At 32.8% G+C, this 144,179-nt stretch overlaps 6 protein-coding genes, 1 long non-coding RNA gene and 1 pseudogene across 9 annotated transcripts; 4 read left to right on the plus strand and 4 right to left on the minus strand.

Annotated features, from left to right (window-relative positions):
* The first annotated feature begins 7,711 nt into the window (after positions 1-7,711).
* On the plus strand, positions 7,712-13,619 carry LOC128187629 (uncharacterized; annotated as a pseudogene).
* Positions 13,620-26,087: 12,468 nt separating this feature from the next.
* On the minus strand, positions 26,088-27,225 carry LOC128187265 (uncharacterized). Its single transcript, XR_008244060.1, has 3 exons — positions 27,090-27,225; positions 26,863-26,931; positions 26,088-26,349 (listed from the first exon to the last, which is right to left on the minus strand). It is a non-coding gene; the product is annotated as an uncharacterized LOC128187265 (long non-coding RNA).
* A 4,584-nt stretch (positions 27,226-31,809) lies between these two features.
* LOC128187630 (uncharacterized) lies at positions 31,810-43,079 on the minus strand. Its single transcript, XM_052858036.1, has 7 exons — positions 42,863-43,079; positions 39,370-39,420; positions 39,177-39,233; positions 34,681-34,827; positions 33,260-33,411; positions 32,019-32,166; positions 31,810-31,841 (listed from the first exon to the last, which is right to left on the minus strand). Exons 1-7 carry the CDS (start codon positions 43,077-43,079, stop codon positions 31,810-31,812), a joined length of 804 nt encoding a protein of 267 aa, XP_052713996.1.
* A 9,328-nt stretch (positions 43,080-52,407) lies between these two features.
* Positions 52,408-112,584, plus strand: LOC128187340 (uncharacterized). Of its 2 annotated transcripts, XM_052857752.1 has the most exons (10): positions 52,408-52,462; positions 103,983-104,079; positions 108,763-108,833; positions 109,199-109,277; positions 109,732-109,788; positions 109,981-110,037; positions 110,356-110,502; positions 110,811-110,962; positions 111,089-111,236; positions 111,326-112,584. In XM_052857752.1, the coding sequence occupies exons 4-10, from the start codon at positions 109,214-109,216 to the stop codon at positions 111,493-111,495; spliced, it is 795 nt and encodes a 264-aa protein (XP_052713712.1). In that variant the 5' UTR covers positions 52,408-52,462; positions 103,983-104,079; positions 108,763-108,833; positions 109,199-109,213; the 3' UTR covers positions 111,496-112,584. The 2 variants fall into 2 exon arrangements, with proteins under 2 accessions (XP_052713712.1, XP_052713711.1); XM_052857751.1 differs by lacking the exons at positions 52,408-52,462; positions 103,983-104,079 and adding an exon at positions 106,611-106,745.
* On the minus strand, positions 67,249-68,247 carry LOC128187343 (uncharacterized). The gene is made up of 4 exons (XM_052857754.1): positions 68,184-68,247; positions 67,764-67,989; positions 67,527-67,677; positions 67,249-67,364 (listed from the first exon to the last, which is right to left on the minus strand). Exons 2-4 carry the CDS (start codon positions 67,986-67,988, stop codon positions 67,303-67,305), a joined length of 438 nt encoding a protein of 145 aa, XP_052713714.1. The 5' UTR covers position 67,989; positions 68,184-68,247; the 3' UTR covers positions 67,249-67,302.
* LOC128187631 (uncharacterized) lies at positions 79,052-80,017 on the plus strand. The gene is made up of 2 exons (XM_052858037.1): positions 79,052-79,144; positions 79,307-80,017. The coding sequence occupies exons 1-2, from the start codon at positions 79,052-79,054 to the stop codon at positions 80,015-80,017; spliced, it is 804 nt and encodes a 267-aa protein (XP_052713997.1).
* LOC128187342 (uncharacterized) lies at positions 95,678-96,653 on the minus strand. The gene is made up of 4 exons (XM_052857753.1): positions 96,602-96,653; positions 96,180-96,405; positions 95,943-96,093; positions 95,678-95,775 (listed from the first exon to the last, which is right to left on the minus strand). Exons 2-4 carry the CDS (start codon positions 96,402-96,404, stop codon positions 95,714-95,716), a joined length of 438 nt encoding a protein of 145 aa, XP_052713713.1. The 5' UTR covers position 96,405; positions 96,602-96,653; the 3' UTR covers positions 95,678-95,713.
* A 22,951-nt stretch (positions 112,585-135,535) lies between the features above and the next one.
* Positions 135,536-141,388, plus strand: LOC128187339 (delta-like protein C). Of its 2 annotated transcripts, none has more exons than XM_052857749.1 (8): positions 135,536-135,646; positions 137,794-137,881; positions 138,373-138,429; positions 138,541-138,597; positions 139,170-139,316; positions 139,701-139,852; positions 140,030-140,177; positions 140,276-141,388. In XM_052857749.1, exons 2-8 carry the CDS (start codon positions 137,824-137,826, stop codon positions 140,464-140,466), a joined length of 810 nt encoding a protein of 269 aa, XP_052713709.1. In that variant the 5' UTR covers positions 135,536-135,646; positions 137,794-137,823; the 3' UTR covers positions 140,467-141,388. The 2 variants fall into 2 exon arrangements, with proteins under 2 accessions (XP_052713709.1, XP_052713710.1); XM_052857750.1 differs by lacking the exon at positions 135,536-135,646 and adding an exon at positions 135,718-135,888.
* The last annotated feature ends 2,791 nt before the right edge of the window (positions 141,389-144,179 follow it).

A 144,179-nucleotide genomic window follows, 5' to 3' on the forward strand; every position in this document is an offset into this window, starting at 1 on the left:
CAAGACCTTTAATTTGATATAAAGAAAAAGGGGCTGGCCCCTCAAATGAGGGGCCTAGAGGGCTCTAAAGTCTTCTTACAATAACCGTTTACTGAACAATAATTTGTTATCAATCATAGAAGCAAAAATGTTTATTGTACAACTGTTTATCTATACAGTACCATAGCTTAGTCATATATTACGTAATTAGGGGTTTCAAGGGGCCAGAAGTTCAAAACTTTGATCATTTATTTCGGAAAAAGGAGAAACATTTTGAAAAGCAATGTAGAACAAAAGTTGCTCAAAATAATGTTCTGTAGAATATGCCACTTTAAATTTGTTGATGATGGCCCCACTAAGGTTTCTAAGGGTCGGCCCCTAAAACACATTTATACAGATATCTCGAGAACAGTTAACACTTTGTGAACACTTGGTGAACTAAATATGTTTATATTTGCAAGACCTTTAATTTGATATCAAGAAAAAGGGGCTGGCCCTTCAAATTAGGGGCCATGAGGGCTCTAAAATCTTCTTACAATAACTCTTTACTGAACAAAAATTTGTTATCAATTATAGAAGCACAAATGTTCACTGTACAGCTGTTTATCTTTACAGTACCATAGCTAAGTCATATGTTAAGTAATTAGGGGTTTCAAGGGGCCAGAAGTTCAAAACTTTGATCATTAATATCTGAAAAAGGAGAAATATTTTGAAAAGCAATGTAGAACACAAAATGTTAAGAATAATGTTCTTAACAATATGGCAATTAAAATGTTTTGCTGGTGGCCCCGATAAGGAATTAAAGGGTCGGCCCCTAAAACACAGCTGTTCAGATATCTCGAAAATGTTTAATAATTCGTGAATACATGTGAACAAAGTATGTTTACATTTGCGAGACCTTTTATTTAATATAAAGAAATAAGTGCTGGCCCCTCTAATTAGGGGCTAAAAGGGCTAGTAAGTCTTTTTATGATAACTTTTTTATAAGCGATAATTTGATATTTTTCATTTAGCGAAAACAAAGAACTTTTAAAGGTTAATCTAACGCTGAAATTCGTTTTAAAAACGGACCATGCATTACAGAGAAATTGGGGTTTAAAATTTGATTTTTCCGGAAATTATGATTCTGCGTTCTTTGTTTAAAAATCATTCATACCAAAAATAATCGTGTCAAGTCGTACATGAACACATTCTTGAAATCGGAAAGGTTTTTCTTAAGTCGTACTTAAAATTATTCGGATTTTGTTAAGTCGTACCAAGAATTATTCGGATTTTGTTAAGTCGTACCAAGAATTATTCGAATTTTTTTCTTTTTGTTTTAGTTACACTTGTTCTTGGCTTAAGAACTCTGCTTCTTACAGGTACTTCTAGCTTTTCTCTCGACATTAACGGAAGACCCACTCGTTGCTTTGCAACGAGCTTTGCTCTAGTTTTCTTTTTTTTTTTTTCTTCCTAGACGCGAACTTTGAGGCTTCATATCTTGCTTATTTTTGAACGGTTTTTGCTCAAATTTTCAGGGCTAATGTACTTTACAAAACACTATCTTAAGCAATTCATAAAATTTAGAATTTCCTTTCCGTTAAAGAGTTATTCCCCTTTTAAAATTTTTTAGGGCCTTTTGTTTCCAGACAAAGGCTCCGAGACTATAATAGCAGGGAATGGGAATCCAACGAATTTGAATAACAGAGACATTGTAGTTGTGCACATCTGTTTTTGTTTTTAGATTACGTTTTTTATTTAGGAAAAGGTAGGGGGTCAAAAAACAGGATTCAAAAAAGTGCAAAAATTTAGACATATTTTCCTTTATATCTTTTAAACGAAAAATATTTTGTTAAGACATGTAGAATAAAAGTTGTGCAAAATATAGAGGGCTTTCATTTGACACCAATAAAAAAGGGCTGGCCCCTTAAATTAAGGGCCAATGGCCCCTAAAAAAGTTTGCTTAATAACTCAAAAACGGTTAGGATTTTGATATGGCTGTCGCTGGAAAAGTTGTTTGTTGGGATCTCATAAAGGTCGCTACAATGTTATTTTGTATGTGATTTGTGTAGTATGAGTGTAAAAAGCTTTACATGTTAACATGTACCTGTTTTCATTTGACAAGTTAACGAAAGTCTTTGCGCGTACAACTGGCATAAAGTCACCGCAGAAAGTATGCTGGTTTATACAAACGGCATTAATTCATAAGAATTGTTTTTTTAGAATATACGTGCTTTTTTTAGGAGTTTAAGTCATTGTTGTTAAGTTCTTATAATGCTCAACCCTTAAAAACGGGATTTGGAAAACAAATTATTGTTTTTCTTTTCTAGTAAACCACAAAATATGGAATTAAAAAAAATCTATGCATTACATTTTAGTTATTAACTCCATACATTTAAAATCTACCTTGAATCAGAGCTGGTGTGTACCATTACGTAAGCTCTCCCTCGCCCGCGGCCGAGAAAATCGGTCACCATGGTCGCGGCTGGACTACCTAGCGGTCAGGGGTTATCTAGTACACGAGAGTTGCGTCTCTCATATATGATTTTATTTATCCGCAAACCCAAGAATTGTTTTCGTTTTGATTACACATGTTTTTTTATGGATTAAACGATTGGGTGTCAATTAAGAAATCGTTCAGTTAATTAATAAAAGCAATGTCATTCTCAATCTAAAGCAATAATAGATATAGATAAATTGTGGGTTTTAAGTTTAAAATAAATAACTTCTATTTGATAGAGTAAGGTCATTATACTGCAATTTTCAAGGCTTACTGGGTTCTGAGCTCTGTGGGTCTGTGCGTTGTACCTTTACGTAATCTATCGTTCGCCCACGGCCGAGGATCTCAGCCACGGCTGCACTACATAGCGGTTATTTATACACAAGATTCGCACACCGAGACGCACACTTCCATGCATATGAACGTGTTTGAGTTAATATAGTCGTAAATACAAGAACTGTTTTAATTTTATGTTATAAAAGTTTGTCCATTTTGTATTTATTTAATTAAATTTGAGTGTAAATAAATATTAATGAACGATATTAACGATATTGGTTTGTTTATATAAAATATTTTATAAACTGTACAAATAATGTTTTAAATCAACAACAACCCCCCCCCCCCCCCCAAATATTAAACATTTAAATGATGATCATCCATCGCCCATGGCTGAGGAGATCCGGCACGATTGGACAAGTGATCCGCGGTCGGTTCGTGATCTTGTACCTTATCACGCGTTCATGTTTCATATTTTGGCATTTTGCACGGACACAACTATATTTTATTATGTTTTCAACTATTATTTTGGTTTAAGATGAAAAGATAAATTTATTTTACTTGTACAGTTGATTAAGCATTGGTGTATACGATAGCGTACAAGGTAGTTTAAAAATCAAATCAAATTATAATCAAAGTTCCATGTTACATGTTTGCGGTAGGTGCTAGCACGATAAAAGAATGTCCTGAGTTGAGACATTCGATGATTATTTAAAAGAATATTCACATGAGTTTTAAACAACTTTAGATTAGATTCTGTCGGTCACATATCTGTAGTTTTTCTACATGTTCGTTTCATTATGGAAGCGAACTCATTGCTCATCATTTAAATTGTGTGCTTCATCAGATACTGATTCCAATTACCTTGAAGTCATAAATTTTTCCATTGGCTATTGACAAAAAAAGAGACGCTTGACCATCCAATGAAAACAAATACACATAGTTTGATTGACAGGTTCAGCCAGGTGCAGGTCTCACCCGATGTCCGATGTTATGTGTGCCGCGAGTGGTCTCAATAAGAGTTATCGATGTAAATAAATTTAAAAAAGATACATGCTTATCAAAACATGCTCGTGTAAGTTAAAGTTGATTAAGGCTTGTTCCAACAGAAATCATGTTTTGCTAACTGTATTTAATATTTTTTATGTATAGCGAATTTTAATATTGTACAGTCATTTTACCGGTAACGAATCAGTATGCGGTTTCTCGTGCATGCAACTATTATTATCAAAATTCCAAATGTTTTTATTTTTTGTTTAAATCGCGTTTCTTTGTCCTTCTAAACTGTATCAAACTTCCGAAAATATAAAGGATGAATTACGGAGACAGTAATTTCAACACCCCCTCCAGTTTCCTAGTTTCGAATTCGTTTCCCAGTATCGAATTAAGCGCCCTTTATCACTTCTGACCGAATATTTTGAGGCGAATTAATTTCAAAAATATTCTCGAGGTACATGTTAATGGACTTATAAATGAACAAGGAAAAACGATTGTGGGAATATGTCATTTAAACAAATTATATGATCGTTATTTTTATCATACCGTTTTCCGGTCAAATTGAAACTGGACTTGAACAGTTTTCATTTCCGTTACTTTATAATATTGAATTTTCATAAAAACACTTTATAATAGTAATTGATGATAAGTAGTTGCCATTTTCCTTTGTTTTTCCCGTATATCTATCAATTTTTGCAGCCAAATAATACTGCTGTCGCAATGAACTGTAACTAGGAAAACTACACGTGGTTCTATTTGAAGTCGTAATTTCATTCAAAGCTCCATTATTATTTGATATGATGTATTATCTTTTTAAATGAATTATATTTACTAATTATTCACTAAATAGGGATCAATAACAAACTTATTTTCATAGTTAGGCTTAATTGTTTTGACACTTTCGTTTTTTCTGCTTTGAACATCCGGTAGCTCATATCTGGGGCACATTTTTAATTTGTAAACAATTCGGTAAATAATCGTGCAAATGGCAAACAACTTCACGTACTGATATAATATTTATTTCTGTGTTATAATCACCTAGCTAGAATTTTTTAAAACCTCAACTTTGTCTTCCACCAATAATTTTTCTAAAAATTATTCGATACTGGCAAATATTCGTTACCGGTAAAACTGTACCAGTACTGAAACATCGTATAAAAACGTTATATATACATGTACTCTGTAACTAATCGTCTTTTAATACATATACCTTTCTTTTGTTTGTTAAAAATAAATTCAATTTTGTTAAAAGATAAGTATATCATTTCTTCTAGATTTTTTTTTCATGAAAATACCTACAAGAGAGTTTTGCCAATCACAAACAGTTTAAAGTACATGTAATGTAAAACACGGGCTCCATTTTGAAACAAATTTTCAGAGAGTTCCGAATGAAATCTGATAAACGTTTCACATGGTTCTCGCACGCTTTGCTCGAAATGATTTAAACGCATTGTCCGAAATTCTGCACGCTTTGTCCGAAACGCTAAACGGTTTACACGAAACGCTTCACGATTCACACTAAACGGTTATTACGAAACGTTTTTCGCACGTAAGTCGCACGCTTTTTTGTTGTTGTATAGTAGTACGTTTCAGGGTCTGTAAATTTTGTCAGCACGCAACAATTCTAAATAAAGAAGTTATCTTAGAGAAAAGGTTACGTGTTTTGTAAACGGGTTCGGTTTAAAAAAAAAAACACAATTACTGACATGACACATGAGTACATACTGTTTATTACAATGCTTGCTACCCTCTGAAAATTTAACTCGCCATTAAATATCTCATTTTTTAAATAATGTTTGTTACGATTACATAAACTGTGTGCGACAAATAGTTTTCCTAAAACATTTTCTTATTTTCTTTTTCAAAACACGTTTTATATGCAGGCTTTCAATCACAACACGTTTTTATAACAAAAGCAGAACTGAAAGTTTAGTAATTATAATCGTTTGACACCATATCACATATATTTTCAACTCGCAGCAACAACGGAAGACCTACTCGTGGTTTTGCCACGAGCTCTGCTCTAGTTTTATTTTATCTTTGCTAATGTTTAAAAGATTTATCAGTGTGATAATTTAGGACAAGATGTCCTTTTCTGCACCTCGTAAGTGTTGCTTATTTCAAGATCAATTTAATCATTTTGCAGCTCAGCTTTACTCAAACCAAACATTATTTGTATTTTATTGCTAAAAGAATCTATGAAAAAATAAAACAAGCACAATAAGTTATAAATTAAATGATTACTAAGTTTCTTTTTCTAAAGCGACTCACTCCTTGTTGTTAAAACTTAACAAAACAGAGTGTCGAATACACAGAGCAGGTAAATCTATTTTGTGAAATAATGTATTGGTTATGTCGCGTAAATATAATGACGATAGGCTTCTCTATATCTATCTGTGTTTTGGTACCACGAACTCGTGAAGTCATTGTGCACCAATCGACATGCTTTAAAGGAGGCTGGCTAGATGGTTAACAAATTAATTATCAGAGCTAACTAAAGTTTTAAGATATTTGTTTAGCTGTAAACCATTATCTAGTTATAAAAAATCATATATTTCGCCCTTTAAATTTTGGTACTTTCCTACATTTTTATAAAGAGCTCTTATTTTCTAGGGGATCATAACAGTCAAAAGATGGCCACGACAATCGATTAAATTACATAGGTGAACAGAGTCGTACCCATTGTGACATTTCATATCTGTTTAATTTTATTTAAAACTGTTGACAATAGTGCGGATAAAAATGGATCACCTATGATATACAGATTATTACGTGGCAATTTTTATATCGCATCCTATATTAGCCCGAGGTCGCTGTATATCAGCCTGAGAGCCGTCAGGCTTGAGATTTTGTCAAAGACCTAAATTACAATTATGAAGAAAAACTTAACCGAGGACCTTTTTTGTCAAGATTTATGATAAGTCTAGCCCCCCACTTTCAATTTGCTTCCGACGCCACTATGTAGTTCATAAAACTGCAAATTTGGTTAGGCTAGCTATCGAGTTCATTCTGAAGAAGCGATAAAAACAGAACGCTTTAGTTGTGTTTATATACAAGAACTTACCGAAATAATGTTTCTTAAGACTTTTATTCCACCACTAGTAAGCATCTTTATTCATTATTTTCAATTTCGAATCATAAGGCTAGTGTTTGTTTTATAAATCATCAACAACTGTTCTTCGATCGAGATCGAATCCATTCAAACTAACGATTATTCGCAACTTTGTGTATGTCAACAAACTTGATTTTTCAAGTTTTCTTATCAGTTTTTCCATTTAATCAGGTGATTTAACTCAAAGAAAAATTATCTAAAGCTAAAGAATTATTTCAAGATTTATTTCAGGGAAACTAGAATTATTAGATTTGTCTCCAAAATGACGATGACGTACTAAATTGTATTGTGCAAGGTCACAATAACCGCAAAACACAACGTTTCATAATCGTTTTTAGTTTCTGAAAAAAACCCCATTAGGGTCATTTAAGGAACTGTCTTAAAAGCTTTATAAGATAGATCAAACTGTATGAGATAAATAGAACATCTATAATTGTGTGATTTTATCGGATCGGCAAGCCTCGCGAACATATACACCATTTCAACTCGTTGGATAAAGCAAATATAAAATCACACAATATAGATACCCTCTATATATCACAACCCCAGGGTTTATATCTATCGCACTGGACAGAAAAGGGCATATTTTCTTTAAGTATACGATATATCTTGAATGCGATGGGTATGTTCCCTATGGTCAGGATATTTTTCAGTTACATTTCAACATTTTCGTATTTGTAAACAATTATTTTAATGCTGTTAATTACATACGTTAAACTATTTATCCGTTGTTTGTAGTTGAGGAAATGCGCAGATTTCACAAAGAGAAGAGTCATCAGAGATAAATCTCGAAAACAGCAAGAAATACTGTAGAATCATTTAAATTCGTGGGGGCCAATTTTCGTGGATTGTGAATTTTTCGCTGATTCATGGGTATGTAATTTCGTGGATGCGTCGGTTACTGTTTAAGCAACAAAGATAACTCTTTCTAAAATTGTTTTCACTGTGGATTAAAGTTTGTGGGGGAGGGCTACCCAAGAATACCACAAAAATAGAGCCACCACAAATTCTAATAATTCCACAGTAAACAGGGTAGATTATCTTCTTCATTTTAGATTTTCTGCTCTTATCCGAAAAAATGTGATAAATCAATTGTGAATTACGAATTTTGTGATTGAATATTAAAAATTCTACTGTGGCAATTATGACGTCCAAGGCTGTCAAACTGAATTAATGGTAATAAGTCTCCTGAACTGGTTCCATTTTGTGTTGCTGCAACAAAAAGGTAAGCATCAGTTTGTCAAAAACATCCAGTCAGTTATTTCTATGTTTATTACGTGTATTGTGATGAAATTACACCGATAATTAGACTCTATCTTTATTTCGAATGACACAAAAGCAAAACTATCAAATCTTTCATTTCCTGACGTCAGATGTGTTCGAACAGAACAATATAACAGGAGTTGCACTTTAAAGAAATGATTAAATCAAATATACTCATTCAATACAAGTATTATTTTCACTTGTGTAATTAATAAGAAACTCTCAAAATATTGATCGAAACTTTAAAAAGACTATCGGACACCCGTACACTGTAACTAGGAAATATTCAAGATTCATATCAATCGAATTAAAGATAAACCTTTTATCATTGTCAAAATTTATTTTTCAAATAATAATGTTTCTAAGGTATCTCTAATAATTATCCAAAATTTAAGTGTCAGTCGTCAAATTGTAATCGAGAAAAGAAGCCACAATGCATTATTATGTTAAAATGCACAGGCCATGCTTTTATTTTCATTTTGAATGTTCAAAAAGGAAATTCAAGGTTTAAACCTAAAAATGAATGTTATTAAGGGACTGTTTTTTATGTTTAAAACGCATTAGTAGATAGAATAATCAAATCTTAAAAGTTTTTACCGGTATTTCGAACCAATGGAAACAAGCACATGACTCTAGACCAATCATTGAGATCGGTGGTGGTCCCATATGTAAGGGCACACGGAAACATGGCATGGCAGAGTGGACCTTGCTATCATAACAACAATTTATTATTGTTACCATAATGGTATGCTGTTTTAATTTTTCTCTCTGGAAACGATGTAATTAGCATCAAGCTTTCTTTTTTATATAACCTACGCAATGCGTGATCGTACAGGTCAATATGTACCTTTCTACACCTCGTAAGTGTTGCTTATTTTAATAATATCTTAATTATTAAAAAACAAAACATTTATTCAACCAAAATGTTATATTACAAATTAATATTTTCTTTTCAAAAAGGAAAAACACACAATATAGATTTCATTTGATAAATTTATTTCTTTTTCCACAGCAAATCCCTCTTTCTTGTCACAACAGAAAACAACAGAGTGTCAAATACACGGAGCAGGTAAATGAAAAAGGTGTCTGGTGTGTTCCCGTTTTGCACACATTTGATAATTGGGTATAGAACAATACGTGTGAATTGTGTTGTGATAGCAATTATAGTCTGCTTTCGGTCAAATATTTTACCTGTTTTTTTACCTGTGTTTTATCAGCGCCTTAACGATAAAACAAGAAGAATATAGACATTTTGTTGTGTTTTAGGTCTAATAACTATCACCATTTTTTTTCGTATGATTAAATAAAGATAATGATATATTTAAAAAGTTTTCAACTTCCGCGCACTGATGAAAAAAAATAATGATTAAATGATTTGACTTTCAAATTTTTGTCAATTTACCTTAAATATAAAACCAAATGAATCAGAAAAAAATGCTGGTCCCAAGCCAATTGGAAGCTGATTCAATGGATAATTACATGTATATGATGAAGGGGAAAACTACATGGACAGTCATATGGGGTACTCCGTGTCTCTTTTTACAATTAACTTGCAAATTATGTGCCGTTATTCGTTTCTGTAAAACAAGGCAGTAAATGTGTTTGCAAAGTGATTCGATATAAGGGTTTGCAACTATTACGTGTCTCCAACGAAGTAGGTAACTTGCTTCGATTGTCTGTTAAGACTCATTATTGATTTAGCATTGAATGCATATTTAAGCGCACATTAAAGGGGCATGGTCACGATTTTGGTCAAATTTTATTTTTCTGTTTTTATTATTAACAATGCTTCAGGAATGCAATTCTAATAATAAAATGAAATTTGAGAGTCAATCGTAGAGTTATAAGCAAGATACAGGGCTCACAACTCTTTGTAATGTAAACAAGGTCCGTGCCATATTTTTGTTTACATATGTTAAATATACCAGTAAAAATCTTGTTCAAACTAATTTGTCTATTTACTTATTCATTTTAAGCATAAACAAAAAGTTCCTAACGTTTAACACATTATTTTTGGTCTTAAACTGTAATTTTCACTTCAACATTCAAACTGTAAACAAAGGCTTTGTTTACACAGCAAAGAATTGTAAGCTCTGTAACTCGCTTATAACTCAACAAATGACACTCAAAGTTTGGCTGGGTATTAAAAATGCTTTACTGAAGCATTGTAAACATTAAAATCAGAGAAATAATTTTTGATCAAAATCGTGACCATGCCCCTTTAAGAAGCAAATTGTGCATACACTTATAGTTTATGTCTGAACTACATGTATAGGTTTTGATATAAATATAATTATATGAATATAGATATAACAGTATACATAATATCACAGGCACACTGTGCATAACATTATAAGTGTATATGTATAAACTAGAATTGTTCATATAAATATATTAGATTTAAACCTTTTAAAGTATACAGAATCAGATATAAAATATCAAAATCTTTACGTTTTTTAATATGTAAAGCAAGAGGGTTGGTGTCGTTAATTATATGCAGGATTAAAAACAAGAACACTAAGAGACAATTAAGATCAGTACAAATATCTGAAATTTGTATATTTTCATCGTGCCTTTATCTACATTGCGTTGATAAAGGATACATTTGTGTGAAATTAAAAAACTTACTGTAATAACAATAATGCATTAAAGTTGCAAAGTCCAACATTAAAGATAGAAAAATAAACTTTACAGTTGGAAATTCTAAAATTAAAGAATTTTTTTTACACCGTGGCACTAAAACGCTGCCGTATTTCTGAGAATACAGAATATAAGCGATTCTCTACTTTTTCACTGGAGTACCCAAATTTGTAACATAAATTAAAAATATGATAACTTCGTTCTCTATAACACAGTTAAACTATGGAATAATAGCATATCATAGAGGGATTGATAAACAGACTTTAAAACAGAATACAAAATCAAACTAACATACATCATCACAGTATATCACTGTTTTTACTTGACAATTCAATTCGAGATTGGCGTTGACTTGCTTTAAGCAATACGGAATCGCTTATTCCATTATTACCGAGCAAATTTGTTACAGAAGAAGGAATGCTGAAGTGTGACAAATCGGCGGTGTACATAAATGTACGGAATGTGATTGTTCTTTCCACAACGTTTATGAAGCCTCTTAATATCACAATTCTCCCCCTGTCCACACGACGAGAAATCAGATGTGGTGGCGAAATAAAAATGTTAGTAAACGAATAATTTATGTTTACAGTTTTCATATTTATTATTTTATAATTTTCTGATGTGGACAACGTGCAAGCAATACACGTGTTGTTTTTTGCATATGTGCAGATTTTTTTTTTGTAGTTTAAAAAGTATTGAATAACCATGCAGCTTAATCAAACATATATACTATAAATTAAAAAAAGCTGTCACACCGGGGCTGTGTCTTCAAAGCGATCCTGCTGCGTCCTTAAATAATACTAAACGCCAAGGAACTTGCAGAAAAGTTTCCTTCAACGCTCCAATAACGGAATGGTATCTTCATCTTCGCGATGGAATCGCGAAGAACTTTGTAGAATGCAATGCGATGGCGCGCACTTTGAGAATGCACAAAGTACGCACCGTGGCTCTGCGTACTGATAAACAGACAGTAGAAAAGAAGTGGTGTCGCCGTGACTGACCCGTAAGGTCTCCAACAGCGCCACTAGAGCTTCATTGGCGATCTCATAGCTCATTTGACGTTTCTTTGGGGTTCATACCGCGCCTACGGCGTTTTAATTGCGTTGTCAGCCAGATCACACACACTTCAATAGTTGCTGTTGAACAATAGCCAAGGACATAGTGTTCACAAACTTGATGTGGACAACTAGGTAAAAAATAGCTTTTACGAATATTCCAGGACCTGTTAGAGGATGCAGATGGAATTCATGTCATTTTGTTCTGATGTTACTAACCCTACTATGTTATCCATCAACTAATAATGGTTTCCACTTATACCGTATATTTCATTAGTTACGTTTCAATTGCAATGTACCTTGTTTCTTTCCAATAAACAAAATCAATCTTCTTAACATTTATTTACAAGTAATAAAGTTATAAAGTTCAAAATTCTTGGGTTTTTTCGTACAATTGTACAAAGTATAGTAAGTACAGAACGTCTTGTGCACACAGAGAGCGCGCTGAAAACGCCCTGAACGGGGGTGAACAATTTTAGCACGTCATTCGCGCTTGGCGGATACTCAGTGAGAGAGCTTTAAATCGCAAAATAGAACTCTAAGGTAACGCAGTTAAACGTCACAGGAGCTCTGTTGAAACACCTCGGTCGCCGTCAGAGCGTCGTGACATCTTCACTTGTAAACATTTCAAATATAATGATACATTTTTCTGAATTCTTGCAGTCCTACGGATATTTCCATGAACTATGCAACGCCATGAACACGCTGTTGGAACCCAACTTGATGCGACAGGGCCATAATGAATTTCTGTTATATACTGTATGACTGGTAGTATTTGATTTGAAAAAAAAGACGGTTTTAATTAATTTTTCATCCTAATACTTTGTAGGATGAAATAGCATTTCAGATATACGTAAATAGAACAGACCAAACTTAGCAGAGTTTAGAAATTGTCTTTTGACATTTGTCAATAATAACGTCAGTCTTACTTAGAAGTAACCTCTAGGTTTTTTGTTTGAAGTCTTTTTTTCCTGTTCGTCATTTAGGCCTGGATTGCTTAATGTATAGTTTGAATAAGAATGGACCCTACATCAACGGATGCAAGCTGTCATGCAAAAGGCTTCGGAAATTACATGTGAATGTCCACCACACTATCAGGGATTGTTTTGTGAGGACAAAATAGAAAATGTAATTGAAATGTTAGCTATGTTCATTTTTTCCTTGCCCACTTGTGGTAATTTTATGGGCAAGCACAGATGCAAACATGATGATATTCTATATTATATTTATCAACACGCCCTACTGACCACGAAAACATGTAATTTTAGGTTACGAGAATCTGTGATAGAATCCCAAACTCTACGGCTGACACCTTGCAGAAATGTGACCTCACAAAAGGAGACTGTGACACATACAGTAGGAACAGGCGGTATGCTTTCAAGTGTTACGAAACTGATGCATCTCAGGAAAGAGGCGGTTAGGGGGTGTATGAAACATAAACATAAACATTGTTATAATAAATGTATGACTGTATTAGTCTATTTATGATTTTACATTTCACAGAACTGCCATTGTGCAAAGACACAGAAGATATCACAATGTCCCCCGCTGTCACAAATGTTACTTACTCGATTGTACCTGGAGATGCAAAGACGGTTCGGGTCGATTCACTAAACGTGATTTCTGCGGTAGAAATACATTCATCTATCCCCATGCTGACTGTGATTTCACTTACGTTACAATTGTGAGACCTATTTATCATATTGGGCATAACGTTGGCATTATCACTAATTAACTTAAAAAATCACTACTACTACATGTGATATTTACAGTCATTCAATTTTTTTATATTCTCATGAAGCCGTACAAAGTTTGTTGGTTTTTTAATGCTTAACGTAATTATTTTGGAGAATATTTAATCATTTGTTTTTTATTATTCCATATGTATATATAAAGTATTGTAATCGCTCAAAGAAAATACAAGACATGTATAATGATGGATGCACTGATCAATTTTTCTTCTTTTCTTCTTCTCATCATTCCTGTTACCTCTCATGAAAATATCTGTCTTAATTTCACTGGTGTTAAGCCGATATGCGTACCATTTGGTACGCATAACATAAGATGGCGACGACCTATGCAGGTTCGTAAGTTTACACAACTCTTTTTATTTATTCACATCGTATTTCAGCGGGTAAAACATAAGTGTCTGAAGGGCTACCGAGTCTTCACATGTAGCAACTTGTAAAATAAACCAAAACTGCATATTAATTGATATTTTCTTCATTAATGAAAATCCCGATGATATGCGTACCTACAAAAACAGATATATGTACCATAAAACAAAAAAGAATTTCTGGATATGCGTACCATCGGTAAGATATACGTACCACTAATATACAAATTGATTTTTTTTTTCAGATGAGAACTACATATGATACGCTCTCTCCTGTGGGTTTAGTTCATCAGATCCGAATGAAGTACTTAATCATACATTGAATTGTCAATGGACACAGAAAAATGAGAAATTTAGCAAAAGACAAAAATTGTTTGATGAAAGTGTAGGAATATTAGTGTACCGAAGCATACATTTTGGTATCTTGGTTAGTGACATAATATCCAAAATTAAAAATGGATTGAAATGTTATATAAATATCCAAGCTAGAAATCTTTCTTTCAAACGATCATCGGAGGAAGAACACCATGAAATTGATAAAACTACAGAAAATAATTATTTTTTGAGGGTTGTCAAACAGATATGCATGAACTTTATGAACTCATGTCAGAAGCTATCCCTATTTTGCAACAGAACGACATCATTGAAGATTTTATCGCGGTTGTTAAGTGCATTTGTTCTGGCCAACTAATTGACACTTAACGCTCAACTTGTTATTTGATGTCGCTAATTTTTTTTTCAAACCCCACAGCATCTTCAATGCGGTATTCCGAAAAATCAATGGCATTTTTGTTGATAGTTAAAAAACTTTTCAAGGGAAAAGGAGTAATTTTTATTCGTGGGTATAAAGGCGAGGGACTGGGAAATGTTAGAATTAGCACATCAGAATGTAAGATTAACTTTGCCGTTCCATCTGATCCTGTTTTGTCGAAAGCAGCAGCCCCTTTCAGAGACGACGCCACAGAACACGGGATTTTGACCTTAACCCTTGATGCATTTTCAAAAACACACCAGTCAAAGGATGTTAAATTGTCTATTGATGGGAAGAGACTTGCTAATGGATTGGAAGAGTTGGCGATGAAGATATGATGGGGCACGAAGCAAGTCCTACATTAAATGAAAAGAAGCAGAGACTGAAAGATGAACTTAATCTTGTACAAAGTGTTATATCATCATTACCTGCTGATGATTTGCACAATCAGCAAAGTCTTAACATACAAGAAAAAGATAAGAAGAACGCATTACTAATTACAGTTTCAAACATGAGCAGTAGGATTTAGGAACTACGAAATCTTATCTTGAGTAGAACACTATATTTAGAAAGTTTGTTTTCCTTAGTAGAAGGAGATTGGAAAACTAGTCGTTTTGCACCATCAATTAGCTTCTGGCAGACCAAAATATTGCAATCTGAGAATATGATCTCACAGCTTCTAGACTGCGTCGACAGCATTGGATATGCTGTATCCTGCATAAATGGAACGAGTCACAATTATGTGAGGGGAAGAAATGTTGTCGTTGATTTTGAAAAACAGTCAAATTACATATGCCTTCGAAAGTTAGATGATAGTTTTGAATTAGCTGCTGATGAAACAAAGATCCCAGAGATGGTGTAATCTAAGAGACAGTAGTAGAATAACAGGAAGCACACTTTATAAAGTTCTTGGTTTTGGAACTCTGAAAGATCAACAAGAACATTATGACAAAGTTTTTCATGGCATACAAAAACCTATTTCAGTGGACCTTCAAAATCTTTTCGATTATGGGACAAATAACGAAAACAATGCTCTAGCAACACTTCTTGGAAAGACGTTGCCAGTATATTTTCCCACTTTATCTTATAGGGAGGATGGATGCGAGATGGTTCCACTTGGTGACTCATATGCTGTGATAAGTGGAGATGGGTCAGGCGTAGACTATGCCGGAAATACAGAAGTGGCATTCGAATTTAAATGCCCCAATCCAGATAACAAGAGAACCACGGGTGTTCATTACAATTTTCCAAATTATTATACTACACAGGTGCTCAGTCAGATGTCAGCAAAGAAATGTCATCGTTTAGTATACCTAAGCTTCACTCCAGAATCTGCAACGTTTTTTGAGGGATCATCTGACGTAGACATTTGGAAAAAAGTTTGGAAAATCGGAGAGGTTTTGTATGGAAAATCAACAGCAAAACGACCTACGCGGCGTGACCCTCTTGCAAATGCAGTGGGTAAACAACTAGATGAATTTGCTAGGAAATGCCAGTTCATTGCAGAATTTCCATCATTAAGATATCAGGCTTGTAAATGTCCAGGTGTGTCCAGTATTGATGGAGTTTTTATGCAACATGGATCATATGTAGATGTTCAGTGGACGATCTTTACCTTTGCGGACCTGTCTGCATCACTGGAAAGTACAATGAATGCATTTAAGGACACTTATGACATTCTAAGAAAACCTGCCAAGGAGGTAATTGTCACTGTCGTATCTGATCTAGATAGATTGTCAACCCCATTTTCTCCATATGCTGGTCATGCTGTTCCAATACAATATGGATTCAGTGGCTTTAGCTTAACAATGACAACGGCACGAAACTTTATAGGAGAAGCAATACGAGCTTGTAATTACAGGAATTTAAATGTAAAAGTCATTGCGTTTGATGGACAATTTCTTGAACTGGCCGTTTCGGATGCTTCTGGAAAACCTCTTACGGTATGCAAATTCATGAAAGCACTATGGGAAAAGGTATGCAAGATGCCAAAAAATGAGAAGCTTACATTTCTTTTGCATTCTTCCTCCCAAGTCGGATCTCCACATAACATTATAAAAGCACTAAATAAAAAATCAAAGAGTTTCAAATCTAAAGATGAATCCAAAGTTGACAAAGAATATGCAGTGATAGACATCTTAAAGTATTTACCAGAGGATCTTTTGAAAGAACTGGACGAAGAGACGATGAAGTCCATCACAGAAGCTGGACAGATGACAACTTATAGAAATGCCAAGAAAAATGAGGAAGATCAAACTACTTCCGAGGATTCGGGGGTTGACATGACAGATGCATGTACAACAGACTTTAAAACTTTGCGTGAAACTTTAATATCACTTAACAATGGCGAGAGGTCAAAATGTTGGAGTGAGTGTTCTGAAGAAAGTTTCAGGGAATGCTTTAAAAATGCTTCAACGATAAAGAAATGCTTCAAAGTCGACGAACTAAAACTCATTGCAAAAACATCTCAAAAACTGCTCAAACATCAGCTTGTTGCAATTGTGTCTGCTAAATTTGGGGACGGTTCTACAGTTGAAGGAAATCTCAGATCACCCAAATCCCTAAAAGCTATCACCGAGAAGCATATTAGATCATGGTCTGTAGACACTGTTAACGTAGCGTATGCACAAATGATTTCCCCTGAAAAATTCAAAGAATGGAATGAAGGAAATCAGTTTCAAGGTTCATACAATCTAGTAACAGATAATGGCAGAGTTTTTCATATTCCACAGTGGTATGCTCAACCATGCTTAGCAGAAAATCAGTTGATACAGCCCATCATTGATCTGCATCACATTTTCGTAAACAACAGAGTTAGATGTTGCTCTAAAAGTATGAGTGAAATGAACATTAGAAAGGAGGCTTGGTGGAAAGCAGCAGAATCAGGCAAAGGCAAATCATGTGGGTTGTCACTCGAAATTGTAAAAGAATTTAGAGATAAACAGAGCAATGCTTTTGCTAAAGCAACATTTAGCCAAGGAACGCAGAAATTGCTTCAAGAAATGGGTTTCCATCATAAGGCAGAATGGTGTCGTCTTATAAGACAGTGGTACAATGCTATTGATGATGCCGGAGTTCCTGTTGACAATCGAATAGAATGGCTGCTGGACATGAGGGAAAAGCTGTTAGGCCTTTTGAAAGTTGGACATTTTCCACCTCCAGGTGCATTCGTTTGTGATATGCCTATTGCGCAGTTTGAGGGATTTCTTACCAATATTGATTGCCGCCTTCAGCTATACTGCATGGTGCGTAATGAAAAATATAATCAAAGAGCCATCTCAAGCCTGGATTCTGAAACATTCTTTTCGGCCTTTCAAGTATTTACAGTCTCTGAGACAAGCCTTTAAGCATTGCATATAAAGGGGTATTGTCACTATTTTGGTCAAATTTTATTTTGCTTCACATTTCTGGTTTTCATTCAGTCATTGCTTTTCTAAGGTTTTTCCGAGGGTCAACAAAAATTTGAGAGTCAGTCGTCAAATAATATAAAGTCATGCGAAATACAAAGCTCATACATCCATGTTTTTGTTTTCATAGTACCAAGTATAAAAAGATATTTTTTGCAGTCTAAAATCGTGGCCATTTCCTTTTAACACGCGAAACTAACAATTTTTGTTAATAGGATTATGATCCAAATGGCACTGGGATCCTCCGTCCAGATGACGTAACAGTAGCACTTGGAGCTGCATCATTACTCTACAGGCACAAACTTGACGGTGACAGGTATATTTATATGAAATACAATTTTATAGATATTTTTGATTTTATCTATTAGTATACATTTACAATGAACAATTTATGTTTATTCATTTAACTGTATTTAAAGATCGTTTATCATGAGAACATCTAAGAAACCAAGAGTGTACCCTCTTCAACAAATTGGAAATCAAGAAAACACTTATTTGGACAATGATGCAGTTGATGCTTCCCCAGTTCTGCTGAACGAGTCCACATTTATCAGGTGAGATATGAATATATACATTTTGAAAATATGCATTTCGAAAATTTTAAAGAATGATTTGTGCAACAAGATTAATATCGATTAATATTCTTCTTTAATAATAAATAAAATTTATCTGGGAAAAAAATGTAATTATGTTTCGATTATTGCAGAATACATTCGCATCAATTTGATAAAGAAGAAAGAAAATCCAAAAATCCCAAAAGAAAAAGTGGTACAATATCTGCCTTCGGATTGCCAAGCAAGGGAGCAGAAGGTGTTCGTTCGCATCATAAAAACAATGAGGAAAAATACTTTCCCACAGACGCTTTGGTTTTACAGATAAGGAGGTTGATTTCAAAATGTCTAAATAAAATTCAAAACTTAAGAAACTTTTTAGCGCTTTCTCTAAGAAAAAATAACCAAAGAACACATAAATATACGTCATTGGTTTAATGTTTACATTTTATTGCCACCATGTTTTTCACGCTGGTGACGCAGCAGATTTGGTTTATATGCAAACGTGATGCATAGATTGCAGAGGTAGCATGAAAATGTTGTCTTTTTGTGTTTTGCTTAAATGTGTCTCTTGAGAGTACTCTTGTATGAAAAGAAAGAATTACAATCATCGCATTTAAGCTTTTCCCCCTCATCATGCTGGGCCAACTTGTGATTTCGGAGATCTTTCTTATAGACATACGCCTTGGTACATTTGTCGCAGGCAAAGGGTTTTTCCTGTAAAAGAAAAAAATAAATTCAACATGTTTATGGGTACGTGAATGGGTAGGTGCGCGCGCTTGCATGCATGTGTGAATGTGAATTGTTACTTCATCAAATTAAATAAATAAAAATGGATTACATTTAGATGAAGCAGCAGGTGCGATTTAAATCTGGTCCGCGACAAAAAACCTGTCTCACATTGACCACACTTGAATTTGTATTCCTTTGTGTGCTCTAATATTTTGTGTTCTTGCATGCCCTGCTTTGAACTATACATCTTTCCACACACTTCACATATCTTGCCATCATCTTTAAAAAAAATATAATTACAGAGATATTTTTTACACGCACAATACACGGGTATTGTAGACAATATGTATTGGAAATCAGAATAAACACAATCATTAATAAATTGTGCAATATAATTTAAACGAAAACCGTACAGTGTAAAGAAATATTTTCATACCTCTTTGTTTTTGCTTAGGGGTGCTTGTAATCAAAGACCCATCAAATCCACTAACTGTTTAAAACCGAAAAATTTCATATTAATGTCATAAAATAATACTGCTGAACTTCAATGGATATTTATTTTTTTTTAATAGGAATTGTATATTTATAATTTATTTAACTGTATTTCGTCAAAAATAAAATTAAAACAACTTGTTAAATGAAAGCTATAAATGGAAAAAAAAAAATTTTAAGAAAGAAAGACGGGTGATTTAGATTACCTGATATATAATGATCAGATTAATAAAATCTCACTTTAAGTCTAAATTCAACATTCAAGTCCGAATGATACAGATATTTAGAGTCCTTTGATTTCTTTCTCAAAAAATAATTAATATTCAAATTTTAAAAAATGAGTTTGTTTATAAATATAACATTAGAAATACGAACGAATGAAACAATAAACAAATAAAAGAATACTTTGTTCAGAATTTTACCATTTAATGATGAATTCTGTTCAAATGATAAAGCATGAAACAATTAATACTCGGCGTATTTATCATTTTAAAACAACTGACATTAAATAGATACGATAATTTCTTGACAACTATTTGAATATTATCTACTTACATGAGATTCATCCATTATCGTTTCTGAATTCTCTGAAAAAAAGTATTGCCAGAATCGAGGTTCAGTATTAAGCGTATACCGATTGAACCGACCGACCGAAAACAAGAGATCAATTAGTATGATATATTGAAAGTCTGAATGTTTATTCCCCGCTACTATAAAGTAATAATATATGTCCAAGTTCCCAACAGAATGACGCTCTGGGGATAACGATAATAAAACAATGCAATACAAATGCATTCAACGTCTCAAAACCGCACAGTTCAAAGAAAATAAGAAAACACAATATATAATAGGAAAGTAGCTGGTACCCATATCATTAAAATATGGTACGCATATCCAAAAACATAAACATGCCGTAGGTACGCATATCATCGGGATTTTCATTAAAGAAGAAAATATCAATTAATATGCAGTTTTGGTTTATTTTACAAGTTGCTACATGTGAAGACTCGGTAGCCCTTCAGACACTTATGTTTTACCCGATGAAATACGATGTGAATAAATGAAAAGAGTTGTGTAAACTTACGAACCTGCAGAGGTTGTCGCCATCTTATGATATGCGTACCAAATGGTACGCATATCGGCTTAACACCAGTGAATTTGTATTTGATTAATATTTCTTAGTCAAATATTTTAATCTTAAACATTTTGCCTATATGCAAGTATTTTTATATACATTCTTTGTCAAGGAAAAGGAGTGAAAATGGCAAAATATACAATGAATTACAGGTCATTGTAGTTTAGAAGTTTAGAATATAATAGCCAATATCATGTGTTAAGAGCTTTCTCGTTTTTTAAATTAATGATTTCAAACGTGTCATATTGTCATTTTAGGCATATCTTTTACAATTTTATACTATGCTATGGTATGCGATTTAAATGATATGCTATGAGATTTTAAGCAATACATTGAGATTTGTATGCTATGCAATGCTATGAGAAATTAAAATGAAGGGCTTTGAGATTGAACAAACCCGTCTTGTTATACAAAAGAGTAAAATAACGATAAGATTCAAATGCTATAGTATGAGATACCAGCGCTATGATATATGATATAAATGCTTTGGTGTATGTTGTAAAAGATATGCTTGAACTCACTATAACAGTGCCAAATTACTCTTATGTAAGTGATAATTTCTTATAGTTTGTACGTTTGTTATTTGATCTCAGTATTTTACCTTTGTTTTTTTTTTACAATCCTTATTAAAAACATTGTATGATTATTTGTTCTTTCTTTATTGGTAGTTTTTTTTCTTTAAAAAACCACGACATTTTTGAATATACATACATGTATTTGTAAGATAAATATATATTTTTGACTATGTTTAGATTTGAGATTAAGACGGGGTTAAATATAAACTTATTATTTCTCTCAATTTAAGTCATTGAAACAAACCCTTTATTAGAAATAAGCCCTTAATGATATTTTTGTGTTCATTTCAAAACGACATACAATTTTAAAAGGTATTAACCTGTATATACCCCAAAAAACCGCAAAGATACCTCTTTCCGAGTATCAATTGATCGAAGATTATTTTGTTTTTATAATTAGCAACGATTGATAAAAAATTTTAAAATAAACCACAACAAAAAGTGGAGTTTCAGTTTCTTTAAAAATGTTCCCTAAACTCTTAAAGATCTACATTATATAGAAAATTAGATGCCTCAAAAACGCATAATGTGAAATATATATTTACTATTAATAAAGGGTACAAAATATACTTTATACTAACAATGCTGAGAATTGCATCGAAAAATTGAATGTGTAAAGCAAGAAAGAGTTTAAAAATATTATCTACAAAATGCACATAGGGACATTGATTTTGAATATGAATTTTTGTTTTATACTTTACAAATGAACGAGATGATGATGTATGAATGATCTATTGCAAGGTCATGTATAGCAATAAAGTATCAACCTACCACATTTAATACAACAATATCTTGATTTTAAAATATGTGTCATATTATTAACATTATCAAAAGATAAAAAATGTCATGTGAAGGAAAGACATGTATACTGCATTGCTGATTAAATATCCAGTTATAACAAAAGAGTCAAACACTTAGACCTTCGATAACAGATATTAGCTAAATCTTTCATTTTTGCATGTCTAATCAACAAAAGTAAATTTGAATCTCAAAATTTAAATCAAAACATACAAAAATTCAAGCAAATCTCTCTTAAACTATCTTCATATTTTCGGAAAAAATAATCAGCTATAGGAGAGGAAAACAAAGGGTTAGGATACCCTAGGATTCATAATTTGAACAAATTAATCGTACTTTGTTTTGTCAATGAAAACATAAAAACAAGGAATAACATTACACGTACCTGTTTTCAGAGCTTAGCATATAGATATTTAAAATCTTAAGAATATATAAGGATTAAGGAATCATTCTTTGAGTATTATGAGGTGATGATTTTGGTCGGGGCGTGATCAAATCCAATAAAGCCCGAAGGCCTTTATGATAGATTTGATCACGCCCAGACCGAAATTATCACCTCATAATATCCAAAGAATGATTCCTTATTACTTAAATCTATATAATATTTAGCCATTGTGCGATTAAATATATAAAAAATATAAATAAGCAAACCCCGCTGGCGCCTCAATTTGGCGTCACATGTATTATGGGTTTTATAGTACAAAACGATACGTAGTGTTATCACAGGTAAAGACAGGAAAATGTAAATATAGTAGAATATTTAACTACTGGTATACGTCGAGTTACCTTTCGACTAAATAATTAATTGTGTTCTGTTTGGTATTCGGGCGCATTTCTAACAACGACTATGCACTTAATTATACCTTTTTCAAATGTTTGCGATAAACAAATGTAGCTATTAAACGTCATATTTAAAGTGTCAGGTTGTCGGATCGCCCATAACATTGTTGGTGTTTTTACAATCAATACACATTGTACATGTTTAAAACCTTTGTGTCAGGTAATAAATATTATTTAAAAGGAGATTAATTTGTCCATATAATAGGTTGTAATACCAAACATATGTAAAAGAGATCTCCATGTGAGCGGCAGAAATGCACTTTAGAAATAAATTAAAACGACACAGAAATAAAGCTTCAGAATGGTGGTTTCCACGAAGGAAATTAAACCGGAAAAATCTGGAGTTGTTTTCAGACAGTGATTTGACTTCTTTCTTGATGTGAAATTTGTGGAAACCCACACGAGTTTCGGTTTTAATAAAACAATCTTTATCAGTCGTTGCGCTCTATATACAATGTAAAATACGTAAAGAACCTAATCTTCAAATTGTATTTGAGTGTCAAAATATTTATACTTCTCAAGTACCTTTTTATTTTATTTTTTGTCACATGACTGGAATTTCCACAATGTTATAAAGATATTTCAGTTTATTTGTGCAAGATATTACACACTGAGTCGAAGGAATATCCCTGCCTCTTATATTAGTTTATTTTTCTGTACAATATACAAGAACGCCAACATGAGTGAACGTAAGATCTTAGTTTCTGTTAGTAACCTGACTTGATCAAAGGACATATCTTAGCCAAGCAAATTTTTATGCCTTTATTTTTTAAGACATTATGATATTTTTTTTTTAACTCAGTTAGTTCACTCATGTGACCTATTGCTAACTGGATTTTGTTCGTCGTCGTGTGTTAAAAGATGGCCAGTCTTAACTTTTTTTCACATTTAAGTATCTAATTAGACCAAATTAGACCAGTTGAAAAATCATTTTCTCTACTTATGCACATCTGAAAAAAAATGTTGAATACATTGGTATATATGTAAAATGTATAGATCATATGGCTTTAACACATTACGTTGTCTTGCCGTTGTGGTGTCTGATTTTTATTAACTTTCAAATAGTGAAAAACGATGCAGCAGTGTTGACTTCTGATTGCGACGAGACTTTGGCCTTTGCTGAATATCATGATCACTACCAAAACGCATGCATTCATCCCCTTGATTTTTTGCAGCAGTGTTGACTTCTGATTGCGACGAGACTTTGGCCTTTGCTGAATATCATGATCACTACCAAAACGCATGCATTCATCCCCTTGATTTTTCTGATGTTACAGTTGTGATTGAATCATTACTGTAATGTTTATTTCTGTAATCGGTTATAATGCATTTTGAACCCTACCCCAAACATTTTATAAGGTTAGCAATGAAAAGCAACTCTTCAAAAGGATGGGATTATGACCAAGACATTACAGTCAACATTAAATAGCAAATTGGTTCATTTCATCATATTATCATTTTAGGAGGTCTCTACTTATAGTACGTTTTGATATTGGCGATGTCTTCTTGAGCTTACAGTGCCACTTTTTCTGAATATGGTATAAAAACGTCAATTCAACTAGGATGACTTTTATATTTTGCATGCTCATTTTGAAAAGAATAAGAAATTCAGATATGAGTCACAATTTTGAAAATGCAGGATGGGTCATTCAAAACAGTGCGAAACTTATGTTTGTGATAATTACCAATGATTTAAATGATATTAACTTATCATTTCTTCACACACACACACACACACACACACATCCGTCTGTCTGTCTGCATGTCCCACTTCAGTTTTCCACATATGTTTTCTCTATATGAATTTGAGAAATAATATGAAACACAGGTAGGTAGGTTAAAGCAACTCCGGGTTTAATGACCGTCGATATTTTGATCAATTTAAAAATTGTTTATTTCTATGAAACCAATGCTGAATATTAATACCAAGTGAATTTGTTTGCCATGATATTATTTTCGATCGGCAATTTGTTCATGTTTATTAGTATATCTGTTAGAATCCTATTGTTAATCGAATAAATTAAATATTTTCATTAATGATCGGAAACCCCCTCGACTTTTTCAATGTCATTGAAAATACTACGTATTTATTATTTACAACAAGGACAGGATTCTAGCAGCACTTTTCAAGTAGTCCAGGCCATATGCTTTTGATATATGCCAAATCCAACTTTCATAATATTCGAGGTAGTGTTACACTTTTGCCTTTTTTGTACACACTGCTCAGGCCATATAAATGTTTATCTGCTTACCTTATAAGACTCGCTAATAAAACAAAATATCCATGCCCGTATCATCCTGATTACATTCCCAAACTGACATTCATCTATATCTTGTGTATCAGTAAGAAATAAGTCTTATTACGGCATTGTTTACAATGCATTCCGATGATTTGTCTCCCGACATGATCTTCTCTATTAGACATGCATGTGACGTCATCACTGATAATTATACGTAATACAGCAAAATCGAATGATATATTCGGTTAGAAGAGTTTCTAGTGACATTTTACGCCAGTAGTTTTTATAATTTAGACCAGAGATAAAGTAAAAATTGACATGTTTCTAAACAAAATATGACACCATTCTGCTTATTGTGACGTCATATCGATCAGAGGAATTTTTACCCAATCGATCGCTGAGAGTTGCCTTATCATACCCGCGAACTTGCTGAACAGCTTCAAAATGACAAATAACAGATCAAGTTTACACTGGTCGACATGTGTTCGAGAAAATTATTCTTGTATATTTCTATTTTTTAATGTTCGGGTTCGTTATCGGGTTCAATGTGTAATGCTTCGCGTCGGGCAATATTTCGTCCCTCGGGGGCTAATATAATCAATGTTGCCTTCAACCCCAGTCAATATTTGTATAATGTTCATCATTAAAACCCATTCACTTTCATTATTGTATTCATTTTGATTGATCAAAGTATAAAGAAAGGATCCATAAACTCGTTTTTCACGATCGTTTTGTGCATCAACTTTTTCAGTTTGTTTGAGTTATTCATTTAAACCACAAATTTGTGCAAGTTAACTTGTGCAGTTTTCATCTAGTTTGATTACTGCTATAATACTTTTGTCTCTTAAAATTATTGTACAGCTCTGTTCAGACAACTTAAATCTGCGATCTCATGGACAGGGTTCATACTATCTGTAAAAACAAATAATAAGAAAAAAAGTTTAGATATAAAACAAATAGAACGTAATCCTATTAAGCTGATTTAAAAATTATAACACACTTTTCTGTAAAATCAGGCTTTTCAAAAGGTTGATATACTTTTGTTATTTTTACATAAAAATATTAAGTCACATTTGTGATACAAGTTACAAATTGAATTTAAGTTTTTAATTACAAATGTTATAAAAAAATTGACCTTGAAGGTCAGCTATTAGGTTATTTGACTGATAAAACAATGAAACTGGAAAGTTAATTCCAAAAAAATCACTAGAATTATAAAGGGGCTCAGTGCGTTTTTAGCTCAAATTTGAGCTTGTTATAACCTACACCGTTCCGCAGGAAATGAATCCAAGTCTAAAAAATGACACCTATTTTAATGCCTCTTTTTCTTGTTTTCTGTAGTAGATATTCTATCATTGAATTTAAACGATGAAAATTTAAAATAATCATTGTTTATGCAATTAATTTAGCCAATCACCTACGTACCTTTTCTGCTCGGCTCGATCTTTTAACACTTCTGTGATGTCAACAACCAGTGCACTGGTACTCTCATTCCTTAAAACATCAAAACAATAGTGTTTGGTCTATGCTTCTACTTAATGACATCTCACTTAGGATGTAATCACAAATTGGCTGTCATATCTTAAAAATCACTGTATAAAGATAAGATACATGTATGGGTACTAAGGGTGGATATAGGCACCTGATCCTACCTTTATCTTTTTAGAGGTCCGTGTTGCTCTTCTTTGAATTTTCATTTCGTTTTATGGACTTTTCAGATGGTTGACAGTTTGTTATTGTCATTTTTCATAGAAGTAAGATATAAGAATATCATTAAAACATTTAACCACGTGGTAAAGTTGAAATGAAGTTGAACAAAAACATATGTTTATATAAGGCACCCTTTGAAAAACTGACCACAGTCAGTTTTGAGTGGAAAATATGACAACTTCTTCTAATGACTCTTTTATACGTACAGTTAAAGATTAATACATACCTTGCTTTAGATTTTCAGTTTGACCCCATATTACACTACCGAACTCACTCGATGCGCGGTAAAACGAAGTACACAGAGGTAAATGTATATTGAGTATTTTCTTCAATATAGCTCACGAAAATTTGATTGAATTCAAACTGCTGCTGACAAAACCGACCTACCATCTTACAAACTTTGCATAGGTTATCTATATTCAAATCGATCAAATTATTATCGTTGTTGAAAACTCCGAATGCAGTGACACACGCCAAACTTCCAACAACAATTGTATACATGTAGGCTGAATTAGGGTTCTCCGACATCAGCCCCATTTTTGTTTCAAAATAAAAGTGTAATCTGTCGTTCAAACTTTACAAATGAAATGAAATAAGAAATTTGATTCTATTCATGTATTTTAAAAAGGTTACAATGGAATAAATACACAAGTTGATTTAAAATTTAAAAAGAAAAGAGTTCATCGCTATATCGGTGGCTTGAATCGCTTTACCTATATGTAGTAGATCTCTGTGAAACCAGTTAGCCAAACATTCCGTTGAAGAAATGATTGTAATAGCAACACTAGAATATTATTTAAATTTGTCAATCCAAAAGGCAGATTTATGGTATGAATAAAAAATGCGGATATTTTAGAGTTTTTTGAACATGACTGAGGAAGGGAGATCGTTTAAAAAGTAAGAGTTGAAATAAAAAACTAAAGTACATGTAATTTTGTTTGTCCATTGCTGTTTTGTCATTAGCTTTTAGTTGTAAACTATATGAAAGACGTCAGGGTTATCAAAACAAATCGAAACATTATCATTATTAAATTAATATGTTTAATAGATTTGATTTTTACTTTTATTGGGAGTGTTAATTCGGGTGCGGCAAAAGTCCGCTCCAAAATTTCTAATTTGTTTGATTTGAAATTGTTATTTGTTGGGAGTAATGGGAGTGTATATTCGGAGCAGCCATAGTCCACTCCAAAATTTATTAAATGTTTGATTTGTACTTTTATTGGGAGTTCTAATTCGGGTGCGGGAATAGTCCGCTCCAAAATTTCTAAAAAAATATTTTTAATTTTTATTTAAATGGAGGTGTTTAATCAGGTACGGCAATAGTCTGCTCCAAAGGTTTTTATATGTTGATTTGATTTTTACTTTTATTGGGAGTGTTGATTCGGGTGCGGCAATAGTCCGCTCCAAAATTTCTATTATCATATGTTATATTTGAAATTATAATGAAAAAAAATGCATGCTATATTATTGTTTTAAAAAGGTTATCTGTGCTTTTCAATATATTTATAACATACATGCTCGAACAAGCTAGAATTAAACAGTTATTGCCTTAATTTGTGTTCATTTGTTTTATCTTAGCTTCTTAAATTAATTGTACTGTATAATCATAGAAATTCAGAGGATCTTATTTTCAAAGGTTTTCTGGTACACACTTGCCCCTTAATAAATCATGAATATATTGCATCATGTACCTAAAGAATTTTTGTGATAAAAAAAACTCAGTCCAATGAATTTAAACTGATTACACAGTACATGTATTATAAACTGCTGTTCTGAGGAAATAAGCCATTGAATAAAACAAATGTATATGAAAAGTTTAAAGTGTTTCTTTGATTTATGTGGCTAATTTTGTACCAAAGAGTAAATAAAAAAGGTTATGTTTATAAATGGCTCTAGTAGAGGTCCTCCTAAAAATTGAATCTCATTCAATTAATGTCATCATAAGGCATGTAGCATATTTTTTGGGGGGGGGATGTAAAAAGTATGTAAAAAGTTATCACTCCAGTGACGGCATAATATGATAGTAATGACGTCTTGAATATGGTCTTATTTCGGTATAATTTTTTTAACAAAATATGGGTGTTTTTTTTTTATAATTTAAAATTTTGATTGAGAAACATCAAGTGCATGCAAAAGTGCTCAAGCAACATTTTTAACTCAAATGTATATAATACAGTTTACTTGATCAAACATTTGTTCTGTACATGAAAGCAAATTTTGAAGATAAAGTTACAATATTTTTGTTAGTTTGATTATATAGCCCAGTTTAGTGACATCATAGATGAAATGATGGAGATGAACATTGTACAGTGGTGGCTCATAATTAACATAATGTGATAGACATCTCGGTTGCATCAATATTATTGATTTTGATATTATATCATATCATATACAAATTTGTTAAAAATAGTGCCCAGCTATTTGACCATATCAAATGTAGTCTGTTTCTATTAGTTTCTTTCAGTAAGTCATTGTCTAATAAAGGGAGCATTGTAACCCCACCACAACCACCACCAACCAAGCATGCACGATATCAAAATTTAGATATTGTGTATTTCTTAGTACCACCTATTACTGTCAGCATTCCGTCATCATTTTTAATCAACTTTCAAATTAATCAATAACTTTTTGTCTTTTGTTTTTTTCCGGGGGTGGGGTAACCGGCTCTAAAACGTTAAGATCCGGACCTGAACTTTATTTTCTACACCATTTTTCTTGATCAACAATGCGCTTGAGTCAAGTGAATTTAAGAAAGCTTTTGATAACAGCATGCTTCACATTGATTCCAAAACATAACTCGGAGCTGAGGTCTATTTTGTCTCAAACATTACAAAAGTTGATAACTTTCTATGGTGAAAAGTATTACGCGAATCAACGATATCTATAGCCATGCTTAAGTGAAAGGACAGAGGTAATGAATTACGACGCTGTGTCGTTTGTGGGCTATCCAGACCAGGTTGTAAAACGGGATGCCACTATAGAAAACCGTTTAATATCCTAGAGGGGGTGTAATTTTACAGTGCAAAAAAATTGAAAAGGATCGATGAAAAATTTGTAATAAAATCTCTGAATAAACACCACAAAACAACTGTTGGTAAGCACCCCCCCCCCCCGAAAAAAAAAAACCAATGGTTACTCAGATTCATGAGATTGGTACTGAAAAGGTTTGATCTACCGACAGGTCTATAAAATAGTAGTTTAAAAAAGGTGTTTCATTTATACATTTTATTTCGGATTTACAATATTTGCCCTGTATTTTTGCAACCCATTTGAGCTATTTTATCCCAGAGACTATTATAGCATATTTTGAAAATTGGTCCCAACATGCGTATATGTAGTATAACAGGAGTTATAGTCTAAGATACATGTAGTTTAAAAACATACACACACACACACACACGAAGGACTAGCACAATTTCGGCAAGATTAATGAATGGTTGTCCAATTATGTTCATGATTTTGATTAAACAGCTGAGAATGAACATCACACTATCAAGTAATTAAGTAAAGCATAATGAGGTGGATGAAAAGTAGAATTATTATTAAATAGGTTGTGCTTTACCTTTTTTAAATCAAAATGATCAGAATATAATTTGGGGTTTTTATACCCATTTTAAAAGTGGGTTAAAAAACCCTAAACTGCTCAATAAGAAAAATATGGGGGGAAAATCCCATTTAGTATTTTGTGGGGTTTTCTCACCTATGGGGTTTTCTTTAAAACCCCATGGGGTTTACATGGGGTTATTCATGGGGTTTTTTTATCACATTTTTTCCCATGGCGAAGGAAATTTAAAAGCTGAACATAAAAAAAAACTATCTAAAAATATTCCTTTTTTTATTTCATAATTGTTTTTAGAAGGAAAAACCCCACCTTTTTAACAAAAAATCACTAAGAAAGCTTAAGCGGAAAAGGATGCGCGACGCCGGAAAAATGTCCATTCCGAAGATGTCCGTTCCACTATTAATATTTGTTTCATTTACTTTTTTTATTGTAAGATCCAAAAGCTTTATTTTCATATTATACCATGACTAAACAAAATCCAAAATGTGATTTTTACGCATATAGTATTTATGAAATATATTTCCAACGGTGAGTGAACACAGACCAAAAGATAGTGACACAGTGAAAGTCTAATACTACTACTACTACTACTACTTAAAGTGGACTATGAAAAAACGCTTTATGATGCGTCATAATTATTGTCTCACTGTCAAACAGTTTGTTCTTAAAGGAAATGATTCATTATTTGGTTTGATGGTAAATTAGTTTTTAATAAGTAAACTCACTCAAATGATTATACAAAATGATTTTTCACGAAGTTAAATAAACGATTCCTTAGCATAAGATGACGAAGTTTTATATTCTTAGTAACAAATGCTGTTTGCGTTCTGTAAAAAACTTGCCTACGGTGAATTGTTCAAACAGTAAAAAACCCATAAAAGAACATGATTCAATTTAATAAACTTAAAATGTATAATTCAAAACAGCACAAGACTTAATGCTTTTACTTGATTCATTCTTACCCGTCATCGTAGATAAAGGTATATCACTGGCAGTAAAGTGTTTTGTGATGTTAGCTGTTTGATACATCCTAGTAGAGTAAAGCCTATTACCGCTGGTAATGTTTTTAGTGATAACCTGAACTATCTTTGTTAGGTACGTCAGACTTCTTGTTGTAATGCGTTTGGAAATACTATCAACCAAACCTTTTCTTGTAATGTGTGAGACATTACTATCAATTCGAATTGCTTGGATATCCTCTGTGTCAATACACAAAGGTAATCCTATTAAAAATAAATGCACATATATTTTATTGAATATGTAAAAAATCCCTTCAATAGAGATGACCAATTTAACGAAGTTCCCATACCTCGTCTTTCCTGAGAGTGATCGGTTTCGTAACATTTAAAAGCGTATCGCCTGTTCCTGCTGTACGTTACACAGTCATTTTTGGTAGAATGGCAATTTTTTAGGCCAACAGTTTGTGAAAAGGAGATACTGTCACAAATTCTCGTCACCTAAAATTATTGCAAGTAAAGCGTACACGTTGGAGCAACTTGTGCGAACATGTTAATCTTTATTACTAAACTTACATAACGAGTTTTTAGATCACCTGAGGAAACCCAGGTGACCTATTACTATCCGTTTTCGTCCGTCGTCGTGCGTCGTCCGTCGTGCGGTAACCTTTTTTTCATTTTTAACTTCTTCTCAAAAACTACAAGGCCAATTTTTACCATTTTCGGTGCGAGGCATCTCTATGGTAAGAGAAATCCAAATTATGAAATTCGTGGCTCTACCACCCCCGGGGCACCACAAATGGGGCAAATATGCAAACAAAAAGCCAAATTTTCAAAATAAATTCTCTACTCCCACACATGCCATGCAAGGTAAAAACTGATTGCATGTTTATAATGTCCATGTAGCCCTCTACCAAAATTGTGAAATTCATGGCCCCTGGGTTAGGGGATCTGGCTCTAGGGTGAGGCCAATATGCCATATAGTAATAATGTATTAAATATTAGAAAATCGTCTTCTCTACTCCCATATATACATTTGTATTTGTTTAAAAATAAATGCATGATTATGATGTCCATGAAGCCTTCTACTAAAATTGGGAAATTTATGACCCCTGTGTCAGGGTTTCAGGCTCTAGGGTGGGGCCAATATAGCCATATAGTCTTATTATGGTGAGGTGCAGAGATGAACACACAGAACCCATTCTCGTAACGGTTTTCAATTACGGCTAGTGCGTTTATCAGTCGGTCAAGTGGTGGATTACTTGGCATATCTTTAAAGAATCATGGTCTTAGTTAAATAAATTGATATTGTTTAAGTGGTTTACTCCCTCCCCGAACTTTGAAACTATACTTTAAATCTTGAAACTTCGTACTAAGTTTCTTTTAAAAAATATAGAGCTGATATGATTAATCTTAACCTTCTTTTGTGGGGCTTTTCATTCACGTGCATGTTATTATAAAAGTGAAATAACTGTTATAAGAGGTACTAAAACTTTATAAGATTGTGATAGTGACATCCCTCTAAGTGTGTTATTGACAAGTTTTCACATAGTTTTATTGAGAAGACAGACGTATTAAAAAAGATTTGGTTTACATTTTCAGATTTTTCTTCACAAAACATTCCCTTGTAGTACGGTGGACATTTACATGTGATTTGTGGACCCACTTCATCTCCTTTACAGGTTAGGTTGCCTCCGTTGATGCAGGGTCCGTTGTTTTCCAAACTATACATTAGGCAATCTGGACCTTCAAAAGTTAAAACAGCAATCAGTAAAACTTTAAAAAATACCTTATCAAGCTTGATTGAAAATACGAGAGGTTATCAAAAAGTTCATCGTTTAAAACCAGCAATCATACAATAGTGAAAATAAGCAGTCTTGACATAAATTTTCAAAGTAATCCAGAGTTAACAACAAATCGCAGCAGCTTATATAATTTTTAATTGATGATATTAAAAAAAATGTTCTTACGACGAGGGAACATGTAAAGTGCGAAACAAAATAGAAATGAAACGTAATGAAACGAAACAGTATGAAACGAAAATCGAAACGAAACCAAAATTAAACGAAACCAAAACGAAACTAAACGACACTTACAAAAACGAAATAAAATAAAATCGAGCAAAATGAAACCAAGTCATTGAATTTTAAATACATATATATATTAAAGTGTTTAGTAGTAGTTAAGAAGAAACGGGTAATCTTTGTTCATTTCTAGACATGCGCATTTGTGGGTGTGGATACACTTCGAAAGTTTTTGCCCATTTCTATGCCCCCCCCCTCCCCCCGAAAAAAATAGACTCTAACTAAATATAAACCTCAAGTTCCTTGTACACATGTATCACTTTTGGTTATTTTTTTTTTCATATTATCCATTTAAAATCATACTTGTAAACACAAAATTAGACTTTAGAACCTGGCGATTCTTGTTTCGCTTTTATTGTCAGATCACGTCAAGTAAAACCGGCGGACTAGCTCGTAATTTTTTATGAACAATGCGTGCACGGGTTGACATTGCATATGATATCGGACATTTACGAAATAGATAAACCGACACAATAATGCTATTAATCTCACTACACTCTGCTTAGTTAGAATGATCTAACTGTGTCTCGATCGGGACAGGCCTTTACTACAGTTAAAATGTCTGCCATACCCGTAATGTTTCAAAAAATTGCAGAATCGCTCCGAAACGATTATGGGAAAAATTAATGAAGCTGCTTGAAAATAACAGTCATATTATTCAAAGCAAACCATTTTGAGGCTGTAGATACCTTTCATCTTAAACTTTATTTCTATTGAATAACATATCTAGATTAACACATAACTCAATACACCTAATTTCGCCGTATTGTAAATTCAAGCCATTGATCTGTTGCATTAAAATTTAAGAAAAACGTAAAGACTTTCGTGTGATTCATTAATTTAAAAATATAAAGATGAATGAATTAAGATTCTTTAAGATGCTTTTTGTCTTTTGGTAGCTATCTTCTTTGCAATGAAATAATTGTCGTACATTTTAATTGCGTGACAACATCTGATTCCTCCCCGTGTGGACAAGACGAGTACCGGTGATACATGGCTTCATACACGTTGTGGAAAGTACAGACACATTCCGGTTTTATGTACACATCTGACCTTCCACATCTCAGCATCCCTTGTCCTAAATAACATTTAAAAAAACTCTCTTTAGTAAATGTTTTATAATAATAATAATAATAATAATTTAGGGGTAGGGTGGGGCCTCAATGGGGGTTCGAAGTTTTACATAGGAATATATAGAGTAAATCTTTATAAATCTTCTCAGAAACTAATCAGCCAGGAAAGCTGAAACTAGTAGATTCAAAGTTGTGAAAATTATGACCCCTGGGGATAGTGTGGGGCCTCAATGGGGGTTCGAAGTTTTACATAGGAATATATAGAGTAAATCTTTATAAATCTTCTCAGAAACTAATCAGCCAGGAAAGCTGAAACTAGTGTTGAAGTATCCTCAGGTAGTGTAGATTCAAAGTTGACTAATCAGCCAGGAAAGCTGAAACTTGTGTGGAAGCATTCTCAGGTAGTGTAGATTCAAAGTTGTGAAAATCATGATCCCTGGGGGTAGGGTTAGGCCACATTGGGGGGTGTTAAAGTTTTACATAGGAATATATAGGGTAAATCTTTAAAATCTTCTTCTCAGAAACTAATCAGCCAGATGATTCTTTATAATTGTTAAGACTCTGGCTCCAGGACAATTCTTCGGCCTCACAAGAAGGTTCAGAGTTTGATGTAGCTTTTTATCCCATTTATAAACAATTGTTAAGGATCTTTTTGAGAACTGCAATACTCAGCATGTGATATGACTGTAAAATCATCCTGTTAGAAAAGGGACTAATGATTATAAACAAAAGAATATCCAGGGGGGGAAATGGATTTTTTTATACAGGATCTACATGTATTATTGTACATTGTCCAGATTGTTTGTATTATGAATCCATTAAGCTGATTTTATCATATCTAATGTTCCTCAGGTTAGCGATGTGGCCCATGGGCCTCTTGATGAATATCTGACAGAAATTACGAAATATTTGGATGTAAAATGTAGGCGGGAAACGTCTTCGTTGGAAATACATGCAAATGGTCAACGTATTGTAGTCCTTTTTTAAAGGACAGCAACTTGTTTGACTTTATCGTCGGTTTAAAAACCTACTTATCAAGTTCACGATGATATACAAGTATATCATATACTTATAGAATATATACCCTTTTCTTCCCCGTGCGATATAAACCGAAAATTCGCCTACCCGTGTGATATAAACTTTAGGGGTGTGATGATAGATTTATATCAACACCTTTCCGGCACTCTTCGGATGTTATATATCACACATATCACACCCCTTTCAGTTAATCATCGGCTATTATGGCGTAGAGTTCTTAATGCATCGTTCAACTCCGATCTCCATGGTGTTCCGATGGGGCCACTTCGACCTTCTCACTTTCGCTTATAGGGCGAAGATGCGAGAGTGTGAAGTCGCGAAGGCAAAGGTGCGACGGCGAAGGAGCGAAAGGGCGAAGATGCAACGGCGACTATGCGATGGCGAAAGTGCGAAGCAAGGAAGCGATAATACTATCGCTCCTTCGCCTTCGCAACTTCGCAATCTCCCCTTTTTATAATTGTGGAGCTCTCTATCCTTTAAAGACAATTTTAGCTGTAAAAATGACATCTGAGGCAAAAGACGAACTTTTTAGAATTTATTTTCAACAACCTGCGCAAATCCACAACTTTTTCTGAAGGGAGGGGGGGGGTCCGAGCTATATTTTGGAAGTTATAAATGATTAATGAAATTAAATGTTTGGGGGGGGGATGGAATCCAGACCCCCTTCCCTCTTTACTGTGTGAAGTTATTAATATTAAGTTTTTCCGGGGGGGGGGGGGGTTCCGGACCCCCTTCTCTCCCTTTAGATCCATGCATGAGCAAGGAATGTCGCGTAATGAAATTAGAATATTACTGTGTTTGATCCACGGTAAACAGACAGCTGGTAAGTGACAGCGAAGGTCGAAGTGGCCTCATCGGAACACCATAGATTTGCGAGTACGACGTCAAATAGTTACGTCGACGTCAACTTGTATACAAACAACTGGCGCACAAGAAAAGTTTATAAGAGATGGAATACGTTGACAGGGGGCGATTTGTTAACAATAAATAATCATCACATTATGTAATTTGTTGTTTCTTTAATATTTTCTATAAGTATATAATATAAAAATCATAACATGGCAATTTTTATGTCGCATCCTATATTAGCCCTCAATCGCTGTATATCAGAGCCGTTAAAGATTTCGCTGCTACTGTGTAAAATTTAGGAAATAGCTAATATGTTATCAGAAATTAGATTATATAATTTTTGGATGCGTTTTTATTCCTATTTGAAGTAGAATGTACTGAAAATATAAACAGCAATTTAAAAAGTCACAGGGATATGAAATTGGTTGTCACGTGATCAAATCTTGTGAAGCCCAGAGGGCTTCTCGGGAGATTCGATCACGTACCAGCAAAGTTCATATCCCGGTGAACTTTTTAACATTGCTGTTTATTACTTATATATACATTTTACAAGAGGCCCAGGGGCCACATCGCTCACCTGAGCAACAACTGCTTTAATTCTGATCAAATTAGCATTACAGTATCAAAATATCTTGACAACTGAGTACAGTAGATCTTGCTAAAAAAATTGGTTAATACCAAGCCCCTTTTGTTTTTGTACCTGTAAGAAGATTTTTCTCTATTCCTATATAACCCCCCCCCCCTTTTCGTGGCCCCACTTTTCTCTAGGGAATAATGGTTTCATCAAACTTAAATCTGCATAACCTGTGCTTTCACACTAAGTACTGAGTTTTGGACCGAAAACTTTCCCAGAATATTTTTAAAGATTTTCTCTATATATTCCTATGTAAAAATTCAAAAAGCCATCACGGTCCCGCCCTACCACTAGGGACTGTGACTTTGCAAACTTGAATTTACACTATCCGAGGATGCCTCTACACAAGTTTAAGCTTTTCTGGCCAAATAGTCTTTAAAAAGAAGATTTTTAAAGATTTTTTCTATATATTCCTAAGTAAAAATTTATCCCCCATTGTGGCCTCACCCTACCCCTGGACTTTTATTTAAACAAACTTGAATCTATATGATCTGGGGATGCTTCCACTCACATTTGGGCTTTCCTGGCCTAATAGTTTTGAGAAGAAGACTTTTAAAGATTCTCTCTATATATAAAAATTTATTCCCCATTGTGGCCCCGCCCTACCCCCAGGGACCATGATTTGAACAAACTTGAATCTACACTTCCTGAGGATGCTTCCATTTTAATTTGAGCTTTTCTGGTCAAATAGATTTTGAGAAGAAGATTTTTAAAGATTTTCTCTATAGATTCCTACGTAAAAATTGATCCCCCAATTGTGGCCCCATCCTACCCCCGGGGATCATGATTTCAACAAACTTGAATCTACACTACCTGATGATTTTTCCATTTTAATTTGAGCTTTTCTGGCCTAATAATTTTTTAGAAGAAGATTTTTAAATATTTTCTCTATATATTCCTATGTAAAATATGATCCCCCTATTGTGGCCCCTCCCTACCCACGGGGACAATGATTTGAACAAACTTGAATCTACCCTATCTGAGGATGCTTTTATTTTAATTTGAGCTTTCCTGGCCTAATAGTTTTTTTAGGAGAAGATTTTTAAAGATGTTCTCTATATATTCCTATGTTAAACTTGATCCCCACTCTTCTGGCCCCTCCCTACTCCCGGGGACCATGATTTGAACAAACTTGAATCTACTCTACCTGATGATGCCTCCACACAAGTTTAAGCTTTTCAGGCCGAATAGTTTTTGAAAAGAAGATTTTTGAAAAATACCAACAAATTTTCAATAATTCTTAATTATCTCCCCTTTAAAGAGGGCGTGGCACTTCATTTGAACAAACTTAAATTCCCTTCACCTAGTGGTGCTTTGTGCCAAATTTGGTTGAAATCTGCCCTGTGGTTCTTGAGAAGAAGATAAAAATGTGAAAAGTTTACAACGACAACGACGACAACGACAGACAACAGACAAATTGTGATCAGAAAAGCTGACTTTAGCCTTTGGCTCAGGTGAGCTAAAAATGGAGAAGCGTTCAGAATCATTTGAATAACGGTGTTTAACGTTTACAATATTGCAACCGTCAAGCAGTAAGTGCGTGCGGATATCAGTGTGACGTCACGAAAACGAATTGAACGTTTTCGCTATTCTGTGGTTCATATAAGGAAGCATATTTACAAATGTAAACATTAAATACTAAAACTAATATCTTCTGTTAACCAAGCAAAACAATAGGCACATGTAACCGACCTTGTTGTGGACACTAGTTGCAAACCTTTTGCAAACACATATACTGCCTCATTTTACAACAGGCATAACAACTTATTTGCGGATACTCGTACATGCTATATACCAACATGTTTTACAGACACTATTCCGCATTTCTTTTACCTCCTCCGTATACTTGGCACTTTGCTGTGTTGTTTTTTATCAAGAAGGAAGGAGTTGCTGTACAAGAAGAAAGAAATCTAGTGATCATTAAATAAATAATTCATTGAGTGTGTTAGATACATAATAGTTAATAATATTACGTTTAGGTAAATAAATGTCTAACATTTTAATGATTAACATAAGCAACACTTACGAGGTGTTAATATGGACATCCTTTCCTGGAGAATCATGCACTGTGTAGCTCCTATTAAAAGAATGCTAAAAAATGAAAACTTAAATCGTTTCGAAAGTATATCCAAAACAAAAAATCATTCCTTGAGCTGATTTTAAATACAAAAGGTTGATCAAAATATACAAATGCAGCATTGTTTTTTTTATATCTACGAATACTGCATGGAGAATCATAGTGAATGATTGCTTCTTATTACTTTCTACAAATGTCAAATACAATATAACATAATTTGGGACTGACTACGCATTATAAACCTTGAATTGCTTTATAATTTAGCGTAAAATGTTGAAATTGATCTTGTACTGGTTTAACATATTTTAGAATCATTTTATGTGCTCTTAAGGTGGTATGGGACACTTCCATGTTGTGACGTATTGTTTATCGAAATAAACAATAAAATAAAGTGTAATTATAGAAGTAGTTTCTTTCAAAAAACTCCGTAGTGCAGTGGTTTAGAGGGTTTACTTCTAACCTGTAAGTCATGAGTTTGAATCCCGCTGGTGTTTTACAATTTTTACCTTTTCAAATATATTTAAAAGCTATTTTTTGATTAAATATTGTAAAATTTGAAAATTCTGAACCGGTGAAAATTTTTCAATTATATAGTACTTTAATCTACATTAATATCGACAGATGTCCCATACCACCCTAACCCTAACCTCGTTTGCAGCTCTGTTCTGCTGCTATACCTTGATAAAGAAAAACCATGGCTTGTGTGAAGAGGATTTATTAATACTAAAATATCCCACACCTTTTTACAAAAGGAAGTTATCCATTTCACTCAAACAACAAAAAATAATTTATATTAAGGAGGATAGAAGGGGTGGCAAAAGATTTTTAGATGACCTAAATTGTTTTGGTCCCTCACAATGCAATTCAAACCCGTAAGTAAAACATGCCACCAGATAATCTGCCATAGCAGTATCATGGCCCTCTAAAAATATTTTAAAACTTTGGGTCTCTCTAGGGTTACTATTTTATTGTTGTTTTGTTGTTTCTAAGGGGAGATGCCATTTTGGTTCTTAACGGCTGCTCGGGTTCTGCATTTTGTTTTAGGGTGGTTTTTCTTACATTCTGTACAGATGTGCTGAAATTTGCAGCGCCCAAGCTCGCAACCCCCCTCTCTATCGTAAGACCAGCAAATTCCTCTTGGTAATTGGTTTGTAAAAGCTGATCTTTGTCCAGGCCTTGTACGAAAAGAACAAAAAGACTGCTTCTTTCTTAATAAATCATCATAAATTTTCCTTTTATTTTAATTTTCCATTACTGTGTTTAGAAAGTAAGACATTATTTTTTTTTAAAAGCGTTGATAATGGGTAAAAGTTATGATACATGATATATATTTATTTCTTCAGACAATCGAAATAGGTGTTACAACCATTATTGACATATTTAAGATTTTTTTAATAAGAAAAATAATATATTTGATAAAGAAAATAATATGTGAATTGAATTACAAACTTCTTGTCAATATACTTTCACCAGTTATCTTTGTAAGTGCATATAATGGTCATCTGTGTTTTGTAATAAATTCATTGAAATTAAAATATTAAACATACTATATTAATTAAGGATATGTTCAAACATAGCATTTCAGTTCAGTGTTTAATTTTAAAATATTCATAAAGTAATATATCTAAACATTTTTCATGGGGTTTATTTTGAACGGAATAAAAAACACAAATTCTTAATACCAGTATCTTTCTTCTCATATAAAATGTAGATTAAAATTCGTTCATCTCAGAACAAATAGAAGTTTATCATATTGTAATTATTGATTAAGTTTAATATAAAACCGCATACTTATTTTGATGCACTCGTTTGAAAGTATCATTTTATGGTTTCTCCAATAAGATATTTCAATTTATTTGATCCTAGGCTCGACTAGACACTTGGCTATCTTAGGACTATTAGTCTAAAGTCTGTTTCTCGAAGCTCTTCTAAATTTAGGACCTCGCCATAACTGTATCATTGTAAGTCATGGTTGCATTAAGATTTTACGCAACAGGCAGCTTTCAGGGGACGTTCACAACATATCAAGAGCAAGTGTAAGCTGCGTTATAAGCGACATGAATCAATGTCTTGTGCAGATATCACGAGAAAACATATGTTTGCCAGTTGACCACCAACGACTATCTAAACTGATGCTTGACGTCAGTAAAATTTCCAATTTCCCAAACACGATAGGGGCTATTGACGGGACGCATATCCGAATACAATCCCCATCTGTAGACGAATGTTTATACTTTAACAGGAAAGGTTACCATTAAATCAATTTGCAAGGAGTGTGTGATAGTGATTTGATTTTTGTTAACGTAGTAGCTAAATGCTATGGAGAAATTCTTCCATATACGACCTCTTTGTAAACGGAACAATAACACAAGGATGGCTACTGACTACGACCATGGAAGCGCAAGAGAGATACAATTCAGCACACTAAAGAACAAGAAATGTTATCGAACGCGCCTTTAGAGTTTTAAAATCAGATGCATTCATATTAGTGGTGGTACTCTTGTTTACAGTGCACAAAGGGCTTGTAACATAAATGTTGCATGTGCTGTTCTGCATAACATGTGTATAAGACATTGAATTCCACTACCAAATGACGCTATTCCATGCGACAGTGGTATAATTCGAATTGACTACAGAGGACGATTTAACGATGGCGCTGGACAGCGTGATCAGCTGATTGTATGACGAATTTCAATCTTAATTATGATTATAAGTATTTTTAAATGTCAGTTAATGTTTGTATGTATATTTTACACAGCTGTAACTCTAATGTTGCAGACAATGAATTACTAGTAAATAAACTGAGGTAAATGTATCAATATACTTTTCAGATACAGAATTTAAGTAAGTTTCAATTTATATATTTGACAAATTATTTAGCATATAAAGATATATCTCTGATTTTGATTCGTGACACTGAAGGTTACACCGTATTTTGCCAAATACACTTGGTGGCGTTGAAGTTCCAATTGAAACCTTTGCTGATCCAAAGCCAGCCTCTGTTCATCAAGAGCGAGTCTCCGTTTTTTGATTTCCAGTTTTTAGGGGTGGGAGCATTCAAGCTTCTGTTCTTCTACCTCCAGGAGCTGTTGCATGTAACCCCCCCCCCCCCCCCCTCCCCCGATGAAGCGCATGTCGGTTTCCTCTTTTTTCTCTGATGACGCTTGCAGTGATGGGTGATTATCTGGTTCTAGTGAAATATATCAAAATAGATATGTACCAATGTATAAAATCATAGATGAATGTGTTATGCAAATTCCTTGAAATACACTACTACTTACCATCTACAGTAATAGGCGCATCGTCAGGCTTGAATCTGATGACTCTGTTCCTGTACAGATTAAAGATATGATGGTTGTTGAAAGTACAAAGACTACAAACTAACAAACAAAGTCATTTTTATATAAATTTCAATATGGTCAAATTTAATAGCAATACTTACCAATGCTCAAAAAAATTTCCGTTTTGATCCATTGGATCTGCCGTGTCATGTCCACCCGGTACTCCATGTATGGGTAAGTTTCCAATAATACAACTCGATCCAGCATTGCATTTAGTTCATATGGCGGTGGACCACTCCATGTCTTCATAGACTGCCTTCGCTGTTGGAAAGCTTTCTTCTTAGTGTCGCTTGTATATTTCCTCAACAGTCCGTGCATGAGCGGAGGAGTTGCAAGAATCAATTCTCTCACAAATACATTCCCAAGCCCTTTTCTAAGCTGCATTGGTTACGACGTTTTATAGTTTGATGAATATTATGTCTGTGTTGTTTTCCATCTCGTCCAAAAGAACTTGTATTCGGCACTAGAAAAAGTCGGGCTTCTTTTCTGACTCATGACTGAGACAATAATGCAGATCACAAAACGATTCTTACCGGTTTGGTCCGTGTGGACCCCAAGAGGGGGGGGGGGGGGGTTATTCACTAATTCTTCTGTTTGGCCTTTAGTCCGAAAAGCCTTTAAATATTGTTTTCATCAACCAATATCTCAATGATTCTTTCCGGGATCAGTTGTGAAGCGTAGCGTATGAATTATTCAATATGTCAATGTTAAAAGCAGTGGTTCAAATCCCTTAAGACTCAATCATTTTTCATTTTGATAACAGCTGATTTATAAAAGAAACTGCTAGAGCTAAATTATTTTCATTGTAATAAATGTTAATTCATAATTCAAAGAAATTTTTGAACATTAAATAAATTCCTCTATGTGGAAAAAATACCAGTAAAACATATCACAATATATCATATAACGTGCGAATACCCATTATTGCCAAAAGAAGCACGAGCTTTCTTTATTACTCTGTTCATGTAAGTTGTCATGAAAAAAAGCAATGCAATATTTGCAATGTTCGTTCTTTTGACTTGAATAACTTTTTTATTTCATACCGATGATGACTTTCTTCTGGCTAAAAAACCCCTGTCCATCAAATTTACTCAAATTTTGATAATTTTTAACATCATAATTGAACACTTAACCCAAACAAATTATCAACGCGCAAATTTTTAATGATTATCAAAATATAAACACTGGGATCAAATAACAATGATCATAACATAATTAGGAAATCCTAACTTAAGATGCTCCTACGATACCGTCTAGTAACATCTTTAGATGTGTCCTAGGTTAATCTTAGAGCGTTCCTAACTTTTTACCTAAGTCATATCTTAGGAACACACTTAGGTCATACATGTGTATCTTAGGAAAGTTTCGTGGATATGCCTGCTAGGGCCCGTTTCACAAAGCATACTTAGGACTAAAAACTTTTTCTTAAGTTCATTATTTATCCACTTCACCATTCTAGTCTTATCTTATGAAATTCCTAAATTATGTCTGAACTTTAAGGCAGGTAAATCGATGTCTTAGGAACAAACTCAACATGGTGACTATTTATGTTTTATATTGAAATGGATTATATGCACATTAAATAATAAAATCTAGATATCTCAACGAACCTTTTCAAAATTTAGGATTACACATATCTGTAAATGTTTATACGGGCTATTTATTATAGACCAAACTAGACAATAAAATGCACTCGATCATTTATAAAGAATAAAAAAATTCTAGCTGTAACCAATGTTTTCAATTGGTTCATGCAGTCATATCCAAAAAATATTTAAGATAAAGAAATTTATCCATATGTAGCAATAAACAAAAAAGATACTATGATCAATGCTTTCTTTCTCAAATACCGTTTTTAAAGAGTATGCAGGTTTATTACGTAATTCTTATCTACTCGTGTATGCATGTGAAGGTAAATTATTACACAAAATTTAAATACATGCACATGGACAATACACTAATAACACTCTATTTACACATTTTTGATTTTCCTTAGAATATTTGTTAAGGGAATGAGTTTTAACATTCACTAATTTTTAGTTTACATTCGTGGCATATTGAAAATAATTTACATGATAGGCATTAAGTTAGAATTAATATGATATGAAAGTGGCTTACAATATAATGTATCTAAAGATAAGACATAGTCACGTGCCTTACGCTAAGAAAGTTTTGTGAGACAGCTATGACAAATCTTAGGAACTTCCTAAGTTACAACTTAGGCATATCTTAAGTTCTATCTTAGAAAAACTTCTAAGGAGATCGTTGTGAAACGGGCTCCAGTATTGTATCCTCTACTACACGGGCAGTTAGTATAAGCCTGGGGCCCGTTTCACAACGATTTCCTAAGATGTTTCCTAAGACTGAACTTAAAATATACCCAAGTTATAACTTTGGAAGTCAGTTTGTAATTGTGTTTTTCTTAGTATTTATTCTTGTTTTTATCAAACCGTTTAGATATCAGTGATTCTCAGGAATGACTGATTTCATTATTATCAGTGCACTAGCTATAACAATATCCGCAACCCATCTGAGCGTGCGACCGGATAATCTTAAAAAATATCAAAATTAAAAGTCTACACGAGAGATGTTGATTGACGAAATATATGTATATTTTGATAGTTATAAATTTTTAGTTACATGTAAGAAGTAAAGTGAACAAGTCCTAATGACTTGTGTATTCTCGTATTTTTGTTCAACTATAATTTATTCATTTTCACTTAATGTAATTCATTTCAATACAAAATAAACAGCCGCCATATTGAGTTCTTAAGACACCAAATTATCTGTCTTAAAGTTAAGACATAACTAAGGAACTTCGTAAGATAAGACCAGAATAATCGGATAAGTAATGAACATAAGAAAAAGTTCTTTCTTAAGATATAACTTAGTCCTAAGTATGCTTTGTGGCAACGGGTTCCTCTTTCTCTGTACCAAAAAAGTAGGGAAAAGGCATTTTCCAGTTGACTACTACAGGACTGCTTTCCATACACCTTCTTATGCGCATGGACACTGTACCTCAAATTTACGATCCTTATAAGTAAATAATCTGTAATGCAGCGTGATCAGCAGTAGCATTTTATGTATTTTTCTAACCCGGCGTCGACAGGCTATTTAACAATTTCTCCTTAAACGCAACCTATTTATACATATTGGATTTTGATGGCGCTTTCGGGCACGTATAATGGTTATACCACATAAACAAAAAAGTGCCAAAATATTTTGATTTTTTTCTCTCGAAATTTGACAAATAATGGTGTGGAACTGCGTTTTAGAAATGAGTTAATGGCATGAAAAATGGTTGAACTAAAAGGTGTTTACATTGAAAAAAAGTGACAGGTTTAATTGCCTTCTACTAGTTTGACGTCACCTGACGTCGTGGAAATATGAAATGGTTCTCCGTAAATCCAATTCATGCGAAATTAAAACCGATGTATCTTTGGAAAACAACTTCAAAATCATATGATTTTTTGCATACTTATTTTCAATTGCTAGTCATTGAATAAAACATGCCTCATCCTACGAAGAACACAGTAATGTGGCCGTAAATCATTCTTTCCGTAAACTTCTCTAACAACTCTCGTACATTTTAGCATTTACGCAACAATTCCTTAACAAATCTAACATGTTTATATCCATTTCTTGCCAATTGTCGACACATTTTCTAAATAAATATTTCATTTGAAGTAGTTTTAATTTACAAATTATAAAAGTTTTTCAAATTTTTTGTCATAAATTCATTTATCCATACATAAATGCATTATTAATGATAAGAATAGTAGTGATAAATACATTTTAAGGTTTAAAACGAGTATGATATAAAATCAGTGGGTGATTCAGCATTACTTTATACAAAGTCAAATGATACTTGCCTGCTTGATGTAGCGGCAGCCAGCATAAAATAATTATCACTAAAAGTCTTTTCATGTTCAAGTATAATTTTTTTTTATAAAAAAAGTTGCTTGCGTTTTTTCAACATCCACAAATCTATCACGTTTACCAAATCCAGCAATATGTTTTTAAACTCTCACTATCAATTATATATATCAAAGTTAGATGGCTATCTTCCTGTTTGGAATCAAAGATCGACAACACAAATGATATAATCTTGAAAAAATTACGTAATTCATTCTGCAATTATTATGTTAATCTGTTAATAGTTAGATATATGTTTCAATAATGAATTTTGTTTACATCAAAAGCCAACGATTAATTTGTTTATCAATATCCAAAAAAAAATTGATTCGACTTTTTCATAGATTGTCGTTGTTTGATTATATTGTTTCGGCGTATTAAAGGGACTTGGACATGATTTAAGCTCAAAATTCAAATTTTTATTTTTCCAATTTTAATGTTTATAATGGTTGATATTGGAACTTTAAATGCTTTGAAAGCATTCTAAAGTCAAATATTGAGTTATAAGCAAGATACAGAGTCTGAAAATCTTTGTTTTGTAATCAAAGTTTGAGCTTTGTTATGTTTTACTTGATTATTTGTTTTATTGTTATAAGTATCAATTGTTTGCAACGAGTCTTTTTGTCAAAGAAATGGTAATTCCTTACTTCACATTATTTGTAAACAAATATAAGACTCGAGCTTTGATTACATAAGAATGACTTTTTACCTCTGTATCTTTTTTAAATCTTGACTTATAACATTCAAATTTTGGTCAATCATTCAAAATGAGCATGTTAACCATTTTATCATTAAATAAGAAAAAGAATTTTTCTTTTATAAAAAAAATCGTGTCCAAGTCCCTTTAAAACTGTATTCAGAGTTATAAGTTATAGTGTTGTAAAAACCGTTAATGATACAACGCCGCTTAATTATATAAATATCATTAAGTGCTGCGATTGTAATGCTTACTGCCATAAATTATTGGATTACCCGTTTTAATTACCAACCGCTAATGATATATCGCTACTCAATAATAGGATCTTATCATTAAGCGTCAGAAATGCACAGCAGCCCTAACGCTTCATGAAACAAGCAAACATCTCCATCCTCAACCACTGATGATACAATCTTTTTTTTTTCATTAAGCAGTGCAGTTGCACCCTTTAATGAATCAAAATTGTAAATTAAAAGCTATAGTTTAAGAAATACAACCATTTCATGTCTCTGTACTTCCTCAGCATTGTATTACTAGTTGTTAGTTTTTACCATAACATGCACTTGTACAGTTTTGTACATTAGGGATGAAAATTGATAAAGACAGACGGGCAGATCGATCGATCGATCAATCGATAGATAGATATGAATATAGAAATATTGAGTGAAAGAACCTCGGCTATGATACAAATATTTATAGAATACAGATAAAGAAAATGCCTTTACGTGGATAAAGAAGGTGGATTGGTAGACAGACAAGAAAACTGATACTTGAAGCCTCTAACAGCAGTCACAAAGCCCGTAGATGGTAGCTGTCAATTAGGAAAATTCATTTAAGTACTACGAGTTTTCTTACAAAAATTACTTTTGATTTGTCATTGGCATATCATTATCAGTATCAAGATGATTATTGCATGAATGAATATGTTTGATGATTGACAACTCCGGAGGTAAAGCTTGTCTGGATAAATATGATATAGCCTATTATGGAATATCATTTGAATGTTGATCTTTGTCTACAGTTTTTAAGTTTTGAAACTGATAATGTCATAGATAATAATCTTAAAATGTAGTTTTAATTAAAAGTGGACGTGGAAAGGTATAATTCAAAATCTGTAACTGTCAGAAATAAAATATTTTTAAAAAAAGCTGAACAAAATTCATATGAAATTGCAGTTTATATCACCAGCTACATATTTTCTAGTTAATTTATTTTCGAAAAGAAAATATTTTTCTTTAATCATATTCCTATGTAAAAATTCGACCCCCATATTTGATCCATCCTTCCCCCAGATATCATAGTTAAAGCAAAATAGAAACTTAACTTTCTGAGTATGCTTCGAAACAAACTTCAGCGTTTTTGACGAAATGGTTTATAAGAAGACTTTTCTCTTGATGTTTCTGTGTTTAAATGAAACCCCGCCCCCTTTTGTAGTCCCACTCTACCCCAAAGAATCATGATTTGAACAAACCTAAATCCACACTACCTGAGGATGAGGATGCTTCCACACAAGTTTCAGTTTTTTCTGGCCAATTGGTTTTTGAGAAGAAGATTTTTAAAGACGTTTTTCTATTCATTTCTGTGTAAAAATTCGACACCCCCCCCCCCCCACATTGTGACCCAACCCTACCCCCTGGGAACATGTTTTGAACAAGTTGAAATCTACACTAACTGAGGATACTTTCACACAAGTATTAGCTTTTCTGCTTTTTTGAAAAGATTATTAAAAGATACCAACAAATGTTTTAATAGTTTTTAATTATCTTCCTTTAAAAGAAGGCATGGCACTTCATTTAAAAAAACCCGCTGAATTCCCTCCACCTAAGAATGCATTACGCAAAGTTTGGTTGAAATTGGCAGTATTGTTGTTCCTGTACGTTTAAATTTGCTACATGTAGTTCATATTTATATTTCATAATTTGCAATGCACTGAAAATTGATACATAGTTTATGTTTGATTTGTTTCTAGAAGTGTGGTAATTAAAATGTTTTGGAATGTAACATTATGTAATCATAGACAGCAGAAAGAAACAAATCAATACTGAACCGTATATTGATACATTGTAACATAAACCACTTTAAAAAAAGATTAGAATCATCATCGGAAATGAAACTTCAAAGGTTCATCCTATAGCTAATAAAAATAAGAATAAGCACTCGAAGATGCCCTTACACATCACGATATCAGATTTATGATATTGTATCAACTAATTTTATTATGAATTTCAGATTAAGATGAAACATCTATTATAAAATTATGAATTCATTCTGTGATCTTTCATTGTGATTAGAGTGAAGTGCTCTAGCACACGTTTCCCTTTTTAAGGAAATAACACCACTCATAAATTATATTTTCTAAATTATGAGGACCTCATATACGTTGATGAAAAAGTAAAGCTATTTGGATTTGTTGTCACATATCTCATGATAAATTAAATGTTTACAATGGCTATGAATGTATTAAATTATTTAGTTTATTAAACTTAATTGACAATCTCAATCAAAGTACTGAAGTACTGACGGGAGTTGATTTTATCGATTATCATTTATCTTAAAATCAACTTATCTTGCATGGCAATTAGTTTCTAGTCTGAAATTTTTTATTATATGAATTTTAGACTTTTCCGACAAGAATTTCGAGAAACCCCATATGAATCATGTTGTGTTATATTTAAAGATAGATTTCAAACTATGTATAAGTTATCGAAGCAATTCTAGAAGTTTTATGGACCCAAGCACTAATGATATCGAACTCTAGTCTCGTTCAACCAGAGGCTCGGCTGTCTCCGTTAATCTCCGACAAGCAATTAAGAGAGCCTATCTGCTTGTCGGAGATTTACGGAGACAGCCGTGAGTGTTTGGTTGAACGAGACTATATTAAACTCTGTCGTAGGAATACATGAGACTATACAATTTTCTTATTTGTTCGCATTATATAAAATCTGACTATTTTCAAAGTGTTTATTGATAAGTTTCCTTGAAAAACAATGCTTCAGCATACATTACTTTGAATTTTTCTATTATTTTCAAGAACTAAGTCTTGTCAGCTGTGATGATTTGTGCTTAGGTCCAAACACTGTTTTACTTTCGGTTTGCCAGAGTAACTGCACAGGAGAGTTGATTAAAATCAACTCCCAAAAACTAAGTTACAGAAATTTGATTTTATATAACTAAAATATCCTTCAAGACCTATTTTCTTTAAAATTGTAAATTAAATAGACGATCTATGGTTAATGTAGTAAGCAAGATCTTTGAATAGTTTTATGAGTCAATTTTGTACACTTTTCACAAGATATAGTCCTGGTGTTATAGCATAAACCTGTCCCCTTCATATATGTAACATGTAATATTAAAACTATTTAAAGTTCCTGCTTATATTATTGGTAATGTATACCAAGTATGATTCCTAATACTTCTTACAGAAACTTATAGTCAATTCAAGCTCTAAAGAAACAGCCAGACTAAAATCTACACGCCCGTTTATCGATTGGTCGAAATATACAGCGGCTGAAACTAATCATGGCATGAAACTGAAATCGACAAGCCCAATGTATTGATTGGTCGTAACTTGGGCGACCTAAGAAAAATCACGGACTGCATGAAATAACCATGAAGATGTCAGACTCAAAGTTTCACAGGTGACGATTGGCTGTTTCTTTCAGCTAACGTACTTGTGTACACTTACAATAATATGGTGAATATTTCGTAACTTATATAATCGATTTATTAATTAGTTAAAAGAAAGACGTACAAATAAACAATAAAATGCTTTCTCTGATGATTTATGCAGGTTATGAAGGTAGCGGACATTGCGGGTTATGTATTTTTTTCGCAGTGTCTCCACCTTCATATCCCACATAAATCACCAAAAAAAGTATTTAATTGTACAAGTTCTTTGGAATCATTTGATTTCGTAGTGGCTCAATTTTCTTGGAATTCGTGGGTACCTCTTATCAACGAGTTAACATCCTCCACGAATTATATGATTGGGGTAATAAAGTCATTCTTTTTGTAGGTATAAGAGAATGCACATAATTACGTCCTCATGAACCTATAGATGTTAAGCAATCCACGAAAATTGCCCCCTCCCCCCCCCCAAAAAAAAATTATTAATGATTCCACAGTATATCCAAAGCCCCAAAAGCAGCCTTATAGATTTTATCCTCCTTTTGTAAGCATGTTCATATTTCATGAAAACTGATCGATGCATTAGTATACTTGATATAGAATCCCAAAAATTTGAGGACATTGGTTTATTCTGATCAATCCAAAACCAAAATTTGAGTAAATGGCAATTTTTGATATCTGTACTTTTCTAGAAAACAGCACTTGTTAAATTTACAGGCTCTTCATTCAAATCGCTCTTCCGTCCCTTTAAGATAATTCTTCACTTAATATTCTTTTGAGCTTTAAATAATTGCAAATGAACCTTTTGGATAAAAGAATAGTTTTCTGTATTTTTCTGTCTGCTATTATTCTACAAATTTTATGGTCCTTTAAAGGGGTATTTGTGGCATTGTGTTTCGATAAATCAATCTCTTCATATTTTTAGTTTTATAAACGTAATTTCACATGAAAAGAGGAAAATTAGAAATCAATTTATCTTGATTATTCCAAACGAGTTTTGAACGTGTTTTAACGATAAAATAACATATTTAACAATGAAAAAATCTTATTCATTTTATTTCTTTGCAACAGTTGCAAGTCTAGGTTGTAAAAAAAATTGGTAAAATAACGAAAGACCCAGGATAAATCGAAAAATATAACATGTAAAGTAAATTGAGTGGCTCCTTATATCACTCGTCACTGTCCAAGAAAATACAAGGTAATGTTTTGCGAGGAAAGACGGAAAGTAAAACTGAAAGGCTTATTATTTATCTCCCTCTTCTACATCTCCATTTTATCGATGATTGTCTCGTCTATATGATAAACAAGATTATCATGTTACAATAACATGTAATACAATCGCCAAATCAACAAATGGTAGGCAAGCTGTGACTAAAAAAGAAGGGCTTGTGTTCATAGAGTAAAAATCATCGACAGGACGCTTAAACTAGCTAGGAGACCAATAGTTCACAAAAGAGAAGAGGTAAGGGTATTTTTTTTATCAATACTGAATTTAAAACCCCCCAGAAAATCCCGACTCTATCGGTAAGCAAGATTACCATTATGCGTGGCTACGAAAGATACTACTGTAAGTCCTATTAACAATGATACCGATGAAGCATGAAAGGGTCATATCGAATTAGGTTATACATCCTCTGCAGTAGCAAAACATGGGACTATTTATGTTGTGACACCGTAAAACAATTGACATTGTTTTGGATATATTAAGTAGTGTTCATTATATAACATTATTGTAAAGTAATACATATGTGTATAATTTACTCTGTACATCTACGGAATTCTAAAGCAATTAATTTGAAAGCGTAAAAAAGTGTTATTTCCCTTAACTACATCTATGTCACGAAATGAACAAAATATTGTTCTTCGATTTTTGAGGAGATATCTCGAGAAAGTTGCTTAAAAATTCACTGAAGAATTTGAATGGTGACATTCAATATATGTCCTAATTGAACTACTCATCTCCAGTTCAAACAAAGTCTCTCATTAAGACTATACTAAATATATGTGACCAGAAAATCATGTTTTGTATATGAACCTAAACAGACAGAAACTACTCGAGAAATAAAGAAAGCTAAATGTTTTTATGAAATAATTAATGACAAAAGTACATATTTGGAGAGAAAAAATCAATATGTATGAAACCAGCTGAAAAAATCTAAGATTAGCTTTTTAACCTGGGGGTAATCAGATAGTTAGACGGAGGTTTTACAGGGTGATCCTTAATCCTTATTTACATTTTTCTTCTATTTCGTAGTAAATTTAGTATTTTTCGTCGATTATCAGTTTGCATCTTTACATAACGTCATAAAACCCCGCCAGTGAAAAACCAAGAATGCATTATCCCTCAAAATTAATTTAACTTTTGTTTTTTACCAAGGTAATTTATATAAACATTTAAAATGCTGAGCTAGGGATTTCCTGCACCAAATCTTAAAACTGCAATTATAGTAATATCAATATTATTAAATATCTTTCTAAACTAAAGAAAAAAAACTTGTGTTTAAACATTACTACTAGTTAATCAATTCTTTTTTTTTTCAGAGAATGCGGGTAAATTGAAAGATTTATGTCTATTAATTATAAACATTCCTAAATCACAGTTTGACGTTCCATGGTTAAAATGCGTATCACTGAAATGTTTTACCTTTTGTTTATAGTTTAAACAAATGTGTTATACTTCACGTAGATTATTTTTAAAAAGGGGTAAACAGCATTTCAAGATCTGCAGGATATACTCACTATCTTTAAGTTGTTCTCAAAAGAGAAATACAAGTGTTAAGTAAGTGCAATAGATATGTCCATCATAAAATGTATAATATTGTTTAACAATTGATTTGTGAATACCACTCTCAGCAGCTTATGCCAATGTTTGATCTTAATAGATAAAGATATTGTTTGACTTCTGTACCAAAACAATCAGACATGCCCATTGAACGCGTGCCAGATCTAATAAGGGTCCAAAAAGATAAATCTAGCATACTTGAAGCCAAAAACAAAAAATTGGATGATTTAGTGGTAACATTCAATCCACTTAAAGCTGACATAAATGTTTGTATGAGTACAATTGAGCTGAACTGAACTGAACTGCATTTTTATTTATCTAACAACGATTAAAATACAAGTAATACAACTTGCTGTAAACCAAGTATTATTTGCAAGCGAGAACATTTTGCAAGGTTTGCGAGAGCGCCATCGTCGCTAAAATGTGTCGCCGCGAACCAGCCCTTGTCGTATGATTGTAATAACAACATTGGTCATAACACAGCTTACTTGCAAAAATTAGTCGTTGCGAATCAGTGAATCGGTGAATCGGGAAATAATGTTGATGGTTTATTGATACCTGTCTTTGAAATGGATGCTAGCACAAGGGTTCAATGATGTGGAAGGAAGCCAGAGACCCATGTGTCCAATATCACATTGCAAAAATGACTGTTCTATAATGAACTAATTCCGGACTTTACTTTCCAAATTCATCGTTTGTTTTGTCATGTATTCTAATAATTTAAAGTTTACAAGGTGAATTAGCCATGGACACCTGGCAGACTCTTTATTTAATTTTAATTTCAAATCAGACAGATGTTTCTCCCAAGAACTGTTTATCTCTTCAAACAACATTGCGCAGTTATATGCCTTTCATGCCCTAGCCATCAGAGACTCATTGAGTTTATCGAATTGCCTTATACCTTTGAATTCAAATTTTAAATTTTATAATAAAAAAAAATACGTTGAGGCTGAGGATCGGTGCACCTTAATAGGATGTACAATAATTTAAAATAACAAGTTGTTGTATCATCCTTCATAGTATTATTAGATTTTGAAGCAATTAAAATATTAATATTAATAAAAAAAATATATTCACTGAGAAGATTTATTATACTTTAAAGGGGCGTGGTCATGATTTTGGTCAACATTTATTTTTTCGAATTTAAATGTTTACAATGCATCAGTAAGGCATTTTTAATGGGCAACCAAAATTTGAGTGTTATTTGATAAGTCAAAAGCGAGTTACAGAGCTTACAATTCTTCGCTAGGTAAACAAAGAGTTTGTTTACATTTTGAATGTTGAAGTGAAAATTCCAGTTTTAGACTTAAAATTAATGTGTTAATCGTTAGGAACTTTTTAGTTATGCTTAAAATGAATAACAAGATAGGCAAACGAGCTTTAAAAAGATTTTTACTGGTATATTGAACCTAGGTAAATAAAAACAGGACACGAGCCTTGTTTACTTGACGAAGAATTGTAGGCCCTGTATCTTGCTTAAAACTAAACGACTCGCACCAAAATTTCATTTGATCATTAGAAATGCATTCCTAAGGCATTGCAAATAATAAAAAGAAAAAAAAATTGACCAAAAGCGTGACCATGCTCCTTTAAGTCAAATATGCATGAATCTATCATTAAACTTATTTGGAACCTTCTATTTCAAGCCACATTGTTTCACTGCTTTGCGCCAGCGCAGTAGTGTACTCAATGGCTAGCATATAGTTATGAACCACATAAAATTTGCTTGTTGATCGTGAAAGGTGATGTGTAAATGTTATAATAAAATGTTACTAAATTTTTTTTTAAATGGAAATTAGTTAAACTTATCAGATTATAGAAATGTATTTCTAGAGTATATATTTTCTTGTATTTACCAATCTGATATCATTTTAGTAATATTTGATTGTTTTCCTTCAACAAATATATGTGTTTTAGTTGTGTGTTTATGAAAAGCAATCTGTATATAAAATTTCATAACATGCAAGCTACAGGTGATGCAAATCAATATGAGAATTTTTTTTTACAAAACAATACTTCCTTCATAATATATTATCAATACATTTATTTGCGCCTGTTCATAACCGTATTAAAACGTATGGGACTATGTCTTTATGTTAAACTCAAGAGATATTGCGGTAATTTTCAATGATGATGTTTTAATAATATAGAAAAGAAAATTTAATAGTTTGAATTTATCAGTGTAATGTTACAACACACTTTGAAGAACACGCTATTTGATTTTTTTTCAAACGCGTTGATCTCATCGATACTTACACACTTTGAAAAAAAAACTGTTCAGGGTTTGATCGAATTAATGGATACTTTTACATACATTAATGAATATTTTAACCTTGTTTAGCTAAATAGTAAATAATTTAAAAAAGAACCTGATGCATTCTCATTCAACTTGCTTAACAACTTCTCGATGAGATATAAGATTTTTCTTTTTTCATAAGCTTGTATTTTCCTTTTTGTGTATGCGGCAAATTTACTTCAAATCTTGTACATTCGGCTATGCCAGAAACGAAAATGATTGAAATACGTTGATAATGGAAATAATGGATATCAATGTGTAACATATACTAGCGGAAAAAAGAAACTGTGCATTTTAAAATTTAGTATAATTTTTCTATATCTGTTGTTTGTATTTATAAAATTTAAACAATCAATATTATTATACTTTCATGTTAAATACTTAAATCTGATTGATTTAGACGCATGCAGTTGGTAATCCGTTCTATTACCCTCAGCGTTAGCAGCACACTTGGCAACGGATAACACAACGAATTGTTACATGCGCGTTAATTATGCGCGTACGGTTCGCCGTTGAATTTACTTCATTTCTATATAGAAGCAGTAAAATTCTCTTTAAAATTAAGACATTCAGTATAATTACAAAATAAACAGTGCCTGTTTGGGAGGGTAAATGTTGAAATTGACACCCCTCGAAAACCATTGTCAACCTCCGCTTCGCGCACTATTTATATAATGGTATCGTTTTTGACAATATCAGATGGTAACCGTCCGGGTGCAAGGACTTTTTCATGGGTAGTGAGCCCCTGTTGTTTATTGAAGCATTTGTACGCACGAGTTGTAAGGGCCAATACTGTTTGGAATAAGAACTGTAAAGGATTTGTTTAAACTTTTTTTGTTAAGGAAATCACTTTAGTTTCAACAAAATTTACCCCTATGCCACGACTCAACGAAAACCAACGTAATTATGCTGTTTGGATGCTGCAAGCTGCAATGGCACAAAATACTGTAGCAAGACACTTTGGAGTTCATCGGAACACCATCAAGTCATTATGGAAACGTTTTTAACAATATGGCAACATTCAGGATCGATCGAGCTCTGGGCGACCTCGTGTGACGTCACGTCAACAGGACAACCACATTAGACTTGTGCATCTGAGAAATCGTTTCCAGACAGCAAGTTTGACTGCCCGTAGCATTCCAGGGCTTCGACCAATTAGAACTGTGCGTAATCGTCTGCGCGAGCAAAACATCAGACCAAGACGTCCAGCGGTGCGCCCAGAACTGCTTCAACGTCATCGTATCGCCAGACTAGCGTGGTGCACACGACATCTGCGATTCAGAATACAGGACTGGGCCAATATTCTGTTTACTGATGAATCAAGACTTCATTTGGATAGCAGTGACGGCCGTTGTAGGGTGTATCGTCACGTTGAGGAGCGTTACCAGGACGCTTGTGTTGTGCAACGTCGACAATTTGGTGAAGGTAGCGTTATTGTGTTGGGTGGAATATCAGCACGTGGAAGGACCCCTCTACAAATTGTCAATGGAAATCTCAACGGCGTACGCTTTCGAGATGAAATTATTCAGCGTCATGTGATACCCTTCATACAGAAACATCAAAATCACATCACTCTGCAGCAAGTCAACGCAAGGCCACACGTTGCACGTGTAGTCATGGACTTGTTTGTTCAACAGAATGTCGATGTCTTGCTTTGGCCAGCTGTTTCCCCCGATTTGTCGCCGATCGAGCACGTCTGGAATGAAATGGAAAGACGTTTACGCCGTTTACCAAATCAGCCAGTGACCTGGGCTGATTGAGGCCAGGCTTTAACCAACATCTGGAACAACATCCCTCAAGCATTTCAGAACACTTTAGTGGCATCAATGAGGCGTCGCTGTCAATCATGCGTGAACGCAAATGGTGGTCACACGCGTTATTAATTTTGTTATTTCAATTTCAAATAACAGTGAATCTCGAGTGCGCTGAAATTGACGTTATTCGGCGTTGACATTAATGTGTTATGTGATGTTGTTAAGAATACGTGTGTTAACAGTATTACAAAAAAAAAATTGTTCATATAATTTTTAAATGATTTTTCATTTATTAGATATACACGGTTTCTTTTTTCCGATAGTATATTCTATACACCCTTTGACTTGCAATTGGGGCCTAGGGATGGAATACAACAAATTGAAGATCTCAGACACTCTGCACCCTCAGTAAGAACTGTATAATTGAAATATCATGTTTATTTTTCAAAAGATAGTTTATTATTTGTAATAGAAGAGGTGGAATTACTTCTACTAGGTTCGATTCCAAGACCCTTCGGTTCACAAACCAACACTCTACTGGCGTTCGTTGAAAATCTTCTATAGACATCAAAAATATAGAAGATAATATAAATTCTTAACGAACTGCCCCTTTTTTTCTTCTGAGGACAACGCAAAACAATATAGGCCCAAAGGAAAGTATGCATATAAATAATTCTGATTAAATTCAAAGATCCATATAAATGAGACACCCCCTCCTCCCAACTTTACAGACTGGGATTTTTGTAATTTGTGAAGTGATTAATTTAATTTATTAACTAGACTTTGACCCGTGCGAACACGGGTTGACATTGCATATGGTATCGGACATTTACGAAACAGATACATCGACACATCGTATTGTTGACCAAGCTTCAAGCATACAATAATGCTATTTATTTCACTACACTCTGCTTAGTTAGAATAATCTAACTGTGTCTCGGGACAGACCTTCACCACAGTTAAAATGCATCCCATATACCCGTAATGTTGCAAAAAAATTGCAGAATCGCTCTGAAACGATTTTGGAGAAAATTAATGCAGCTGCATTGAAAAAAACAGTCAAATTATTCATAACAAATCATTCTAAGCTGTAAATATATACCTCTCATCTAAAAATTTAATTCATATAAATGAATGACTTTTCACCGACGTTTTTACTCATGTTGATATTTGGAACTCTCGGGATGTTTCATATTAAATGCACAGAGTTATTTCCCTTTGATGAACAGAATATGTGACAAATTTTCAATGAAAATTTACACGTATTTGTAATATCATTTCTGAGTTTATCCATGCAAATATGATATTGTGGAAACATAAACTAAATGGCCTTCCGGGATTTAGCGTGAATTTAATGCGCATGCGCAAGATATTAAAATGCAAAAAATCCAGATGATTTCCGGATTTTTTAAAAGGAATTTTCGTTGATTATTAATTAGCAAAGCTTGGATAAGAAAAAATAAAAACGAATTGGTTATCTTCAAGTACCAATGATGTTTAAAATATATAAACCAAACAGACAGTATTCTTCCGATTTCTCTGTATTTGGTATTAAAGCCTAAAAATTCGAGTCTATTATTTTAATATAGTAGTATAGATTGTTTTTCGTCTTGATTTTCGGTCGGTCTGCTCTTCCGACCCCCAACCCCCCGCACACTTTATCGAAATGCGATGTTTGCGCTACCTTGTTGAGATGCATGTGTTCGAAATGCCGTGCTTTCATGAAAAAAAAAACGTATACACGCAGTATGTACCAGGCACCGACGGTTATCAATTCAGGCAGCTGTACCTGTCATGCAGGATATTTAATCAATGACAATCATTTGAATTTCTCAACAAAACAGATTCGCTGAATAAAATAGATACTGGTATTAAAGGGTGAAGAGAAATGACAGCGTTGAAAAAAAGCTCAGTGCTTTAAAATATTGATTTCATCTAAATCAGAATTTCTCTTTGGTTAAAAATAAGAGATCTTTTTTCTTTTAAACACATTTTTTCTAGTTTGTTTGTTTTACTTTTAGTACCTTTATTCATTTAATCATTTATCTCAATGCCCTTTATATTATTGAATTGTACTTTATTCACGTATCATCTATAGAAAACACCATTTTAGGGAATAAACTTTTCATGAAAAATTAACGATGTGGCCCATGGGTCTCTTGTTTTGTCATGATGTTAATTTGACTTCTCAAAATTATTTTTCTTAAAACCCCAAAACTAGGTAAAGCACAATGTTACACTTGGGGGGAACAGTTATGTCTACAACTATTTTTACAATGAGTAATTTGTTTTGCTTTTTAAACATATCATTTAAATTTCCTATACAAAATATATTATTATCGTGACTACTTCCGTACCTTGCGAAGGGATTTTTTTTATTGGAATTGACACCCTGTTTGGAATTAAAGAGTGTAATATAGTTTTTGACAAAATAAATTTTCTGCAATATTAAATTCTTTGATGGAATTTTTTTGCAAATCATATTCAATAATTTTAAGAACGGGAATAAAATTCAAAATAATTTACAACATTAGCTATTTTAAATTGCAATGTCAACTTTTACGAAAATATTGATTAAAGCAACATTTCAAATTTTGCAGGTTTTTTTCTAAATTTGAACCAAGTGTGGTAACTCTTAAAAATGTTCGTAAAAATTTGTTATATAAACTTTAAGGTTATTCTCTACACCTAGACTTATATTTTTTAAGACACTACGCCACACGATGGCGATTTAAATGTTTTGTTAAACTGTTTATATCATTCGATTGTGTTATATTTCGTCAGTGGTTCATGTATTGGTCTTCTGAACTGCAGATCATGAGTTCAAATCCACCTGGAGCTTTTGTTCATGTTTACTAAATCAAGTTTTCGAAAATTTAATTTTTGATCCAAAGCTGCACATTGATTACCTATTTGACTTAAATACTTCTTATCCATTATGAAAATTTCTGCCGATTCGAGAAAATATTTTACGATGTAGTGAGCCACCTAAACATGTGCACGTATACAAATTTCATGAAAACTTTTTTGCAGTTTAAGGGAGATACTACAATAGGAATCATCCCTACCCCTAATTCAGTAATTATGATTTTTTGTGACAATTTCTGACTTAGATCATCAACAAATGTAATACATTCTCTAAATTTATTTATTAACACGTACAGAATTATTATCAGAATATTATTTCGATTTTATCAACCACTCATGATTTTGTTTATTGACATTTCTAAAATTAAAATTATCAAATTTTCCCCGAACTCATGTATTTTTATTATGATATTTTATAATGATCAATTAACTGGAAAAAGTAAACCACTCAACAAAAAAACATGAATGTTTGGGTGTTTAGTAACTCAATAATAAATGGAGATGTCCTCTTTATAGAATATAGATTATAGATGCTCACTTCTCCTAGGCACCTAATCCTACCCCTCTATTTGGAGGTCCGTGTTGCTTTGCTTCAAATTTGTATTTCGTTTTATGGGTTTTAGAGATGGTTCACGTTTTTTTTTTTGTTAATATAAACGCTCACTTTCTAAAGAAAGTGCGGGTACATGTATATTGTTGTTACTCTGTTCCGTCCGTCCGACCGTTCGTCTGTCCGTCCGTCCGTCTGTCACGTTTTACTTTCTCAAACTGCTCTTACATCTTATAAACCAGCAAACCGAACTCTTGGAGTTTGATTTGGGGTATCATGTTTTGTAAAAAGGTTTTAAAAATTCTCTGTTCGTCCTGGGGGTCAAATAATTGGAAAAAAATGACGTTTTTTCACAAAAAACCTTCTTCCTCGAACTCCTCCTACATTTCCAACAGTAGACAAATCATATTTTGGAATATGTTTAAGGGTATCCTATAGATGCGCAATAAGGTTTAGGAATTTTCAATCTTGTCCTGGGGGTCATTTAATGGCTGAAAAATGACGGTTTTTTTTTTTTTACAAAAAAACTGGTTTCAAAAACGTCATTTTTTTGGCAGTGGCCAAATGATCTTCTAGAATATGATTGGGGTTGTCATATTGAAGTGTGATCAGGTTCCAGAATTTTTGTTTTATTAAGGGGATCAGTGGGCAACAAAAATGACGTTTTAAAAAAAGTATGGTTCCCAGAACTCCTCTTACAACTTTTGGAGTAGCTACGCCATCTCTTGGGATACAATTGGGGCTGTCCTATAGATGTGCAATAAGGTTTTAAAAAGTTAAATTTCATCCAGGGAGTCAAATAGAAGCAGAAAATTGACGTTTACCACTAAAAAAAAAACATAGATCCAAGAGCTCCTCTTATGATTTAATGAAAAGACACAACATATTTTGGGATATGATAGGGACTGTTCTATAGATGTGCAGTAAGGTTTTAAAAATTTCATCCAGGGAGTCAAAAAGTAGCAGAAAATTGACGTTTATCACTTTTATGATTTAATGGATAGACACATCATATTTAGGGATATGATAGGAACTGTTCTATAGATGTGCATTACGGTTTTGAAAAATTAAATTTAACCCTGAGGCCCATTACCTACATACCTTCTAGTGCCCTTAAAGGATCAAAAATATATATGGTTAAGGGGTGGAGATCTCAACCGTTTTCGAGATATTCGTGCACTTCCTGTTCAAGGGGGTCATGACCACCCCGGGGCCCATGACCTACATACCGTTTGATGCCCCTTGACACAAGGAACAAGAATATATATGGTTTAAGGGTGGGGATCTCAACTGTTTTGAAGATATTAAGGGAATTGCTGTTTGAAGGGGTCAGGACCACCAACAGGGCCCATGACCTAGATAACATTTGATGTGACTTAAAATCAGAAACATGAATATATATAGTTTAGGGGTCATGATTATAACTGTTTCTGAGATATATGATAATTTCAAATTCCTGGGGGGTGGGGATGACCCCAGGGGTAAGATCTAATAAACCCTATATATTGCCGGTAACAGTCAATATATGATTATGAAAACCCTATATTATTATCTTTGTCCGTTTTCAAGTTACCATTTACAATAGAGTCTACGATTATTCCTACAAGGTTCAATGTTAGACCCCACACCCTTTTGACCCCCCCCCCCCCCCGAAAAGTGGTTGTCTAACCCATAATGAGAAAAATCAAACTAGGGTGCACAACTAAATATGCAGGCCTATTGTATCCTAGAGTTTTGTACAATTCTGTTCAGCCATCTCTGAGAAACAAGTTCAGAGCGGGAAAGAACAAAAAGAAGACGACGAAGAATAATAATAAATGTATTAAGAACCGTACAAAAACAATAAGTTTCGAAATTTCACTCGGGAGACTTAATAATAAAGATTAAATAGAGATAGGATCATCAAACATAAATAATTTAAAGATAATTGACAATTTCTGATTCTAAGGGGGTCTGGATGACCCCTTAGGTTCATGACTTACATGCCATAATGATCTGATGCGCCATGACCTAAGGAGGAATAATATCTTTGGATTAAGGTGGGGATCTCAATTGTTTTTATGATATTTGATAATTTCAGGAAGAGCACTTACGATCATGACCTACATACCATCTGAAATGCCTTGAAGAAAGAAACAATAATATATAATATGTACATGATATATGATTCAATTTAAGAACCCTGATATAGATCAATCATCTATGTTTTGTACTTACATTCTTACATGTGTACAGTAGCAAATTTTAATAATTTCTTGATTGCTTTTTCTCTCCTGATGCACATTAACATTTTGGAAATTGCTTATAATTCAATTTTTAAGATTTATACACAAAATGTTATGTGCATGTGTATTCGCCTATTTGGGGAAATTGTAAAGTCTCCTTAAAAAAAGCAGTGTCATCACTATAGAGGCTAGGAATTACCCACATGGATCAAACACTACACATGAATAAGATAAAATACTTCATTATTTCTAGTTCTAGAATGTCAGAGTGTCTCAAAGGGGGCATAATCTATATACAATTGCAAAGAGTAAGAATAAATTATATGGTTTAAGGATGAGGATCTCAGATCTCAGATCTCAGAAGTTAACAAAATTACAGTGTATCATCATTTCCTATTTCATAAAGGCCGGGGGGGATGTTAAAGGCAACACCTGGGGGTCATTAATGTACTTTACAACATTTGATGTATCATAATGACATTAGAATATATTTTGTATTTTCCTGTTTAGTGGGGTCAGAACAGTAGGTCATGACCAACATTGTATTTTATGCATTACATTACATTAAGAAAGAAATACTCCTTCCTTCCTATAATAACTCATATAAAAATGATAAGTGTCTACACTTACTTACATGTAATACACAAATTTAATACGAAATTGCTTATACAGGGTCAATATGGGGTCAACTCAATAGTGCAAGTCTGACAAATGAAAAAAATAACTTTTGAAATTAAAATGACAGAAACTTTACAAATGCGAAAGGATAGGTAACGATGATAAGCTTATTAAAATATTAAAAGATGATTATACAGTATACTGTCCAAGGGAGATCACAGAAAGTGAAAGTAGAACTTATGTATGCTGGCATCTAATTTTATTGTGCTACTGCTACTGCATGTGTTATGATTACCTATATTGGTCAGCGTCATAATAATATTCCAATTAAAACACAATAATGAATTCCTTTAGCTGATCTTAACTAATCCTTTTCTGCTTATGGAAAACACATACATGTATGTATATACACGTGCACCCATCTAATCGAAGAGCTGGGTAAAACTAGTACCCGCAAATGAGACCTGCAGACCTGTGTTGTGTACGTAATTTCAGATTAGTTATTTGTAACATGCATGTATTTTTATGACCTATTCTTCAAATCCACTTGCACTATTTTATTAGGTAAATAACAGCTTTAAGGTGGTGCAGGACACCTGTTGATATCATAAAGTGTAATCTATAATATTTACAAAGAATTGAAGCTCTCCCTGAACATTCGTTATTAAAAAATGCAATGTATGAAAACAATTTCTTATATCAGAATAACAAAAGCAGCTGGAGTAGCAGTATTCATTTTATCCTAGATAAACTACATTTACAACACCTTATACATGATAGAAATATTGCGTCAATAGCTTCAAGCAAATTTTGTGACATATATAAAAACACTTGGAGAAATGCACTTGCAGACAACGCAGATAAGCAAATTGGTAAACTCAGAACATATGCCCTTTTTAAAACAAGATTTTTTTGAGAAAAATATTTTTCTGTCATTCATAATCCTCATATCTTAAAATGTTTTACCAATTTTAGAATTAGTTCTCATTCATTAGCCATCGAAACTGGTCGCTATAATAATACTCCTGTTAAGGAAAGAAAATTTACTTTTTGTAAATCTGAGGTAGAAGATGAAATTCATTTTATATTTAATTGTACATCAAACAATACATTAAGGAGACCTTTTATAGAATCCGTGGATAGCTTATGTAAAAATTTTAAAAATCTATGTAATAAAGATAAGTTTATCTGGCTAATGTCTAATGAATGTGATAATGTTATTCAAATTTTTGCAAGCTACATTTATAGTTGTTTTCAGCTGAGAAAAACCTCATGTTCAGCTGAGACTGTAATAGACTCATCTTCTATGTAAACTATGTAAACTATCATTTAGAAAACTTCTCTCTCTCTCTCTCTCTCTCTCTCTCTCTCTCTCTCTCTCTCTCTCTCTCTCTCTCTCTCTCTCTCTCTCTCTCTGTTAGTGTGTAGGTTATTATTATTTTTTGCTTTTTTTGTTTTGTTTTTTTTTTGTTTTTTTTTTGTTTTTTTTTTTTTTACATGTACCTTTGTATGCCCAAAAGGGCTCAGAATTTGGAAATAAAATTATCTTATCTTATCTATCTTATTTAACCCTGCATATTGTGATGTATACTTCCTATTGAGATAAACAATAAAGTTTATTTAATATTAATTAAATATTAAGCCCTAAAATAATGTTACGTAACATTGAAGCGCAATGGGTTAGAGCGTTTACATGTCTGTGAGAGCATTGGGCTCCAAGGTGTATTTTTGGTAATTTTACTATTGATATTAATGAATTTTCAAGGGGGGGGGGGTCTGGACCCCTCACTCGCACCCCTTCTCTAAATCTGTGCACCCGAGGATCTACATGAAGGCACACAGAAGAACCGGCAACCGCCACGGGGAGGGGGCATAATTTAATTTTAAATTTTGTTTGCAATAATTTTATAGACCATTATACTTTCTATGACATGAAATGTTAAGATTATTGATTAACTGAAAATTCACTGCAAACAGTTCAACCACAAATTGCACATAAAGTGCTGCTCATGTGTATTATCATATGGGAAGGGATCTCATCTTCAGTTATGAAAATTATAATTTTTAAATGTATTACCTGAGCTTGCGTGTGGCCTTCATTTTTAATTTAACTGGTACAAAACAGTGTTATTTAGGGGCAAACACTTGGTGCGGGTATTTTTATTTTCAAAGCGATTCAAATAACTTGACGTTTACAGTGGCAATGTGCATTATGTTTTTCTATGTATTCTATAATTACTGTCATGAGATCAATAAGTCACTTGATCAGCATCCTGTCTCCCCTTTATGTTTCTGTTAAGGACAACCCTTGAAAAAGAGTGGATTTATGGATTATTTTATATCATTTTTTTTTTAATCTTATTTCCTAGAAATTTGATTCCAAACGAAAACATTATTTTGATGCCTTATCAGATTTTATAAATCCGTTTACCAATATTTAACATAACGATGTTCAATAGCTACTTTAACCAAATGATTAATATAAAATGAGATATAACATTCCACACTTTGCATTTAACAAACTGAGGGTTTATATTGTTTTATCTTTAGGCCGATTAATTAAGTCATGTCTAATTGGTGAAATTTGTTATTAAAGGGGGTGTTAAAGTCCATCGAATCCTTTAATTTGATATTCAGTTCGGGCCAAGATCTAGTGAATGAAAGGTCCCTACAGGTTTATGAAATTCTGGATATAAATTCCGTAAATCATGCTTTGCAACAATAGCTTTGTTTGATAGGGTGCACTGGGGTTTAACATTTTGGAGAGCAAATGAATTACTGTTTAAAAATGTAATTTTCTATGAATGATAAAAAATAAGTAACAAATTTTGGAGTTTTGTCCTTTTTTTACTATCGAAATATATCAAAAATGCCTACAGTCTCTCCAAATACGGCATTAAAAAAGCTCTTGATCTCCTGTTTAAAGTTGTGTCAAATTGAGTATACCTGTCGAAATTAGTTTTCCCATAGCTTGACATAAAATATGTTTCAGTATGTATGAAGGAACTGTTTCTACATAATTCATTTAAATCCACAAAGTACGGGAAAAAGATTCTTCAGATCAATTATGATGTCATAATGGTTCTAGCGCCATAAAGGCACCACGGAATCATTCATACCATTTTGAAGGTGTAAGCCTTTGAATTAAAAAGGAAAACAATTCTTGCATTTATTAGTCTTAATTCATTTTATTATTTTTTAACAACTTGTTAACATTTTCCAAAAAGAAATGTAGCTTTGTCTAGTTCTTCTTCGGAAATCTTTTGGTTTCCTGGTAATAAATAAAAAAAACTATTACTAAGTATTCTGTATATTAATGGGAAAGTATACGCATTTTCAAAACAATCTTATTAATATGCTTCCAAGGAAAAACTAATTTGGAAATTTTGTTTTTAAACAAAATCAAGAGTTGATCATTGATGTGTTGACAAACCATCTGTGTCTGTGGCTTCGAAGGCCAAAGCCAATTCTCCTTCTTCAACAGCGACGTAGGCAACAGTAGAAAACTCCTTTATATCAATATGTCCATCTCCGTTCTTGTCCCAAGCAACAAAGTCACAAGGAAGCGAATTACTTTGAAAATCCTGATATCAAAAGAATACATGTACAGGTAGGTTAAAGTGACGCTATCTCTATGATGATAGATTGTATGATAAGGAAATGTACCAACCTCGCTTCTTTTTCTGCCGCAAACTTTTCCGCAAACTCTGCCACATACTGGTTTACATAATGGACAAGATTTCACACATTTGATACGACAAACAGTGTTGCAGACAGCTTTAAAAACTCTTCTGACTCTGATCCTTACTCGCCAGCGACGTCTCCCCCAACCTTCTGAATCGTCAATCAGACAACACGTGATCACGAGCAAAAGAAGTAGAAGTGAAAATTTCATGCTAAAAAAAGAAAGAACAAAATCTAAACTAACAAAGTTTACAAAACAAGATTGAGAGTTTTTTCTTGTTCTTTTTCATTTATTTAATCAAAAAGTTATGATTTAAGCTGCTTGCTATATTGTTATAATTATTTCTAATTTCGTGCAAACATTATTATTAATAATATGTATGAACACTAACGCACTTATACAGACCTTTGTTCAACCTGCGAGTTCACTTATAGGTTGCTTTGTTCATAAGCTAGTATTTATACTGTCCCGTCTTGTTTATTCGTTTGCATGTTGGTATCAATTAGTTGTTTTTGGTGTCTTACAGGTGGTGCCTGAAACTACGTCGTTGGTTTGAATATAATACAAAAACATATTATATTATCATTTCTGCAATTATGATACTTTACAAACACGAACATCAACGGTCATCCGTCATGTACTAAGTAACTGAATAACATTGTTTTTAATTTATATCCGCCTTTTATAAGATAAAAGGTTACTATAATTTCAATGACTTGCCCGCCAATTAATTATAATATTTAAAATGCTACTGGTAAGCAAGTTTTTGATTCATATCATTTATTGACTGCAGGGAACTTCTCTTTAACATTTAACATTACAATCGGAAATTACTTTATTTATTAGCATTTTTGACGACTTGTTGTTTTGTGTGATGTCATAGTTAACATTTCCGGTACTCTCTGGTCGGCGCCACCATAAAGTAAACCTTAACAGTGCTGCGAATGTAAAAAAGAAATCTCAAGGATTTCTCTTAATTGGCCATTAATTAATATTAGATCAAATACTTCTGTTACACCTTATCATGTAACCTGCTACTGGTAAGCAAGACATTTTCAATTGATATCATTCATTGACGGTAGGGAACTTCTCTTTAACATTTGATTGTATCCTTTTCTTATCCCGTGTTTACCAGTTGTTGCGGTTACAATTCAAGAGTACCTGTCAAAGTCAAAGAGAAGACCGAGAGAAAATAGTACAGAATAATGTTATTTTCAAAAAGAAACATTTCAAAGAGAGAAAGAAAGGATATTCTTTTCAAGAGAGGATATATTTTCTAAAATAAAAAAAAGTGTGGTCTGAGACTGGTTTCAAAAAAAGTCCCAGTGTGATCCTTCTGTTGTTATTCTTTAGACTTTTGAAGTCATAAGTCAGTTGGAGTTTTATTATATTTATTAAGCACGGTAATCGTATAGTGGTATAAAAGCATTATATAATCAATCTGCTATCAGTCTAAAATCCTCTACTTATTATTAATCAAATCATGAGTATAAAAATCAGTAAAATAAAATTAGCAATTGTTAGTACATCCTTTCGGGTCACAGTTCATAAGTGACTTATAACGAAGTCCATTGTTAAAGGTTAATTACAATTAAGAGTCTTGCATCCGTTGACCGCTTTCCAAAGTCCAATCATCATCGAGAGTTTTATTCTTCCTGGTCATCCCGCTCACACCACGAGTTCTAACTACGCAGTTGTCCCTTTCGGTCAATGACCTTTAACATTGTTCACTATACACTTATTTCGTATCGAGTGCACAACAAATTAAATTAATGACTAATTAACGTAAAGCAGAATACAATCATAAAATTATATTTCATATATATACGACTATTTGGTTACACCAGGTCGCTAGCCAAATGTGACAGTTTCAACCCACCTAACCATTCTTTATCCAGATTTCGAATTTTTGGAGGGGGCAATCAAATGTGTGCGTTTCGTATGGAAATATGTATCACACCTCAAAACATTATAATGTTAGAAAGTGTATTTGTGGAGTGAGAGCTAAAATGTTTTATTTTCCAATAGATGACCAAAGCAAATCATTTAGACACCTTCAATACGTAAGGTCCTGAGATTATATATGTACCAAAGGATACGTTACATTTTGATGAAAACATTTGGACTTTATTGAGTCCACTACTCCCATACTACTAAGTCTTATTGCATGTAAAAAAAAAAAAAAACTGACAATGGAAATAGAATAACATCAAGGCTAAAGTTGTTGCTGGAAGTTTTAAAAATATTTGCATGATCATAGTCTGCGAAATTTTTGTAATTTTTGCATGATTTTCAGACGATTTTAAGAAGAAGGATAAGCATTAGAGAACAAGCGAGCCAATTCTCACTGTGTATACAAACATATTTAAATTCAGCAATGATTCAGCAATAACTTCAATGGTAACAAAAATAAAAATAAAAATGCTGGAAGGGAAGTCTAATTCATGGTTATTTAAAACGTATGTTGACCATTAAAATTAAAATTTCAAAAATAACAAGATTTACAAGGGTCTTGAAAAATATTTTTATTGTCTGTTATTAAGGTCCAAACTGCAAAAAGTGTACTTGGATAACAACAAATCATATAAGCTCCTAACATTATCTTGGGTGTGTACAGTGGATGTTCTGTAAAGGAAGAGTGGAATGGTTACTGATTAAGGACTCATCCCTCTGTTTTATTTTTTATAATTTATCAATGATGATTTCGAAATTATTGAAATATTTTGTCAGCAATATATGCAAATTGTCTCTATTCACGAGCTTTAGATAATAAAAAAAATATGTAATATAACCTCAACCTCATTAACGAACAGCTTGCAATTGCCAAGCTGTACCGACACGAAACAAGACGAAATGAAATCAACACGAAAAGAAATGGAATCAAAACGAAACATACTGAAAAACGAAACAAAAACAATAGAAACAAGAAATGAAATAAAATCGAGCCCTGTTTTTGTTTACATACGTTCAATATACCAGTAAAACTCTTTTTTAAGGTGGTGTGTCTTTTTCTTTTTTCCTACTCATTTGAAGCATAAATAAACGATTCATTACGTTTACGCATTCTTTAAAGGTCTAAAACTAGAATTTTCACGTCAACATTCAAAATGTAAACAAAAGCTTTGTTTAATTAGATAGCAAAGAATTGTAAGCTCTGTAACTCGCTTATAAAAAAAAATAACACTCAAACTTTGGTTGCCTATTATAAATGTTTTACTGGATCATCGTAAACATTTAAATCGGAAAAAAAATTGACCAAAACCTTGACCATTAATACATTTCATTTGTAGTATACTTGTATAGGCAAAATCAGATTTGAAGACCTTGCGAGTCCTTATCCGTTTTTGCCCAACATGCAGCAAACTTGACTAGACACACACTTACATATACAGTAAACTAAAAGCGAATGATAAGCAATTTTGAGGACAAAATGCGTTTAAATTGCAACATAAATTTTATTTAATTCAAAGTATGTTTATTAGTAGTAGTTACCCAATACAATTGTATTGGTTATGTTGAGATACATAATGGATGAGTGCTTAATTCACGAGGGGCGCAGCCCCGAGGGTACATTTTCTTCAGATTCTCTAGGGTGTGATATCTCTTGATACCTCTTTGCATGCCATCTAGCGTTTATTCAGTGCATGATTGTTGGTTTGCATCGGAGATCGTTTGTTTTGCATTGGTGTCTGTTGGTTTTTCAAAAATAGCTGTTGATTTTGTTTAAAGCTTGTCTGTTTCGTATTTTAGTTTGTCTTTTTATAAATTCTGCTACATATGAATATAGAAATACATCTGCTAACAATGGAGAAGACCCACCAGAATTCAGATTCCTTGTGAACGTAAACCTGACAAAAAAGCTTTGCATAAAACCAATGGCATGGAAGGTAAATTTACGAGGTATATTTTATTTGAAAAAGCCACTATCAATGACGTCAAAAAATTTGAAACTATTTATTTAAATAAAAAAATCAAAATTAATCCAACAAACTCAATTTTAAGATCATAATTCCATAGTCAAATAATAAGGGGGTGATAATGCGAGCGGATACATTTTGAATCTTTTGTTCTGTAATTTATTTTTCAGAATAAAGAATGAAATTTTATTTAAATTTGACAATAATAATCACACTGGATTTAAAACAAAATAAGAAACGAAACTGATTTGAGTTGATCTTATTAATATAATAATTATCTATTCAGTTTTGCGCAATTTTGCCGTGGATTAAAAACGGAATAAATATAAAGCAACCTTAAGATAAAAGTGTTTTAATTTTAATTTTTCATTTTTGTCATTTGATGTTAATTTGAATTTTAAAAAAAATGTAACTTAAAAAACTCCAAACTAGGTAAAACATAATAGGATTTAACTATTCAGGGTTAAATCCATTTATCGAAGGGCCAATATGCTTATTTAAATGTTCAAATGGGTCTTGCCTTGAATGTAGTATTATCAGTGTTCTCAGGCTCTGTTGGCCTTTCGGATATTAGTAACCTCAACCAAATCTGTGACGTCATACACAAGTTCGTCAGTCTTCTCGAAAAAATTCACAAGGTAAGCTGTCTTTTAATTTCGCTTCACAAATCTGTATTTCGGCCCGTAATTTGTCAAGATACTAATGTTCAAGTAATTTGTGGCTGAAAAATATGATTGTTGAAGCGGTAATTAGGAAAACAAAATGATCCGATGACCGATTATTCTTGTCGATTTGTGGGGATGGTATAAGCTTCATCCTCGTGCAGACAGCAGCATGTCCATCGGTCTACACGTAATTTCTGGCGTATTGATGCATTTTTCTATTTCTTAACCTGATATATTTTTGTTTTGTATTTACATTCCGAGCAATTCGGCATGCCAAAAAGAAAAAATCGAGAGCCGATGTAATGAAGAATAATGACCCCCGTAGAATAATGACCGGGGGTCATTTTTCTACGTAGAATAATGACCCCCCGGTCATTATTCTACGCAGAAAAATGACCCCCCGGTCATTATTCTACGTAGAAAAATGACTCCTTTGCCTGAAGAATAAGTGTCATTTTCATAAAAATGAGCACACTCCACATGAAGAAAAGCGACCCCTGTAGAATAATGACCCCCTTGTAGATTAAAGTTTTTCAGTATATTTTTTAGTATTTGTGAAATAGTCTTTACACTGTTGTTATTTTTACTGCTGTAGTTTACAGAAAGTAACAGAAATTATAATTCATATTCAAATAAACTTAAAGTGAAAGAAGGGGTATAGCTTAGAAAATAAAAATCCTTCCGTTATAACAAGACATTGACGTATTGCATCGGGGTATGGTTGTCATATTAAACGGGCATGGTCACGATTTTAGTCCAAAAAAATTTCCGATCTTAATGTTCACAATGCTTTAGTAAGCATTTTTTATAGGCAACCAAAATTTGAGCGTCATTCGTTACATTTTGAATGTTGAAGTGAAAATTCTAATTTTAGACCTGATGAATGTGTTAAACGTAAAGTACTGTTTATTTATGCTTACAATGAATAAGAAGATAGACAAATCAGCTTGAAAAAGATGTTTTACTGGTATATTGAACTTATGTAAACAACAACAGGGCACGAACCTTGTTTACATGACAAAGAATTATGAGCTCTGTATCTTGCTTATAACTTTACAACTGATCCTCAAATTTCATTTGACAAGCAGAAATGCTTCCCTTAAGCATTGTAAATAATGAAAACAGAAAAATAGAATTTGACCAAAATCGTGACCATGCCCCTTTAACAATTACATTTACATATATCTATGGTGTTCCGATAGGGTCACTCCGACCTTAATATAGGGAGAAGATGCGAAGTTGCAAAGGCGATAGTGCGAAGGCGAAGGAGCAAAAGTGCGAAGATGCGACGACGAAGTGCGAATATGTGATGCCTTAAGTCCGAAGGCGAAGGAGCGATACTACTACCGCTCCTTCCCAACTTCACACTCTGGCCTTCGCATCTTCGCACTTTCGCCTTCGCCTTTTTTATTGCATTCAGCAAGTCTCGGTCGATTACATAGAATTTAATGCAGGCACCGTACTCGCCAAGGTTTTTCGATTAATCAAGGCTATTATTGGTACGCATGCGCTAGGCCATCGCGCTTACTATATGAATGTTTATAAATATTTTAACGTGTTCATGTGACATATATGTTTATCAGTGCTAGCTATGCCTAATCATTATATACTACACACAAAATTTAATGTCCACCATAATGTGTACATACATGTATGCACTTCCAGACTCCTGTCAGTTACCAGCCGTCTGTTTACCGTGGACTAGACACAGCAACATTCTAATTTCATTCTGCGACACTCCTTGCTCATGCATGGATCTAGAGGGGGAGAGGGGGTCCGTCCCCCGCGAAAATTCAATCTTAATAATTTCACGCAGTAAAAGGGGAGAGGGGGTCCGGACCCTATCACCCTGAATAATTTAATTTTATTAATTTTATAAAAATAAAATTTCCAAAACATGCCTCGGAACCCTTAAACGATAGAGAGCTCCGCAATTATAAAACATAGGTAATCACAGATTACAAAGCTCACCGAGACGAGGCATCACCTTTATGAGGCATCACCTTTATGAGACCACCTATATCATATTATATGAAAACCATCCTTCATGATCTTGGATATTCATGGATTCTGTTTTGACACATTATCGTATATCATCTGTTAAAAAATTGTATGATAATCATATGATCATATGTTAATCAATACAATAATATAAAATTAAAAATTGCATCCTATCATACTTACAATATATATCAAATAATACCATAAAATACCGTACAAAAATTGTGAGATATGATATTGTAACGTATGATATGACATTGTATTGTGTAATACATTATTGTATTTGATCAAATAATACAATATATAAAACATAATACAATATTATACAAATATTGATTGGGGTTGAGGGCAACATTGATTATATAAGCCCCCGAGGGCCGAAATATTGCCCGACGCGAAGCGGAGGGCAATATTTTCGTCCCAAGGGGGCTAATATAATCAATATTGCCCGAAAACACAGTCAACATTTGTTTTGTTATATGAAGAAACAAACCAAAATTAAAGAAAGTAAATGAAAACAGATCGCCGTAATTTTCTCAGCTCAACAAAGAATTCACGATTTCAATTTTGTGCAAAGTTCATTTCCAAACTATCCTCAGCATCAAACGGTCATTGGTGATATTCCACCGCCCGTAAGAATTAACGTACAGATGTTCTACCTGATTTTACTTCACAGTAATTCGCAAATTCTTACATCCGTTATGATAGCAAACCGTCGCATTGCGCGTCCGTTGTTTACTTGCCTTGACTGACTGTCTATTATGACGTCACCTTGTTTTGGAGTCGCGAAGAATTATTTACGTCATCGTTTACGAATCAACAAATCAGAGCCGATTATTTGAAATAGAGGGAATGTTCTCTAGATATTATTCCTAGCCGGTCAATATCAAAACAATATTGACCGGTCAATATTTTTGGGACGAGCTAATATTACAATTATTGACTATTTGTCTATATAGAGTTATATAGTGAGAATATACTACTGAATATAACAAAGTATTATATAACATTTTTGAATAAGTTTTCTCGTTATGTCACAAATGAGATAATTTTATTACTATGCCCTGAAAATTGCTGAATCACACCGGAAACAGTTATATTGCCCTCCCGGAAACAGTTATATTTCACAGGAAATAGTTATATTGCCCTCCCGAAACTGTAATATCACCATCGCGTGCAAGAATTCTGCATATTAATTACGTCGGGTTCGAAATTCAACGAGTCAGTTGCTAAGCAAACGTAAACAGATCCGCGAATTTTAAACATGTCAGGCCAACGTCTGCGGTTTGTTCATCTTAATTCAGATGTACTCGATAGTTTAATTGATGAAAAAAATTCGGCAAATACGACAAAAGAGAAAAACTCAAGCATTAGTGTTTTAAAAAAATTTCCTCTGCCTTGTGAATTAAATAATATGTTCATAACCCGAGTTTGATTTGTTTAAAAATGTTGTATAACATATATCACATGTCTTCTCGGGCGACAATACCAGAATATTTGTCCCTCGGTGACAGGAAAGCCCTGGAGTGTTATGTCGCCCTCTGCCTTCGGCATCGGGCGACATAACACTCCAGGGCTTTCCTGTCACCTCGGGTCAAATATTCTGGTATGTCGCCCTCGAAGCCATGTAATATATGTATAATATGAAACAATATCATATTACAATAAAACATCTTGTTATACTTTCATGTTAAATACTGAAATCTGATTGGTTAAGACGAAGTTAATAATATTTACTATTACCCTCAGCGTTAGCAACGCACTTGGCAACGGGTAACATTAAACAATGTTACATGCGTGAAAATTATGCGCGTACGGTTCGCTGTAGAATACACGTTATTCCTATATAAAAGCAGTAAAATTTTCTTAAAAATTTTAAAAAAGACATTCAGTATAACAAAATAAATAGTGCCTGTTTGGGAGGATAACAGTTGAAATTGACACCCCTCGAAAACCATTGTCAACCTCCGCTTCGCGTCGGTTGACAATGGTTTTCTCGGGGTGTCAATTTCAACTGTTACCCTCCCAAACAGGCACTATTTATATAATAACATTGAAACATATGTTATTATATTGTATAATATAGTATGATATTGCATTGTATGATACTGTATCATATTTAATAAATAATATGATATTGTATTATATGATACAATATAATTTGATACACGTTGTATCATATCATATGATACAATATCATGAGATAAAATAAAATATTATATACTACAATTATATTATACATATTGTATCATATGATACAATATTATATATTAAAACATCATAAAATACGATATTTGATAATATTACAATATCATATATACAATTTTCTTTGATATTATTCTATATTACAGAAACCACTATCATATTATACAATACTGTATGATACAATATCATAGAATATACAATATTATATCATAAGATGCAATATTATATATTGCAATATCATATGTAATAGTATAATGTGATTTAATAATTTATTAATAAAACAATATAATATTATACAATATTGTATCATAATATACAATACTATACAGAACAATATCATGATATAATATCATATCATAAAATATAAAAAAAATGATACAATATTATATCGTATCATATAACGTTTTACAATATAACATATGGTATTATATTGTATCCTATTAAACAATAGTGTTTCATATCATACAATACTATATCATAGGAATCATGTCATATCATTTAACAGCAACTACATCTATCTATCAAGCAGGTTTGAGTGAGGTAGGAGATTTCTTTAGCATCCTTGATAATGGAGATTAGGCTCTGCATCAGAAGCAACCTCTGCGTTTCATTTATAATATAGTTAAATCAACTATGCAAGCTATCATCTATAAAACATGTGACCTGTTCCGAAAAACTAAACCTCATCAAGCATCATAAACCTATAGCTCAGATTCAGCATTCAAGCCTGTCAGGTGCATCAGTATCATAAGACGCACCATCCATGCAAGTTTGGTGAAGTTAGGACCAGTTATAACTAAGATATCATCATCAGAGGGCACCAGCAATTAAAACCTTTACCTCCTCAAGCATCCCCAACCTATGGCTCTTATTCAGCGTCCATGCCTGTCAGGTGCATCTGTATCATAAGACTCACCATCCATTCAGGTTAGGTGAAGTAGTAATAGCTAAGATATAGGACCTGCACCAAAAACTTTAACCAGCTCCGGACGCCAACGTCGGGAGTATAGCATAGGCTCCCCTTGACTTCGTCTCAGTGAGCTAAAAAGGCGAAAGCGCGAAGATTCGAAGGCGAGAGTGCGAAGTTGTAAAGGCAAGGAAGCGATAGTAGTATGACTTCTTCGCCTTCGCAACTTGGCACTTTCGTCTTCGCATCTTCGCGCTTCGCCGTCGCATCTTTTATATTCTTCCTATTGTTCATGAATTATTCTTGCATTGAGGATTTCCATTATTACAAACTGCGGGGTATGCAAGTGCATCACGCGGAATTAATGAAACCAAAATTATGAAAAGTTTACTCCACTGTTAGGCATTATAACCAAGCTGAAGTTAGTAGGCACTGACAGCAGCCATTACGCCAGTAGAGGATAACGGCCAATATGGAAAATCGTCAAAGTACTGAGAGTACTCGTACAGAAAATATATTTTACTTTATCGTCGGCATACTTTAGTAAGTTTAGTTAATATCAAGATGATTAATGCATCAAAAGTTTGTATGAGCATTGGAAACTTTGGATACAATAAAGATCGTGTGATCAAAATCAAGGGGGATATAAACCCCTAACATGGGCCCTAACCTCTTATCAACGCTTTTAGAAACAATCTTTTCTTATTATAATCGATCAGTGTTTATTATGTATTAAGATTTACTATAGTCAGGTACTCTTTACACATTTGCTCTAAAAGAATAAAGTCTATTCATGATCACAAATACAACATTACAACAAATGTTTAGAATATCGATGTTCATGTATCACGTAGAAGAAAAACAAAACTAACGCTAAATGATTTTTTAAAAATCACTTTCCTCATGAAATGTAAATAAGAAGAATTCATATTCCTACGTTACTTGTCCCCTTAGTCTTTTTCCATAAAGATATATACATGTATCATTCTAAGATTGACAATTCATTCACCAGTGAATATTGCTTATATTATTACAACAATTATTCTTTCATGATTACTGCTCGTTAATTATCCCACAATATCCTCATTGTGTATGAATCTGTCTTTATTTGCGTCATTTCCCGCCGTATGTCGATGAGAGAAGTGACGTAACTGTTAACAATCAATTTGTGGCAATATAAGAGTGTTTTGTTTGTGCCTGCTACGGATATGAAAAACTATCTACAGCGATTTATTTACAAATTCGGTGTTTATAACTTCAAAATCAGTTGAACAGAGTGAAAAATTAAGTAAATTTCAAAGTCATATCTTGGATACGGTGTAACCAATTTTTATTCATGTTTACGGGGGGGAGGGGGGGGGGTCAATTTTCTATGGGGGTCATTTTTCTTCATGTTTAACATGAAGAAAAATAACTCCTGGGTCTTTTTTCTTCAGAAAAATCCAATTATTCTTCAGCTAGGGGGGTCATTATTCAACGGCGAAAAATGACCCCCGGTCATTATTCTACGGGGGTCATTATTCTTCATTACACCGGCCCAGCCAACGACAAGGTCCAAGAGGCAACCCAGGCACCACCATGGGGCAGTTGCTGCTAACCCCCAAGCTCAGTCAGCACCCATATCTATTGACCCTGTGGCACCAGCACAGACGACAACATCGTTGCTCTCCAGCGAGCAGTTGCAACAAGTGTCCCAAGCGGTGGCGGATATTCTAGGCCAAAATCGGAAGCAGCCAATGCCCATCGAGCCGCTACAGCCAGGCGGCGGGCCATGATCAATATACAGGTACAGTGCCTGAAATTATTTCTGACAATTGTTTTGCTCAAACACAGAGTTACGAAAGTGATTTGGGCCATGTGGTGCCCAATAGATTAAAAATCGCAAATGGGGAGTATGTCAATTTGGGCCTTTTAATTGCTAACTTAGATGGGGGTGACCCCAATGATGACATAAAATTATTTTCCATGAAAGAGGGTAACCTCACCTTGGCACCCAAGTCACAGGCTAAGACCATTACTGATATACAGGTGTGGACAGACGCATTTCTTATTTACGCCTCCATATATACATCAGCACATCCCGAAGCAACTGTACAATTGTTCAAATACATGCATACAATTAGGTTGGGGGCAAGTAGAGTTAAGACATTAGGATGGCGGGATTATGATATACAATTTAGGCTGAAAAAGGAGGCTAACCCCTCCATATCATTTGCCATTGTTGATCAAGAGCTATGGCTCTTGTACATGTACAGCACACATATAACTGGTACCCAGATACAATCACAGCAGACCCCTCTATTGAAGTGCTATGATTTCAATTATAAGGGGCAATGTAGCAAATACCAGTGCCAATACAAACATGAATGTATTTTGTGTTCACTCAATCACCCTTACATTAGGCATAAGACACCCTCAGGATCTAGTTTGAATTTCAGGTCTGGTGGTGGGCAGACAGCATGGCGACCCCAGCTCCCAAGGAGGCCCTCAGTCCCAAGTGCAGCCAGTCGTGCCCCTTATTCCAAGTCATTTAGACCTCAGTAACATTGCTGCTAGCCCAGTCAAAGTTTCAAAATTACGGGAATTTTTAGTTGATTATCCACTCAGTTTAGTGGCCTTAGAATTATTACAGGGTTTTTCGTTTGGCTTTAAGCTTTGCTATGAGGGTCCACCAGTAGCCACTGATTGCAAAAACCTCAAATCCATGTCAGGGTTAGAATATGAAGCAGTTCAATTAGTATCACAGGAAATTACACTGGGCAGAGTAGCAGGCCCATTTGACAACCCCCCTTTGAAAGACCTAAGGTTGTCACCAGTGGGCATGGTACCAAAAAAGGGAGGCTCATATAGATTAATACACCATCTACCCCCCCCCCCCCCCCCGGAGCCAATGTAAATGATTTCATAGACAAAAAGTATTGTTCAGTTAGGAATTCTTCTTTTGATGAGGCGTTAAACATGCTCTCTAAGCTAGGTCATGAAGCGCTGGTAGCACGTTTAGACATAAAAAATGCTTTTAGATTATTGCCAGTTCCCAAATCTGATTTCCAGTTACTGGGGTATAGAATTCAGGGTAAAATATTTGTGGATAAGTGTTTACCTTTTGGGTGTTCTATAAACTGCTCAAAATTTGAGAAATTTTCAACATTTTAGATTGGACCCTCAAGCAGCAAGCCAAAAGCAATGATGTTGTTCACTATTTGGATGTTTTTGGTAGCAGGTAGGGGCACTCAGGATTGTGCTAACCTTATGTCAATCTTTAGTTTTATCTGTTTAGAGTTGGGGGTGCCATTGGCACATGAAAAAACCCTTGGGCCCACAACCAATTTAGTTTACTTAAGTTTAGAAATTGACACCATCAATATGTCAATCAGAATACCTATGGAGAAATTGCAGCAACTCAAAGCACAGCTTTTGTCCTTAATAGATAAGCGTAAGGTTACATTAAAAGAGATGTAATCTCTCACAGGTTTGCTCAACTTTTGCATTAGGGCTATCCCAGCTGGTAGGGTTTTTGTTAGAAGGCTTTACGATTCTACCTGCGGACTATCGAAACCACACCACAAGCGCAGGGTTAGCTTAGAAATGAAGGCAGACATACAGATGTGGCTAGTGTTCTTAGATTGTTTCAATGGAATCACATCATACAAAATTATAGATTGGTCCAATGATTACGAATTTGAATTGTTTACAGATAGTGCAGGGAATATAGAGTTAGGTTGTGGGGCAATCCTGCAAAAGCAATGGGCATTTCTGCGCTGGCCAGCACAGTGGGAAGGGACAGAAGTCATTTGGGACATTACATTTCTTGAACTAGTACCAATTGCCATGGCATTTAGTATTTGGGGTACAAAACTAGCTGGCAAGAGAGTTATTCTTCATACAGACAATCAAGCCCTGGTATCAATTCTCAATACCCAAACATCCAAGTCTAGAAGAGTCATGCACTTGTTAAGGAAGTTAGTTTTGCAAGGGTTAGTGTACAATATCCAGTTCAAGGCAACACATATAATGGGTCTCGACAATACTAAAGCTGATGCTTTTTCTCGACAGCAATGGTCGCGTTTCCAGGCCAGCTTCCCAGACTCAGAGGAAGAGCCATCAGCAATTCCCCAGTCCTTTCTTCAAGTCATCTCCAACTTAGATATCAAGAGCTCCTGAGATACTCCATGTCTGACAATACAAAGAAATTGTATGACACTGCAATCAATGCTTTCAACTCCTTTCGTCGGACTTATTATCAAGTAGAAGAGTGGCCTCCCCATCCCAATCAGTTGGTAGATTTTGTCGCATACTTGTCTTATAAGCAGTTTTCACCTAATACAGTTAAATCATACATATCAGGGATATCATACTTCTGCAAGATCCGCAGCCTGCCTGACCCAACACAGGCGTTTGTACTTAAAAAAGTCTTGGTTGGGCTTAGTTGTAGGAATGGGTGGGTTGACGACCGAAAAACACTTTCATTCGAAATCCTATCCAGCATCATCCATTTAATGCCTACAATATGAACCTATGAATCAACACTGTTCTCAGCCATATTCTCCACAGCATTTTTCGGGTATTTTAGAATGGGGGAGCTGGTACATAACTCGTTGCAAGACCCAGGTCATGTCATTCAATATGGGGATGTAACCTATCTCGCACACAACAAAACTGTGCACATTTTTCTTAGACATTCAAAAACTGACCAGGAAGGAAAAGGTTCAAGTATATCGCTAACCCCCACACTACCGCCAATATGTCCTGTACGCATAGTTCAATCATTCATGCAGGCAAGACCCACCAACCCGAGGGCATTTTTTGGCCACCTTTCAGGAAGACCAGTCACTAGGTACCAAGTTGCATCAGTATTTAATTTAGCACTCAAAAAATTGGGGTTAGACAACCAATCATACAGACCTCATTCGTTCCGCATTGCGGCAGCGTCAGCTGCTTGGGTCTCGGGTACCAGCGCACATGATATTGCTAGCAAGGGGAGATGGAAGTCCCATTGCATGTACAGGTACATAAGAAATTAGGGCTAATGTCACCCAACACAATTAGTATTTTAAATTTTGTTTAATAACCATTTTTTAGGTCCTAGAACGATATGGATCCTTGGTTCTTCCATTGTCAAGCATGCATTTTGCTACGCTAGAAAATCCCAGTTTGGTGCCGACCTAGAGCTAGATCGCCATAATGCTACCATATTTTGGCAAGGCAAAGGGGGAATGAGGGTGGAAGAGATTTGTTCAAAAGTTAAAACACTGCTGAAGGTACAAAATGCACCCCATATGTTAGTCATCCATTGTGGTGGTAACAACATCCCCGCTTCCAAAGGGGCCAAAATAGGTGATAGGCACGCTAAATCTACGAAAGCCGAGAAGGATCATTCGAGATTCGAGATTCAAAATACGAGATTCGAAATACGAGATTCAAAATTCGAGATTCAATATCTAAATTAACCAATCAAATCAAGGATCTGAAAATATGTTTCCTAGCGACATCAAACTGTTCTAAATAAAGATCATCCGTACATGCTCTTATATACAAATAAATGCTATGTTCACTTCTCCCTAACTAACTAAAGATTTATTTGTATTTACTTTTACACAGAATATCTAAGTAGACTAGTAATGCAGCGTGCGTCGCGGATCTAAGTGATTTTGTTTGCCCTGATGCATTTCCACCTGATGCGTTTGAGCCCGGGGGTATCTCACCACCAGTAATAGTTTAAACCCCGGGTTTATTAACCCCTTTTGTGTAAAATGCGGTTATGGTAGAAAACTTCATAAGCGAAGCTAATTTTTTCTGTAGGGGGTCCTAGGCCAATTTTAAATAATTTTACTACTATAGTATGTAAATTTAATAAGCTCCAATTTTCCCGAGGAGGAGGTCCAGATCCCCTGACCCCCTCCTTTCTAGATCCGCGCATGAAGATTAGTTCATGTATCTAAATAATCTAAATATAAATAATCAGTCCGGTTTCACCAATAAATATAAGCATTACTTATCTTTTTTATGTACGCATACAGTCATACACTAGTACTATGATTATAAACAAATCATTGAGATATTATCACATCATGCGGAATTATTAATTAATACAATTTGTTTTCCTATTCCTCAGTAAACAACTTATTTTATTATGAGTCTTACTTTTGGAATTGTTTTCAATATAGAAGGATACCTACTCTCTAAAATTAAAGGTAGGGGTGATATGGTGCCAATTTGTTCACATTGTCGATTTCTTGTGCAGAGAACAGAGAACTTTTTAAAAATTTGATTGTGCATGAATATTTCAAAATTAGTTGTTGTATTTTGTTATAATTCATTCATTGATATATCAACAAGAAAGAAAAAAGGTATAGACAAGCATATGTATCACAGCCAAGTTAAGATTCTCTGTAGTTTCCTACCCCCCTCCCCCCCCCCCCCCTTCCCCGCACCAAAATTGACAATAATTACATATAGATCATACAAATGTTTACTTTGTATATAAGTTAATCTCTAAAGATGTAAATAAGTACTGCAAACAAAAAAGTGTGTATTTAATATACTACTACATTACACTTAGCCAGATAAAATGTAATCAGGGTGAAGCTACAAGGGGCGAGTGGTGCAAAGTTACCAATTTGTCGCCATACACACAGAACACCAAATAAAGAAACTGTGAGTGGTGTGTGGAATGCATAAAAGATGGCGGCAAATAATCTCAAATAATCAGTGCAAAAACCAACAAATAGGCTGTTATTTGGTACCTATCCTGCAAAAACATTGACAAAAAATGTTATCGTCACATAACATAGCCGATTAAGTTAATGTGTACATATGATCAACGTACATGTAATATATTCTAAAATACAAGAAGGCGGACGTATCAGGCGGGGATCTAGAAAAATAAATTTCAAAAATGATCGGTTGAATTACATTAAATGCTTTGAAAATTGTTTTAAACTATCGCACGGGTCAAAATGCATGATAGAAGCTATGTACAGTGTAATTGGAAACTTTCATTTTATATCAATATGTAGTACATGTATTACCTATTATAACAAATGAGAGTATAGCACAACTGCCACAAGCAATACATGTCCTTTACCGGCACCACCTCCCTCCTCATAAAAAAATGAAACAATTGTCGTTTTATTTGCTAAAATGTGTGTGGTTCAAGATTTTTCTAAAGGACATATCCGATTAGAATTGAAAAATGAGTTGTACGTTTAAAACTAATTTCGTCAAAATTTTTAAATTCATTTGATTATATTTTAGTCCATTTGGGTAAATAGATGCACCAGCGCAGCTCTAATTTATATTTAATCAGGCCATAAATTCGAAATATTTTCAAAAATTAATAGCTTTAAATCCAATGGATAAAAAAAGGAAAGCAAGTCAAACTCGATGAGTGCTAATACCTGTGTTGAATGAATGGTACAGTAGGATATGCTCAAAAAAGTCCCGTCTACTCTTTCCTACCCTATATTTATTGGAATATTAAATCCGATTATAAGAGTCAAATTAAAAATCAAGTACGGATATGTACCTGTTTATCAAAAGTAAAACTACTCATAATTTTTCTACAGTGCATCGTTATGGAGCTACACAGAAAGTTTTATAATAATTTGCCGAGCCAATTAAAAAGAAACCTGGAAAACGAAGAGAAAACAAAGTGAGGACAGAATAACTGACAAATTGATTAGGACTATATAGCCCCCCCCCCCCCCCTCTTTGAAATGTATTTACTGAAAACAGATTATTGAGTACAACATCCGAACACAATTTAAAGAAACTTTCATGTTTTTTTTATCATTTTCGCTAGCTAATGTAAGACATCACGAATACCCCAAACCCCCTCACGGAAAAGGAAAGGCTAGGTGGTGAGAGAGAGACAGACAGACAGACAGACAGACAGAGACAGACAGACAGACAGACAGAGAGAGAGTTTAAATCACAGGTGCGCTAACACCTTGCTAGTTGGTCTGCCCTACCCTAGCTACCTCCTTTCTTTTCTCCTTTAATTATTGTCTATATATGCTTGTATCAAATCAAATCAATTTCAAATTCTAAATCAAAATTGAATTTGACACTACTAAACTCTCTCTCACTGTCTGTCACTGTATGTCTGTCTCTCTCTGTCTCTGTCTGTCTGTCTGTCTCTCTCTCTCTCTCTCTCTCTCTCTCTCTCTCTCTCTCTCTCTCTCTCTCTCTCTCTCTCTCTTTCTCTCTCTAATATCGACAATGGCATTGCCATACCCTACAATACACTATTCCTATCTGGATTGTTGTCGTTGAGGTTGTAAATCATTATATCTTCTATGGTTTAAAACTTTATCATAACCTATACTTTGACATGTCGAGTATTTCATTGAATTTCGTTTCATAGCTAAAACCACACTCAGTTTTAATTATTTAGATTAAACAGATCTTTCTTCGCGAGCTGATTTTTACACACTTGGGGCGAATACACTTTGGGTTAAAATTGTTCTGGGGAAAAAACATACAGGGCAAACAAAACCACTTAGATTCGCAAAGCAAACAGTTTTATCACTAATTTAATTGTTTATACTGTGTGGGGTTAATTCATCAATGTTAATTCAACCATTTTATAACCACTATATAAGAGCATTTGTAGGAAAGAGCATGTACGAATAATCTTTATTTAGAACAGTTTGATGTTGCTAGGATACAGGTTTCAGATCCATGATTTGATTGGTTAATTTAGATATTGAATCTCGAATTTCGAATCTTGAATCTCGTATTTCGAATCTCGTATTTTGAATCTCGAATTTCGAATGATTCTTCTCGGCTTTCGTATAAATCAGCCCACCTGCGTGACAAACTAAAAACTGTGATAGAAAAACTAATTCAATTACTACCTTCCACCATATATATATGGTCCCAAATTCTCCCACGCCTTCATTGGAGGGGGGGGATTAATCAGCCGGCCATGGAGAGAACTAGAATGTGGGTTAATAGTTATGTGGCTACTCTTTTAATCAGGTTGGGGGGAAAGTACATCAGGTACCATGAATTACATTAACCTTTCTGGAATGGGAAATGACATGTTTTTGTACAGATTGCAACAGGCATTGCAAGCATTTTTGAATGATTCAAGTGTCAAAGTGTCACCTAGAGTTGGGCAAAATGGGCCATGGCTGCGCTATGACTAATTGTTGGTTCATAGATTATTTGTTCATAGACTATTGAAGGTCTATGGTATTGTAATTTCACACCTAGTATCATTTTGTGGTATTATCTTGTTCATGTGATAAGATCAAGTATTTGAATTTGCCTTTATTACAATTTTTTGTGGCAAGCTATTTCATTTTCTTGTGGCATGAGTGCCATTTTAATTTTTGACAGCCCATTATTTTGTTTATAATATACAAAATTTACTCAAATTTACTTTATCCTTTATTGGGTCCAAGCTTAACGGTCGGGGGATTGCCCTACTGGTGGCGCAGCCTATGCCTTGGCATAGTCTCATGGCGTCTATTTGGCTCACCAGTAGTGCTCAACTATCTCCTATTTGACATTGTATTTGCATTTTAAGCTATACTAGGTGATCAAGCAGGTGAGCATCTGTTCCCAGGGCTCACCATTCTTGCTTGTATTGTCTGGGGATGCCCAACAAGGCAATAATTGATGCCTTGCTCCCTTATTGTAAGCAGCCGTGGCCTAAATCGCCAATAAAATCATAATGAGATAATGTTTGTATTGTTATTTTTATTACTCCTATGCATTAGGCATCTTTGATAATATTACACTTAGAAGAAACGGGACGTTTAAGTGTAAAACTATATCTTTTTTATTTGGTTTTTCATTTCACAACATATGTACATATATGACATAATAGGTAATTGGAGCATTTGTAGAAACATATTACATAATCTTTAAGCTATTTCTGCTATTAGTAGTACAATAAGATAATCTTTAAGCTATTTCTGCTTAATAATACAATTTTGTATAATTCATATGAAGCGACACCCTGTTTGGAAATATGATATTTTTGAAAATTTTATCAATTTTCTGAAATATTTCATTCTTTGATGAAATTTATTTGCACATTATACATGTATTATATAATTTTAAGAACTGGTATAAAATTCAAAATTATTTACAACGTTGGCTGTTTTAAATAGAAATATCAAAATTTTACGAAAATATTGCTAAAATCAACGTTTCAAATTGTGGAGTTTTTTTACTGTAAATTTGAACGAATTTTGATAACTCTTAAAATTTTTCTTTAAAATCTCCTGTATAAATTTTAACATGTGCATTTATAACAAATACAAATTTCATAACAACTTTTTAGCAGTTTCAGGGAAATGCTACATTAGTAATCACCCCTACATCTAATTCAGGAATTAAGACTTTTTGTGACTATTTCTGTCTTGAATTATCAACAAAAGTAATACTTTCTTTAGATTGATCTATCAACGCGTACAGAATTAATATCAGAATATACCTATGATTATATCAACCACCAATGATTTTGTCTATTTTCATTTTCAAAATTAAAAGTATTAATTTTCCCCAAAATTATTTATTATTATGATATTTAACTATATACAACTGGTCAAAGTTAATCACCCAACAAAAAAAACATGATTATATGGGTTTTTGGTAACACAGTACTAAATTGAGATGTCTTTTTTACATAAATATTTTTTACATAAATTATCATATGTGCAATAGGTTTTACAATGTATTCAATAATTACTGTACATGTCATGTGATAAATAAGTCCCATTATCAGCGTCTTGTCTCCGCTTTATGTTTCTGATAAGAAAAACCTAAGTTTGAAAATGAGTGGATATATGCACTATTTTATAGCATTTTTAAAAAACAAATTTCTAAAATTGATTCCAAACAAAAACATTATTTTTGATGTCTTATCAGATTTTATAAATTGTTACATTATTATAATTAATACACAAGGTGACCTATACGCTGAAATACTAACTTATCGAAAACTAAATATAAAATTTAACCCTTCATGATAATTTGGAATGCTACTCAAAATGCCTTATCCGTTTACCCGTATTTAAGGACACACGACACGTTCCTCAATTTTATATAATTTTCCTATATATATTATTCCTTATTTATTAACATTTAAATGTGTTACTTCCCAACAATTCAGTGTACATTACCAGGTATTTTTGGAGATAGAATAGTTGGAATTTTTCATAGAATAGCATGAAAAATGCATATAAAGTCATAGCATATATTTTCAATTGAATACTTTATATCTTGATTATAAAAATATTACATTACACGAAAACATAATTATGGAATCACTTAGTGGAAATCTTCAAATTTTTCAAATAGAAAGAATGGATGATAGGTCGCGTCTGACCTTAAACCCAACGATGTTCAATAGTTTAATCACATTATTAATTTGAAAATGAAACGAAACAACTCGGCATTTAGCAAACTGGAAGAGGGTTTATATTGTTTTGTCTCTATGCCGATCCATTTAAATGTCAATAAAATATGTTTGATATAACTAAAGATAATAAAATGTACAATTAAAACGCTATTTTCGAATATCGATACATGTATATCCACTGTGTTTCTGTATGAACTTTTACCTATCAGTTGTTTATCTCTGTCATTAAGTCATGTCTGATTAGTGAAGTTTGTTATTAAAGAGGGTGTTAAAGTCCATCGAATCCTTTAATTTAATATTCAGTTAGGGCCAAGATCTAGTGAATGAAAGGTCCCTACAGGTTTATGAAATTCTGGATATAAATTCCGTTAATATTGCTTTGCAACAATAGCTTTGTTTGATAGGGTGTACTGGGGTTTAACATTTTGGAGAGCAAATGAATTACTGTTTAAACTGTTATTTTCTATGAATTATAAAAAATCAGTAACAAATTTTGGAGTTTAGTCTTTTTTTTACTATCGAAATATATCAAAAATGCCTACAGTCTCTCCAAATACGACATTAAAAAAGCTCTTGATCTCCTGTTTAAAGTTGTGTCAAATTGAGTATACCTGTCGAAATTAGTTTTCCCATAGCTTGACATAAAATATGAAGAAACTGTTTCAGTATGTATGAAGGAACTGTTTCCACATAATTCATTTAAATCCATAAAGTACGGGAAAAAGATTTTTCAGATCAATTATGATGTCATAATGGTTCTAGCGCCATAAAGGCACCACGGAATCATTCATACCATTTGGAAGGTGTAATCCTTTGAATTAAAAAGGAAAACAATTCTTGCATTTATTAGTCACTGGATGAAAAATCAAGTTTCAGCAAAACTGAAACTATATGGAAACCTTGCTGAAACTTGAAGTTGAAGTTTCATGTATAGTTTCCGCAATGCGGAAACCATTATATCGATTCAGCAAGTATCCGTTAGGTTTCAGTCAGCAGAAACTTTAGTCTAAGATTCCTGATGGTTTCCGCAATGCGGAAAATAAATTTGAATCGTGTGATTAGTTGTGTAAATTATTATGGAAATATCAATCAGTTTCAGAACATTTCCGCTAGGTTTCAGTATGCTGAAACTTTAAGTTAAGATTCCTGATGGTTTCCGCAATGCGGAAACTAAAATTGAATAATGTGAAAAGTTGTGTAAATTATTATGGAAATATCAATCAGTTTCAGAACATTTCCGCTAGGTTTCAGTATGCTGAAACTTTAAGTTAAGATTCCAAATGGTTTACGCATTGCTGAAATTATTACTAAAATTGATTGGAGTTTAATAGTGATATCATTTATTTTCAACAGGTTTAAGTTTAATTCTAGCCTAATGATAATGAATTCGTACATACTAAAATGTATAGTAAGGTTTCAGCGTGACTGAAACTATATGTAAACATGTAACTATCTTCAAATGTGGCAAATAAGGCGATTAAGAACCTTACTAAGTAATTAATTGAATTTGAAAAGAAAAACTGATGTCTGATCTTGTTTAATGCATATGATGAAATCATTAATCTTAGGTACTCGGGCACGTGTATACATGTGTATACATTCTTTGTCCAGGTGACCTCCTCTGTGATTTTCCTGTATATTCTGTGTGGATTGCAGGGTTTTTTCTGTCAGGAGTGAACAAAAGACTGTTACATAACATATACACAGTACGAAGCGCGAGTTTATAACTGGAGCCCGGCGGGAATTTTTTTTCAATTTGTGTGTTCCTGAGTTAGTAAAACTGATAAGTAAATTATAATTATTTAGTAAAATAAATTAATATACCTATTTTGTAACACTCCTTCTTAAATCATTTAGTTATCATTTGAATGAACCTGAGGTACAGTAACTAATTAAGCAAACAAATTAAGGTAAAGTCGTTGTAAATTTTTACAAATCGTACCAAATATTCGTACAACCTGAAGTTTAGAGCTAATTCATTTCTTTTTTTTTAATACCACGCCAACACATGTACACAGGAATTTTTTTGTAAAAAAGTCTACAGTTGATAATAACAAGTAAAACCCACTTGGAGTTTGAGTCTAATATAATAATTGTTTAATTATTTACATGCATTTCAGACTTTACTACATGTATGACTGTATCATGATTCACTGAGGTCGGAAGCAAATTGAAAGGGGGGGGGGGCTGGACTAATCCTCAGAAATATTGAGAAAAAACCCTAATTCCCAAAATCATGAAAATCCTAATCCGTGGGGCGGGGAGGGGGGGGGGGGGGGGTAGTATGCCTATTACTCCAACTTCTCAATCTTTCAAGGTAAATTTAGGAACAATTACATTTCCGGCGAGAAAAAGTGGGGGGGGGGGGGGGCTATATGCCTATTGGTTAAGTCTAACTTTGCACTAACCCCCCCCCCCCCAGCCCCCCCCCCCCCCCCCGGTTCGACGCCTATGTGATTCGTGCATTTCTATACTTTGTATTTACTTTCTGTACTGTAAACACAGATATTGATACATGTTTATGAAACATGCACTGGTTTCTGTTATAAGATATAATAAGCATTATTTATAATTTTACTGAAGTTATACGTTATATTACAAAATTAGTTTAAAATCCAGCACTAGCCATGTGGTGCACGTGATTTTAATCCCATTTTTAAAATATGATTATACATTCGTATACATTTGATGTAGAAAGTATACCAAATAATTAAAATTATATTTTGTTTATATCTCAGTCCGACGTGTACGTCTTACTTCCCGGCTTGTTTAACGCGTTTGTATCTTAATTTCATAAGTATTCTTAACGTACTGTCCATCGCATGACCAATCAGTGCACATGTGTAACTGTAAAATAATTGCCATCAATTCATCGTAGTTGTAAATTCACCGTACGGGTGAACGCTGTTAACCGGACCCCGTTAATTGATCGGCATCTAATTATATTTGTGATTTCTGTGTGTTCATGCAGAACCTGCTCTGTGATAAACATAATATTTTTCACACCTCTATATTTTGAATAAGAATATGACCGTGCTTAGAATCGCGGTGAAAATTTGACAAGTCAAGACTAACTTGTCAGTCAACTATATATGGCTCTATCATATTTAGTTTGGCAAAATCATCAGTACATGTAAATAATTTAATATAGTTAAAGACAAAATCTGATACATATGTCTCATTAAAACTTGTATAATTTCATTAGACATTTGTAAACAAACGGTCGGCCATTTTTTTTTTGGTTAATCACGTGTTACAAGTACAAACACACGCCAATACTTTGTCGTATTTAACCAGGAAATACTGACTCCGACAGTTCTTATTTAAAATAAATATACATGTAAAAAGTATACTATTCGGTAAAAAATGATAATTTTGATTAAACATGTTAAACATTATTCATTTTAAACTATCCCAAGATGCACTTTTCCAAGATTTAGCGGGTTCTGATTGGTCAGTATTGGCGCACTTTATGATTCCGAGCGAAGGTTAAAATGGACAAGAAGGTGCTGTTGTAGAATGGAGAATTGAGAAGCATTAATAGCCTCTACAACAAGGAGATAATGCAGGAACGAAGAACTCATGTCAAGGTAACTTAATTCACAACATAGATACTCCCAATAACATTTTCAAGGCTCTAATTTATCTCTCATTTGTAAACGAGATCTCGCGCCATCAAATCAAGATGGCGTCATTTTTTCAAACTTGGTTCGGCGTTTTAATTTTTATTACCGTATCTCTTTTAAATATACGTTTTGACCAAGTTAACCATTAACCAACTTTATATGCATGATGATCAAGATTATCCAGGGTATACACATATATAATTATATAAACGTCCCTAATATATGAATGCTTGGTTGGTAAACAAGACGAACAATGAATCTTTCGCACATTTTACGATTTACAAACTCTAAATGTAACGAAAAAAATTTATTAATTAAATCCGGAAAATGAAATCTTTCACGTTTATCTTTTCCAGTATTGACAGCATACAAAGTCAATGTTTCCGGTGATTAGTTGCATCCTCTGTTCGGTGATTCGGGTGAATGTTTTGACCAGCTGGACGATGTGAACGCAAGGTATTGCTTTGAAATTGATTATTTTCACCATTAACTTATACATGTGTTGGATGTTTATAATTTACTGTAGTAATTTTTGGGAAATCCAGGTCTAAGTTCTTGAAAAGGAGGTTGATTGGGGGGGGGGGGGTGAAACACACTTATTGTTGATAAGTTTTTCCATTGTTCAACAAACAATAACTGAATCAAAATGAAAATAACATAGCTTCAAACATAAAATGAAACATTTTAGACCAGATACTACTGTAGTCATTATATGACATAGTTTAAACAGCAACTGGCAACTGCATAGTAGCTTCTTTATTCAGAATTTTATTCAGAATGCTTTTATTACATGTTAGGCTGAATGACTTATGTTTATTGTTTACAAATCTAAATGAAACTTTATTATTCATGTTTAAGATAAATAGAACAGACATAAAGTACAGCCCAGTGAGAGGAACAAGTTCATCGCAAGAAGAAGAATTTTAATGCTACCACTGTCCAGAACTACTAAGTCTGCTGTAGCCATGATGTGATCATATGAGTGCTTCACCAGTCTGGACAATGCTCGAAAGTCCCCCAAAAAGGCTTATTTCCATAAACTACGACTCGGGTTACATCAACAACAGCCAAGGACACTCCTTATTGATTCGAATGGACACATCTCTACGACCCGACTAAACCTCTGCAGAACAAGACTTTTTAACTGTAAAGTATTCTCATTTCAAAAAACCTATAAACTATAAAAGTACTTTTCTTATATGATCAAATACCAGTATATTACAATGTCTGTCTGTAAGCTAGAATCTTAGAAAATCACATGGTTTTGACTTATTAAATGATTGATTAGACCTTGCAGATATTAACTTTCATTTTCTTAAATAATTTGTTATATTTGCAAATATTGCATAAAATATTAGACTCCATGTAACATATATCCTCACACCTCCAAGTTGATAAGTGTTAACTACTTTTTTTTCCATTTTCTTTGTTTAAACATTTCTTGATAACTTAGATTTTATTTGCAGCAATATATGAAAAATTAAGAAACCAATCTTAAATGTAAAAACACTGCATTAGGAGATGAATGCATGGGTCATAGAAATGATAAAATACACCAAACAATATTCAATTATGTCGTATATGAAAATATATAAAGACAACATATACCCCATGTATTACAATTTTTATATAACAAAATTACTTGGAGGGAAAGTTGTTTCCATGTGGGTTTTATTTTAAACTGTGTTATGTAACTAATATATAATTGGAATTAGCTTTTATATCATAAGTAAAATGCTGGTATTGATGAGAATTGTAAGGTGAATGATCTGTGTGATACTTTGTATTTTATACATTCATGCTACAAAAAGCAAGTACATGTACATGTAGTAATACTTGTCATATATAAACAATGTATATTTTACTTCATGTCTTGGATTTAAAAATATTAATGTAGGTAAAGTAGTGAAATGTAGGAAGGTAAACCATGTGTAAAGAAGAATATTCATCAGGAATGAAGTGTGTTGCAATCAGCATAATTAATTAAATGTGTACATCATATTTTTGCACATGATTTGACAGACTGCTCCATTGTTAGCTTTTTATTGGCCAACAAGCTTTTCATATCTCCCTCTGGGTCATCTATTAGATACTGACAGGCTTATGATATTAAAATCTGATCAGTTGGTACGTCATGGGTGGAAATGAAAAGTTCACTTTGGACTTAATGGATTATCAAAAAAATGATATCAAATCCTGTTCTATTGTAAAACATTTGATTATATTACTAACAAAGAAAATGTTTATCCCAACTTGTAAGTGGGTCACTTTGACCTCATTTTGGAATTAATTGACATATTCAAATCAAATCTGGGTCAAACCTCTATAGTCAACTATTATCTTGTAGTGTATTTTTTTTTTTAAAGATGGATACTTTAGACTTTTCAAAAATATGTTATGGTGTACATATTCATTGTAGTTCAAAACAAATTGAGACAAGTGTATCATGTTCATATAACAGTGAAGTTTTCTTTGTTTATTCATGTACGTGCAGTTATTTTGTAAATTGCATTCATATTTTTTAAAAAGTAAGATCTTTGTTGCATTTTTAAAGGGAGATTTGATAGGCATTTAATCGAGATGAAAAAAAATACAAATGTAAAGATTTCTATGGGAGTTTTTTTTCTTGTGCAATTTTATCATTTTTTAAATAAAAGTCCCTAATAAGGGAATTGCCATATGGATGTTTCTCCATTATTGTATCTTGGCTGTATTTTATTTATTATTGGAAACAATTTCAGATTTTTGAACAAAATAAATTTGGAACTGTTTGAAATTGTTTTGTTTTTACATAAAGTAGAAACCTTGCTCAGCTTTTGTGAAAGCAAAAATATAAAAAGTTTCAGTAAATTTCAGTTGCGGAAACCCTTTGTAAACAATATGTTTCCCAATTGTATATGGAGGTTGAAACTATGCAGAAACTTCAAGTTTCAGTAAGTTTCCGTCGCGGAAACCATTTGTAAACAATATGTATCCCAAACGTATATGGAGATTGAAACTATGCAGAAACATCAAGTTTCAGTAAGTTTCCGTTGCGGAAACCATTTGGATTCATGGACAGCCTAAGTTTCAGCACTGCGGAAACTTAATGAAACTTGAAGTTTCCGTGCTGAAACCTGTCGGAAACTTAAAGTAACCTTAAGTTTCCGCAGAGTTTCCAAAGGGTTTCCGCAGCGCTGAAACCAGATATTTCATCCAGTGTAGTCTTAATTCATTTTATTATTTTTTAACAACTTGCTAACATTTTCCAAACAGAAATGTAGCTTTGTGTAGTTCTTCTTCGGAAATCTTTTGGTTTCCTGTTAAAAAATAAAAAAAAAATCTATTACTAAGTATTCTGTATATTAATGGGAAAATATACGCATTTTCAAAAAAATCTTATTAATATGCTTCCAAGGAAAAACTAATTTGGAAATTTTGATCTGATAAACAAAATCAAGAGTTGTTCATTGATGTGTTGACAAACCATCTGTGTCTGTGGCTTCGAAGGCCAAAGCCAATTCTCCTTCTTCAACAGCGACGTAGGCAACAGTAGAAAACTCCTTTATATCAATATGTCCATTTCCGTTCTTGTCCCAAGCAACAAAGTCACAAGGAAGCGAATTACTTTGAAAATCCTGATATCAAAAGAATACATGTACAGGTAGGTTAAAGTGACGCTATCTATATGATGATAGATTGTTTGATAAGGAAATGTACCAACCTCGCTTCTTTTTCTGCCACAAAATTTTCCGCAAACTCTGCCACATACTGGTGTACATAATGGACAAGATTTCACACACTTGATACGACAAACAGTGTTGCAGACAGCTTTAAAAACTCTTCTGACTCTGATCCTTACTCGCCAGCGACGTCTCCTCCAGCCTTCTGAATCGTCAATCAGACAACACGTGATCATGAGCAAAAGGAGTAGAAGTGAAACCTTCATGCTAAAGAAAAAGAAAGAACAAAATCTAAATTAACAATGTTTACAAAACAAGATTGAGAGGTTTTCTTGTTCTTTTTCATTTATTTAATCAAAAAGTTATGATTTAAGCTGCTTGCTATATTGTTATTATTATTTCTAATTTCGTGCAAACATTATTATTAATAATATGTTTTGAACACAAACGCACTTATACAGACCTTTGTTCAAACTGCGAATTCCCTTATAGGTTGCTTTTTTTATAAGCTAGTATTTATACTGTCCAGTCTTGTTTATTCGTTTGCATGTTGATATCAATTTGTTGTTTTGGTGTCTTACAGGTGGTGCTTGAAACTACGTCGTTGGTTTTGGATATCAGTTGACATTTTGTAACACTGATCAAAAACATATTATATATACATCTCTGCAATTATGATACTTTACAGACACGAACATCAACGGTCATCTGTCATGCCCCAAGTAACTGAATAGCATTGTTTTTATATCCGCCTTTTGAAAGATAAAAGTTTGTTTGTCATTATATCTATTGATATAATACAAGAAATATAACATTTCTTTCAATATTTATCAATCTATGTCATAATTTTCCATAAAACGCAGCGCTGTTAAGGCTTACTATGAAAATATCAGCGGATTTAAACGTTCATTAAACGATGCATCCGTTATTACAAAATATTTATGTAAAGTTATTTTTTCATGATGTAAATGTAATATAAAATGAAATAATATTGTAAATCCTACTTAGTATGACATTCAGTGTTGTCCCCTAAATTGATAGTCACGTGACATGTGTTGATAATTCTCCCGAATGGAGATCATAAACAAATTTCAATATTACAAAGGCATACCCTTATTTGAATTAAAAATTTAAATGATAATTAAATTCTACTTTTCTGGAAAATTCTGAAATGTCCTGCTGCTTTGTATAGAGTTCTTTTTTTATTAGATAAAATATCAAAGAAATGAGCTCCAGTTGGAATTCAAATGACCTTCGCTTAATATTTTACGTATTTATTAATTCATTCTATAAATTTAGTTGAAACAGCAGCACTTTTTAATGAATTAAACATTCCATTAATTTATATCCAAAAGATCGTAATGATCTGTTTAGTGTATGCCCTTGTAAAAAGCGGATTTAGATAGACTTCCCGATGTCAAACACACACACTTGTACAATAAACAAAAGAAATAATACACTCTCTAAAAATAATCACACGCCGAATCAAAACAAGCATAATAGATAGAATTTAATGGTATAATATTTGTTTTAAGATAATCTTCTGTTCATTTTTAAAATGCATTTTCCAATGTTAAAAAATTGATTGATCCATCTCTCTCTACACAAAATATGCGTCAAAATTTACAGTTTTACGTCACATCGACAAGTGCACTGCGATCAGTAAGTTGTTTATATTTTTCGTTGTTGGACTTATTTGACTACAAAGTTGCACGCATAGGTAATTTTTAGTGTAGTTTAATGTTTTCGTTACCATAATAATCGGAAATTACTTTATTTATTAGCATTTTTGACGACCTGTTGTTTTGTGTGATGTGATAGTTTACATTTCTCGTACTCTCTGGTCAAAGTAAACCTTAACAGTGCCGCGAATGTACAAAAAATTTCTAGGGTTTCTCTGAATTGGCCGTTAATTAATATCAGATCAAATACTTCCGTTACATCTTTACATGTAACATGCTACTAGTAAGCAAGACATTTTCAATTGATATCATTTATTGACGGTAGGGAACTTTTTCTTTAACATTTGATTGTATCCTTTTCTTATCCCGTGTTTACCAGTTGTTGCAGTTACAATTCCAGAGTACGTGTTTTAAAGTCAAAGATAAGACAGAGAGAAAATAGTACATATTTTCAAAAAGAAACATTACAAAGAGAGAAAGAAAGGATTATCTTTTCAAGAGAGGATACTTTCTATTAAAAAAAAGTGTGGTCAGAGACTCCGTTTTAAAAAAAACTGTCCCAAGTCGTTACCTAAGTTTGACCTGGTCAAAATGATTTTCTTTTCAAGAGAGGATGTTGTTTAAAATGGTGTAGTCAGAGACTCCATTTGAAAAAGAACTGTCCCAAGTCGTTACCTAAGTTTGACCTGGTTAACTCACTTAACCATTTGCGTCTAGATTTCTCACCTAAAGTTCGGAGAGGGAGGGGAGGGCAGTCAGATGTGTGCGTTTCGTACGGAAGTATGTAACACACCTCAAAACATTATTATGTTAGAAAGTGTTTTTTCTAGAAGGTGTGCTAAAATATTTTTTTCAATAAATGACCAAAGCAAATCATTTTGAGGCCTTCAATACGTATGGTCCTAAGATAATATATGTACCAGAAAATACCTTACATTTGGATGAAAACATTTGGACTTTTCGAGTTCACTTCTCCCATACTTCTAAGTCTTATTGCATGCAAAAAAATGTGAACGGAACTGGAATAACATCAAGGCTAGAGCTGTTGCTGGAAGTAATACAAATATTTGCATGATAAATGAATGAGAAATTTTTCTTATGATTTTTGCATGATTTGCAGACGATTTTCAGAAGAAAAGCGAATAGCGTTTTAAAAAAACATGCAATCCAATTTTCACTGTGTATATAAACATATTTAAATTCAGCAATAACATCAGTGGTGACAAAAATGGAAACTTAATTTAATGTAAAAATGCTGGAAGGGGAGTCTAATTCACGGTTATTTAAAACGTATCTTGACCATTAAAATTAAAAAATAACAAAATTTTGAAAAATATTTTTTGTTGTCTGTTAAAGGTCCGAACTGCAAAAAGTGTACTTAGATAACAACAAATCATGTAAGCTTACATGTATTGGGATGTTCTGTGAAGGAACAGTGGAAAATGTAATTGATTAAGGATTCATCCCTATAATTTATCAATGATGATTTCAAAATTATTGAATTATTTTGTCAGCAAGATATGCAAATTGTCTATATTCACGAGCTTCAGATAATAAGACTATTTGGTATAACCTCAACCTCATTAACGAACGGCTTGCCAAGCTGTACCGAAACCAAACAAAACGAAGTAAAATTAACACGAAAAGAAATGAAATCAAAACGAAACATACTGAAAGGAAACGAAACTAAAAAACTACAAAACTTGACATGAAATAAAATGAAATATATATAACCATTATCATTAAAAATATATTAGATGAAATTTCTAATAATTTGTTTCAAACGTGCGCATTTGTAAGTATGGATGACACTATTAAATAGATATTGCCTGTGCCTATATTTATAACCCAAGTTATAACTTTGGGGCTCTGGTTAATACATTTCATTTATATGAATACTTGTATACGCAAAATCAGACCTGGCGATTCCTGATCGGTTTTTGCCCAACATGCAGCAAACTAGACTAGACACGCACTTACATATACAGTATACTAAAAGCGGATGATAAGCAATTTTTGAAGAAATGATGCGTTTGAATCGCAACATAAAATTTTATTTGAATTCTAAGCATATTAGTAGTAGTAGTTACCCAAAACAATTGCATTGGTTATGTTGAGATACACTGTGGACAAGTGCATAATTCACGAGAGGCGCACCTTAAATAAAAAACAAGCCTTTACACGTGACACATCAATTTTGAGAAAGTTGTCTTTAGATGATCAAAGGCTTAAAAAGAGTAAGACATAAAAATAAGAGAATGCAACGCATATTTGGAAATTAGTATTTTGAAATTGAATAGTATGCTTAAGCCTATTTTTAGCTGGCAGCTGATTTACGGCATATATGAGCAAGTATAAGTAAGTATGTCACTTGAGAAGAGAGCTTTTATCGGTTTTAAATTTTATTTAACAAGTGCTTGAACAATGTAAATTTCATATGAAGTAAAAATAGTCCAGTTTACATATTATATTGTTATACTTTCATGTTAAATACTGAAATCTGATTGGTTAAGACGCAGTTAATAATATTTACTATTACCCTCAGCGTAAGCAACGCACTTGGCAACGGGTAACATTAAAAAATGTTACATGCGCGAAATTTATGCGCGTACGGTTCGCTGTAGAATTCACGTTATTCCTATATAAAAGCAGTAAATTTTTTTTTAAAAAGACAGTATTACAAAATAAATAGTGCCTGCTTCGCGTCGGTTGACAATGGTTTTCTCGGGGTGTCAATTTCAACTGTTACCCTCCCAAACAGGCACTATTTATATACTGTGTAATCTTTAGAATTCGTTGTGGCTCAATTTTCTTGGTATTCGTGGGTAGCCCTTCCCAACGAATTTATATACTCAACGAAAACAAATTTAAAAAGTTATCTTCGTTACTGAAACTGAAAATCGACGCATCCACGAAAGTACATCCCCATGAATAAGCAAAACATCACCAATCCACGAAAATTGACCCACAGGAAATTAAATGATTTCACACTTTATATTTATACACCTTGATGTGAAAAACATTTCGTTTTGATTTCGTTTTCGTTTTAAAGTTTCGTTTTGATTTTGTTCGTTTCGTTTTGTTTTCGTTTCGTTTCGTTTCATTTCGGTAGATTTCGTTTTGTTTCGGTTTCATTCGTTTTGTTTTGATTCCGATTGTAGGTTTCGTTTTAATTTTGTTTCGTTTTTTGTTGATTTTGTTTCGTTTCGTTTCGTTTCATTTCGTTTCGTTTTGTTTCTATTTCGTATTTTACAGGTGCCTCTGTTATTACATCGATATCACTAACAATGTTTTGTTTTAATAAAGTTGTGTTTATTCTTTGATATGATTGTATTTTATACATGTACAATGAAAAGATAAGATATTAAAACGGGGGTTATTCTGCTTGTATATCTCTGTGCACATATATAAATATTCAGAATTCTTATAAAAAGTAATTTAAAATCATTTTTGTAAATAAAATAAATAATGTTATTTTGGTGCCTTAGTAATCAACACATTGTGGACATTTACATTATATTAGAGAGGAATAACCTGTAAACATTAAAATATGTTCTTCTTATTATTAATAAATGTCTTGGTCCTTTCCAGAGCCTCACCAAAAGCAAACAAATTGGTATCATAGTAAAAATCTAATCTTTTGAAAAAATAATTCATTACGAAGAAGGCGCATAGGGAATCATTAGAGTGGCTTTTTACTACACAATGAAAAGAGATACGAAAGTTCAAGATATTTATTCGTACAATGCCTTTGACATGAACCGTACAGTGAAAAATGACAATAACAAATCGTCGATCATCTCAAAAATCCATAATACGTTAACGAAATACAAATTCAAAGCAGAGCAACACGGACCTCCAAAAAGAGGTAGGATCAGGTACCTAGGAGGAGTGAGCATCCTCTGATGACTGGTCACGCCCGCCGTGTGCTCTTTGTCGGAATCGGGAAAAAACGAAAAAGTCCGTAGTAAATTAGGTGATTAATTATGGTCTAACAATTAGTATGAAAAACGTTAGTCAGCATGCGACCCAGTGGTAGATTGTATTTGCTGACAAAGTCGTTGTATCGACCATAGAACTTACGAAAAGATGACTTCAAACGAGATAGTTGATAGTCCTGTTTTATGTATCCTGTACTTGTGTGTGCAATCAGAATAGTTTTTAAGAAAATAATATTTTAGATTCCAAATGACAAATTAAGCATTTCTACGACTTCCATTTTTATTAAAGAAACAATTGTCGATGATATCAAAAAGGCTAGATTTTAATTTGTCATAGGGATTGGTTGTATAAAATCGTACGTTTTGATGCTATTGATTTTGGTCAGATTTTGTGACCTCAAAGTTTCTAATAATTCTTTAGAGTTTTTTAGTATCCACATCTGATTCACATCACTTTGGGAGTATATTGTTGTACAGTACTCTTAAAGTTTCTACTTCACTACTGTAAGAAGTTTAGTAAGGAGTAAAGAGAGAGGTTTGGTATTACATTTACTGAAACCTGCTATATATCTCTGTTTGTAAGGACTTTTGAGAAGCTTAAGAATCCAGTACAAAAAGGTAAATCAAATTAATTTTGTTTTTATGGGGAATATTAAAGATATCCATAACCGATTTATGATTTTGAAGTATTTCCTGCTTGGAAAGGCTGCTATGGGTTTAAGTAGGATTATCATGTGTAGAATCGAAACCTAGTTCTTTGAAACTGCAATTAATATAGTGTACCTTACAAACAAAGACAATGTTGTTACTTGCCTAATCAGGAGGGAACAGTACATACTGATCTAGTTCTTTTGTCACTTTTGCATTATTGAAAACAGAAGGATAGATGGTTTTCATTTTACCTCTCACTCGTTTAATACGAGATCTCGATGCTCATCTGATGCTTTAAAACCACTCTGACAACGTATCAAGGTCTATTTTTTTCAGATTTGGCCCATCGCTTTGCGTAATCTTCAACAGAATTCATGATATTTTTGGGGTTATTTTGAAACTAAATTCTAGAAAACGGCATGAATTTCTGATTAGATACTATATTGGAACAATTGACCTCTCGGAATAAAAAAGGTAATGCCGTTTAGAAATTTCTTCTATCTCAGAGAGAAAAATATCTCATTAAAATCTGAGATAAGGAAGTTGCATTTTATCAGTGATTCAAATACAGATATGAACACATTATTAATTCAAAAATATTTAAGAAGAAATCCTTTATCCTATCCAAATATGAAGGCCCAAATATCAGACACATGATGTTAACCAGCCCCTTGACAGGTATTCTATTATAACTGTTGATACGAAATATTCCAGTTTCGCCAGGCTAGCTTAGCCTCTTACTGGTCGTGTAAACCCAATTCCATTAGAGGGTCGACTGGACTTTCCCGGGGTCCCATCTTTACCAAATATGAAGGCCCAAATATGGGATACAGGTTTTTAGCCAGCCCCTTGAAAGATATCCCATTATAACTGTATTATACGAAATGTCCCATTTTCGAAGGCTAGCTAATCCTCTAACTGGTCGTGTAAATTATGTCAATGTTCAGGTCAGGTCAGCGAGTAATATTTTTTTTCTATATAACTGTTTCTTTTAAATAAAAAGGGAAGTTTATACGGAATTTTGAATTTACCTATATTAGCATTTTTACGTTTATCTGAATAGCGAACTGACCACATAATTCTATTTGCTATTTGAATAGCGTATAGCGAAAAGCGAATAGAATTACTATTTCTAAATGTCAATCCAAGATGACTTTCTTTTCTGAAAAAAAAATCTGTCGATATCAAATTAGCTATCCTTAAATGACCCTAGATAAATAGAACTATGATTTAGCCAGGAATTCTGTGTCATAACATTAAAGAACCTTATAATTCTGCATTTTTACATGACTACCCCTACGTTTGTACCTCCTAAATATCTACGGCTGGAAAACCCACTACCACGTACCGTTATTACTCATAGAATGACATTAAGTGACAAGTTCACTTATCTATTGTGCACAATAAAAGAATAAATAATGTACGGAATTTAAAACTATAATTGAAAATGATGTTCAATGATATATTTCCATTGTTATAAGTTATTGTTATAGGTTAAATATAGGTTCAAATCACAGTTTGTATATCTCGATAAAAACATTTTTTTAAGCAAACAAATTGTAATTTACAGCGTTATAGAAATCGATAATGCTGGAATCTACACGATCGAGTATCAATTGGTCCAAACCTTCAGCAACGTATGAAAAAATATGGAATCATGATAATTTGTAAGTATAATTAATAAATTCCAATTTGTTTTTATTTTAAACTTACAGTGTGCCCTGAAGAAAACTACACTTGAAATGAATTAAATCATCTTTAAGGTTGTATGACATAAAAGTAAATAGATCTTATCCTCCCACTTTATCAATTCTTTTACGCGATTTTCAATAAAATAAAACCCAATGATTCGTGATTGACTTTAAGCAGTACCGATTATAAGACTGCTAAAAAGTTAGGTAATCTTTCAAGTCGGGGTATATAAACGGTAAAAAGGGACCCTATCTTACCCCTAAAGAAAAAATACTTTTGTTACTTGTTCCCTAATTACTTCTGCTAAAACTTTTTTTATCCAAACTGGTTGCTTCTGATATTCCATTTGCTCGTTCTTAGGATATTTCATCATCTGTTGGTCAATAAATATTGATTATTCTACGTTATAATAATATGATTAGCCTTGCTTCGAGTTTGCATGTGTACATCGTAGTGAATGTTGCTGTAATTAGAAACATTTTTCTTCCCTCTACATTCTATAAGTGTCCTTTACAAAATTGATTTGTAAAACTGTAGATAAACACTATATTGGTATATCTGTACGTGCTCTTACAATGAAAAGAACTAATAAATGCCATTTTACGAAAAGTTCATATTCATTGTATATACTTGTGTATATCATTAATGATAAAAATGCGTATCTTATTCACAGGCTTCTTAGCTATCATTCACCTTTAAACTGTCTAGTATTCTGTAAACACGAATTTTAAAAATTCATATATTTAGGGGTGTTGTTGAATTACTGTCCATTGATCAAAGCCTTGGACTCTGTCAAAGGGACTTAGTGTAATTTTTATATCATTTTTTTTTCATTTGGGAGGGAGATTCATGCTTTTGGTTTATTTGTTGCAGATGCACTTTTATTGAAATCTGGCTTGGTTTAAAAAATGTTTTATATCTAATGCTTAGTAACACTGCAATTTTATTTTCAATATTTAAGTCCAAACATGAACATTAACTAAAAACAAAAATTTGTAAAAATGCTCTAATGCGCTGCTGATTTGCGCTGCACATAGCCATGATATACCAAACGCCTGATAATTCAATGACGTTTGTGTCATTTGTTTATAAAACGTTTCTTTCTTTTCGAACACTCCCCTCCTTCCAGCTATTTTAGATTATTTTTTGTAATATAAGAAGTGAAAATAGTTTATTTATACCTTTTGACTGATTAGGAGTGGTAGTCATTAGCTTTGTACATGGATACAGGTAGTAATCCTTTTAAAACTAGAGAGCGAGTGTCTAGTTTTGTTTTGTCTGGATTATTTAGCCCTGATACGTTATGTGAATAAACTGGATTGGCTATGAATGTAGTACTTTAGGACATGTACCACTGCAATGAAATGGCAACCAAAAGGGAAGAGAAATTGTGCCAACCAAAATCAACATGGAGGAGAAGCACTAGACGAAGCAGTCTCAGCTTGGGTGGAACTAATTAGCAAAGCAATGGCAGTATCCAAAGACAGAGGGAGGTAGAAGCGATGTATCATAGCTCGTATGTTTCATTTATTTTTATGTAATAACTCAAAAACTCTCCACTCGTTTGGAATTAACATTGTATTTGAATGAAGGTTATATTATATAGAGTTTGCCTAACATGGTCGATACAGTGTTTTGTTTATTCTTGGGGGTGTAATTCTGTGGGTGCGTCGGTTTTCAGTTTCAGTAAGAACAGTTTTTGAGGATCTACATTCGTTGTGTAAGGCTAACCCCATAAATGCCACGAAAGTTGAGCCACCTCGATAACTACTAGAAACAAAATGGTTTATATACAGTTACCGCACATATCCAGTCCGTGCCAACTGATTCATAATCAAGGCTCGATGGCACCGATTCCACCTTCTACCGTATATGGCTGCTTCCATTGCTTCTCCTCTATGTTGATAATGATCAGCTTATTATCCCTCTCCTTCTCGGCGGCATGTCATTGAACAGTGGTAAATGCCCTAGTTCTCCATTCATGGCCAGTGAGCACAAAGATGATAGGTGAGGCTAGGTGACTGTAATTGACTGTTTTGTTTCTTGCTATTTATTTTTATTTAAATTGCACATACGTTTCATTTGTTTGAAAAAAAATAATCAAAATGTCTCCACTCTTCGAGAATGTTAATTATTCCGTAGGAAAAGTGTTAAAATGATTGTTAAATGATGTAGGAATAAGTGTAACATATACGTTTATGAATGGTTAACGTAACAGATATATGTTAATAATATAATATTTAAAGTTTCATTTTTATGCGTATGGTAGTCAGATATATAGTTACAATCATTCACGTTGGCAACAGAGAATGTAAGATGAAGTTTCATCAAACTATACAGGAAAGAAAGAGGATCAGCTGTATTTAAATTTATTTGATTCGCAACATGCTTTCCATCTACATGTTGTAACGTTAATCGAACAGATCAATGCGGCATGTACGTAACAAAAACATATTTTGAGTTGTCTCCTCTTGTTTAAATGTTTATCTTGCAGTCCAAGGGTCTTTTTAAAAAGCTTACTACATATCATTTGAATTTGACCTAATTTTTTTTTTTTCATTCTTTATATCAATTGTGTATATTTTCTTGTTTTCATTTGTTTCGTAATATCTGGACAGTGAATTGATATACCACCGACCAGGTAGGTTGTTTTATTTGGTTAAGAAACGTACAATATATGAACAGTAATTGATCTAACTTTCGTTTTTATGTATTAAAGTCGTAAAACCAAATAACTGGACCTCATAAAAGATCAATGTTTATCTACAGTGCACCGAATTCTATAAAAATATAGAGCGAATATTAAAGATAAACATGTAGTTAGTTCATGATTTATGCCCTGCATACTTCTAAGAGGATGTCTTTAGTAGTGGATATATGACTTTGCTTGTTTAGAAAATTTAGATATTTTCTTATACTTTGATTCTCTTTTATCTGGATTTCTCATTAAAAGAAACTCAAGTCTAATAATGTGAAAGTATTCATCATTATTTTATTCTTAATCTATATTTTATTTGAAGAAAGCAAATCCGTCTTCAGCTCAACTGCGTATAAAGACCTTATATATATATATATATATATATTATGACATTCATTTTCTTTAAATACGTTTATTGCCCAGGGATTATTATGTTGGCAACATCATTTTCTCTGCTCATTTTCTTACACATGTCAGTTTATATACAGTCGTTGTAATCTAATGGACACTTCTAATATACTCACTGGGATTCTTCAAAACTCTCTACATGTGTGTCGAGATAACTCGTGATTAGACTTAAGGTGGTATGGGACATCTGTCGATATTAATGTGGATTAAAGTACATTATAATTGAAAAACTTTCATCGGTTCAGAATTTTCAAATTTTATTTGAACCAAACTTTATTTTATTTAACCAAAATATAGCTTTTGAAAATATTAAGACAGGTAAAGGTATAAAAAAATAACCCCAGCGGAATTCGAACTTATGACTAACAGATTTGTAGTCAGTTCTCTAACTCACTGTGATAAGCTGCTAGGTGACATTACTGGGAAAAGAAACTACTTACATAATTACACTTTGTTTTATTATTTCGATAAACAATACGTCAAAACATGGAAGTGTTCCAAACCACCTTAATGTTAAAGTAGAATTCTTGAACAAAAGGATTGAAATTGAATCCTATAATGAAAAGAAATTGGCATATATCAAGCGGTTGTTGCGTTCCTTACTAACATTTGTACTTGAACTTTAAAAAAAAAGTTTCTTAAAACATTTTACTTATCTTAATAATGTCTTAGCTTGTTTTATTATTAAATGTCTCACAACCTTTGAAACATTCCTCTTTTCTAAACAAAGAAACTTTTTATCCATGCTTATCACCTATCAATGTTATTTTTATCTTTAATGCAGCTTTATCGTCAATGATAACTTTATCTTTTCTTTAAATAATGAAAATATGAAAAAAAAATGCTCCTTGTTAAAGCATTACTTAGAACGGTCGATGTGTTACAAATATCAATTTGAGAAGTATATTCCTCTAAGTTAGATTAAAATTTTTAAAACGCTGAAAAATATCATTATAACTTTTTGCACGCTTCGCCAGAACTGAACCCGGAAGTCGGACTATGTAGGGCATTGTGCACCTGTTTAGATATAGAAGAATTCAAATCACTATGAAATGTAGCTAAAGTGTACCACACACTATGCCAAGAGCAAACGTATTATCGTTTATGATGTTCATTTTTTAAATATATAAATACTAGATTGTAGCTATTAAATAAACTAGATTCTTAATGAATTTGTACTCTTACGCACTCTTTCACATATATGAATAAATTAAACATGCATTTTGGCTTAACCTCCCATTGATCCTTATATTATGTGGTGATCAAGACGTGAGCAGCAGGTCAAAATCAGATGGTTTTTAGAGCAATTTCACGGGTTTCTTTTTTCAAGAGGGATAAAAAACGACAGTACATAATTTTCTGAAAATCACAAAACAATATAAAAAGGGTCATTTTGGTACTGTATCAAAGACTCTTCTTTTTTGCAATTTAAAATGGAAAAAGACAAACATAAAACTTCAACTTAAAAAATGAAATTCATCGATCTAATATTAAATGAAATTTTAAAGTTTCCTTCAACTTACATATCATCTCATAAATATTTCTTTTGCAGATGTTCTTGATAGCTGTTTGCCTCAGCAATTCAAAGGTTCCCGCTACATATTGAGATATATCTCTTAAAAGGTTAAAACCTTCAATATATAGTTCTTTAACAAAAATTAATTTTTAATTCATTTCATGTTAAAGTTAGACTGACTATAAATATGATGTGTTTGTTTATAATAATTTGAAATGTTTTGTACATTTTATTTTTAAAACATTGAATGCATACATTTTGGATTTTCTTCTCTATGTGTTAGTCAAGCTATGTAATTCTTTCTTAATATTTTTAAGTCGAATTTTATTTTCAGAAAAATCAACTTATTCTAAAATTTCTTATAAGATAAGGAGAAATTTATTGTCTGATACCGATTCATTACTGAAACATTAATCTAGAATAATCTGAGTCAGAAATATAAGAACTATTCCTATTATCATTTTAATTTCAGCGATGGTAGAAAACTATGAAATCACTCGTTTTTGCTGCCCTTGTCCTTTGGATTTCTTCGTTAGCAATGCAACAATCGGGTAGGCAGCATTATAGAAATTATACAAGAATTAATTCATCGGCATAATGGTTTAGTATGTGACTCCTTCACTTAATATATCACTTTAAAGACTAAGAATAGTAATAATTCATTGTAACACGGTAATAAAAGAACAGGAACGATCTAGAACAATTCAGGGGGTTTTTCCTAATATATTGATTGATACATAAGGACTGGAAAATTGAAAAAAATGTATAATACTTTCTCATATTGGTTAAATATCGAATGCCAAAAAAGAAAATGTATACATTAATACACAATCTTGAGCATATTGCGTATAATATTCCAAATAAGCCTTTAGAAATTATATTTCTATCCAACAAGCACAGTTTACCGATTGTAGACTTTAAAAAGTGTTAGATTCAGAATTATATGACCATAAAGTAAATTATTAACAATACTGATTTTTGTTAAATAATTTTTTTTGATTCTAGACGGACCTCTACAATGTGTGATCATCCAAGATAAACAGGGTCTAACAGTGCCGTTTAGTGAGTGGAACTTAACTACTCTGACTTTCTCTGAGTCGTGTTTCATTAATATTTCACCGAAATGTAAAAATATTCAAAGAAAAACTCTGAATATATGTCTGTGTACACACAAAAGAGCTTGTAGTCTGTATTAAGATAGTTACAGATAGTTAGGACATTTATTAATGTAGGTATATAATGTTTTCCTTACAGATCCTCCATCGTTTTTGACCTCCAATATCAAAACACAGTGTCAAGTTTATGGGTCAGGTAACTACAAAGTATAATACTGGAGTATATTAAGCAATATATGATGTATTGCTAATACTAAAAAGTTCATTTTTGCAAAATTATTTAAGATATAAAATCGGGCTTGACGTTTTTACTTAAGATTATCAGTTATTGACATAATATAACAGTCCAAAATATTAATGGGAAAAACATAATTGAGCTTGATCTACTAAAGTCGATACGTATTTCAAAGATATATCTGGCGAATTAGAACAAAGCTTTTTATATACGTAACTGTATCAAATATATGAAAGATATGAATTGCGGAAACACTTATTTAGTTCTACTTTGTTTCAGGACAAGGGATGCTGAGATGTGGAACGTCAAATGTGTATGTAAGACCAGAATGTGTCTGTTCTTTCTACAACGTGTATGAGGCCAAGTACCACAATTTCTCATCTTGTCCTCAAGGAGAGAAATCAGATGATGTCACAAAATTAAAATGTAGGCCCGAAAATAAAAATTTCTAGTACATAAAAAGCAAAGTTCAAACTCATGAATAATATAATATTTTGAACAAGGAATAGCTACTCTATAAATTTATGTGAAAATTGTTGAGTGTGTTCCCTAACTATTACGTTAGACGTAAATGTCTTATGAAGTCACTTTTCTGTAACAAACTATGTGTTCCAATGCAAGTGTCAGAAATTCACTGAGAAAACCTCTGTTTAAAGGATTAAAAACACAATGACAAGAATAATGGATGGTGTTATGATATTCATTGACAAAATAATCTATATCTTGTTTTAAAGGTCCTGATTGCTTGATGTATAGCTGGAATAGAAAAGGACCTTGTATCAATGGAGGTAATCTAACATGTAGAGGGAACGAAGTGGCTCCTAATATTAATTGTCGATGTCCACGGAACTACAAGGGAATGTTCTGTGAGGAAAAATTAGAAAATGTTAGTATCTATTCTTCTTTCTTTGCTCCTTTCCTCACGAATAGAAGGATAAACAGTTATTATCTTCATTCAGAGTTTATTAAGTTTAGCTTTAAAATGTGCATGTTTTTTATTCATAACAATCAGGTAACGAGAATATGTGATAGAACTTCAATCTCATTAACAAAAGGCCTGACAAGCTGTGACTTGACAAGAATGGAATGTGTTACCTTCAGTAGGAATCGTCTGTACGCTTACAAATGTCAGGAGACTGATGCCTCCCAGGAGAGAAGAGGTGAGAGCAGACAAGTTACATTTATTAAAACATCACTTTTAATGTATATATTCATTTGTTTGTCAATTAAACAACCTTCACTCTTACAGGATTACCGTTGTGCGTTGACACAGAAACTACCACACAATTACTTGTTAGAGCCCCAATTTACCCGACAACGGTGAAACCTACTAAGCCTGATCATAGTTTATCTTCATCTGCAAATATAATTAAGTTTACATATGTTTTAACATATATTTCATTATCGTTACAATTGTGAGATACAAAATTAAAGTGTATTATAAACATTGGATATATTGTGCCCGTAAAAATACAAACCATCCATGATTGTATATGTTATTCAAGTCATTCAACAAAAATGAAATTTGCGTACAAACTTTCATGGATCAATGCAAGAGAATCTATCACACAAGATTGTAGATTTTTGTACTTTTAATATGTACAAAAATGCAACATTTCGACTGGTTATATTCGTATTTATAGAAACCTTAGGTCTAACGTTAGGCAAGTTCCTGCGTAAACATTCAGTAATTTGTACAATAAAAATAATCTCCCTGTGGAAGAGAATAGAATTGTCAAATTATTATGAAGTCAATTCAATATGTAACTTTTCCACACAATGACCAAAGTATATCGCAAGAAGGAAGAAAAGTATACAGTCTGAAATCATTGTTTGATTTCTAAAAGCATTCTTGTACATGTACTAAATTTTAAAAATACATTAAGGTCCATATTTTGAGATGTAAAGTTGGTTATTTTCATATTTATATCGTACTTGTATACATTGAAGTCAATTACATATGAAAAAAAGCTCTAATTTGCATTAAATCGATGTACATTTTACTTGTTTGTATCCTAGTATAGTGTTTAATCTGTTAATGTAAACGGAAAAGAATTATATAGAGAAAAGGATTTTGTTTGTTTTTGTTTCAAATTTTCCTTTTTTATAAAGAAGACCTTACAAGCTTCTCTGAGTTTTGTGTCTCGATATTAGAATTATAGTATAAAATCGGGTACATATTATTGTAATTAAAAGATGCGTAGAGGAACATATATGGCGTAAACTTTTATTTCCGAGTATATATTAAGCATCTATGCACATTTATTTTTAGAAATATCAAATTGTTTCATTTTAATGTTTAAGCGTGTGTGTGTGTGTGGTTAAAAATACTACCTATTTTCCTCTGCATGTTCCGAAGCATTCTATTGATAATGTTATTGTTTTGTGTCTTTGTACAAAACAGATCCACAGTGACCTTGATAAAAATGGCAAGTGATATAATAGCTTTGTTAATGTTTATGGTTGCATTAAATGACGTTTTCTATTAAATTGGTTTAAAAACATTCACTGAAGCTTGTTTTTTTTTAAGTAAACAAATAAAAATGCACGATGCACCGAAAAGTTTCATATACTAGTAATTCTGTTTCTTTTTTCATATCGTAGACCAAAGCTTTCTATTTATAAAACTAATTGATAACGCGAGGCAAAAACACATTGACTTTCTTCAAATAATAAATTCAATTTAAAATATTTATATTTTCAAGTATATACGTTTATTCCCTTTAACCTCAAATTTGGGCAAAACAACGACACTATATATGACACTATGTATACAATAGCTCTGTGTTCATGCCTTTATCTGTGTTCATGCCTTTATGTCTTCTCAGTTTATATTCTGAACGCAATCAAAATACTATAAAAAATATTTTATAATAAAATGATTCATTTTTTGAATTAAAACAGCGAAAATTCCTTTCAACAAGTCTGAAATGAGTTGGCATTTGAAGATTATATTAATTTTGTTAGATTGGGTTTTTCGATTATTTATTTTAAAAGATATATACTGTCAATCAACTTTTATTCCGTAAAAATTATTCGCGAAAACCACGAATTCTTCTTTGCCGCGAATATTTCTCGCCGCAAACTTGTCTTTGTGGTATTGGTATTTATCAAAATAAGTGTGGATAAAGCTCAATTGCAAAAATAGAAGTCGCGCCCAAGTTTATCTCTGAAATCGCGGAATGAAGTCGTCGTGAATAAAAGTTGGTTTACAGTTTACATAGAAAAAATACACGTATATTCAAACTCGAACTCTGTTCCTGAAATTACTGACATAAACTATTAAGAGAAAAAAATTATGCATTATTATAAGAATTATTATAAGGTAAGGTATAAAATTTGAATTTCAATTCATTCAACTAAATACGAGCAAAATACCCTGATATGCATGACTCTAATTTCATATATTTATTACATTTGCAAAAAAAAAATTCTTACATAAACCTATAGAATAGAGAAAACTTTCAATTCTGTGTGAACTTTTTCGTGACGTCAAATTGATTATTGCACGCGCTTATCGTTTGACGTTTGGATTAATATAATCATAGAAAACTGTAATTTTAATAATTCTGAACGATCTGCTATTTTTAAATGTGAATATAACTAATAAACAACAATGTAAAAACGTTCACCGGTATATGAACTTGGTTGGTGTGTGATCAAATCTTCTGAAAAGCCCTTCGGGTTTTACATCATTTGATCACGTATTCACGGTTCCCTAATTTACACCACATCCATCCCGTGTTGAGAAAAATAATAGAAAAATATAATAAGCAGGTGAAATGTATATTTTAATATTTTAACTTTGGAAGTTATGAAAAGTCGTGGAAAAACATTCTGTTAGTTTTTGACACACTGAGTTGGGATTTTGATAAAGTTCCTGTTGAGAAAAACGAAATCGGGACTTATTTTAAAGTTCTAAAGAAAGTGACCTACATTTGTGATAAGTCAGGTTCAGAAAACTGAAGACTGAAGTATGACAGCATTGCTTGTGTGAATTGTGGAATAGAGACAAAAATTACTGTGGCCAGTGGAACGTAAAATTTATCTACAAAGGATGGGATATTATGCAAATCTTTCTTGTGGATTCAGTGATGACTTTAATTTTGCCTCAGATCAGTATAGTTTTCCTTTAGGTTTAAGATGAATTTAAATATTTATCACTGTAACAATTTAATTCATGTAAAAGAATAATTTCTAATCAATGTTAAGGTATAATATTTGTGCTGATACATATTTCATTCTACAGAGCACATGACTACAACCACTTCCTGTGTAAACAAAGCATGGGTTATCTCTGCCTCCTATGTCAATCACTAAATTAGAATTCAAAATTCTTAGCTGCTTCAAAACTTTATGAGATGAATTTTCTATTTAATAAAATTTATGTCAATTGATAACTGCCTTCATAGCTACTTCTACAGCAAAAAATTAAAATTTGTTATTTATGTTATATCATTTTGTGTTTGGCTGCTATTTACACAACTCTAACTAAAAATATCGTATTTTAAACCAGATTTTAGATAACAAAACATAACAAGGAAAGCGCAAAGAGAAAACTTGTGTTTGGTGGCGTATTATTGCGCAATAAAAAAAAAAGTACGATAAGATGGGTTATTCACCTTAATTACAACTTCGGCATGAACAATACAAAAATGTTTTTCTGTTTTAAAAGAGAAATTTCTAAAAAGCTGCCTTGAAATCTTACTAAAGAATGTGACTGGACACATTCATTATTCTCTCGGAAAGGAAATAGCGTTGTTCAGTCAATTCCATCTCAACATAGTCACAGGAAGAATGCGTCATGGTTTTCATTCAAAAAATGAACTTCTTATAAAAAGGTACACATTCTAAGAAGAAAATAACGAACATTTTTAATACGTGTCTTAATTACAAAAGTACATCTTTGGATCAGATAAATCGACACAAATGAAACCTACCGAAACAAATCTTTTTAGATTTTGTTTCATTTATCTGAAGGAAATCAGACAAAAGGGGTTTTTACAGGATTCTCCATGTTAACCTAGTGCATGTTTTCATTATCTTTTATCAGCTTGGATTTTTCATTGCGTCAAAAAATTCCCGCCAGTGGAAAACCCACAATATTATATCTCAAAAAAAAAAACGATTTAACGTTCGTAAAATTAAAGTGATTGTTTACAAACATTTAAAACGCTGAGTCAGGGAATTTGTGCACCGAATCATAAAACTGCATATGATAATTTAGCCGACCTCTTTTTTTTATTCATATGAAGCAGAATTTATTCAAAATCTTGTACATGTACATTAAAAAAAACACACGCTTTAGCCTTTACCTGAATATTCAGGTATATCGACGACGTATTAATTATTATCAATTGGTACTTCCATACTCACGTCTACTCGATATATCACAGCGACCTTGAAATAATAGATACCACAGAGTCTGCATCATTTGTTTCATATTTGATTATTTTTCTGAAAAGGGATATTGAACAACAAAACTTTTTTAAGGTCAACTTTTCTAACTTATGTAGTAGTACACCTTTATCACCTGCATATAGAGTTTTTGTCTCTCAGTTAATTCGATACGCAAGGGCAAGGCAAGCTACTGACAACCAAGTTGATAAAACAGGACTATCAACAGTCTCGATTGAAGTCATCTTGTCGTAAGTTTTATGGTCGATACAACGACCTTGTCAGGAAATACAATCTTCCACTGCGTCGCATGCTGACTGACGTTTATCATACTTTTTGTTAAACCATAATTTATCATTTTATTGTCTACGGATTTTTCCGCTTTTTCTAATTACGACATAGAGCACACAGCGGATATGACCGGTCAGCAAAGGATGCTCACACCTACATGAGACTTGATCATACATCTATTTTTGTAAGGTCCGTATTTTAGATTTTTCATTTGAATTTTGATTTTGAACACTTTTCGTTATCACCACAACGTCACGTCAGGCGAATAATGTAATTCTACAGACAGTCTTTAATCGAGTCTAGTACGACAATTTAAGAATACGATGTCTGTTTGGCAATATACGATGATTTTTGCGATAAAAGGACGAGTTGTGGATGTACGAATTTGGCAATTAAGAAATGAATGCGTTGATATCCTCCTCCGAACAGATAGACGAAAGACAATTTTTCTATGATGTTCTTAAGAATGACTGCGAAAATGTTCAACTGAAACACAATATTCTCACGAATTGTTACAAGATTTTACGAATATATAATTGGTGTGTTTATTGATAAAGTGTTTAATATGATAAATGTATTTACATATAAACGCTTACCTCCAACATTAGTTAAATAATTGAATCGTAGTAATTTTTCAAGAGATATTTTGTGACAATGTTTGCAACTGTGATTTTTTTAAATAACTTGCGGACGGGCTCATATTATTCTAATTAGGAAGAACAAAGGGATCGTTATATTGTTTTAGTCCATGAATTGTTTAAATGAACATAAAACCAGCAGTAGTAATGTTTAATTTTTTCTGTGAATAAAATTATCAGAAAAGAACAAAATTTATTTTTAAAAATAGGAGAAAAGTATTTATAAAATTTCGTGAGACAAGGTTTTGTAAGCAACTTTATACTAATCGATGTACTTAGTAATCGGAGGAAGAAATTATTGCGAAACACTGACCATTCTCCTAGTGATGTACGTAATACAGTGTTACTCATTCGCTAAGTCCTCGAATCGCACTCGCCCCGAAGGAACTCATAGAAAAATCGGGATACATTGTACAATATTTGTAGAATCGTACGTACTACTATTTTTCGCGAATTTTCTACAAATGTCGAAGATTTACTGGGAATATGTGCACTAGTGCAGTGCAAGCTTCGTACAAAAGTCTGCGAATGCTTATAGAGCCTACTGTTGGCACAGTTGTTTTGAACACAAACGCTGCGTTTGATGATTTGCTGCGATGAAGGAGGATATATAGCCTAGAAATATCTCTACGATGAATGCCGAACAAGTGCGAATATTGAATTTGTACGATAATATAGCTCAAACTTGTAAGATTGTGACAGGGGCTATCAAACAGAAAGTTCGCCTACAAATATCAAAGAATAATGAATTTGTTGTATATTAACACTATGTTAAAACCCATATACAAAACATTTTTTGCTGGTATGCAATTTTCATTTCATGATTATTTTGTAGAATTACTGTTGTGCATTGACACGGAAGATAGAACAATAAGACCTGTGATAAATTCTTCTATCTGCAAAGACGCGAGTGCAGGTCAGATTAAGATAGGTTAATACATTGCAGCAGTAGTATAAACAGAAAAAAAGAATCATAACAAAGAAAGCGATAAGTAGAGAAGTGGCTTAATAGTAGCACGAAAATACGGTTTTATTTCTCCCTAACTTCCCATTGAAGGTACTTGGACTCGATTAAAAATCATTTTTTTTAAATACATCTAATATGTATTAAACGGCTTATTTGTGTATTTTTAATGATTGACCAAAATTATTTGAATGTTACAAGTCAAGTTACAAGCAAGATACAGAGATAAGAATTCATTGTTTTGTTAACAAAGCTCTAGTCGTATAATTGTTTACCAATAAAGTAAGAAACAACTTGTGGCAACCAATATATACTTATTTAACGTGTTAATAGACACTTATATCAACAAAAAAGTATAATTTGATTGAACCATACGAATACAATGTAAATGTAAATTGAGCATTGTTTACAAAACGAAGAATTTCAAACTCTGTATCTTGCTAATGAGTTGATATATGTCTTTCGAATTTTGATGAAGCATTAAAAATACATCGATATGAATTATTCTGGACATAAAAATTGAAAAAAATAAAAGTTGAAAGTTTAGAGCTCAAATGTTGTCTAGGTCCCTTTAATATTATTTTGGGATTGTTTTATTTGTTTGTGAAGAGGAATTAGTAGAGAGTGGTTATTATTTTTTTAAGTAAAAATAATGTGAATATGGACACAACCCAAAATTTTATAAGGTTTTCCAGGCTCCGATATCACAAAAACAACTTAAGTCAAATTTCAGATTAAGTCTGAGTTTTTTCTCAAATATTTGAGTTTTTTCTCAAATTTGAGAAAATGAAATCTCTGCATTTCACAAAAAAATCTTACTTGTGTTTTTTACTCAACTTGAAAAAAAATCTTAAGTTACCTTAAGTCAAATCTCAAATATGAATATATCAATAACATCATTAATACAGTTTTATGTTGTCTGTAATGTTCATTTCTTAGATCTATTCCACTCAATAATCAGCGTTTATGCAATATTTCATGCAGATTTGACAAATATTTTTTTCATTAAAAAATAATAATTTTGGCGGAGTTATCTCCCTTGACAAAATGTAAAGGGAACTAATTCATTTGTTTGTGTTAAATGGAATAACTGTGCAGTGATTCTACTTTCTAATGATTTTAAAGTAACTATAATGTATTTAATGTGGTCTTTTGTTTGCTATATAATATAAAAGATCATGTAGATATGTCATCTATACTTAGCATATAAACAAAGTGTACATTTCATGACTGATTAAAATTTTTAACTCTTGTTAATTTAATCCGATTTTCCTCTGTTAAAAACATAAGCAGACGATTGTTTTTATCAAGAATAAATAAAAAAAAACAGGAGAAGTTATAAGGGGCCACTTGTGACAATGAAAATTCTTGACTCAGCTAAGTAAAAAATTCAACTCAGCTGAGAAATGACTAAGTTTGATTTGTGAAATGAATTTGAGAAAAATCTCAGCTGAGTAAATTCTCAGGATTTGAGATTCAACTTAGGTAAAAACTTAAGAATCGGAGCCAGATTACAAAAAAAACAATCTTCAAATTTTAGAACGTGATAAAAACAAATTAGAAGGAAGTCAAACAAATGTCAGATCATAAAAATTAACGACTCTGAAAAAGATTTTAACCCGTGCCAAATTTGAAAATATCGAAGAAACATCAGTTAATTGTCTATGGTGATTACTCAAAAATTAACCAAAAAAGGATTTTTTAAAAAAGAAAGAAAATGCACTGTTTCTATTTCATCAGCGCTTTCTGGAAATAAAATAGTTTTCTTTTAAAAGCCCCATGGCGCTGAAATTGATTTGAAGTTCTTAGAATGGGAATACTTGGTAATCTCTCTTTGCACACCTGTCAGAATGTTCACTGCAATGTGGGGGTGGGGTTGGGGTTGTTGTTGCTTGGATCATTTATATTTTGGCGATGGATGCGCATAAGGGCGGTAAGTTGTATTCCTGTTTGGCCGATGTAATCTTTTTGTAATGTCTTGTAAATCTAAAAACTATCTATACTGTATAGCTCTTAACAACTGTGGAGAAGATTACATCAGCAAACCGAAACACAGCTCTAGTGCTGGAATCGTTTATCTGTTGACAATCTCCCTTTTATGTATATCAGAAAACCAATTTACGAAAAGGAAGTTTCAACGAAACAGCAATATTGAATTTTCAAGGTTTTATTTTTATTTTTTTTTTGTATTTGTTTCGGCAAAATTTAAAGAAGTTAATCTAATGTTCCTCCTAAAATAAAACATGTGTGAAATCATCGGAAATCAAAGATAAGTTTCGTTTCTCGAAAAAAAAAATCTCAGTCGATACCAGACTAGCTTCTACAAAAAAATAAATGACCCTAATCCATTTTAAAGTTGATATAACCTCGAACTTCTGACTGAATCACCTTATTATGTGCAGTTTTACACGGCACCACTTAGATTTTTACAGCTGGAAAACCCACAACGTCATTTACTCATTGAAAAGAATTTGGCAATTAATTACTGAATAAGTGGAAATAAAATGCTGAGTTCATTCTTTAAAGTATGTACTTGAATGATATGAACAGTAATACAAATAAAAAACGAGAAATGAAAACTTGGTACTGATAGTGATGTTTCCATTGTAATCTAAGAAAATTAAAGATTGTTTTCAGAACAATTTGTCAACTATTACAGACATAAAAATCATTGTGTTCTTGGTTGTTGTTTTAAACGCATAAAGGCAGTAAAGTCTTGGAAATTAAGGTCAATTTGTTGTTGATTGATTTTGCCACAAATGCTATGATTTTACAAACTAAATACAAATATGTTAAGCGTCTAATTTTAAGATTCCTATCTAGATTCCATTTCCCCTTAATTCGAATCCGATTGTTCGATCTTATAATTGTGCAACCTTACATAATTTACTCCGTCATAATTTGATCCTCTACGTTTTCACATTTTCCATTTTTAAATCTTTAATCTCAATATTACTGTTACACATTTTGAAGAAGAAATAATTTTGCTGAAGACCAGTTTGATCTGAATATTTGTTTAATTTTGTTTTATTTAAAAGCTTTCTTTTTTCACTTTCAGATATGCTTATAGGAATCCACGTGAACAAAATTAAGCGTTTTTTTTTCATTTTTAGCACAAGTTGTTGGAACTGTATTTTGTATTATATTTTGTTAGAGATAAGGGGTTAAAATTCTAAAAAGAGCTTTATAAATAAGATTAATTTCAAATTAAATATAAGTATGAAAAATGTCATTACTCTAATGACTTCAAAAAGTGTAATGACCCCAGGAAGATCGTTTATAGCGAGCAAAGCGAGCTCTAAGAACCAGTGTGCGCGGGAAAAAGAACGAGCTTAACCCACAGTTCATCAGACAAAATTTTTTGTCTACGTCCCATAATGCTCTCTAATGTTTTCACCCGTGGTGCTATGCCAAAAATGGCCGACTTTTAACTCGTAATTTACGGTGTCTTAAGGTTTGAAGACACGTTTAGAGTACCGCATATGCTTTGGCGAGACTCAAGAGATTTGTTAGTTGCTGCTATACCTTCGTATTGAGTCGAGGTACGTAAACAAAGACGAACAAAGTTATGGATGACGTCACAGTGCTCTCGCGCTATATTTCCCGCGATATATTTAGAGGTGGATCAAACATCTGTAATGCGTGTACTAGCTATGGTATAGACTGCGATACCTGTCTCATTGACATATGATTTTTTTTTAAATATAGAGATTATTTGTATATATATTGGCAAGAGCCATACTTTACTGTCATATTGATTCGTTTTAAGCTAATTGTGCACGCATGTACAGTAGGCAGGTAAGTATTTGAGTATATGAGTAGGGAGGAAATAAACAATCGGATATTTTGAACTAAATCAAAAGGAAAAAAGAGACAAAATAAACAGTTAAAAGATTTATGTAGATATTTCATATAGTCAAACCATTAAATTTAAAAGTGGAAAATTACATACCTACAGACATGAACCGGGCACTCTCTCTCTCTCTCTCTCTCTCTCTCTCTCTCTCTCTCTCTCTCTCTCTCTCTCGGGGGAGAGGGATAGGGGTGCGCTGTATGTATCATGACCATTAAAATTAGTACATTTGCCCCGGCATACTTATTGTTGGGAAATAATCTCTCAAAAATTCTTTGACGTTTGTTGATACCTAAATAACACTGGGTTGACAATAATGCAAGGTATGTGTAATTCTTGCTGCGCTCGCAAGAACGGTAGAACCGTAAAACATATTAATTTTTTCTTCATAAATTATTGTTTTGGAGCAAAATTTGTGCTTTTCGACGGGTTCCTCTACTAGAAAAAAAACATCGAGTGTTTGCTTGCTTAAGTACCATTCTTATACTATGATGCGTATAATCATATGAACAAAAACGTATGTGAAAAAAAGATACTTCAGGTATCTCACTCCTCAATGTTCTTGTATCAAGAATTTCTTGAGGAGTATATCAATGAAATCTGTAGACAAAACATACTTAAAAAACACAAAGGTAATAAGAGGTCAATGTTCATCCCTCTGAGTTATGGTCAGTTAAATTTGACCTTTTTGCACCTAAAATGCGATTTCAGCCTGATTAGGATTTGTTGTCAGTATTTTTGATTAAGAAAACTTTTTTCCATAAATATTGTTTTAATTATGCACAATGATTACACTGAATAGAGGAATGACGAGAAAAATGTCCGATGCTGCATTTTTTTTTTGGTCACCTTTTTGCACTAAAAATAGACAATTTCTATAGAAGTTACAATTTGATTTAAAATAAAAACACTTTAAATATCAAGAATTTTATAAGATTAATCCAGTTTGCTTTAGACATGTATTCAGTATCATTTTGACAAAATAAAACATAGGGGTCAGTGATGTCAAATTTTAGATATATGGCTTCAAAGGTTCTTGCAAAATTTGGCTACAAAAAAATCAGACAGTTTCTATATATTTGCATGATTTTATGCTAAACGTTTATCATTCTCTAAAATTTTAGTTTTGTACAAGTCACACAGGACCTAAAGAACACACATATATCACATACTTATCAAATGTTGAAAATGTGAATAATGAATAAAGTATAATAAAGTATATTGAAAATTCGTAAAATTGCATGTTTCCGTCATTTTCGACTGAAAAACCTTCAGCACGAGAAAATAGTTCTCCCCAAAATTTGTTTGGTTTTTTTTCAATTTAAATGGATTTTCTTTCATACTGTTGTGTAATTATGAAATGATGATCTTTCTGTGAGGATTAAATTAATAAAATCATATTCATTTAAACTATAATGAACATCTGCGCAATGAAATCAAAACGTGAGGAGTGAGATACCTTAAGCAGACCCGCGCCATAAACTTCCGAAGGCAAAAAAGATACATTACAATATTATTACTTATTACGTTAGTTACTGACTCACAACGGAAATATATTGGGTTGATCAATCTCATAGATGGCGAGGCGAAGCCGAGCCATCTATGAGATTGATCAACCCAATTTATTTCCGAAGTGAGTCAGTAACTAACCTAATAAGTGTTTTGTTTTCCCGAGGACTATCAAGCGACACATTCATTCACAAATAGCGGTGATCTACGCAAAGCCATGTACAAGATGCCTATCTCGTCCAATTAAACTCATTTAAACTCTTCAAAATTGTCAATACCACCTTTCGATTACGCTTTAAAAATCTTCGCTTCACCCATATTACTTACAATGTTTTGTTGCTATTCAATTTTAAACCTCTGCAGAGATTTGAGCAAATTTAGGCCTAGACGCTGCCATTTTGTTCTGCTCCAGACACAACAATGTGACGTCAATATTCAAAGGGCAAGTACTCTAATTTAAAAATAATTTCAAAGGGCCACTACTCATAATATTTTAATGACTTACTGAACACGATTTCTGTGTTAAATAATATTAAATATCGAGATGAGTAGGTGAGGCGGCGGCCAATGACGGCCATATTTCCTAATATTAATCCTCAAAGAACCTACATAGAGATATATGAGGCAATCACGTGCCATGTTTAATCCAATGAAAATGTGACATTTCAGTCCGAGGGAAAACAAGTTCATATATTTACATTTGCAAATATGTGTTCTTACATGAACCTATAGAATAACAGAAGCATTCAATTCTATTTGAATTTTTTTAATGGAATTACCGCACTCATCATTTATGATTGCATTATTGTAAACATAAAATCACAGCTATGTTAATAACTCTGAACGATTGGTCTTTCTCAAACAAACAAAAAGTATTAAGTATTAAAAGCAATGTGAAATAGTTCATTGGGATATGAACATGGTTGGTACGTGATTAAATCTTCTGAGAAGCCCTCCGGTCTTCACAGGTTTTGATCACGTGACCAACATACTATATATCCCGCTTAACTTTTAACAGGGTATTCCATGACACCTAAAGCAGGGGTTCTGTCTCTAAGGGAGGGGATGGTCATACAAAAGATTCCGTCATTCTGCTGTTGAATTCAATTGAAATATGAATATATTTTTAGCAGAAATTATAAATCGTCCCATAGTTAAAATATCATATTAAGTACACGGGAGAATAATTTCTGTCTGGACCTTAGGGTGTGTGTGTGGGGGGGGGGGGGGGGTATTATGGTAAAAATTTTATCTATCATAAGAGTTTTGAAGTGCTTTATCAAAATCAAAGAAGGAAACTTAATTAATTGCACACATAAGGTTCCAAGACAGGTCTGTGTATGAGCTATAGTAGGTGTGAAAAAAGGACATCAATCAGCCAAACTCGTCCATGAAATTTACTAGGACCCGACACTCTAAACCAAACTTCACGACATTTTTTTCTTTGATTTCCTTTGATACATAATTGTAATTGTGTACATGTTAGACAATATTTCATATATTTGAAACGGCAAACTGTGTTCCAGATAGGTTTTTGAATTCTTCTGACCACCCTAATCTTACTTCTAAATTGCCTGCGACGTATTCTCCAGCCTCCCTTGTTTAATACCCACCGTGTGATCACTAGTAAAAAGAGTAGAAGGGAAATCTATATTCTAAAGAAAAATAAGGTACAACAATTAAAATTAATAAAATTTGCATGATATTACTGCTATTTCTTCTTTAATTCTTTTAAGTCAAAAAGTGCAGTATGAAGCTTTACCCTTTTTTAATGTTTTAAATCTCTTTTGTTAAATGAGTCTCAAGATACATCATGAGTACAACTTTTTGTAGTGATATATATATTTTGTGAGATAATATACTAGCCTACTGGATCGAGTTGATATACTAGTATATATCATGACTATGGAGGCAGAATAAGGTGTAGTGTAGTGTTACCTTTAAACGTATGAAATGTAGAATTATTTGAATGCCTCACTTCACACCTGAAACTTAGAATATCAATGAGTCCTGGCTCGCCAAAATTTGTATTTCAGTATTCAGCCGTTGTCGCACTGTCATTACTTATGCAACGAATGCCCACGAATTTCCTAACGTTAAAAATCGGCATTATTCGTCACGTCAGGCGAATAATCTAATTCTTCAGACAGTCCTTTTTCGAGTCTAGTGCGACAAGAATACGATGTCTGTTCGACAATATACGATGCTTTTGCGATAATAGGACGAGTTGTGGATGTACGAAATTTGGCAATTAAGAAACGAATGCGTTGATTTCCTCCTCCAAACAGATAGACGAAAGACAATTTTGCTTTGATGCTCTTAAGAATGACTACGAAAATTTTCCACTTTAACACGATGACGAATTGTTACAAGATTTTACGAATATATATATTTTTGGTGTGTTAATTGATAAAGTGATTAACTTAAAGATGATTAATGTATTTACAACTTGTCAATGAACACTAGTTATTGATCCTAAGGTAGAAATATGACCTCTGATCATATCTCAATAGATCATTTGTCAATTATGCAAGGTGTAATGTAATTTTTTTTTAAGAGTAACATTTTTTACCAGTTTATAAAAGTTTTTAGACAGCCAAATTATATTTTGATTTTAATAGATCATTCGACAATTAAGGGGGGGAGAACAGTTTATATTTGAGTTTGTTTGGGGTGGGGGTTCCAAGTCATATATTTGACATTTTTTTAATGTAATTTTAGATAAGACTAAGCCATACTACAGTCATGAACATGAATAGTATAGAACAAAACACAAACTAATACATGTATATATACATAGGAAGTATTACAAAACATAGATGATTGATCTATATCTGGGTTCTTAAATTGAAACATACAGTTAAATATCGATATTTCGAAGTTCGGGGGACCACGGAAAAACTTCGAGATATCCGGGTGTTCGAGGTATCCGAAGTCGAAATTCTTCGACTCCATTAGCGTTTTTGTTTTTGTCCTGACATGTTAACACAGGAAGTCCTTATATGCACTCTAATTTGAGAACCGGTATGAACGGAAAAAAAGACGGAATATTGAAACGATGTTTTATTTATAGACATTTATAGACATTGCACATATACACTTAAATAAGAATTTATATGAAACGTTACGGCAATGGCTTGAAACTTTGTTTCAATGGTGTGGGTCTTTAGCTTGCGCTTCAGCCCGGGAGTGGGGAGCTTGTCTTTGCTGTGTTGAGACATGTTGTTGAATGATGTACAGAATTCTGTACCATCTTTTATAGCCAAAGACAAATGTGTTAATTGTTTGATTGTGTTATTAAATATATTTTTGGTATATTATTCATTAAGTAGAAGTTCACTTTGATCATGCATCGATATCGATTATACGATAATTTACGCTGCGCTATTTGGTAATTGAGTGACCGTGAACTTGTTTGCTTTATAAGTAGCGTGCATCATTATTCATATTATCGGTAATGTTAGGGGTGCTTACTTTTGGGAGCTGTGAACTTGTTTGTTTTATCAATCACCGGAGTATATACCCAAGCTGTTATAACAATTACCGTGTCATCGATAGCTGCACTGGCTAAGCGTGGAGTTAATAGACTAACAGTCTTGAGAAAAGGGCGCGAATAACGAGGACACGACATGCGGGGTGCGATTAGCAGACCGGAAAATTGACTTCACTTCGAGATAACCCAGATAAAATTTGTTATTGGGACCGTAAACATACTTCGACATAAGCGGGGTATTCGAGATAACCGTATTCGAGATATCAGTAGTTTTTTAAATCATATATATAGAGAAAACGGCCGGGACCGGCGGCCGACTTCGACATACGAGAAAGACTTTTTTTTTTAAAAACGTCATTTTTTACCAATTACATGTATTTGACCCCCAGGACTAACAGAGGATTTTAAAAACCTTTTTACAAAACAACATGATATCCCAAATCAAACTTCAAGAGTTGAGTTTGCTGGTTTATAAGATGTAAGAGCAGTTTGAGAAAGTAAAACGTGACAGACGGACGGACGGACGGACGGAACAGGGTAACAGCAATATACCCGAACTTTCTTTAGAAAGTGCGGGTATAAAAATATGAAAAAACTAGAGCAGAGCTCGTGGCAAAGCCACGAGTAGGTCTTCCGTTGTTGCTGCGGGTTAAAAATATATGTGATATGGTGTCAAACGATTATAATGACTAAACTTTCAGTTCCGCTTTAATTATAAAAACGTGTCGTGATTGAAAACCTGTATATAAAATGTGTTTTGAACAAGAAAGGAAGAAAATGTTTTTGGAAAACTATTTGTCGAACACAGTCTGTGTAATCGTTTCAAAAATTCTATGAAAAGTGAGATGTTTAATGGAGAGTTAAATTTTCAAAGGGTAGCAAGCATTGTTATAAACAGTATGTACTCATGATTCATGTCAGGAATTGCAGTTTTTTTTAAAAACCTAACCCGCCTACAAAACACGTAACCTTTTCTCTAAGATAACTTGTTTATTTAAATTTTTCTTAATTTTTGAAGACTATTTGCAAGTTTAAAATTATTACGTGCTGACAAAATTTAGTAATTTGTCAAAATTGATGGCATCTTTGAGATTTCCTACAGGGAAATGTGTGTCGTCTGATATTATTTAATGATACGAATAGATTTGGACATTTAAAATGATATATAATCCGCTAAAAAAAGATGAGCAGGAGAATTTATGCAAAAGCAAGCATCTAAATTTTACACCAGATGGTGCTGTTTCATAGAGACACCGCTATGTAACGTGAATTAAATAACCTTATTTACAGAAATGAATATTACTTCTCTCGACGATGTAATAATATGCAAAATCCTTATTTTTATGTCATTGGGTTGACTAATTAAATTAAAAAAAAAACTTCAATTGCGCTTGCGTAAATTGGAATTCTGGGAAGGAATTAGACAGTCCGTGTTAGAGAAATTCGAAGAAGTTATGAAACTGGTCAGTTTCTATATCAAACTGTGCATTGATGTATTAAAAGACTATCATTGGTATCGTCTGTAGCCATGGTCCGGAATCCGTATGTGCAGTCAAACATTGTATGTACATCGATACACCTATACCTCCTCACCTACAGCCATACAAATGAGGATACACAAGCATAATAGCATTATAGTTCTGGAAACTATTTATCTTGTATTTTAATATATTGGGTATTCATTGTTCACATAAAAGCCACCTATATTCCACTGGCTGTAGCTAACCTTGTAAGTAAATTAAGTTGCATTACAACCTCATAATACACAACTTCAAATAAAATTTGTTTTTTTTTTAATCAATTTTCATACAATTAGCAATAAATAAAATTCCCAATAACGCACATCTATCTCACTTAAGTGTAACTTTGAGAAGCGCATATATTTTTGGGAGACAGATATGTCGCTATATTATAGTCTGCAAGTCAAGTGAATTATCATGGTCTTTCAAAGAAATAAGAAATCCGTCGACAGTTGCAATACTTTGATGATTTCTATGGTGATCGACTGCATTGCTTAATGTAGTCGTATTTCCCAAGGACAAAATTTTCTTTGTCTTCAAACTTTTAATTATAATATATTATGAATTATTATGTTCATAACCATAAAAGTTTAGCGTGTTCAACAGGTTAATTTATTAGCCACATTCTTAGGTTACGATTTCACATCTTTAATGTGAAGATGATTGTTTTTGAATAATAGTCTTATTGTTTAAAAAAGAACCCTTCCAACTGTTACTCAATTACATATGTTCTGAGTTGTGTGAGCTGAAGCGACACAAGATCTTCGGTTGCACGTGGCGAATGATTTAACACAGACTGACCGAATAAACACACGGGTGGGAAAATGCAACACGTTGGGGAGAAAATGTTACACATGAGAAGAAGTCACCAAAAATGATTTTCGACAGATCTGGATATCTTTTCGCCAATTTAAAAAAATCCAGCGCGAGCACTTGTCAGAGGGGCGGGAGGAGGGGGGAACGCAGCACTGAGTTCGCTTCCACACTGAAACGAACAACCATGTAGAAAAACTACAGAGTGATTAATATGTGACTGATAGAATCTAATCTTAAGTTGTTTAAAACTCATGTGAATATTCTTTTAAATAATCATCAAATGCCTCAATTTAGGACAATTTAGGACATTCTTTTATCGTGCTAGCACCTACCGCAAACATGTAACATGGAACTTTGATTATAATTTGATTTTTAAACTACCTTGTACGCTATCGTATAATTAAATCAATGCTTAATCAACTGTACAAGTAAAATAAATTCATTTATTTTCGTCATTAATCTATATAATAGTTGAAAACATAATAAAATATAGTTCTATCCGTGCAAAATATGAAACGTGAACGCGTGATAAGGTACATGTAGAAGAACACGAGCCGACCGCAGATCACTTGTCCACTCGCGGTGGAATTTTTCGGCCATGTGCGAGGGATGATCATCATTTAATATTTTTTTTTGGGGGGGGGGGGTTAAAATGTTTTAGATATACAAACCAACCATTAATTTATGTCTGACTATGTTTCCGATTTGGAGTAATATCTTTCATTAATATTCAGTTACACTCAAATGTTTAATTAAATAAATACAAGATGGACAAACTTTTATAATATAAAATTAAAACAGTTCTTGTATTTACGGCTATATAAACTCAAACACGTTCATCTTCATCTAAGTGTGCGTCGCGGTGTGCGAATCCTGTGTATTAGATAACCGCTTACCGCTAGTAGTGCAGCCGTGGCTGATCTTCTCGGCAGTGGACGAAGGATAGATTACGTAAAGGTACAACGCACAGACACGCACAGCTCAGAACCCAGGAAGATTTGAAAAGTTTGCAGTATAATGACCATATTCTATCAAACAGAAGTTCTTTATTTTAAACTTAAAACCCACAATTGATCTATGTCTGATATTGCTTTAGATTGAGAATGACATTGCTTTTATTAATTAACTGAACGATTTCTTAATTGACATCCAATCTTTTAGTCCATAAACTTTTATGTGTAATCAAAACTACAACAATTTTTGAGTTCGCGACTAAATAAACTCATTTATGAGAGACGCAACTCTCGTGTATTAGATAACCGCTGACCGCTAGGTAGCCCAGCCGCGACCATGGTGACCGATTTTCTCGGCCGCGGGCGAGGGAGAGATTCGTTAACTTGGCCAAATTGCCGCGAGTACTGGTCAAGACGTATTACTTTTTACCCTCATATTATGCAATACCCGAACACAAAAACAGTTTTATGAGATCAATAAAGTCACAAACAACATATTTTGCAGCGACGCCCATATCGAAAAATTTACCGTTTAAGAGTTATGAAGCAAAGACTTTTAAGGGATCTAGACCCCTCATTTTAGGGGCTAGCCCCTTTTTTATGATATCAAATGAAAGCTCTTAATATTCTGCACAACTTTTATTCTATATGTGTCTAGAAAAAATTTACAGCTAAAAAGTTATTGAGCAAAGATATAAGCAAAATTTAACATTTTTTGAAACATAAATTTCGATGTAATTTTTTAAGCAGTATACGTGTGTTAATCAAACATGTAAAACTAGGAGGACAACGTTCAAGATGTCTACATTAAAGATTTGTTAATGAAAACTACTTGCTACGGATCTACTCGGAGCCTTTGCAGGTACACGAGACCCATTAAAAAAATATTCAAAGGGGAATAACTCAAGACCGGAAGTAGCGATTTCACCATGTTTTTTGCTATAGTAAGCTATTGTCATTTACAATAAACCCTGAAAATTTGAATAAAATCTAATGACAAACAATTGAGATATTACAGTTTAAAGAAACGTCTAGAAGAAAAAGAAGAAGAAAAATAATAATGAAGAATTTCCAACAGAATCAGTACAAGGTCTTCCGTTGGAAACGGAAGACCTTAATAAGAAAGAAGGTCATTGGTGTCCACTTTAAAACCATTTGTTGAAAAAGGTCAAAGCTTGCGTATTTAAGTTGCAACTTTGTCTCAAAAGAGATTACCCTATTCTTAAAATGAGTCTCAAAAACAATCAATATGCACGGGATATTTTTGTCTGTGTCTATGGAGGTACATTGAAGTTATATTTTCATTAAAAATTATATGTTTATTTTTTATTTGAGGCAAATAATTTTTTAGACCTCTATCCTACTTCTAAACAGAATTTCATTAAATTTATACTCATAAAACTAATACAAAACAATTGTAACTGGTATAGTTATGTCTGTGACATTCAGTTTAAACTGACACTGATTTTTATCGATGGAAATATAACGTGAATGTCCCTCTAATGCACCGGAATTCTAAGTTTAACCTGTAATTGTCTTGATCTAAAAATAGATCCAATGCCGTCTGATAAAAATAGGGTACGCTATTTGAGGCAAAGTTTCCTACATTTATGTGCAACATCCAACCTTTTTGTCAACAAATAAGTGTAAAGAGGACACTAATGAACCCCCTTCATATTTTTTTTCAGATTTTCAAATGTTCAAAAGAAGTCTGTAGCAGCGCAATTTGACTGCTGTTTTAAGTCATGATCATTAAAAAGGCATTGTCCTGGTTTTCTATGCATAATTTGCATACAAAACAACATGTTTATAATATAATATTTCTTGCTTTTTATCTTTTGGCAACATTTTTGTCAGTTTCGGGCAGAGGCGAGCCAGTTCAAGAAATGTTTACATTCTCATCCTCAAATGTAAAAGATGGCCGCACATCCCCTTAATAGTAATACGATAGTACGGGCTATCCCCCCTAACTACGCATTAAAGGTACATTTGTACTTCGACTCGATTTGAAATCATTTTTTTAAATATATTTTTTATGTATAAAACGGTTTATTTGTGTATCTTAAATGATTGACCAAAATTATTTGAATGTAAGAAGTCAAGTTACAAGAGAGATAAAGAGATAGAATTCATTGTTATATAAACAAAGCTCTAGTCTTATAATTGTTTACAATTAATAGAATTAAGAAACTATCATTTCTCTTGACAGACTACCTTGTGGCAACCAATATATACTTATTTAACGTGTTAATAAATACTTATATCACCAAAAAAGTATCATTTGATTGAAACTTAACTAATGCAACGCAAATGTAAACGATAACAAGAATTGAGCATTGTTTACTAAACGAAAAATTTCAAACTCTGTTTCTTGCTTGTGAGTTAATATATGCCTTTCGAATTTTGATGAAGCATTAAAAATATCGAGATGAATTATTCTGGACATAAAAATTGAAAATATTAAAGTTAAAGTTTTGAGTTCAAATCTTGTCTAGGTCTCATTAATATTATCTTAGGGTTGTTTTGTTGATTTTGGGAAGAGGAATTTGCAGAAAGTGGTCATGAATTTTTCTGGTAAAAAGAATGTGAATATGGACATTTGGTATTCTCTCTCTATAAAAATGACGTTGACTTACTCCATTATAAACAGATTTTTCAATAAGAGACATACAGAATATCTGAGACTAGTATGTCACGTTTGTTACTAAGCACTTTGTAAAATTTTGTCAAAGTGGGTTAATTTTGGGACCAAGTCAACGCACTTTGAAACAAAAACATTTTTTTTTCAAAGTGCGTTGATTTTGTTGATGTAAATGCATTTTGAAAAAAAAAAGTGAACATAATCTATACCATACATGTACCTATTCATATATAACCATTGATTTGGGAGAGTTTAACATGGAATCAACAAAGCCACATGCCTTTATAGAAATGTAGTACATTGTACCACAGATAAATAAAAAATAAGGCGGGAAAATGTGCTATTCCATAAGTTTCAACTCAAAACCAGAAAATCAAGAGTTTTTCTAAATTACAGAAAAGAATCTTCAAATGATAGAACGTCGTCAAAAAAAGAATTAAGTCAAACAAATTTCAGATAATTAAAGTAAACGACTCTGAAAAAAAAAATTTAACTCGTGCTAAATCTGAAAATATAGAAGAAACACCTTCTATCCGTCTACTAAAAATTCCATCGATTTAAGAAAAAAAAGAAAATGCACTCTTTCAAAGTTTTTATTTCATCAGCGCTTTCTTGAAAATAAAGTAGCTCTTTTTTTAAAGTACTCGTACAAAATTCAAATAGGGCTGCTTAAAAAATATTTTTATCTCGTAATAACGAGAGAAGATATCGTTATTACGAGATATTTATCTCGTAATTAAAGGAAAAGATCTCGTTATTACGAGATAATTATCTCGTTATTACATGTACAAGAAAAAATCTCGTAATAACGATGAAAGATCTCGTTATTACGAGTTAATTTTTTCGTAATTACGAGAAAATATTTCGTTATTTTGAGTTATTTATCTCGTATTTACGAGAAAAGATCTCCTTATAACAAGTTAATCATCCAGTTATTACGAGAAAAAATCTTGCTTTTACGAAAAAAGATCTCGTTATTACGAAAAAAAAAATTCTATAAAATGGTGCGTTTTTGAAAGTCGACTTGTTCAACTAATCAGTCTACCTTTTTTTAATCCAGAAACGTCAGTGTTTAATTTTGATTATTTTTTAAAAAGCAACAGCCATTATTCATTATTTTTTCATAATATGATCGGATTTGACATTTTGTCTTCTATGAATAAGTGGAAAGAACTTCATCTAATTCTACTTTTCCTCTTAAATATTAAAATCCCACTCCGACGTAAATACCAGGTAGTCCTAGTCGTAAAAACACAGTTCTATTTGTTACATTTTACTTAAATGACTATATAGTTTCTGTCATGGGTATACAGCCCAGGATTTACCCGAATTGTGTTTTATTTGTTCATAAACAACCTATATGCATAATGAAAATAATTGAGTTTGTATATTAATATTTTGGAGTCTGAAAACAAATAACATGCCTCCTTTTTATTAATAAATAGATCAAATAATTTATCAATCAATCTGCTTTGCTCCTTCTTCTGTAATTTCTTAAAAACTGCTTAGTTCGATTTTGTATCAAATCTTGAAATTTATTGTCAATAAATTGTTGATTAATTTTGCTACAAACGCTATTTTAATTTTTATAAGCTTAATACAAATATGTTAGTTTGAATGTCTTATTAAACCCTATCTAGATTCCATATCGCCAACGAATTCAAATCCAAATGTGCGATCTTACAAGTGTGCAACTCTACATAATTTACGCATTCATAAGGTGTTCTTCTACGTATTCACATTTTTTAATTAATCTTAAATCACAATATTACCTTTGTCGTTCTGTACTCAAAACTAGATAGGTATCTACTTCATTGTACAGAATCGTTAAAATATTTACTTAAACAAGTTTTTTTTTCATTGAATACAAGATAAGGTTTTAAATTACACATTAAATTATATATTAGCATATTTTGGCAACTAATATTAAAACTTTACAATAATTTCATTTACCTGACGCTTTCCAATAAGTTGACAATAATCATTAGGCCAAAATAGATCATTTTGCGTTTGGGTATGTTAATAACTAAATATTGCATAAAACAACACTTGTTAAGACACACAATCATGTTTAGATGAACATAAAGGTTTTTTTTCTATTGGTCCTTTTAGTTTATATTGCGTCATGAAAAAGCATGCGCAATGGTGAGAATAGTTCAAAATTCCAGCACATTGGTCATTTTTGTACACACAGTAGTAGAGAAAGTATGAGTATATAGGATTAAAATATTGTTACATAGATATACATGAGCGTTTCCATTTAGAATTCTTTTCCAGTCTAATTTCATACAAAGGTCGACGTTAACCAAGCACTTCCAACTAAGTGAATTTTTGCTTTTAAAATTTGTGCAAAATTTTGATTTTGCTAGAATTTTCTCATCGTTTTTTGGAAATGTACATTATTTTGTGGATATTCTGTGCCCTGAAATAGGAGGAATCAGTAGTTTTTTAAGGCGTCGACAGCCTTCTAGCGATCGTCTGGATTGGCAATCGTCCAAAAGTTCATGTTCTACACCGCCTTTTAAATGCGCATAAGAAATAAGTTCCTTTAGGTATTAAACATATTACAAGATTTTTATTCCATGCAGTTGGTTTGGTCGAGCATTTTAGATAGCACGTGTTGTGGATTTGTTTGTAAACAATCATACCATAAGTAATCTTGTTTCAAACGGGAAATGATATAAATAAAAGTTTGTTTTATTATTATAATTAGGGACACACTGTTAATGTATTCAAATTATGAACCTGTGAAAATTGTTCTCAGACTGTTTAAAGCAGAGGAAAATATTTTTTTTAACTTTGAAATTTCTTCAATATTTGTAACCATGATAAGTTATTGTATTATAAACGCATCACTACCTATTTTATTGGGAAATATACTGATTTTTATTTTTAAAGCAGCACAAAACATATTTCATTTACTTTTTTATTTTAGTATTATTTGATTTACGACTATAAGTAGAGAACTGGAGAAATTCAAATTATTGATATCGTTCTATATAACATAAAATGTCAGCTCGACGACTTTATGGCCGTTCCGGCCTTTGATTTCCCTCCTATTCTGTATCCAGTCAGGTTAACTGTAGCCGTCTAATAAGTAGAAACTTATTGGACGGCTACAGGTGACTTACTGGAGGAGTCATGGAAAATAAGAGATTTACAGAAGTCGGTTAAACAAAATATGACGACACAAAAATGATTTGATAAAGTATATAAGCGAGGAAGATGGTTAAAATTTTTAAAACTTGTTATACGCGATGTACTTTCTGTTAAACAAAATGTAGGCTGAATGAATTAAAATGCAATACTTCAACCTTTTTCTTTCTCACGTATTAATGCTTTGGATATTTAAATTCATTGGGTTATATTTAAAAAAAAAATCACAACACACACAAATAACCACCATTTAAATCTGACCTAGATTTATTTTAGTACCTAAATATCAATTGCGTACATATAAGTTACATATCATCTGGACAGTGAAAAGTATATCAGGTAGGTTTTAACAGGAATAATGTAATTCATGACATTGTATATACAATGAACGCTTAACTTTCGGCTTCTAGTATCGATAGAGTAAAACTAGAATTCAAACAACTCTATGTTTATCGAACGTGCACTTTACGAGTGCATCAAAAATACAAACAGAACCGAATGTAAGATAAATGGATAGTTAGGTATTCCCCAGCAGATCCCAGTAAGATGTGTTTAGTTAGTTTACAACTTCGCCTGTAATGGTAGGTCAAATATCTTTTATATGATCTTCATTCCTTATTATCTAAGTTCGTACAATGGAAAAAAAATGTATATTCGATTTAAGTATTCTTTACCATTTTATACATTTTATGCTTTTTTCATATTCTGTCTAGAGTTATATGTTTTAATGCATAAATGCCTTTACCTACATTTTTCAAACTAGTTGAACTTAAATCAGTTTTGAAAATATTTACTAAATCAGTTAATCAAAGTGAAAGTAAAGCTCTTGAAATATAAGATTGTTAAAAAGTCACAATCTGTCTGATGAAATGGGCATGTTCTTGCATCGACAAAATTTTCAGTTTCTTTTTTACAGTTATGACATTTAAAAAAAACAATTTATTTCGAATGTAATAAATTTTATTAAACTTGTCATAAAACGATAATTATTAATGTATCTTGATTTTTTTACTCCAACTTATCTCTTCTTCGAAAAAGTAAACCTATCCTTTTTTTGTCTTGAAATAATTGCAAATCGCAAATGAGCGTAAAATTTCCTTGACCACATATAATTTGCTCCAAAACGCTGGCTTCGTTGAATATTTAAAATTGAACTCAACTTTTATATTTGTTTAAAAAACGCCATTTGTTGAGTGCCTTTTGTGGTATTGCACGCAATCGACTACCCGACGTTAAGAAACCATTGGAACAATTATATTATTAATGCATAAACTGTTTATGGCTTTCATTCGTCCATGTTATATAACAAGACTGATACCCCCCCCCCAAAAAAAAAATATATAAGGAATCTTTTACCAACATAACGAAGCTTTCCATTTGAATTTGCTTCATTTCAACAGTTGTATTACACGATTGGTCCGTCTTTGTTAAATACATTTTGAATCACTGAAAATTTTCTGACATGTACAACATCAAATATAAGCGGATGTGGTATCAGTATACTTCTATATCCTGAAATGAAATCTCTCTTTTTGCAGCTAGATGTATGAAATAAATATATTTGTTGTGTTATGTACAAGTCAGACAAATTAATAAAATGTGTTACAAGTCAAATGTTGATGTTCAGATATATTGACTTAGCTCGAGCTCTCTAATAAATTATACAAAAAATTGAACACGGCTGAGGAAATTTTATAAAAGACAACAAGATATCTATATTTCCCTGTTAAAAACAAAATAAGTTGGTTAAGTTTTCTACACTCGAAATGAATTGATATAATTCTGAAAAAAAAATCCACAAAACGTAAATAGCTTAAATGTAAAAGACTTCAGTTGTAAGGCACAACCCAGCATTTCAGTCACGATTTTCCCATTTTTGCAAAAATACGAGGTCACTTAAAGTTTTAATGTCAATTGTTTCGGGAAGAGGGTGAAATGTCCTGAGCTTGATTTTTAAGCACACATTTAACAAGACGCACAACTTCATCATGTGCGTGTTGTTTGAAAATCTTGTAATGGGTCTGTTTTTCCTTGGAGAAACACTACACCTGGATCAAGTCTTTCTATGGGAAAACTCTATGCCAATATTTTATCATAGTAAAAAAGTCTTCCCTTGTAGTAAGGAAAAGAGCTAAGTTGAAGGATCTAGGTCTAGGGAAACACGATATCAATAGAGCAAATTATTGCAAATAGAGAGTTTCCAATAAAGTAAAAGTCAATTGTCCTCTGTGTAAATTATTTTTCCGAGATAACTTCTACGCATCATTTGATTAATTAAATCTTTTTTAAATCAGAGTACAAATGTGTTAGTATTGTTTGCTGACAACTACATAGCCAAAATTCTATTACTGTTCCTTCAATGGTATTGATTCATAGAGTCAAGGTAAGAGTTTGATCAGAACTCAAGACATTTAGCGTTGCTTAAGAAGTGAATGATAAAGTTTTCAGATCCACGTTTCAAATTTTAAAAAACTGATTTATTTCAGCAATGGAATCTAGAATAATATGAGAAAAATATGAAGATTATTGTGCTTTTGGCCTTGGTCCTTCCTTCTTTGTTAACGCAAAAAACAGGTAGGCTTCACCGCAGAAATTTAAGAACTGTCAATTGATAAATGCAGTTGCGTTTATATGCCTATGAGATCTTAAAAATCTCTTACAGTTTTATGTGTAGTTATATTTATTAATGTGACATGAACTTCAGGGCCACGAGCAAGAATGCTTTTCCTCTTATCATGTGTCCTAAATTTATGTTGATACATAAGGATTGTGATGTTGAGAAATGTTTTACTTAGCACATAGCAAACTGGTTGAATATCGGACGTCGAAGAAGAATCATTAATTAATGTACGCACATTCTTGATTTATCTGCTAAAATCAGTATTTCTACATATACTGAAAAGTCATTAGAAATTATATTTTAACAGACAAGCAGATTTATTGCCCTTCAAAAAAGTACTAGAGACAAAAACTGATGTAATGAAGAAATGTGGTCATTTATTGCTGTAAAGAACAGTTGGCAAATTAAAGATTGCATTATTCTTTTGCAATATTTTTTATTCTAGACGGGCCGTTACAATGTGTGATCATCCAAGACAAACAAGGTTTAACAGTACCGTTTAGTGAGTGGAATTTAGCTGCTAATTAGAGCCTGAAGATTATTGTGATTTATTTTATTAACTGTTAATCTGTACTAAATATTTCACTGTCCGATTTGTTTTATTTTTAATGAGATCCGCCATCTTTTTTGACATCAAACATCAAAACACAATGTCAAGTTCGTGGAACAGGTAAGTGGTAACACAACGTTTAAATCAAACTCACTTAAATAAAGTTAATGTATTCTTTGAATTCAACATTGATAATTTTTTAACGTGATTTTGTGATTATTCTGCACATATCAAACTTTCCGATTCTAATTTACTTACTTAATTCACTTCGTGATATTTTGCATATAAGTCATCAACAAGATCTCTCACCCGCCTCTCTCATCTGCAGTTCTGGCGATGTTATTTCAGTCAAATCATGCTTTCTTCATCCCTGTTTCTATAGTTCTGCTCCATTTGTCCTTTGCTCTCCCAGGCTTCCTATTACCAGGTGGAGATCATTTTAAAGATCTTCAAGTAATGCCCTCTATATCCTGTCGAAGCACATGGCCCAAATTTTATTCTTGATTTCACTTTTTTATTGGCTACTGTTAACTGAGTATTCCCGTTCTTACTTTAAATTCAAAATACTTTCAAATGTATAATTGAGCTTGATTTTCTTTTATTCGATACAAAGCTTTTCATTTACATCTATGTATTGAAATATGAAAGATATGAGTGGCAGAAATAACTTGGTAAGTTCTACTTTGTTTCAGGACAAGGGATGCTAAGATGTGGAACGTCAAATGTGTACATAAAACCTGAGTGTGTCTGTTCTTTTTACAACGTGTATGAGGCCAAGTACCACAATTTCTCATCTTGTCCGCACGGAGAGAAATCTGATGATGTCACAAAATTAAAATGTAGGCAAGCAAAAAAAATTACAAAAAACAACGTTCAAATTTATCACATTTAACATTTTGAACAAGGAATGGCTACTTTATATGCCAAATCGTTTACGTATGTTCACTGATATTAAATGTAAGTGGTTGATTGAGTTATAAATCCCATACTTACCACTGAAAGTGTGTTTTGAATTGAATCGTTTCCAATTCTCTCTTGGATAGAAACAAAAACGTTGGAACAACGTTAAAGGCAGTTTTTTTTTATCAAATCAGAGTTATTTGGTTCAATGCGAGTGTCGGAAATTAACTGGGAAAAAAACTTTGTTTAAGGTATAAACAAGTGTCAAAAACAAGAAACGATTTTATAGTATTCAGACTCGTTATCTGTATCTTGTTAACTAGGTCCTGATTGCTTTAAGTATAGCATGAATAGGAATGGACCTTGTATCAATGGAGGTATTCCAACATGTAAAGGTAACGAAGTGGCTCCTAATATTAATTGTCGGTGTCCACCGAACTACAAGGGAATGTTCTGTGAGGAAAAATTAGAAAATGTTAGTATTCTCTGTCTCTCTCTCTGTCTCTCTCTCTCTCTCTCTCTCTCTCTCTCTCACACACACACACACACACACACACACACACACATAAAATATAAGGGGGAAATCATTACGTTCATTTAGAATAATATGTTTTGCTTAATAATGTTAATGTTCTATATTCATGAAAATCAGGTAACGAGAATATGTGATAGAACTTCAGTCTCATCAATGAATGGCCTGACAAACTGTGACTCGACAAGAATGGAATGTGTTACATTCAGTAGAAATCGTCGGTATGCTTACAAATGTAAGGCGACCGTTACCTCACAGGAGAGACGAGGTGAGAGCAGACAAGTTACATTTATTAAAACATCACCTTTAAAGTATATATGCATGCGTTTGTAATTGAAACATTCTTACATTTCTTCATTCTTACAGGATTACCGTTGTGCGTTAACACAGAAGATACCACACAATTATCTGTTAGAGCCCCAGTTTACCTGACAACGATGATTCCCACCGAGCCAGATCATAGTTTAACTTCATCTGCAGGAATACATAAGGCCATATATACTATAACATATATTTCACTGACATTACAATTTTTTAATCTTAAAGTGTTGTTATAAACAATAGATATATTGTGTCTCCAAAATATAGAACATCCATGATTAATTCAACAAAAGGAACTCTGCTTACAAACTTTCTTGGATCAGCGCAAGAAAATCTTTTTTTTAAGATTGTAGATTTTAATACGTTTAGTATTACAAGAACGCAACATTTTGATTGATTCAATTTGTATTCATAGAACCCCTAGACCAGGTTGTTTTCCCAAAACCTTATAGCAAGTTTTAGCTTAAACATGATGTAATTTAGATAGAAATGTATATGATTAAAAAATTCTCCATGCCGTAGAGAATAAAATTGAAAAACACTGTTATGAAATCAATTTAATATGTTTTTTAAAACTTTTCAAAACAATGACCAAACAAAAATCGCAAGAAGTAACACAATTATACACTGTCAAACGCTAATTTGTTTTTGAAAAAGCATTCTTGTAGGAAATATAAAGAACATAACGAACACATTTTGAGATGAAATGTTTTGAGATGCAATGTTCGTAATTTTCAAAATATATCGTACTTGCATATATTTTTGAAAAGCAAGCTCTCTCTGCATTAAATCGATGCACATTTTTACATGTATGTATTGTAAGATTGCGTTCAATCTGTAAAAGTAAACTGAAAGACTTCATGAGTAACATATTGTGTTTATTTTTGTTTCAAATTTTTCATTTTTAAAGAATGTGTTATTAAATATATCTGAATTATAATTCAATATTACAATAGTACATATGTATAAAATCGGTTATATACTATTGTGATTTAAAGATGCGTACAAGAAATTATATGCCGTAACCTTTAATTTCCAAGTATATATTTTGTATAAGTGTTTGTACGAGACATTTATCTTTAGAAATATCAAAGTGTTTTACTTTAATGTTTAAGCGTGTGTGTATGTTTTATTTGCATTTAATTCCTCTGCATGTTATGAAGCATTTTATTGCTTATGTTATTGTTTTGGGTCTTTATACAGAACTGATCCGCAGTGACACTGAAAAAATAGCTTTGTGAATGATTAAGTATATACATGTATATACGTTAATTCCCTGTAATCTCAAATCGGCACAAAACTTCTAGATTAAATTGGTGTATAAGTAATAAAATCATTATTTTAAAAAATCGGTTTACGTGCAAAACTTATTTTTAAAAGATTGACAATAATGGATACGATTGAATAAAATGTTTTGATTAAGATTGGCCTGGTAGTTTCTAAAGGGAGCTTTTCAAATCCTCAATATGATATCAAAACTCAGATTTGGTTACAGTTTTGCTATACGTATAGATTTGCTGCTGGCTGTCTTTAATAGTCAATAATGTCTGGTAAACGTGTATTGTTTTTGTGATATAACAGAAGTTCCAGTAGTAAGATCGGTCCGCAATGAACATGTCCGGAATGGAAAAGGAATAGTGAAAGAAACTGTTGTAGGCCTTAGATGTTTTAATGAATATTTGCCACTTTCAACAAATAGATATTATTGATATTTTCTTCGTGTTCAAGCAAAGCGGTTTGTTAAATTTCAAATGGAGTATGAATTATCATCATAATGGTAGGAAACTATGTAAGGTAACACTGTTCCATGTTTATGCAAGGTCTGTGGTTTGGCAGACAATTTATGGAATGTGAGCGCACGAAAATGTTTAGAAAACAGCCGGTGTAACAAAGAATATTGACCCAGGTTGAAAATTGACCAATGTGTCATATTTCAACGTTTAATATGATCCAGGGTGGTTTTTCAATGATTACAACTGAGACGAAAAGTCGCTGAATTTCTACCCGAAGTAATTTGCCTACAGCTTGAATTTTTTAAACCACTGATGATTTTTACACGTTCAAAAAGGACCTTGTTGAAACCTGACTCCAACTGAAGAGTTTTTAACTGTCTTTAACCAGAACTTGCTAAACGTGATTAAAATAAATCTCCTTGAAAATGTGTAACACTTTTTGTGGGTGTGTTGATGATGTATTTAAAAACTTTTTATACACACTAAATTTAAAAAAAAATCATTTATGAATTTTAAATTCCAAAATATCTATTGGGTGGGGGCTGCTCCTGATAGCATCATGCTCATCTACTAAAGGCAATGACAGCTTAATTTTTTTATGCAATATTTTGAAAAAAATGAAATTTCCACCTCAGTGACAAAAAATGTGATGAAATTGATTTCAAGTTTGTGTGAGTAAACTATTTAAGGATTCAAATAGAAGCAAAATCACATTATTGACACTCTGTACAACAGTTAGATTGCTACATATCCTCCATAGTTCAGAACTTTTTGTTCTAAAAAATAAACGTATGTTTTTTCAATCTTGTTTATCCTCAATCTTTATAGTAATATGCAAAATTATCATAATAGTATATATTTACAACAAAATGATCGACGAAAATACACTGGTTTTTAAGATGAATATAGTGACATGTTCTATAGCACTGTACATGAATGACTATGTACGGGAAAAAATATACAGCCTCAAATTATGAATTATAGGGGAAATTAACTTTAGATGGTTTTGCTGTGATTTTTTTCTTCGTAGAAAATTCAATAGTGTTAGCCTTTTGTCGTATTGTATAGTTTACTTACTTATTTACTAATGCCTGCTACCCTTTTTGGCATAGGCCGCTGACAAAAATTCTCCAGGCCGCAGATTATCATCCACTTCTTTTTTCAATCATTCTAATAATTACTTTCCCCGGAAGATTCAACACTGTTTTCGCCCCACTGTTGGCACAACTACTAAGATCCTCTGTTTTGTCTTTAACTGGTTTTTCTTGTCTAGCTTGCTTTTCAGCTAACTTCGAATTTATGTCGTACATGTCTACATGTCCTTCATGTTCCATGATTTAGCTGCTTGTTCTGCATGCTTCTGTTGCTATTTCGTTCACGTATTTTTCTTTTCAGCTTTGATCCTTTGTTTTGTCATCTTGTTTGCCTCTGCAGTAGAACATCAATCCATTCATGTGTTTATTTGCTGTTGAATTTAAAACCGGTTACATGATCAAAATTCAACGATGAGGGTTAAGTTTCAATGGACTTTATTCAACACCTTTGGTCTCAATTACTAACGTTGAAAAATGAACCGACTCAAGTTTTAACCCAGGTCAAAATTCTTCGTTACATTGGTCTAAATCGTAATGCAACTACAATTAAAATACAAAGTGTTGCTATTTAGTGCAAGTTATTACTATCAAGGCTGAATGCATCAACTGGATTTTTATTCATTCATTTCGATGGAGCATCAGGTGTACTTTTAAATTCTCGTATTAAACGACTGAAAGGTCAAACAAAAACCATCTATTCTTCTGTTTTCAATAAAGCAGAAGTGAGAAAAGAACTATATAGATTGCACAATCAGTCTGCACTGGTCCCTGCTGATAAGGCAAGTTAAAACATTGTCTTTGTTTGTAAGGCACATTATGTTAATTGCATTTTCAAATAACTAGGTTTCGATTCTACACATGGTAATCCTACTTACACCCATAGAAGCCTTTCCAAGCAGGAAATACTTCAAAATCATAAATTGGTTATGGATATTTTTAATATTCCCAATAAACAAAATGAATTTGATTTACCTTATTTGTAATCGATTCATAAGCTTCACAAAAGTCCTTACAGAGATATATAGCAGGTTCCAGTAAATGCTCTACCAAACCTCTCTCTTTACTCCTTACTAAAATTCTTACAAAAGTGAAAGAGAAACTTCAAGAATACTGTACAACAAT

Source organism: Crassostrea angulata, chromosome 6 (genome assembly GCF_025612915.1).
Source record: "Crassostrea angulata isolate pt1a10 chromosome 6, ASM2561291v2, whole genome shotgun sequence".
NCBI classification, from domain to species: Eukaryota; Metazoa; Mollusca; class Bivalvia; order Ostreida; family Ostreidae; genus Magallana; species Magallana angulata.

What these genes read in the sequence shown, in the direction of transcription:
- LOC128187343 (XM_052857754.1), bottom strand. Translation starts at nt 67,988, where the DNA reads ATGAAATTTTCACTTCTACTTCTTTTGCTCGTGATCACGTGTTGTCTG. An exon ending in GCGGCAGAAAAAGAAGCGAG is followed by an intron (nt 67,678 to 67,763) that starts GTTGGTACATTT and finishes TTTTGATATCAG; the next exon opens with GATTTTCAAAGTAATTCGCT. An exon ending in CGAAGCCACAGACACAGATG is followed by an intron (nt 67,365 to 67,526) that starts GTTTGTCAACAC and finishes ATTTATTACCAG; the next exon opens with GAAACCAAAAGATTTCCGAA.
- LOC128187340 (XM_052857752.1), top strand. Translation starts at nt 109,214, where the DNA reads ATGAAATCACTCGTTTTTGCTGCCCTTGTCCTTTGGATTTCTTCGTTA. An exon ending in GTTAGCAATGCAACAATCGG is followed by an intron (nt 109,278 to 109,731) that starts GTAGGCAGCATT and finishes TTTTGATTCTAG; the next exon opens with ACGGACCTCTACAATGTGTG. An exon ending in GGGTCTAACAGTGCCGTTTA is followed by an intron (nt 109,789 to 109,980) that starts GTGAGTGGAACT and finishes TTTTCCTTACAG; the next exon opens with ATCCTCCATCGTTTTTGACC.
- LOC128187342 (XM_052857753.1), bottom strand. Translation starts at nt 96,404, where the DNA reads ATGAAGGTTTCACTTCTACTCCTTTTGCTCATGATCACGTGTTGTCTG. An exon ending in GTGGCAGAAAAAGAAGCGAG is followed by an intron (nt 96,094 to 96,179) that starts GTTGGTACATTT and finishes TTTTGATATCAG; the next exon opens with GATTTTCAAAGTAATTCGCT. An exon ending in CGAAGCCACAGACACAGATG is followed by an intron (nt 95,776 to 95,942) that starts GTTTGTCAACAC and finishes ATTTTTTAACAG; the next exon opens with GAAACCAAAAGATTTCCGAA.
- LOC128187630 (XM_052858036.1), bottom strand. Translation starts at nt 43,079, where the DNA reads ATGCACGGACTGTTGAGGAAATATACAAGCGACACTAAGAAGAAAGCT. An exon ending in GATGTCCATATTAACACCTC is followed by an intron (nt 39,234 to 39,369) that starts GTAAGTGTTGCT and finishes CTTCTTGTACAG; the next exon opens with CAACTCCTTCCTTCTTGATA. An exon ending in GTGCCAAGTATACGGAGGAG is followed by an intron (nt 34,828 to 39,176) that starts GTAAAAGAAATG and finishes AATGTTATTTAG; the next exon opens with GACAAGGGATGCTGAGATGT.
- LOC128187339 (XM_052857749.1), top strand. Translation starts at nt 137,824, where the DNA reads ATGAAGATTATTGTGCTTTTGGCCTTGGTCCTTCCTTCTTTGTTAACG. An exon ending in TTTGTTAACGCAAAAAACAG is followed by an intron (nt 137,882 to 138,372) that starts GTAGGCTTCACC and finishes TTTTTATTCTAG; the next exon opens with ACGGGCCGTTACAATGTGTG. An exon ending in ATGTCAAGTTCGTGGAACAG is followed by an intron (nt 138,598 to 139,169) that starts GTAAGTGGTAAC and finishes ACTTTGTTTCAG; the next exon opens with GACAAGGGATGCTAAGATGT.
- LOC128187631 (XM_052858037.1), top strand. Translation starts at nt 79,052, where the DNA reads ATGGGGCAGTTGCTGCTAACCCCCAAGCTCAGTCAGCACCCATATCTA. An exon ending in GACAACATCGTTGCTCTCCA is followed by an intron (nt 79,145 to 79,306) that starts GCGAGCAGTTGC and finishes GCTCAAACACAG; the next exon opens with AGTTACGAAAGTGATTTGGG.